Consider the following 138,710-nt stretch of genomic DNA (forward strand, 5'->3'; position numbering starts at 1 on the left):
GTGTTCTAGATTTTTAGGGGTGGGTTTAGGGGTCTGGGAGCACCACTGTGAAGGTCTAATTTTGATTGCAAGTGGTTTGAAGAAAATCCATGGTGGAAAAGGTGTGTTTGGGCCTAGTTACAGACAGCGTTTTGGCACGATTTAAACTGAGGCCTAGCAGTGATTGCAAGTGGTTTGAAAAAAATCCATGGTAGAAAAGGGAGGTTTTGGTCTAGTTGCAGGGAGCGTTTTGGCACAATTTTAAACTTAGGCCTAGTAGTATTGCATGTTTTGGGGGGCCTCTTGTGGGTGTTCTAGATTTTTGGGGTGTGTTGAGGAGTCTGGGAGCACTGTTGGGAAGGTCTTTTTTTGATTGCAAATGGTTTGAAGAAAATCCATGATGGAAAAGGGGGGTTTGGGCCTAGTTGCAGGGAGCGTTTTGGCACAATTTAAACTTAGGCCTAGTAGTATTGCATGTTTTTGGGGGGCTGCTTGGGGGTGTTCTAGATTTTTGGGGGTGGGTTGAGGGGTCTGGGAGCACCACTGGGAAGAACTTATTTTGATTGTAAGTGGTTTGAAGAAAATCCATGCGGGAAAAGGTGGGTTTGGGCCTAGTTACAGACAGCGTTTTGGCACGATTTAAACTTAGGCCTAGCAGTATTGAATGTTTTTGGGGGGCTGCTTGGGGGAGTTCTAGATATTTGGGGGTGGGTTGAGGGGTCTGGGAGCACTGCTGGGAAGGTCTAATTTTGATTGCAAGTGGTTTGAAGAATATCCATGGTGGAAAAGGGGGGTTTGGGCCTAGTTGTAGAGAGCGTTTTGGCACGATTTAAACGTAGGCCTAGTAGTACTGCATGTTTTTGGGGGGCTGTTTAGGGGGTTCTAGATGTTTGGGAGTGGGTTTATGGGTCTGGGAGCACTGCTGGGAAGGTCTAAGTTTGATTGCAAGTGGTTTGAAGAAAATCCATGATGGAAAAGGGGGGTTTGGGCCCAGTTGCAGAGAGCGTTTTGGCACAATTTAAACTTAGGCCTAGTAGTATTGCATGTTTTTTGGGGGCTGCTTGGGGATGTTCTAGATTTTTGGGGATGGGTTGAGGGGTCTGGGAGCACCACTGTGAAGGTCTAATTTTGATTGCAAGTGGTTTGAAGAAAATCCATGGTGGAAAAGGTGGGTTTGGGCCTAGTTACAGACAGCGTTTTGGCACGATTTAAACTGAGGCCTAGCAGTATTGCATGTTTTTTGGGGGCTGCTTGGGGGTGTTCTAGATTTTTGGGGTGGGTTGAGGAGTCTGGGAGCACTGTTGGGAAGGTCTTTTTTTGATTGCAAGTGGTTTGAAGAAAATCCATGGTGGAAAAGGGGGGTTTGGGCCTAGTTGCAGAGAGCATTTTTGGCACGATTTAATCTTAGGCCTAGTAGTATTGCATGTTTTTGGGGGTCTGCTTGGGTGTGTTTTAGATTTTTGGGGGTGGGGTTAGGGGTCTGGGAGCACCACTGGGAAGGTCTAACATTGATTGCAAGTGGTTTGAAGAAAATCCATGGTGGAAATAGGTGGGTTTGGGCCTAGTAACAGATGGTGGTTTGAAGAAAATCCATGTTGCAAAAGTTTTTTCTTAGCAGTATTGCATGTTTTTGGGGGGCTGTTTGGGGGGGTACTCGATTTTTGGGGGTGGGTTTATGGGTCTGGGAGCACTGCTGGGAAGGTGTAATTTTGATTGCAAGTGGGTTGAAGAAAATCCATGGTGGAAAAGGGGGGTTTGGGCCTAGTTGCAGAGAGCGTTTTTGGCACGATTTAATCTTAGGCCTAGTAGTATTGCATGTTTTTGGGGGTTTGCTTGGGTGTGTTCTAGATTTTTGGGGGTGGGGTTAGGGGTCTGGGAGCACCACTGGGAAGGTCTAACTTTGATTGCAAGTGGTTTGAAGAAAATCCATGGTGGAAATAGGTGGGTTTGGGCCTAGTAACAGATGGTGGTTTGAAGAAAATCCATGTTGCAAAAGCTTTTTTTAGCAGTATTGCATGTTTTTGGGGGGCTGTTTGGGGGTTCTAGATTTTTTGGGGTTGGTTTATGGGTCTGGGAGCACTGCTGGGTAGTTCTTATTGTGAGTGCAAGTGGTTTGAAGAAAATCCATGGTAGAAAAGGGGGTTTGGCCTAGTTGCTGAGAGCGTTTTGGCACGATTTAAACTTAGGCCTAGTATTATTGCATGTTTTTGGGGGGCTGCTTGGGGTGTTCTAGATTTTTGGGTGTTGGTTGAGGGGTCTGGGAGCACTGCTGGGAAGGTATAATTTTGATTGCAAGTGGTTTGAAGAATATCCATGGTGGAAAATGGGGGTTTGGGCCTAGTTGCAGATAGCGTTTTGGCACAATTTAAACTGAGGCCTAGCAGTATTGCATGTTTTTTGGGGGCTGCTTGGGGGTGTTCTAGATTTTTGGGGTGGGTTGAGGAGTCTGGGAGCACTGTTGGGAAGGTCTTTTTTTGATTGCAAGTGGTTTGAACAAAATCCATAGTTGAAAAGTTATTTTTTTTCTTAGCAGTATTGCATGTTTTTGGGGGGCTGTTTGGGGGGGTACTCGATTTTTGGGGGTGGATTTATGGGTCTGGGAGCACTGCTGGGAAGGTGTAATTTTGATTGCAAGTGGGTTGAAGAAAATCCATGGTGGAAAAGGGGGGTTTGGGCCTAGTTGCAGAGAGCGTTTTTGGCACGATTTAATGTTAGGCCTAGTAGTATTGCATGTTTTTTGGGGGGCTGCTTGAGGGTGTTCTATATTTTTGGGGGTGGGGTTAGGGGTCTGGGAGCACCACTGGGAAGGTCTAACTTTGATTGCAAGTGGTTTGAAGAAAATCCATGATGGAATAAGGTGGGTTTGGGCCTAGTTACAGACAGCGGTTTGGCACGATTTAAACTGAGGCCTAGCAGTATTCCATGTTTTTTGGGGGGCTGCTTGGGGGTGTTCTAGATTTTTGGGGGTAGGTTGAGGGGTCTGGGAGCACTGCTGGGAAGGTCTAATTTTGATTGCAAGTGGTTTGAAGAAAATACATTTTGCAAAAGCTTTTTTTTAGCAGTATTGCATGTTTTTGGGGGGCTGTTTGGGGGGTTCTAGATTTTTTGGGGTTGGTTTATGGGTCTGGGAGCACTGCTGGGAAGTTCTTATTGTGATTGCAAGTGGTTTGAAGAAAATCCATGGTAGAAAAGGGGCGTTTGGGTCTAGTTGCAGGGAGCGTTTTGGCACAATTTTAAACTTAGGCCTAGTAGTATTGCATGTTTTGGGGGGCTGCTTGTGGGTGTTCTAGATTTTTGGGGTGGGTTGAGGAGTCTGGGAGCACTGTTGGGAAGGTCTTTTTTTGATTGCAAGTGGCTTGAAGAAAATCCATGGTGGAAAAGTTCTTTATTTTTTAGCAGTATTGCATGTGTTTGGGGGGCTGTTTGGTGGGGTGCTCGATTTTTGGGGGTGGGTTTATGGGTCTGGGAGCACTGCTGGGAAGGTGTAATTTTGATTGCAAGTGGTTTGAAGAAAATCCATGATGGAAAAGGGGGGTTTGGGCCTAGTTGCAGAGAGCGTTTTGGCTCAATTTAAACTTAGGCCTAGTAGTATTGCATGTTTTTGGGGGGCTGCTTGGGGGTGTTCTAGATTTTTGGGGGTGGGTTGAAGGGTCTGGGAGCACCACTGGGAAGATCTAATTTTGATTGCAAGTGGTTTGAAGAAAATCTATGAGGGAAAAGGTGGGTTTGGGCCTAGTTACAGAGAGCGTTTTGGCACGATTTAAACTGAGGCCTAGCAGTATTGCATGTTTTTTGGGGGCTGCTTGGGGGTGTTCTAGATTTTTGGGGTGGGTTGAGGAGTCTGGGAGCACTCTTGGGAAGCTCTTTTTTTGATTGCAAGTGGTTTGAAGAAAATCCATGGTGTAAAAGTTCTTTTTTTTCTTAGCAGTATTGCATGTTTTTGAGGGGCTGTTTGGGGGGGTACTCGATTGATTTTTGGGGGTTGGTTGAGGGGTCTGGGAGCACTGCTGGGAAGGTGTAATTTTGATTGCAAGTGGGTTGAAGAAAATCCATGGTGGAAAAGGGGGGTTTAGGCCTAGTTGCAGAGAGCGTTTTGGCATGATTTAATCTTAGGCCTAGTAGTATTGCATGTTTTTGGGGGGCTGCTTGGGGGTGTTCTAGATTTTTGGGGGTGGGGTTAGGGGACTGGGAGCACCACTGGGAAGGTCTAATTTTGATTGCAAGTGGTTTGAAGAAAATCCATGGTGGAAAAGGTGGGTTTGGGCCTAGTTACAGACAGCGTTTTGGCACGATTTAAACTGAGGCCTAGCAGTATTCCATGTTTTTGGGGGGCTGCTTGGGGGTGTTCTAGATTTTTGGGGGTAGGTTGAGGGGTCTAGGAGCACTGCTGGGAAGGCCTAAGTTTGATTGCAAGTGGTTTGAAGAAAATCCATGTTGCAAAAGCTTTATTTAGCAGTATTGCATGTTTTTGGGGGGCTGTTTGGGGGGTTCTAGATTTTTTGGGGTTGGTTTATGGGTCTGGGAGCACTGCTGGGAAGTTCGTATTGTGATTGCAAGTGGTTTGAAAAAAATCCATGGTAGAAAAGGGAGGTTTGGGCCTAGTTGCAGAGAGCGTTTTTGGCACGATTTAATCTTAGGCCTAGTAGTATTGCATGTTTTTGGGGGTCTGCTTGGGTGTGTTCTAGATTTTTGGGGGTGGGGTTAGGGGTCTGGGAGCACCACTGGGAAGGTCTAACTTTGATTGCAAGTGGTTTGAAGAAAATCCATGGTGGAAATAGGTGGGTTTGGGCCTAGTAACAGATGGTGGTTTGAAGAAAATCCATGTTGCAAAAGCTTTTTTTAGCAGTATTGCATGTTTTTGGGGGGCTGTTTGGGGGTTCTAGATTTTTTGGGGTTGGTTTATGGGTCTGGGAGCACTGCTGGGTAGTTCTTATTGTGAGTGCAAGTGGTTTGAAGAAAATCCATGGTAGAAAAGGGGGTTTGGCCTAGTTGCTGAGAGCGTTTTGGCACGATTTAAACTTAGGCCTAGTATTATTGCATGTTTTTGGGGGGCTGCTTGGGGTGTTCTAGATTTTTGGGTGTTGGTTGAGGGGTCTGGGAGCACTGCTGGGAAGGTATAATTTTGATTGCAAGTGGTTTGAAGAATATCCATGGTGGAAAATGGGGGTTTGGGCCTAGTTGCAGATAGCGTTTTGGCACAATTTAAACTGAGGCCTAGCAGTATTGCATGTTTTTTGGGGGCTGCTTGGGGGTGTTCTAGATTTTTGGGGTGGGTTGAGGAGTCTGGGAGCACTGTTGGGAAGGTCTTTTTTTGATTGCAAGTGGTTTGAACAAAATCCATAGTTGAAAAGTTATTTTTTTTCTTAGCAGTATTGCATGTTTTTGGGGGGCTGTTTGGGGGGGTACTCGATTTTTGGGGGTGGGTTTATGGGTCTGGGAGCACTGCTGGGAAGGTGTAATTTTGATTGCAAGTGGGTTGAAGAAAATCCATGGTGGAAAAGGGGGGTTTGGGCCTAGTTGCAGAGAGCGTTTTTGGCACGATTTAATGTTAGGCCTAGTAGTATTGCATGTTTTTTGGGGGGCTGCTTGAGGGTGTTCTATATTTTTGGGGGTGGGGTTAGGGGTCTGGGAGCACCACTGGGAAGGTCTAACTTTGATTGCAAGTGGTTTGAAGAAAATCCATGATGGAATAAGGTGGGTTTGGGCCTAGTTACAGACAGCGGTTTGGCACGATTTAAACTGAGGCCTAGCAGTATTCCATTTTTTTGGGGGGGCTGCTTGGGGGTGTTCTAGATTTTTGGGGGTAGGTTGAGGGGTCTGGGAGCACTGCTGGGAAGGTCTAATTTTGATTGCAAGTGGTTTGAAGAAAATACATTTTGCAAAAGCTTTTTTTTAGCAGTATTGCATGTTTTTGGGGGGCTGTTTGGGGGGTTCTAGATTTTTTGGGGTTGGTTTATGGGTCTGGGAGCACTGCTGGGAAGTTCTTATTGTGATTGCAAGTGGTTTGAAGAAAATCCATGGTAGAAAAGGGGCGTTTGGGTCTAGTTGCAGGGAGCGTTTTGGCACAATTTTAAACTTAGGCCTAGTAGTATTGCATGTTTTGGGGGGCTGCTTGTGGGTGTTCTAGATTTTTGGGGTGGGTTGAGGAGTCTGGGAGCACTGTTGGGAAGGTCTTTTTTTGATTGCAAGTGGCTTGAAGAAAATCCATGGTGGAAAAGTTCTTTATTTTTTAGCAGTATTGCATGTGTTTGGGGGGCTGTTTGGTGGGGTGCTCGATTTTTGGGGGTGGGTTTATGGGTCTGGGAGCACTGCTGGGAAGGTGTAATTTTGATTGCAAGTGGTTTGAAGAAAATCCATGATGGAAAAGGGGGGTTTGGGCCTAGTTGCAGAGAGCGTTTTGGCTCAATTTAAACTTAGGCCTAGTAGTATTGCATGTTTTTGGGGGGCTGCTTGGGGGTGTTCTAGATTTTTGGGGGTGGGTTGAAGGGTCTGGGAGCACCACTGGGAAGATCTAATTTTGATTGCAAGTGGTTTGAAGAAAATCTATGAGGGAAAAGGTGGGTTTGGGCCTAGTTACAGAGAGCGTTTTGGCACGATTTAAACTTAGGCCTAGTAGTATTGCATGTTTTTGGGGGGCTGCTTGGGGGTGTTCTAGATTTTTAGGGGTGAGTTGAGGGGTCTGGGAGCACCACTGTGAAGGTCTAATTTTGATTGCAAGTGGTTTGAAGAAAATCCATGGTGGAAAAGGTGGGTTTGGGCCTAGTTACAGACAGCGTTTTGGCACGATTTAAACTGAGGCCTAGCAGTATTGCATGTTTTTTGGGGGCTGCTTGGGGGTGTTCTAGATTTTTGGGGTGGGTTGAGGAGTCTGGGAGCACTCTTGGGAAGCTCTTTTTTTGATTGCAAGTGGTTTGAAGAAAATCCATGGTGTAAAAGTTCTTTTTTTTCTTAGCAGTATTGCATGTTTTTGAGGGGCTGTTTGGGGGGGTACTCGATTGATTTTTGGGGGTTGGTTGAGGGGTCTGGGAGCACTGCTGGGAAGGTGTAATTTTGATTGCAAGTGGGTTGAAGAAAATCCATGGTGGAAAAGGGGGGTTTAGGCCTAGTTGCAGAGAGCGTTTTGGCATGATTTAATCTTAGGCCTAGTAGTATTGCATGTTTTTGGGGGGCTGCTTGGGGGTGTTCTAGATTTTTGGGGGTGGGGTTAGGGGACTGGGAGCACCACTGGGAAGGTCTAATTTTGATTGCAAGTGGTTTGAAGAAAATCCATGGTGGAAAAGGTGGGTTTGGGCCTAGTTACAGACAGCGTTTTGGCACGATTTAAACTGAGGCCTAGCAGTATTCCATGTTTTTGGGGGGCTGCTTGGGGGTGTTCTAGATTTTTGGGGGTAGGTTGAGGGGTCTAGGAGCACTGCTGGGAAGGCCTAAGTTTGATTGCAAGTGGTTTGAAGAAAATCCATGTTGCAAAAGCTTTATTTAGCAGTATTGCATGTTTTTGGGGGGCTGTTTGGGGGGTTCTAGATTTTTTGGGGTTGGTTTATGGGTCTGGGAGCACTGCTGGGAAGTTCGTATTGTGATTGCAAGTGGTTTGAAAAAAATCCATGGTAGAAAAGGGAGGTTTTGGTCTAGTTGCAGGGAGCGTTTTGGCACAATTTTAAACTTAGGCCTAGTAGTATTGCATGTTTTGGGGGGCCTCTTGTGGGTGTTCTAGATTTTTGGGGTGTGTTGAGGAGTCTGGGAGCACTGTTGGGAAGGTCTTTTTTTGATTGCAAGTGGTTTGAAGAAAATCCATGATGGAAAAGGGGGGTTTGGGCCTAGTTGCAGGGAGCGTTTTGGCACGATTTAAACTTAGGCCTAGTATTATTGCATGTTTTTGGGGGGCTGCTTGGGGTGTTCTAGATTTTTGGGTGTTGGTTGAGGGGTCTGGGAGCACTGCTGGGAAGGTATAATTTTGATTGCAAGTGGTTTGAAGAATATCCATGGTGGAAAATGGGGGTTTGGGCCTAGTTGCAGATAGCGTTTTGGCACAATTTAAACTGAGGCCTAGCAGTATTGCATGTTTTTTGGGGGCTGCTTGGGGGTGTTCTAGATTTTTGGGGTGGGTTGAGGAGTCTGGGAGCACTGTTGGGAAGGTCTTTTTTTGATTGCAAGTGGTTTGAACAAAATCCATAGTGGAAAAGTTATTTTTTTTCTTAGCAGTATTGCATGTTTTTGGGGGGCTGTTTGGGGGGTACTCGATTTTTGGGGGTGGGTTTATGGGTCTGGGAGCACTGCTGGGAAGGTGTAATTTTGATTGCAAGTGGGTTGAAGAAAATCCATGGTGGAAAAGGGGGGTTTGGGCCTAGTTGCAGAGAGCGTTTTTGGCACGATTTAATGTTAGGCCTAGTAGTATTGCATGTTTTTTGGGGGGCTGCTTGGGGGTGTTCTATATTTTTGGGGGTGGGGTTAGGGGTCTGTGAGCACCACTGGGAAGGTCTAACTTTGATTGCAAGTGGTTTGAAGAAAATCCATGATGGAATAAGGTGGGTTTGGGCCTAGTTACAGACAGCGGTTTGGCACGATTTAAACTGAGGCCTAGCAGTATTCCATGTTTTTGGGGGGCTGCTTGGGGGTGTTCTAGATTTTTGGGGGTAGGTTGAGGGGTCTGGGAGCACTGCTGGGAAGGTCTAATTTTGATTGCAAGTGGTTTGAAGAAAATACATTTTGCAAAAGCTTTTTTTTAGCAGTATTGCATGTTTTTGGGGGGCGGTTTGGGGGGTTCTAGATTTTTTGGGGTTGGTTTATGGGTCTGGGAGCACTGCTGGGAAGTTCTTATTGTGATTGCAAGTGGTTTGAAGAAAATCCATGGTAGAAAAGGGGCGTTTGGGTCTAGTTGCAGGGAGCGTTTTGGCACAATTTTAAACGTAGGCCTAGTAGTATTGCATGTTTTGGGGGGCTGCTTGTGGGTGTTCTAGATTTTTGGGGTGGGTTGAGGAGTCTGGGAGCACTGTTGGGAAGGTCTTTTTTTGATTGCAAGTGGCTTGAAGAAAATCCATGGTGGAAAAGTTCTTTATTTTTTAGCAGTATTGCATGTGTTTGGGGGGCTGTTTGGTGGGGTGCTCGATTTTTGGGGGTGGGTTTATGGGTCTGGGAGCACTGCTGGGAAGGTGTAATTTTGATTGCAAGTGGTTTGAAGAAAATCCATGATGGAAAAGGGGGGTTTGGGCCTAGTTGCAGAGAGCGTTTTGGCTCAATTTAAACTTAGGCCTAGTAGTATTGCATGTTTTTGGGGGGCTGCTTGGGGGTGTTCTAGATTTTTGGGGGTGGGTTGAAGGGTCTGGGAGCACCACTGGGAAGATCTAATTTTGATTGCAAGTGGTTTGAAGAAAATCTATGAGGGAAAAGGTGGGTTTGGGCCTAGTTACAGAGAGCGTTTTGGCACGATTTAAACTTAGGCCTAGCAGTATTGCATGTTTTTTGGGGGCTGCTTGGGGGTGTTCTAAATTTTTGGGGTGGGTTGAGGAGTCTGGGAGCACTGTTGGGAAGGTCTTTTTTTGATTGCAAGTGGTTTGAAGAAAATCCATGGTGTAAAAGTTCTTTTTTTTCTTAGCAGTATTGCATGTTTTTGGGGGGCTGTTTGGGGGGGTACTCGATTGATTTTTGGGGGTTGGTTGAGGGGTCTGGGAGCACTGCTGGGAAGGTGTAATTTTGATTGCAAGTGGGTTGAAGAAAATCCATGGTGGAAAAGGGGGGTTTAGGCCTAGTTGCAGAGAGCGTTTTGGCACGATTTAATCTTAGGCCTAGTAGTATTGCATGTTTTTGGGGGGCTGCTTGGGGGTGTTCTAGATTTTTGGGGGTGGGGTTAGGGGACTGGGAGCACTACTGGGAAGGTCTCATTTTGATTGCAAGTGGTTTGAAGAAAATCCATGGTGGAAAAGGTGGGTTTGGGCCTAGTTACAGACAGCGTTTTGGCACGATTTAAACTGAGGCCTAGCAGTATTCCATGTTTTTGGGGGGCTGCTTGGGGGTGTTCTAGATTTTTGGGGGTAGGTTGAGGGGTCTAGGAGCACTGCTGGGAAGGCCTAATTTTGATTGCAAGTGGTTTGAAGAATATCCATGGTAGAAAAGGGAGGTTTTGGTCTAGTTGCAGGGAGCGTTTTGGCACAATTTTAAACTTAGGCCTAGTAGTATTGCATGTTTTGGGGGGCCTCTTGTGGGTGTTCTAGATTTTTGGGGTGTGTTGAGGTGTCTGGGAGCACTGTTGGGAAGGTCTTTTTTTGATTGCAAGTGGTTTGAAGAAAATCCATGATGGAAAAGGGGGGTTTGGGCCTAGTTGCAGGGAGCGTTTTGGCACAATTTAAACTTAGGCCTAGTAGTATTGCATGTTTTTGGGGGGCTGCTTGGGGGTGTTCTAGATTTTTGGGGGTGGGTTGAGGGGTCTGGGAGCACCACTGGGAAGAACTTATTTTGATTGCAAGTGGTTTGAAGAAAATCCATGCGGGAAAAGGTGGGTTTGGGCCTAGTTACAGACAGCGTTTTGGCACGATTTAAACTTAGGCCTAGCAGTATTGCATGTTTTTGGGGGGCTGCTTGGGGGAGTTCTAGATATTTGGGGGTGGGTTGAGGGGTCTGGGAGCACTGCTGGGAAGGTCTAATTTTGATTGCAAGTGGTTTGAATAATATCCATGGTGGAAAAGGGGGGTTTGGGCCTAGTTGTAGAGAGCGTTTTGGCACGATTTAAACGTAGGCCTAGTAGTACTGCATGTTTTTGGGGGGCTGTTTAGGGGGTTCTAGATGTTTGGGAGTGGGTTTATGGGTCTGGGAGCACTGCTGGGAAGGTCTAAGTTTGATTGCAAGTGGTTTGAAGAAAATCCATGATGGAAAAGGGGGGTTTGGGCCCAGTTGCAGAGAGCGTTTTGGCACAATTTAAACTTAGGCCTAGTAGTATTGCATGTTTTTGGGGGGCTGCTTGGGGATGTTTTAGATTTTTGGGGATGGGTTGAGGGGTCTGGGAGCACCACTGTGAAGGTCTAATTTTGATTGCAAGTGGTTTGAAGAAAATCCATGGTGGAAAAGGTGGGTTTGGGCCTAGTTACAGACAGCGTTTTGGCACTATTTAAACTGAGGCCTAGCAGTATTGCATGTTTTTTGGGGGCTGCTTGGGGGTGTTCTAGATTTTTGGGGTGGGTTGAGGAGTCTGGGAGCACTGTTGGGAAGGTCTTTTTTTGATTGCAAGTGGTTTGAAGAAAATCCATGGTGGAAAAGGGGGGTTTCGGCCTAGTTGCAGAGAGCATTTTTGGCACGATTTAATCTTAGGCCTAGTAGTATTGCATGTTTTTGGGGGTCTGCTTGGGTGTGTTCTAGATTTTTGGGGGTGGGGTTAGGGGTCTGGGAGCACCACTGGGAAGGTCTAACTTTGATTGCAAGTGGTTTGAAGAAAATCCATGGTGGAAATAGGTGGGTTTGGGCCTAGTAACAGATGGTGGTTTGAAGAAAATCCATGTTGCAAAAGTTTTTTCTTAGCAGTATTGCATGTTTTTGGGGGGCTGTTTGGGGGGGTACTCGATTTTTGGGGGTGGGTTTATGGGTCTGGGAGCACTGCTGGGAAGGTGTAATTTTGATTGCAAGTGGGTTGAAGAAAATCCATGGTGGAAAAGGGGGGTTTGGGCCTAGTTGCAGAGAGCGTTTTTGGCACGATTTAATCTTAGGCCTAGTAGTATTGCATGTTTTTGGGGGTCTGCTTGGGTGTGTTCTAGATTTTTGGGGGTGGGGTTAGGGGTCTGGGAGCACCACTGGGAAGGTCTAACTTTGATTGCAAGTGGTTTGAAGAAAATCCATGGTGGAAATAGGTGGGTTTGGGCCTAGTAACAGATGGTGGTTTGAAGAAAATCCATGTTGCAAAAGCTTTTTTTAGCAGTATTGCATGTTTTTGGGGGGCTGTTTGGGGGTTCTAGAATTTTTGGGGTTGGTTTATGGGTCTGGGAGCACTGCTGGGTAGTTCTTATTGTGAGTGCAAGTGGTTTGAAGAAAATCCATGGTAGAAAAGGGGGTTTGGCCTAGTTGCTGAGAGCGTTTTGGCACGATTTAAACTTAGGCCTAGTATTATTGCATGTTTTTGGGGGGCTGCTTGGGGTGTTCTAGATTTTTGGGTGTTGGTTGAGGGGTCTTGGGAGCACTGCTGGGAAGGTATAATTTTGATTGCAAGTGGTTTGAAGAATATCCATGGTGGAAAATGGGGGTTTGGGCCTAGTTGCAGATAGCGTTTTGGCACAATTTAAACTGAGGCCTAGCAGTATTGCATGTTTTTTGGGGGCTGCTTGGGGGTGTTCTAGATTTTCGGGGTGGGTTGAGGAGTCTGGGAGCACTGTTGGGAAGGTCTTTTTTTGATTGCAAGTGGTTTGAACAAAATCCATAGTGGAAAAGTTATTTTTTTTCTTAGCAGTATTGCATGTTTTTGGGGGGCTGTTTGGGGGGGTACTTGATTTTTGGGGGTGGGTTTATGGGTCTGGGAGCACTGCTGGGAAGGTGTAATTTTGATTGCAAGTGGGTTGAAGAAAATCCATGGTGGAAAAGGGGGGTTTGGGCCTAGTTGCAGAGAGCGTTTTTGGCACGATTTAATGTTAGGCCTAGTAGTATTGCATGTTTTTTGGGGGGCTGCTTGAGGGTGTTCTATATTTTTGGGGGTGGGGTTAGGGGTCTGGGAGCACCACTGGGAAGGTCTAACTTTGATTGCAAGTGGTTTGAAGAAAATCCATGATGGAATAAGGTGGGTTTGGGCCTAGTTACAGACAGCGGTTTGGCACGATTTAAACTGAGGCCTAGCAGTATTGCATGTTTTTGGGGGGCTGTTTGGGGGGTTCTAGATTTTTTGGGGTTGGTTTATGGGTCTGGGAGCACTGCTGGGAAGTTCTTATTGTGATTGCAAGTGGTTTGAAGAAAATCCATGGTAGAAAAGGGGCGTTTGGGTCTAGTTGCAGGGAGCGTTTTGGCACAATTTTAAACTTAGGCCTAGTAGTATTGCATGTTTTGGGGGGCTGCTTGTGGGTGTTCTAGATTTTTGGGGTGGGTTGAGGAGTCTGGGAGCACTGTTGGGAAGGTCTTTTTTTGATTGCAAGTGGCTTGAAGAAAATCCATGGTGGAAAAGTTCTTTATTTTTTAGCAGATTTGCATGTGTTTGGGGGGCTGTTTGGTGGGGTGCTCGATTTTTGGGGGTGGGTTTATGGGTCTGGGAGCACTGCTGGGAAGGTGTAATTTTGATTGCAAGTGGTTTGAAGAAAATCCATGGTGGAAAAGGGGGGTTTGGGCCTAGTTGCAGAGAGCGTTTTGGCTCAATTTAAACTTAGGCCTAGTAGTATTGCATGTTTTTGGGGGGCTGCTTGGGGGTGTTCTAGATTTTTGGGGGTGGGTTGAAGGGTCTGGGAGCACCACTGGGAAGATCTAATTTTGATTGCAAGTGGTTTGAAGAAAATCTATGAGGGAAAAGGTGGGTTTGGGCCTAGTTACAGAGAGCGTTTTGGCACGATTTAAACTTAGGCCTAGTAGTATTGCATGTTTTTGGGGGGCTGCTTGGGGGTGTTCTAGATTTTTAGGGGTGAGTTGAGGGGTCTGGGAGCACCACTGTGAAGGTCTGATTTTGATTGCAAGTGGTTTGAAGAAAATCCATGGTGGAAAAGGTGGGTTTGGGCCTAGTTACAGACAGCGTTTTGGCACGATTTAAACTGAGGCCTAGCAGTATTGCATGTTTTTTGGGGGCTGCTTGGGGGTGTTCTAGATTTTTGGGGTGGGTTGAGGAGTCTGGGAGCACTCTTGGGAAGGTCTTTTTTTGATTGCAAGTGGTTTGAAGAAAATCCATGGTGTAAAAGTTCTTTTTTTTCTTAGCAGTATTGCATGTTTTTGGGGGGCTGTTTGGGGGGGGTACTCGATTGATTTTTGGGGGTTGGTTGAGGGGTCTGGGAGCACTGCTGGGAAGGTGTAATTTTGATTGCAAGTGGGTTGAAGAAAATCCATGGTGGAAAAGGGGGGTTTAGGCCTAGTTGCAGAGAGCGTTTTGTCACGATTTAATCTTAGGCCTAGTAGTATTGCATGTTTTTGGGGGGCTGCTTGGGGGTGTTCTAGATTTTTGGGGGTGGGGTTAGGGGACTGGGAGCACCACTGGGAAGGTCTAATTTTGATTGCAAGTGGTTTGAAGAAAATCCATGGTGGAAAAGGTGGGTTTGGGCCTAGTTACAGACAGCGTTTTGGCACGATTTAAACTGAGGCCTAGCAGTATTCCATGTTTTTGGGGGGCTGCTTGGGGGTGTTCTAGATTTTTGGGGGTAGGTTGAGGGGTCTAGGAGCACTGCTGGGAAGGCCTAAGTTTGATTGCAAGTGGTTTGAAGAAAATCCATGTTGCAAAAGCTTTATTTAGCAGTATTGCATGTTTTTGGGGGGCTGTTTGGGGGGTTCTAGATTTTTTGGGGTTGGTTTATGGGTCTGGGAGCACTGCTGGGAAGTTCGTATTGTGATTGCAAGTGGTTTGAAAAAAATCCATGGTAGAAAAGGGAGGTTTTGGTCTAGTTGCAGGGAGCGTTTTGGCACAATTTTAAACTTAGGCCTAGTAGTATTGCATGTTTTGGGGGGCCTCTTGTGGGTGTTCTAGATTTTTGGGGTGTGTTGAGGAGTCTGGGAGCACTGTTGGGAAGGTCTTTTTTTGATTGCAAGTGGTTTGAAGAAAATCCATGATGGAAAAGGGGGGTTTGGGCCTAGTTGCAGGGAGCGTTTTGGCACAATTTAAACTTAGGCCTAGTAGTATTGCATGTTTTTGGGGGGCTGCTTGGGGGTGTTCTAGATTTTTGGGGGTGGGTTGAGGGGTCTGGGAGCACCACTGGGAAGAACTTATTTTGATTGCAAGTGGTTTGAAGAAAATCCATGCGGGAAAAGGTGGGTTTGGGCCTAGTTACAGACAGCGTTTTGGCACGATTTAAACTTAGGCCTAGCAGTATTGCATGTTTTTGGGGGGCTGCTTGGGGGAGTTCTAGATATTTGGGGGTGGGTTGAGGGGTCTGGGAGCACTGCTGGGAAGGTCTAATTTTGATTGCAAGTGGTTTGAAGAATATCCATGGTGGAAAAGGGGGGTTTGGGCCTAGTTGTAGAGAGCGTTTTGGCACGATTTAAACGTAGGCCTAGTAGTACTGCATGTTTTTGGGGGGCTGTTTAGGGGGTTCTAGATGTTTGGGAGTGGGTTTATGGGTCTGGGAGCACTGCTGGGAAGGTCTAAGTTTGATTGCAAGTGGTTTGAAGAAAATCCATGATGGAAAAGGGGGGTTTGGGCCCAGTTGCAGAGAGCGTTTTGGCACAATTTAAACTTAGGCCTAGTAGTATTGCATGTTTTTGGGGGGCTGCTTGGGGATGTTCTAGATTTTTGGGGATGGGTTGAGGGGTCTGGGAGCACCACTGTGAAGGTCTAATTTTGATTGCAAGTGGTTTGAAGAAAATCCATGGTGGAAAAGGTGGGTTTGGGCCTAGTTACAGACAGCGTTTTGGCACGATTTAAACTGAGGCCTAGCAGTATTGCATGTTTTTTGGGGGCTGCGTGGGGGTGTTCTAGATTTTTGGGGTGGGTTGAGGAGTCTGGGAGCACTGTTGGGAAGGTCTTTTTTTGATTGCAAGTGGTTTGAAGAAAATCCATGGTGGAAAAGGGGGGTTTGGGCCTAGTTGCAGAGAGCATTTTTGGCACGATTTAATCTTAGGCCTAGTAGTATTGCATGTTTTTGGGGGGCTGCTTGTGGGTGTTCTAGATTTTTGGGATGGGTTGAGGGGTCTGGGAGCACCATTGTGAAGGTCTAATTTTGATTGCAAGTGGTTTGAAGAAAATCCATGGTGGAAAAGGTGGGTTTGGGCCTAGTTACAGACAGCGTTTTGGCACGATTTAAACTGAGGCCTAGCAGTATGGCATGTTTTTTGGGGGCTGCTTGGGGGTGTTCTAGATTTTTGGGGTGGGTTGAGGAGTCTGGGAGCACTGTTGGGAAGGTCTTTTTTTGATTGCAAGTGGTTTGAAGAAAATCCATGGTGGAAAAGGGGGGTTTGGGCCTAGTTGCAGAGAGCGTTTTTGGCACGATTTAATCTTAGGCCTAGTAGTATTGCATGTTTTTAGGGGTCTGCTTGGGTGTGTTCTAGATTTTTGGGGGTGGGGTTAGGGGTCTGGGAGCACCACTGGGAAGGTCTAACTTTGATTGCAAGTGGTTTGAAGAAAATCCATGGTGGAAATAGGTGGGTTTGGGCCTAGTAACAGATGGTGGTTTGAAGAAAATCCATGTTGCAAAAGTTTTTTCTTAGCAGTATTGCATGTTTTTGGGGGGCTGTTTTGGGGGGTACTCGATTTTTGGGGGTGGGTTTATGGGTCTGGGAGCACTGCTGGGTAGTTCTTATTGTGAGTGCAAGTGGTTTGAAGAAAATCCATGGTAGAAAAGGGGGTTTGGCCTAGTTGCTGAGAGCGTTTTGGCACGATTTAAACTTAGGCCTAGTATTATTGCATGTTTTTGGGGGGCTGCTTGGGGTGTTCTAGATTTTTGGGTGTTGGTTGAGGGGTCTGGGAGCACTGCTGGGAAGGTATAATTTTGATTGCAAGTGGTTTGAAGAATATCCATGGTGGAAAATGGGGGTTTGGGCCTAGTTGCAGATAGCGTTTTGGCACAATTTAAACTGAGGCCTAGCAGTATTGCATGTTTTTTGGGGGCTGCTTGGGGGTGTTCTAGATTTTTGGGGTGGGTTGAGGAGTCTGGGAGCACTGTTGGGAAGGTCTTTTTTTGATTGCAAGTGGTTTGAACAAAATCCATGGTGGAAAAGTTATTTTTTTTCTTAGCAGTATTGCATGTTTTTGGGGGGCTGTTTGGGGGGGTACTCGATTTTTGGGGGTGGGTTTATGGGTCTGGGAGCACTGCTGGGAAGGTGTAATTTTGATTGCAAGTGGGTTGAAGAAAATCCATGGTGGAAAAGGGGGGTTTGGGCCTAGTTGCAGAGAGCGTTTTTGGCACGATTTAATGTAAGGCCTAGTAGTATTGCATGTTTTTGGGGGGCTGCTTGGGGGTGTTCTATATTTTTGGGGGTGGGGTTAGGGGTCTGGGAGCACCACTGGGAAGGTTTAACTTTGATTGCAAGTGGTTTGAAGAAAATCCATGATGGAATAAGGTGGGTTTGGGCCTAGTTACAGACAGCGGTTTGGCACGATTTAAACTGAGGCCTAGCAGTATTCCATGTTTTTGGGGGGCTGCTTGGGGGTGTTCTAGATTTTTGGGGGTAGGTTGAGGGGTCTGGGAGCACTGCTGGGAAGGTCTAATTTTGATTGCAAGTGGTTTGAAGAAAATACATTTTGCAAAAGCTTTTTTTTAGCAGTATTGCATGTTTTTGGGGGGCTGTTTGGGGGGTTCTAGATTTTTTGGGGTTGGTTTATGGGTCTGGGAGCACTGCTGGGAAGTTCTTATTGTGATTGCAAGTGGTTTGAAGAAAATCCATGGTAGAAAAGGGGCGTTTGGGTCTAGTTGCAGGGAGCGTTTTGGCACAATTTTAAACTTAGGCCTAGTAGTATTGCATGTTTTGGGGGGCTGCTTGTGGGTGTTCTAGATTTTTGGGGTGGGTTGAGGAGTCTGGGAGCACTGTTGGGAAGGTCTTTTTTTGATTGCAAGTGGCTTGAAGAAAATCCATGGTGGAAAAGTTCTTCATTTTTTAGCAGTATTGCATGTGTTTGGGGGGCTGTTTGGTGGGGTGCTCGATTTTTGGGGGTGGGTTTATGGGTCTGGGAGCACTGCTGGGTAGGTGTAATTTTGATTGCAAGTGGTTTGAAGAAAATCCATGATGGAAAAGGGGGGTTTGGGCCTAGTTGCAGAGAGCGTTTTGGCTCAATTTAAACTTAGGCCTAGTAGTATTGCATGTTTTTGGGGGGCTGCTTGGGGGTGTTCTAGATTTTTGGGGGTGGGTTGAAGGGTCTGGGAGCACCACTGGGAAGATCTAATTTTGATTGCAAGTGGTTTGAAGAAAATCCATGCGGGAAAAGGTGGGTTTGGGCCTAGTTAAAGAGAGCGTTTTGGCACGATTTAAACTTAGGCCTAGTAGTATTGCATGTTTTTGGGGGGCTGCTTGGGGGTGTTCTAGATTTTTAGGGGTGAGTTGAGGGGTCTGGGAGCACCACTGTGAAGGTCTAATTTTGATTGCAAGTGGTTTGAAGAAAATCCATGGTGGAAAAATGTGGGTTTGGGCCTAGTTACAGACAGCGTTTTGGCACGATTTAAACTGAGGCCTAGCAGTATTGCATGTTTTTTGGGGGCTGCTTGGGGGTGTTCTAGATTTTTGGGGTGGGTTGAGGAGTCTGGGAGCACTGTTGGGAAGGTCTTTTTTTGATTGCAAGTGGTTTGAAGAAAATCCATGGTGTAAAAGTTCTTTTTTTTCTTAGCAGTATTGCATGTTTTTGGGGGGCTGTTTGGGGGGGTACTCGATTGATTTTTGGGGGTTGGTTGAGGGGTCTGGGAGCACTGCTGGGAAGGTGTAATTTTGATTGCAAGTGGGTTGAAGAAAATCCATGGTGGAAAAGGGGGGTTTAGGCCTAGTTGCAGAGAGCGTTTTGGCACGATTTAATCTTAGGCCTAGTAGTATTGCATGTTTTTGGGGGGCTGCTTGGGGGTGTTCTAGATTTTTGGGGGTGGGGTTAGGGGACTGGGAGCACCACTGGGAAGGTCTAATTTTGATTGCAAGTGGTTTGAAGAAAATCCATGGTGGAAAAGGTGGGTTGGGCCTAGTTACAGACAGCGTTTTGGCACGATTTAAACTGAGGCCTAGCAGTATTCCATGTTTTTGGGGGGCTGCTTGGGGGTGTTCTAGATTTTTGGGGGTAGGTTGAGGGGTCTAGGAGCACTGCTGGGAAGGCCTAATTTTGATTGCAAGTGGTTTGAAGAAAATCCATGTTGCAAAAGCTTTTTTTAGCAGTATTGCATGTTTTTGGGGGGCTGTTTGGGGGGTTCTAGATTTTTTGGGGTTGGTTTATGGGTCTGGGAGCACTGCTGGGAAGTTCGTATTGTGATTGCAAGTGGTTTGAAGAAAATCCATGGTAGAAAAGGGAGGTTTTGGTCTAGTTGCAGGGAGCGTTTTGGCACAATTTTAAACTTAGGCCTAGTAGTATTGCATGTTTTGGGGGGCCTCTTGTGGGTGTTCTAGATTTGTGGGTTGTGTTGAGGAGTCTGGGAGCACTGTTGGGAAGGTCTTTTTTTGATTGCAAGTGGTTTGAAGAAAATCCATGATGGAAAAGGGGGGTTTGGGCCTAGTTGCAGGGAGCGTTTTGGCACAATTTAAACTTAGGCCTAGTAGTATTGCATGTTTTTGGGGGGCTGCTTGGGGGTGTTCTAGATTTTTGGGGGTGGGTTGAGGGGTCTGGGAGCACCACTGGGAAGAACTTATTTTGATTGCAAGTGGTTTGAAGAAAATCCATGCGGGAAAAGGTGGGTTTGGGCCTAGTTACAGACAGCGTTTTGGCACGATTTAAACTTAGGCCTAGCAGTATTGCATGTTTTTGGGGGGCTGCTTGGGGGAGTTCTAGATATTTGGGGGTGGGTTGAGGGGTCTGGGAGCACTGCTGGGAAGGTCTAATTTTGATTGCAAGTGGTTTGAAGAATATCCATGGTGGAAAAGGGGGGTTTGGGCCTAGTTGTAGAGAGCGTTTTGGCACGATTTAAACGTAGGCCTAGTAGTACTGCATGTTTTTGGGGGGCTGTTTAGGGGGTTCTAGATGTTTGGGAGTGGGTTTATGGGTCTGGGAGCACTGCTGGGAAGGTCTAAGTTTGATTGCAAGTGGTTTGAGGAAAGTCCATGGTGGGAAAGGGGGGTTAGGGCCTAGTTGCATACAGCGTTTTGGCACAATTTAAACTGAGGCCTAGCAGTATTGCATGTTTTTGGGGGGCTGCTTGGGGTGTTCTAGATTTTTGGGGGTGGGTTGAGGAGTCTGGGAGCACTGTTGGGAAGGTCTTTTTTTGAATGCAAGTGGTTTGAAGAAATCTCCATGGTGGAAAAGTTCTTTTTTTTAGCAGTATTGCATGTCTTTGGTGGGCCGTTTGGGGGTTACTAGATTTTTGGGGGTGGGTTTATGGGTCTGGGAGCACTGCTCGGAAGGTCTAATTTTGATTGCAAGTGATTTGAAGAAAATCCATGGTGGAAAAGGGGGGTTTGGGCCTAGTTGCAGAGAGCGTTTTGGCACGATTTAAACTTAGGCCTAGTAGTATTGCATGTTTTTGGGGGGCTGCTTGGGGGAGTTCTAGATTTTTTGGAGTGGGTTGAGGGGTCTGGGAGCACCACTGGGATGGTCTAATTTTGATAAAAAGTTGTTTGAAGAAAATCCATGGTGGAAAAGGTGGGTTTGGGCCTGTTACAGACAGCGTTTTGGCACGATTTAAACTGAGGCCTAGCAGTAATGCATGTTTTTGGGGGGCTGCTTGGGGGTGTTCTAGATTTTTGGGGGTGGGTTGAGGGATCTGGGAGCACTGCTGGGAAGGTCTAATTTTGATTGCAAGTGGTTTGATGAAAATCCAAAATGGAAAAGGTTTTTTTTCTTAGCAGTATTGCATGTTTTTGTTGGGCTGTTTGGGGGGTTTGTACATTTTTGGGGGTGGGTTTATGGGTCTGGGAGCACTGCGGGGAAGGTCTAATTTTGATTGCAAGTTGTTTGAAAAAAATCCATTGTGAAAAAGGGGGGTTTGGGCCTAGTTGCAGAGAGCGTTTTGGCACGATTTAAACTCAGGCCTAGTAGTATTGCATGTTTTGGGGGGGCTGCTCTGGGGTGTTCTACATTTTTGGGGGTGGTTTGAGGGGTCTGGGAGCACTGCTGGGAAGGTCTAATTTTGATTGCAAGTGCTTAGAAGAAAATTCATGGTGGAAAAGGGGGGTTTTGGCCTAGTTGCAAAGAGGGTTTTGGCACGATTTAAACTTAGGCCTAGTAGTATTGCATGTTTTGGGGGGGCTGCTCTGGGGTGTTCTACATTTTTGGGGGTGGGTTGAGGAGTCTGGGAGCACTGTTGGGAAGGTCTTTTTTGATTGCAAGTGGTTTGAAGAAAATCCATGGTGCAAAAGTTGGTTTTTTTAGCAGCATTGCATGTTTTTGGGGGGCTGTTTGGGGGGTTCTAGATTTTTGCGGGTTGGTTTATGGGTCTGGGAGCACTGCCGGGAAGGTCTAATTGTGATTGCAAGTAGTTTGAAGAAAATCCATTGTAGAAAAGGGGGGTTTGGGCCTAGTTGCTGAGAGCGTTTTGGCATGATTTAAACTTAGGCCTAGTAGTATTGCATGTTTTTGGGGGGCTGCTTGGATGTTCTAGAAATTTGGGGGTTTGTGAGGGGTCTGGGAGCACTGCTGGGAAGGTCTAATTTTGATTGCAAGTGGTTTTAGGAATATCCATGGTGGAAAAGGGGGGTTTGGGCCTAGTTGCAGAGAGTGTTTTGGCACGATTTAAACTTAGGCCTAGTAGTATTGCATGTTTTTGGGGGGCTGCTTGGGGGTGTTCTACATTTTTGGTGGTGGTTTGAGGGGTCTGGGAGCACTGCTGGGAAGGTCTAATTTTGATTGCAAGTGGTTGAAGAAAATTCATGGTGGAAAAGGTGGGTTTGGGCCTAGTTACAGACAGCGTTTTGGCACGATTTAAACTGAGGCCTAGTTGTATTGCATGTTTTGGGGGGGCTGCTTGGGGATGTTCTCGATTTTTGGGGGTGGGTTTAGGGGTCTGGGAGCACCACTGGGAAGGTCTAATTTTGATTGCAAGTGGTTTGAAGAAAATCCATGGTGGAAAAAATGGGTTTGGGCCTAGTTACAGACAGCGTTTTGGCACGATTTAAACTGAGGCCTAGCAGTATTGCATGTTTTTTGGGGGCTGCTTGGGGGTGTTCTAGATTTTTGGGGTGGGTTGAGGAGTCTGGGAGCACTGTTGGGAAGGTCTTTTTTTGATTGCAAGTGGTTTGAAGAAAATCCATGGTGGAAAAGTTCTTTTTTTTAGCAGTATTGCATGTATTTGGGGGGATGTTTGGTGGGGTACTCGATTTTTGGGGGTGGGTTTATGGGTCTGGGAGCACTGCTGGGAAGGTGTAATTTTGATTGCAAGTGGGTTGAAGAAAATCCATGGTGGAAAAGGGGGGTTTGGGCCTAGTTGCATAGAGCGTTTTTGGCACGATTTAATCTTAGGCCTAGTAGTATTGCATGTTTTTGGGGGGCTGCTTGGGGGTGTTCTAGATTTTTGGGGGTGGGGTTAGGGGTCTGGGAGCACCACTGGGAAGGTCTAACTTTGATTGCAAGTGGTTTGAAGAAAATCCATGGTGGAATAAGGTGGGTTTGGGCCTAGTTACAGACAGCGGTTTGGCACGATTTAAACTGAGGCCTAGCAGTATTGCATGTTTTTTGGGGGCTGCTTGGGGGTGTTCTAGATTTTTGGGGTGGGTTGAGGAGTCTGGGAGCACTGTTGGGAAGGTCTTTTTTTGATTGCAAGTGGTTTGAACAAAATCCATGGTGGAAAAGTTATTTTTTTTCTTAGCAGTATTGCATGTTTTTGGGGGGCTGTTTGAGGGGGTACTCGATTTTTGGGGGTGGGTTTATGGGTCTGGGAGCACTGCTGGGAAGGTGTAATTTTGATTGCAAGTGGGTTGAAGAAAATCCATGGTGGAAAAGGGGGGTTTGGGCCTAGTTGCAGAGAGCGTTTTTGGCACGATTTAATGTTAGGCCTAGTAGTATTGCATGTTTTTGGGGGGCTGCTTGGGGGTGTTCTATATTTTTGGGGGTGGGGTTAGGGGTCTGGGAGCACCACTGGGAAGGTCTAACTTTGATTGCAAGTGGTTTGAAGAAAATCTATGATGGAATAAGGTGGGTTTGGACCTAGTTACAGACAGCGGTTTGGCACGATTTAAACTGAGGCCTAGCAGTTTTCCATGTTTTTGGGGGGCTGCTTGGGGGTGTTCTAGATTTTTGGGGGTAGGTTGAGGGGTCTGGGAGCACTGCTGGGAAGGTCTAATTTTGATTGCAAGTGGTTTGAAGAAAATACATTTTGCAAAAGCTTTTTTTTAGCAGTATTGCATGTTTTTGGGGGGCTGTTTGGGGGGTTCTAGATTTTTTGGGGTTGGTTTATGGGTCTGGGAGCACTGCTGGGAAGTTCTTATTGTGATTGCAAGTGGTTTGAAGAAAATCCATGGTAGAAAAGGGGCGTTTGGGTCTAGTTGCAGGGAGCGTTTTGGCACAATTTTAAACTTAGGCCTAGTAGTATTGCATGTTTTGGGGGGCTGCTTGTGGGTGTTCTAGATTTTTGGGGTGGGTTGAGGAGTCTGGGAGCACTGTTGGGAAGGTCTTTTTTTGATTGCAAGTGGCTTGAAGAAAATCCATGGTGGAAAAGTTCTTTATTTTTAGCAGTATTGCATGTGTTTGGGGGGCTGATTGGTGGGGTACTCGATTTTTGGGGGTGGGTTTATGGGTCTGGGAGCACTGCTGGGAAGGTGTAATTTTGATTGCAAGTGGTTTGAAGAAAATCCATGATGGAAAAGGGGGGTTTGGGCCTAGTTGCAGAGAGCGTTTTGGCTCAATTTAAACTTAGGCCTAGTAGTATTGCATGTTTTTGGGGGGCTGCTTGGGGGTGTTCTAGATTTTTGGGGGTGGGTTGATGGGTCTGGGAGCACCACTGGGAAGATCTAATTTTGATTGCAAGTGGTTTGAAGAAAATCCATGTGGGAAAAGGTGGGTTTGGGCCTAGTTACAGAGAGCGTTTTGGCACGATTTAAACTTAGGCCTAGTAGTATTGCATGTTTTTGGGGGGCTGCTTGGGGGTGTTCTAGATTTTTAGGGGTGAGTTGAGGGGTCTGGGAGCACCACTGTGAAGGTCTAATTTTGATTGCAAGTGGTTTGAAGAAAATCCATGGTGGAAAAGGTGGGTTTGGGCCTAGTTACAGACAGCGTTTTGGCACGATTTAAACTGAGGCCTAGCAGTATTGCATGTTTTTTGGGGGCTGCTTGGGGGTGTTCTAGATTTTTGGGGTGGGTTGAGGAGTCTGGGAGCACTGTTGGGAAGGTCTTTTTTTGATTGCAAGTGGTTTGAAGAAAATCCATGGTGTAAAAGTTCTTTTTTTTCTTAGCAGTATTGCATGTTTTTTGGGGGCTGTTTGGGGGGGTACTCGATTGATTTTTGGGGGTTGGTTGAGGGGTCTGGGAGCACTGCTGGGAAGGTGTAATTTTGATTGCAAGTGGGTTGAAGAAAATCCATGGTGGAAAAGGGGGGTTTAGGCCTAGTTGCAGAGAGCGTTTTGGCACGATTTAATCTTAGGCCTAGTAGTATTGCATGTTTTTGGGGGGCTGCTTGGGGGTGTTCTAGATTTTTGGGGGTGGGGTTAGGGGACTGGGAGCACCACTGGGAAGGTCTAATTTTGATTGCAAGTTGTTTGAAAAAAATCCATTGTGAAAAAGGGGGGTTTGGGCCTAGTTGCAGAGAGCGTTTTGGCACGATTTAAACTCAGGCCTAGTAGTATTGCATGTTTTGGGGGGGCTGCTCTGGGGTGTTCTACATTTTTGGGGGTGGTTTGAGGGGTCTGGGAGCACTGCTGGGAAGGTCTAATTTTGATTGCAAGTGCTTAGAAGAAAATTCATGGTGGAAAAGGGGGGTTTTGGCCTAGTTGCAAAGAGGGTTTTGGCACGATTTAAACTTAGGCCTAGTAGTATTGCATGTTTTGGGGGGGCTGCTCTGGGGTGTTCTACATTTTTGGGGGTGGGTTGAGGAGTCTGGGAGCACTGTTGGGAAGGTCTTTTTTGATTGCAAGTGGTTTGAAGAAAATCCATGGTGCAAAAGTTGTTTTTTTTAGCAGCATTGCATGTTTTTGGGGGGCTGTTTGGGGGGTTCTAGATTTTTGCGGGTTGGTTTATGGGTCTGGGAGCACTGCCGGGAAGGTCTAATTGTGATTGCAAGTAGTTTGAAGAAAATCCATTGTAGAAAAGGGGGGTTTGGGCCTAGTTGCTGAGAGCGTTTTGGCATGATTTAAACTTAGGCCTAGTAGTATTGCATGTTTTTGGGGGGCTGCTTGGATGTTCTAGAAATTTGGGGGTTTGTGAGGGGTCTGGGAGCACTGCTGGGAAGGTCTAATTTTGATTGCAAGTGGTTTTAGGAATATCCATGGTGGAAAAGGGGGGTTTGGGCCTAGTTGCAGAGAGTGTTTTGGCACGATTTAAACTTAGGCCTAGTAGTATTGCATGTTTTTGGGGGGCTGCTTGGGGGTGTTCTACATTTTTGGTGGTGGTTTGAGGGGTCTGGGAGCACTGCTGGGAAGGTCTAATTTTGATTGCAAGTGGTTGAAGAAAATTCATGGTGGAAAAGGTGGGTTTGGGCCTAGTTACAGACAGCGTTTTGGCACGATTTAAACTGAGGCCTAGCAGTATTGCATGTTTTTTGGGGGCTGCTTGGGGGTGTTCTCGATTTTTGGGGGTGGGTTTAGGGGTCTGGGAGCACCACTGGGAAGGTCTAATTTTGATTGCAAGTGGTTTGAAGAAAATCCATGGTGGAAAAAATGGGTTTGGGCCTAGTTACAGACAGCGTTTTGGCACGATTTAAACTGAGGCCTAGCAGTATTGCATGTTTTTTGGGGGCTGCTTGGGGGTGTTCTAGATTTTTGGGGTGGGTTGAGGAGTCTGGGAGCACTGTTGGGAAGGTCTTTTTTTGATTGCAAGTGGTTTGAAGAAAATCCATGGTGGAAAAGTTCTTTTTTTTAGCAGTATTGCATGTATTTGGGGGGATGTTTGGTGGGGTACTCGATTTTTGGGGGTGGGTTTATGGGTCTGGGAGCACTGCTGGGAAGGTGTAATTTTGATTGCAAGTGGGTTGAAGAAAATCCATGGTGGAAAAGGGGGGTTTGGGCCTAGTTGCATAGAGCGTTTTTGGCACGATTTAATCTTAGGCCTAGTAGTATTGCATGTTTTTGGGGGGCTGCTTGGGGGTGTTCTAGATTTTTGGGGGTGGGGTTAGGGGTCTGGGAGCACCACTGGGAAGGTCTAACTTTGATTGCAAGTGGTTTGAAGAAAATCCATGGTGGAATAAGGTGGGTTTGGGCCTAGTTACAGACAGCGGTTTGGCACGATTTAAACTGAGGCCTAGCAGTATTGCATGTTTTTTGGGGGCTGCTTGGGGGTGTTCTAGATTTTTGGGGTGGGTTGAGGAGTCTGGGAGCACTGTTGGGAAGGTCTTTTTTTGATTGCAAGTGGTTTGAACAAAATCCATGGTGGAAAAGTTATTTTTTTTCTTAGCAGTATTGCATGTTTTTGGGGGGCTGTTTGAGGGGGTACTCGATTTTTGGGGGTGGGTTTATGGGTCTGGGAGCACTGCTGGGAAGGTGTAATTTTGATTGCAAGTGGGTTGAAGAAAATCCATGGTGGAAAAGGGGGGTTTGGGCCTAGTTGCAGAGAGCGTTTTTGGCACGATTTAATGTTAGGCCTAGTAGTATTGCATGTTTTTGGGGGGCTGCTTGGGGGTGTTCTATATTTTTGGGGGTGGGGTTAGGGGTCTGGGAGCACCACTGGGAAGGTCTAACTTTGATTGCAAGTGGTTTGAAGAAAATCCATGATGGAATAAGGTGGGTTTGGGCCTAGTTACAGACAGCGGTTTGGCACGATTTAAACTGAGGCCTAGCAGTTTTCCATGTTTTTGGGGGGCTGCTTGGGGGTGTTCTAGATTTTTGGGGGTAGGTTGAGGGGTCTGGGAGCACTGCTGGGAAGGTCTAATTTTGATTGCAAGTGGTTTGAAGAAAATACATTTTGCAAAAGCTTTTTTTTAGCAGTATTGCATGTTTTTGGGGGGCTGTTTGGGGGGTTCTAGATTTTTTGGGGTTGGTTTATGGGTCTGGGAGCACTGCTGGGAAGTTCTTATTGTGATTGCAAGTGGTTTGAAGAAAATCCATGGTAGAAAAGGGGCGTTTGGGTCTAGTTGCAGGGAGCGTTTTGGCACAATTTTAAACTTAGGCCTAGTAGTATTGCATGTTTTGGGGGGCTGCTTGTGGGTGTTCTAGATTTTTGGGGTGGGTTGAGGAGTCTGGGAGCACTGTTGGGAAGGTCTTTTTTTGATTGCAAGTGGCTTGAAGAAAATCCATGGTGGAAAAGTTCTTTATTTTTAGCAGTATTGCATGTGTTTGGGGGGCTGATTGGTGGGGTACTCGATTTTTGGGGGTGGGTTTATGGGTCTGGGAGCACTGCTGGGAAGGTGTAATTTTGATTGCAAGTGGTTTGAAGAAAATCCATGATGGAAAAGGGGGGTTTGGGCCTAGTTGCAGAGAGCGTTTTGGCTCAATTTAAACTTAGGCCTAGTAGTATTGCATGTTTTTGGGGGCTGCTTGGGGGTGTTCTAGATTTTTGGGGGTGGGTTGATGGGTCTGGGAGCACCACTGGGAAGATCTAATTTTGATTGCAAGTGGTTTGAAGAAAATCCATGCGGGAAAAGGTGGGTTTGGGCCTAGTTACAGAGAGCGTTTTGGCACGATTTAAACTTAGGCCTAGTAGTATTGCATGTTTTTGGGGGGCTGCTTGGGGGTGTTCTAGATTTTTAGGGGTGAGTTGAGGGGTCTGGGAGCACCACTGTGAAGGTCTAATTTTGATTGCAAGTGGTTTGAAGAAAATCCATGGTGGAAAAGGTGGGTTTGGGCCTAGTTACAGACAGCGTTTTGGCACGATTTAAACTGAGGCCTAGCAGTATTGCATGTTTTTTGGGGGCTGCTTGGGGGTGTTCTAGATTTTTGGGGTGGGTTGAGGAGTCTGGGAGCACTGTTGGGAAAGTCTTTTTTTGATTGCAAGTGGTTTGAAGAAAATCCATGGTGTAAAAGTTCTTTTTTTTCTTAGCAGTATTGCATGTTTTTTGGGGGCTGTTTGGGGGGGTACTCGATTGATTTTTGGGGGTTGGTTGAGGGGTCTGGGAGCACTGCTGGGAAGGTGTAATTTTGATTGCAAGTGGGTTGAAGAAAATCCATGGTGGAAAAGGGGGGTTTAGGCCTAGTTGCAGAGAGCGTTTTGGCACGATTTAATCTTAGGCCTAGTAGTATTGCATGTTTTTGGGGGGCTGCTTGGGGGTGTTCTAGATTTTTGGGGGTGGGGTTAGGGGACTGGGAGCACCAATGGGAAGGTCTAATTTTGATTGCAAGTGGTTTGAAGAAAATCCATGGTGGAAAAGGTGGGTTTGGGCCTAGTTACAGACAGCGTTTTGGCACGATTTAAACTGAGGCCTAGCAGTATTCCATGTTTTTGGGGGGCTGCTTGGGGGTGTTCTAGATTTTTGGGGGTAGGTTGAGGGGTCTAGGAGCACTGCTGGGAAGGCCTAATTTTGATTGCAAGTGGTTTGAAGAAAATCCATGTTGCAAAAGCTTTTTTTAGCAGTATTGCATGTTTTTGGGGGGCTGTTTGGGGGGTTCTAGATTTTTTGGGGTTGGTTTATGGGTCTGGGAGCACTGCTGGGAAGTTCGTATTGTGATTGAAAGTGGTTTGAAGAAAATCCATGGTAGAAAAGGGAGGTTTTGGTCTAGTTGCAGGGAGCGTTTTGGCACAATTTTAAACTTAGGCCTAGTAGTATTGCATGTTTTGGGGGGCCTCTTGTGGGTGTTCTAGATTTTTGGGGTGTGTTGAGGAGTCTGGGAGCACTGTTGGGAAGGTCTTTTTTTGATTGCAAGTGGTTTGAAGAAAATCCATGATGGAAAAGGGGGGTTTGGGCCTAGTTGCAGGGAGCGTTTTGGCACAATTTAAACTTAGGCCTAGTAGTATTGCATGTTTTTGGGGGGCTGCTTGGGGGTGTTCTAGATTTTTGGGGGTGGGTTGAGGGGTCTGGGAGCACCACTGGGAAGAACTTATTTTGATTGCAAGTGGTTTGAAGAAAATCCATGCGGGAAAAGGTGGGTTTGGGCCTAGTTACAGACAGCGTTTTGGCACGATTTAAACTTAGGCCTAGCAGTATTGCATGTTTTTGGGGGGCTGCTTGGGGGAGTTCTAGATATTTGGGGGTGGGTTGAGGGGTCTGGGAGCACTGCTGGGAAGGTCTAATTTTGATTGCAAGTGGTTTGAAGAATATCCATGGTGGAAAAGGGGGGTTTGGGCCTAGTTGTAGAGAGCGTTTTGGCACGATTTAAACGTAGGCCTAGTAGTACTGCATGTTTTTGGGGGGCTGTTTAGGGGGTTCTAGATGTTTGGGAGTGGGTTTATGGGTCTGGGAGCACTGCTGGGAAGGTCTAAGTTTGATTGCAAGTGGTTTGAGGAAAGTCCATGGTGGGAAAGGGGGGTTAGGGCCTAGTTGCATACAGCGTTTTGGCACAATTTAAACTGAGGCCTAGCAGTATTGCATGTTTTTGGGGGGCTGCTTGGGGTGTTCTAGATTTTTGGGGGTGGGTTGAGGAGTCTGGGAGCACTGTTGGGAAGGTCTTTTTTTGAATGCAAGTGGTTTGAAGAAATCTCCATGGTGGAAAAGTTCTTTTTTTTAGCAGTATTGCATGTCTTTGGTGGGCCGTTTGGGGGTTACTAGATTTTTGGGGGTGGGTTTATGGGTCTGGGAGCACTGCTGGGAAGGTCTAATTTTGATTGCAAGTGATTTGAAGAAAATCCATGGTGGAAAAGGGGGGTTTGGGCGTAGTTGCAGAGAGCGTTTTGGCAAGATTTAAACTTAGGCCTAGTAGTATTGCATGTTTTTGGGGGGCTGCTTGGGGGAGTTCTAGATTTTTTGGAGTGGGTTGAGGGGTCTGGGAGCACCACTGGGATGGTCTAATTTTGATAAAAAGTTGTTTGAAGAAAATCCATGGTGGAAAAGGTGGGTTTGGGCCTGTTACAGACAGCGTTTTGGCACGATTTAAACTGAGGCCTAGCAGTAATGCATGTTTTTGGGGGGCTGCTTGGGGGTGTTCTAGATTTTTGGGGGTGGGTTGAGGGATCTGGGAGCACTGCTGGGAAGGTCTAATTTTGATTGCAAGTGGTTTGATGAAAATCCAAAATGGAAAAGGTTTTTTTTCTTAGCAGTATTGCATGTTTTTGTTGGGCTGTTTGGGGGGTTTGTACATTTTTGGGGGTGGGTTTATGGGTCTGGGAGCACTGCGGGGAAGGTCTAATTTTGATTGCAAGTTGTTTGAAAAAAATCCATTGTGAAAAAGGGGGGTTTGGGCCTAGTTGCAGAGAGCGTTTTGGCACGATTTAAACTTAGGCCTAGTAGTATTGCATGTTTTGGGGGGGCTGCTCTGGGGTGTTCTACATTTTTGGGGGTGGTTTGAGGGGTCTGGGAGCACTGCTGGGAAGGTCTAATTTTGATTGCAAGTGCTTAGAAGAAAATTCATGGTGGAAAAGGGGGGTTTTGGCCTAGTTGCAAAGAGCGTTTTGGCACGATTTAAACTTAGGCCTAGTAGTATTGCATGTTTTGGGGGGGCTGCTCTGGGGTGTTATACATTTTTGGGGGTGGGTTGAGGAGTCTGGGAGCACTGTTGGGAAGGTCTTTTTTGATTGCAAGTGGTTTGAAGAAAATCCATGGTGCAAAAGTTTTTTTTTTTTAGCAGCATTGCATGTTTTTGGGGGGCTGTTTGGGGGGTTCTAGATTTTTGGGGGTTGGTTTATGGGTCTGGGAGCACTGCCGGGAAGGTCTAATTGTGATTGCAAGTGGTTTGAAGAAAATCCATTGTAGAAAAGGGGGGTTTGGGCCTAGTTGCTGAGAGCGTTTTGGCACGATTTAAACTTAGGCCTAGTAGTATTGCATGTTTTTGGGGGGCTGCTTGGATGTTCTAGAAATTTGGGGGTTTGTGAGGGGTCTGGGAGCACTGCTGGGAAGGTCTAATTTTGATTGCAAGTGGTTTTAGGAATATCCATGGTGGAAAAGGGGGGTTTGGGCCTAGTTGCAGAGAGTGTTTTGGCACGATTTAAACTTAGGCCTAGTAGTATTGCATGTTTTTGGGGGGCTGCTTGGGGGTGTTCTACATTTTTGGTGGTGGTTTGAGGGGTCTGGGAGCACTGCTGGGAAGGTCTAATTTTGATTGCAAGTGGTTGAAGAAAATTCATGGTGGAAAAGGTGGGTTTGGGCCTAGTTACAGACAGCGTTTTGGCACGATTTAAACTGAGGCCTAGTTGTATTGCATGTTTTGGGGGGGCTGCTTGGGGATGTTCTCGATTTTTGGGGGTGGGTTTAGGGGTCTGGGAGCACCACTGGGAAGGTCTAATTTTGATTGCAAGTGGTTTGAAGAAAATCCATGGTGGAAAAAATGGGTTTGGGCCTAGTTACAGACAGCGTTTTGGCACGATTTAAACTTAGGCCTAGTAGTATTGCATGTTTTTGGAGGGCTGCTTGGGGGTGTTCTAGATTTTTGGGGGTGGGGTTAGGGGTCTGGGAGCACCACTGGGAAGGTCTAATTTTGATTGCAAGTGGTTTGAAGAAAATTCATGGTGGAAAAGGTGGGTTTGGGCCTAGTTACAGACAGCGTTTTGGCACGTTTTAAACTGAGGCCTAGCAGTATTCCATGTTTTTGGGGGGCTGCTTGGGGGTGTTCTAGATTTTTGGGGGTAGGTTGAGGGGTGGGAGCACTGCTGTGAAGGTCTAATTTTGATTGCAAGTGGTTTGAAGAAAATCCATGTTGCAAAAGCTTTTTTTTTAGCAGTATTGCATGTTTTTGGGGGGCTGTTTGGGGGGATCTAGATTTTTTGGGGTTGGTTTATGGGTCTGAGAGCACTGCTGGGAAGTTCTAATTGTGATTGCAAGTGGTTTAAAGAAAATCTGTGGTAGAAAGGGGGGGTTAGGGTCTAGTTGCAGAGAGCGTTTTGGTACAATTTTAAACTTAGGCCTAGTAGTATTGCATGTTTTTGGGGGGCTGCTTGTGGGTGTTCTAGATTTTTGGGGTGGTTCAGGAGTCTGGGAGCACTGTTGGGAAGGTCTTTTTTTGATTGCAAGTGGTTTGAAGAAAATCCATGGTGGAAAAGTTCTTTTTTTAGCAGTATTGCATGTGTTTGGGGGGCTGTTTGGTGGGGTACTCGATTTTTGGGGGTGGGTTTATCGGTCTGGGAGTACTGCTGGGAAGGTGAAATTTTGATTGCAAGTGGTTTGAAGAAAATCCATGATGGAAAAGGGGGGTTTGTGCCTAGTTGCAGAGGGCGTTTTGGCACGATTTAAACTGAGGCCTAGCAGTATTGCATGTTTTTTGGGGGCTGCTTGGGGGTGTTCTAGAGTTTTGGGGGTGGGTTGAGGGGTCTGGGAGCACTGCTGGGAAGGTCTAATTTTGATTGCAAGTGGTTTGATGAAAATCCAAAATGGAAAAGGTTTTTTTTCTTAGCAGTATTGCATGTTTTTGTTGGGCTGTTTGGGGGGTTTGTACATTTTTGGGGGTGGGTTTATGGGTCTGGGAGCACTGCGGGGAAGGTCTAATTTTGATTGCAAGTTGTTTGAAAAAAATCCATTGTGAAAAAGGGGGGTTTGGGCCTAGTTGCAGAGAGCGTTTTGGCACGATTTAAACTTAGGCCTAGTAGTATTGCATGTTTTGGGGGGGCTGCTCTGGGGTGTTCTACATTTTTGGGGGTGGTTTGAGGGGTCTGGGAGCACTGCTGGGAAGGTCTAATTTTGATTGCAAGTGCTTAGAAGAAAATTCATGGTGGAAAAGGGGGGTTTTGGCCTAGTTGCAAAGAGCGTTTTGGCACGATTTAAACTTAGGCCTAGTAGTATTGCATATTTTGGGGGGGCTGCTCTGGGGTGTTCTACATTTTTGGGGGTGGGTTGAGGAGTCTGGGAGCACTGTTGGAAAGGTCTTTTTTGATTGCAAGTGGTTTGAAGAAAATCCATGGTGCAAAAGTTGTTTTTTTTTAGCAGCATTGCATGTTTTTGGGGGGCTGTTTGGGGGGTTCTAGATTTTTGGGGGTTGGTTTATGGGTCTGGGAGCACTGCCGGGAAGGTCTAATTGTGATTGCAAGTGGTTTGAAGAAAATCCATTGTAGAAAAGGGGGGTTTGGGCCTAGTTGCTGAGAGCGTTTTGGCACGATTTAAACTTAGGCCTAGTAGTATTGCATGTTTTTGGGGGGCTGCTTGGATGTTCTAGAAATTTGGGGGTTTGTGAGGGGCCTGGGAGCACTGCTGGGAAGGTCTAATTTTGATTGCAAGTGGTTTTAGGAATATCCATGGTGGGAAAGGGGGGTTAGGGCCTAGTTGCATACAGCGTTTTGGCACAATTTAAACTGAGGCCTAGCAGTATTGCATGTTTTTGGGGGGCTGCTTGGGGTGTTCTAGATTTTTGGGGGTGGGTTGAGGAGTCTGGGAGCACTGTTGGGAAGGTCTTTTTTTGAATGCAAGTGGTTTGAAGAAATCTCCATGGTGGAAAAGTTCTTTTTTTTAGCAGTATTGCATGTCTTTGGTGGGCCGTTTGGGGGTTACTAGATTTTTGGGGGTGGGTTTATGGGTCTGGGAGCACTGCTGGGAAGGTCTAATTTTGACTGCAAGTGATTTGAAGAAAATCCATGGTGGAAAAGGGGGGTTTGGGCCTAGTTGCAGAGAGCGTTTTGGCACGATTTAAACTTAGGCCTAGTAGTATTGCATGTTTTTGGGGGGCTGCTTGGGGGAGTTCTAGATTTTTTGGAGTGGGTTGAGGGGTCTGGGAGCACCACTGGGATGGTCTAATTTTGATAAAAAGTTGTTTGAAGAAAATCCATGGTGGAAAAGGTGGGTTTGGGCCTGTTACAGACAGCGTTTTGGCACGATTTAAACTGAGGCCTAGCAGTAATGCATGTTTTTGGGGGGCTGCTTGGGGGTGTTCTAGATTTTTGGGGGTGGGTTGAGGGATCTGGGAGCACTGCTGGGAAGGTCTAAGTTTGATTGCAAGTGGTTTGATGAAAATCCAAAATGGAAAAGGTTTTTTTTCTTAGCAGTATTGCATGTTTTTGTTGGGCTGTTTGGGGGGTTTGTACATTTTTGGGGGTGGGTTTATGGGTCTGGGAGCACTGCGGGGAAGGTCTAATTTTGATTGCAAGTTGTTTGAAAAAAATCCATTGTGAAAAAGGGGGGTTTGGGCCTAGTTGCAGAGAGCGTTTTGGCACGATTTAAACTTAGGCCTAGTAGTATTGCATGTTTTGGGGGGCTGCTCTGGGGTGTTCTACATTTTTGGGGGTGGTTTGAGGGGTCTGGGAGCACTGCTGGGAAGGTCTAATTTTGATTGCAAGTGCTTAGAAGAAAATTCATGGTGGAAAAGGGGGGTTTTGGCCTAGTTGCAAAGAGCGTTTTGGCACGATTTAAACTGAGGCCTAGTAGTATTGCATGTTTTGGGGGGGCTGCTCTCGGGTGTTCTACATTTTTGGGGGTGGGTTGAGGAGTCTGGGAGCACTGTTGGGAAGGTCTTTTTTGATTGCAAGTGGTTTGAAGAAAATCCATGGTGCAAAAGTTGTTTTTTTTTAGCAGCATTGCATGTTTTTGGGGGGCTGTTTGGGGGGTTCTAGATTTTTGGGGGTTGGTTTATGGGTCTGGGAGCACTGCCGGGAAGGTCTAATTGTGATTGCAAGTGGTTTGAAGAAAATCCATTGTAGAAAAGGGGGGTTTGGGCCTAGTTGCTGAGAGCGTTTTGGCACGATTTAAACTTAGGCCTAGTAGTATTGCATGTTTTTGGGGGGCTGCTTGGATGTTCTAGAAATTTGGGGGTTTGTGAGGGGTCTGGGAGCACTGCTGGGAAGGTCTAATTTTGATTGCAAGTGGTTTTAGGAATATCCATGGTGGAAAAGGGGGGTTTGGGCCTAGTTGCAGAGAGTGTTTTGGCACGATTTAAACTTAGGCCTAGTAGTATTGCATGTTTTTGGGGGGCTGCTTGGGGGTGTTCTACATTTTTGGTGGTGGTTTGAGGGGTCTGGGAGCACTGCTGGGAAGGTCTAATTTTGATTGCAAGTGGTTGAAGAAAATTCATGGTGGAAAAGGTGGGTTTGGGCCTAGTTACAGACAGCGTTTTGGCACGATTTAAACTGAGGCCTAGTTGTATTGCATGTTTTGGGGGGGCTGCTTGGGAATGTTCTCGATTTTTGGGGGTGGGTTTAGGGGTCTGGGAGCACCACTGGGAAGGTCTAATTTTGATTGCAAGTGGTTTGAAGAAAATCCATGGTGTAAAAAATGGGTTTGGGCCTAGTTACAGACAGCGTTTTGGCACGATTTAAACTTAGGCCTAGTAGTATTGCATGTTTTTGGAGGGCTGCTTGGGGGTGTTCTAGATTTTTGGGGGTGGGGTTAGGGGTCTGGGAGCACCACTGGGAAGGTCTAATTTTGATTGCAAGTGGTTTGAAGAAAATTCATGGTGGAAAAGGTGGGTTTGGGCCTAGTTACAGACAGCGTTTTGGCACGTTTTAAACTGAGGCCTAGCAGTATTCCATGTTTTTGGGGGGCTGCTTGGGGGTGTTCTAGATTTTTGGGGGTAGGTTGAGGGGTCTGGGAGCACTGCTGTGAAGGTCTAATTTTGATTGCAAGTGGTTTGAAGAAAATCCATGTTGCAAAAGCTTTTTTTTTAGCAGTATTGCATGTTTTTGGGGGGCTGTTTGGGGGGATCTAGATTTTTTGGGGTTGGTTTATGGGTCTGAGAGCACTGCTGGGAAGTTCTAATTGTGATTGCAAGTGGTTTAAAGAAAATCCATGGTAGAAAAGGGGGGTTTGGGTCTAGTTGCAGAGAGCGTTTTGGTAAAATTTTAAACTTAGGCCTAGTAGTATTGCATGTTTTTGGGGGGCTGCTTGTGGGTGTTCTAGATTTTTGGGGTGGTTGAGGAGTCTGGGAGCACTGTTGGGAAGGTCTTTTTTTGATTGCAAGTGGTTTGAAGAAAATCCATGGTGGAAAAGTTCTTTTTTTTAGCAGTATTGCATGTGTTTGGGGGGCTGTTTGGTGGGGTACTCGATTTTTGGGGGTGGGTTTATGGGTCTGGGAGTACTGCTGGGAAGGTGAAATTTTGATTGCAAGTGGTTTGAAGAAAATCCATGATGGAAAAGGGGGGTTTGTGCCTAGTTGCAGAGGGCGTTTTGGCACGATTTAAACTGAGGCCTAGCAGTATTGCATGTTTTTTGGTGGCTGCTTGGGGGTGTTCTAGAGTTTTGGGGGTGGGTTGAGGGGTCTGGGAGCACTGCTGGGAAGGTCTAATTTTGATTGCAAGTGGTTTGATGAAAATCCAAAATGGAAAAGGTTTTTTTTCTTAACAGTATTGCATGTTTTTGTTGGGCTGTTTGGGGGGTTTGTACATTTTTGGGGGTGGGTTTATGGGTCTGGGAGCACTGCGGGGAAGGTCTAATTTTGATTGCAAGTTGTTTGAAAAAAATCCATTGTGAAAAAGGGGGGTTTGGGCCTAGTTGCAGAGAGCGTTTTGGCACGATTTAAACTTAGGCCTAGTAGTATTGCATGTTTTGGGGGGGCTGCTCTGGGGTGTTCTACATTTTTGGGGGTGGTTTGAGGGGTCTGGGAGCACTGCTGGGAAGGTCTAATTTTGATTGCAAGTGCTTAGAAGAAAATTCATGGTGGAAAAGGGGGGTTTTGGCCTAGTTGCAAAGAGCGTTTTGGCACGATTTAAACTTAGGCCTAGTAGTATTGCATGTTTTGGGGGGGCTGCTCTGGGGTGTTCTACATTTTTGGGGGTGGGTTGAGGAGTCTGGGAGCACTGTTGGAAAGGTCTTTTTTGATTGCAAGTGGTTTAAAGAAAATCCATGGTGCAAAAGTTGTTTTTTTTTAGCAGCATTGCATGTTTTTGGGGGGCTGTTTGGGGGGTTCTAGATTTTTGGGGGTTGGTTTATGGGTCTGGGAGCACTGCCGGGAAGGTCTAATTGTGATTGCAAGTGGTTTGAAGAAAATCCATTGTAGAAAAGGGGGGTTTGGGCCTAGTTGCTGAGAGCGTTTTGGCACGATTTAAACTTAGGCCTAGTAGTATTGCATGTTTTTGGGGGGCTGATTGGATGTTCTAGAAATTTGGGGGTTTGTGAGGGGCCTGGGAGCACTGCTGGGAAGGTCTAATTTTGATTGCAAGTGGTTTTAGGAATATCCATGGTGGAAAAGGGGGGTTTGGGCCTAGTTGCAGAGAGTGTTTTGGCACGATTTAAACTTAGGCCTAGTAGTATTGCATGTTTTTGGGGGGCTGCTTGGGGGTGTTCTACATTTTTGGTGGTGGTTTGAGGGGTCTGGGAGCACTGCTGGGAAGGTCTAATTTTGATTGCAAGTGGTTGAAGAAAATTCATGGTGGAAAAGGTGGGTTTGGGCCTAGTTACAGACAGCGTTTTGGCACGATTTAAACTGAGGCCTAGCAGTATTCCATGTTTTTGGGGGGCTGCTTGGGGGTGTTCTAGATATTTGGGGGTGGGTTGAGGGGTCTGGGAGCACTGCAGGGAAGGTCTAATTTTGATTGCAAGTAGTTTGAAGAAAATCCATGGTGGAAAAGTTTTTTTTTAGCAGTATTGCATGTTTTTGGGGGGCTGTTTGGGGGGGTACTACATTTTTGGGGGTGGGTTTATGGGTCTGGGAGCACTGCTGGGAAGGTCTAATTTTGATTGCAAGTGGTTTGAAGAAAATCCATGGTGGAAAATGGGGGTTTGGGCCTAGTTGCAGAGAGCGTTTTGGCACGATTTAAACTTAGGCCTAGTAGTATTGCATGTTTTTGGAGGGCTGCTTGGGGGTGTTCTAGATTTTTGGGGTTGGGGTTAGGGGTTTGGGAGCACCACTGGGAAGGTCTAATTTTGATTGCAAGTGGTTTGAAGAAAATTCATGGTGGAAAAGGTGGGTTTGGGCCTAGTTACAGACAGCGTTTTGGCACGTTTTAAACTGAGGCCTAGCAGTATTCCATGTTTTTGGGGGGCTGCTTGGGGGTGTTCTAGATTTTTGGGGGTAGGTTGAGGGGTCTGGGAGCACTGCTGTGAAGGTCTAATTTTGATTGCAAGTGGTTTGAAGAAAATCCATTTTGCAAAAGCTTTTTTTTTAGCAGTATTGCATGTTTTTGGGGGGCTGTTTGGGGGGATCTAGATTTTTTGGGGTTGGTTTATGGGTCTGAGAGCACTGCTGGGAAGTTCTAATTGTGATTGCAAGTGGTTTAAAGAAAATCCATGGTAGAAAAGGGGGGTTTGGGTCTAGTTGCAGAGAGCGTTTTGGTACAATTTTAAACTTAGGCCTAGTAGTATTGCATGTTTTTGGGGGGCTGCTTGTGGGTGTTCTAGATTTTTGGGGTGGTTGAGGAGTCTGGGAGCACTGTTGGGAAGGTCTTTTTTTGATTGCAAGTGGTTTGAAGAAAATCCATGGTGGAAAAGTTCTTTTTTTTAGCAGTATTGCATGTGTTTGGGGGGCTGTTTGGTGGGGTACTCGATTTTTGGGGGTGGGTTTATGGGTCTGGGAGTACTGCTGGGAAGGTGACATTTTGATTGCAAGTGGTTTGAAGAAAATCCATGATGGAAAAGGGGGGTTTGTGCCTAGTTGCAGAGGGCGTTTTGGCACGATTTAAACTTTGGCCTAGTAGTATTGCATGTTTTTGGGGGGCTGCTTGGGGGTGTTCTAGATTTTTGGGGTGGGATGAGGAGTCTGGGAGCACTGTTGGGAAGGTCTTTTTTTGATTACAAGTGGTTTGAAGAAAATCCATGGTGCAAAAGTTTTTTTTTAGCAGTATTGCATGTTTTTGGGGGGCTGTTTCTGGGGGTTGTACATTTTTGGGGGTGGGTTTATGGGTCTGGAAGCACTGCTGGGAAGGTCTAATTTTGATTGCAAGTGGTTTGAAAAAAATCCATGGTGGAAAAGGGGGGTTTGGGCCTAGTTGCAGACAGCGTTTTGGCACAATTTAAACTGAGGCCTAGCAGTATTGCATGTTTTTGGGGGGCTGCTTCGGGGTGTTCTAGACATTTGGGGGTGGGTTGAGGGGTCTAGGAGCACTGCAGGCAAGGTCTAATTTTGATTGCAAGTGGTTTGATGAAAACCCATAGTGGAAAAGGGATTTTTTTTAGCAGTATTGCATGTTTTTGGGGGGCTGTTTGGGGGGGTTGTACATTTTTGGGGATGGGTTTATGGGTCTGGGAGCACTGCTGGGAAGGTCTAATTTGGATGGCAAGTGGTTTGAAAAAAATCCATGGTGGAAAAGGGGGGTTTGGACCTAGTTGCAGAGAGCGTTTTGGCACGATTTAAACTTAGGCCTAGTAGTATTGCATGTTTTTGGGGGGCTGCTTGGGGGTGTTCTACATATTTGGGGGTGGTTTGAGGGGTCTGGGAGCACTGCTGGGAAGGTCTAATTTTGATTGCAAGTGGTTTGAAGAAAATCCATGGTGGAAAAAATGGGTTTGGGCCTAGTTACAGACAGCGTTTTGGCACGATTTAAACTGAGGCCTAGCAGTATTGCATGTTTTTGGGGGGCTGCTTGGGGGTGTTCTATATTTTGGTGGTAGGTTGAGGGGTCTGGGAGCACTGCTGGGAAGGTTTAATTTTGATTGCAAGTGGTTTGAAAAAAATCCATGGTGCAAAAGCTTTTTTTTTTAGCAGTATTGCATGTTTTTGGGGGGCTGTTTGGGGGTTCTAGATTTTTGGGGGTTGGTTTATGGGTCTGGGAGCCCTGCTGGGAAGTTCTAATTGTGATTGCAAGTGGTTTGAAGAAAATCCATGGTGGAAAAGGTGGGTTTGGGCCTAGTTACAGACAGCGTTTTGGCATGATTTATACTGAGGCCTAGCAGTATTGCAAGTTTTTGGGGGGCTGTTTGGGGGGTTCTAGATGTTTGGGAGTGGGTTTATGGGTCTGGGAGCACTGCTGGGAAGGTCTAATTTTGATTGCAAGTGGTTTGAGAAAAGTCCATAGTGGGAAAGGGGGGTTTGGGCCTAGTTGCAGATAGCGGTATGGCACAATTTAAACTGAGGCCTAGCAGTATTGCATGTTTTTGGGGGGCTGCTTGGGGGAGTTCTAGATATTTGGGGGTGGGTTGAGGGGTCTGGGAGCACTGCAGGGAAGGTCTAATTTTGTTTGCAAGTGGTTTGAAGAAAATCCATGGTGGAAAAGTTTTTTTTTAGCAGTATTGCATGTTTTTGGGGCGCTGTTTGGGGGGTTCTACAGTTTTTGGGGGTGGGTTTATGGGTCCGGGAGCACTGCTGGAATGGTCTAATTTTGATTGCAGGTGGTTTGAAGAAAATCCATGGTGGAGAAGTGGGGTTTTGGCCTAGTTGCAGAGAGCGTTTTGGTACGATTTAAACTGAGGCCTAGCAGTATTGCATGTTTTTTGGCGGGCTGCTTGGGGTTGTTCTACATTTTTGGGGGTGGGTTGAGGGGTCTGGGAGCACTGCTGGGAAGGTCTAATTTTGATTGCAAGTGGTTTGAGGAAAGTCCATGGTGGGAAAGGAGGTTTGGGCCTAGTTGCAGACAGCGTTTTGGAACAATTTAAACTGAGGCCTACCTGTATTGCATGTTTTTGGGGGGCTGCTTGGGGGTGTTCTAGATTTTTGGGGGTGGGTTGAGGGAACTGGGAGTATTGCTGGGAAGGTCTATTTTTGATTGCAAGTGGTTTGAAGAAAATCCATTTTGGAAAAGGGGGTTTTTTGGCCTAGTTGCAGACAGTGTTTTTGCACGATTTAAACTGAGGCCTAGAGGTATTGCATGTTTTTGGGGGGCTGCTTTGGGGTGTTCTAGATTTTTGGGGTGGGTTGGGGGGTCTGGGAGCACTGTTGGGAAGGTCTTTTTTTGATTGAAAGAGGTTTGAAGAAAATCCATGGTGGAAAAGTTCTTTATTTTTTAGCAGCATTTCATGTTTTTGGGGGGCTGTTTTGGGGGGTACTAGATTTTTGGGGGTGGGTTTATGAGTTTGGGATTACTGCTGGGAAGGTCTAATTTTGATTGGAAGTGGTTTGAAGAAAATCCATGGTGGAAAAGGGGGGTTTGGGCCTAGTTGCAGATGGCGTTTTGGCATGATTTAAACTTAGGCCTAGTAGTATTGCATGTTTTTGGGGGGCTGCTTGGGGGAGTTCTAGAATTTTGGGAATGGGTTGAGGGGTCTGGGATCACTGCTGGGAAGGTCTAATTTTGATTGCAAGTGGTTTGAAAAAAATCCATGGTCGAAAAGGGGGGTTTGGGCCTAGTTGCAGACAGCGTTTTGGCACAATTTAAACTGAGGCCTAGCAGTATTGCATGTTTTTGGGGGGCTGCTTCGGGGTGTTCTAGACATTTGGGGGTGGGTTGAGGGGTCTGGGAGCACTGCAGGGAAGGTCTTATTTTGATTGCAGGTGGTTTGATGAAAATCCATAGTGGAAAAGATTTTTTTTTAGCAGTATTGCATGTTTTTGGGGGGCTGTTTGGGGGGGTTGTACATTTTTGGGGGTGGGTTTATGGGTCTGGGACCACTGCTGGGAAGGTCTAATTTTGATTGCAAGTGGTTTGAAAAAAATCCATGGTGGAAAATGGGGGTTTAGGCCTAGTTGCAGAGAGCGTTTTGGCATGATTTAAACTTAGGCCTAGTAGTATTGCATGTTTTTGGGGGGCTGCTTGGGGGTGTTCTTCATTTTTGGTGGTGGTTTGAGGGGTCTGGGAGCACTGCTGGGAAGGTCTAATTTTGATTGCAAGTGGTTGAAGAAAATTCATGGTGGAAAAGGGGGGTTTTGGCCCAGTTGCAGAGAGCGTTTTGGCACGATTTAAACTGAGGCCTAGCAGAATTGCAGTTTTTTGGGGGGCTGTTTGGGGGGTTCTAGATTTTTAGGGGGTTGGTTAATGAGACTGGGAGCACTGCCGGGAAGGTCTAATTGTGATTGCAAGTGGTTTGAAGAAAATCCATGGTAGAAAAGGGGGGTTTGGGCCTAGTTGCTGACAGCGTTTTGGCACGATTTAAACTTAGGCCTAGTAGTATTGCATGTTTTTGGGGGGCTGCTTGGGATGTTCTAGAAAATTGGGGGTTGGTTGAGGGGTCTGGGAGCACTGCTGGGAAGGTCTATTTTTGATTGCAAGTGGTTTGAAGAAAATCCATGGTGGAAAAGGGGGGTTTTGGCCTAGTTGCAGACAGTGTTTTGGCACGATTTAAACTGAGGACTAGCAGTATTGCATGTTTTTTGGGGGCTGCTTGGAGGTGTTCTAGATTTTTGGGGGTGGGTTGAGGGGTCTGGGAGCACTGCTGGGAAGGTCTAATTTTGATTGCAAGTGGTTTGAAGAACATCCATGGTGGAAAAGGGGGGTTTGGGCCTAGTTACAGAGAGCGTATTTGAATGATTTAAACTTAGGCCTAGTAGTATTGCATGTTTTTGGGGGGCTGTTTGGGGGGTTCTAGATGTTTGGGAGTGGGTTTATGGGTCTGGGATCACTGCTGGGAAGGTCTAATTTTGATTGCAAGTGGTTTGAGGAAAGTCCATCGTGGGAAAGGGGGTTTGGGCCTAGTTGCAGACAGCGTTTTGGCACAATTTAAACTGAGGCCTAGCAGTATTGCATGTTTTTGGGGTGCTGCTTCGGGGTGTTCTAGACATTTGGGGGTGGGTTGAGGGGTCTGGGAGCACTGCAGGGAAGATCTAATTTTGATTGCAAGTGGTTTGAAGAAAATCCATGCGGGAAAAGGTGGGTTTGGGCCTAGTAACAGACAGCGTTTTGGCACGATTTAAACTTCGGCCTAGTAGTATTGCATGTTTTTGGGGGGCTGCTTGGGGGTGTTCTAGTTTTTTAGGGGTGAGTTGAGGGGTCTGAGAGCACCACTGTGAAGGTCTAATTTTGATTGCAAGTGGTTTGAAAAAAATCCATGGTGGAAAAGGTGGGTTTGGGCCTAGTTACAGACAGCGTTTTGGCACAATTTAAACTGAGGCCTAGCAGTATTGCATGTTTTTTGGGGGCTGCTTGGGGGTGTTCTAGATTTCTGGGGTGGGTTGAGGAGTCTGGGAGCACTGTTGGGAAGGTCTTTTTTTGATTGCAAGTGGTTTGAAGAAAATCCATGGTGTAAAAGTTATTTTTTTTCTTAGCAGTATTGCATGTTTTGGGGGGCTATTTGGGGGGGTACTCGATTTTTGGGGGTGGGTTTATGGGCCTGGGAGCACTGCTGGGAAGGTGTAATTTTGATTGCAAGTGGGTTGAAGAAAATCCATGGTGGAAAAGGGGGGTTTAGGCCTAGTTGCAGAGAGCGTTTTGGCACGATTTAATCTTAGGCCTAGTAGTATTGCATGTTTTTGGGGGGCTGCTTGGGGGTGTTCTAGTTTTTTAGGGGTGAGTTGAGGGGACTGGGAGCACCACTGGGAAGGTCTAATTTTGATTGCAAGTGATTTGAAGAAAATCCATGGTGGAAAAGGTGGGTTTGGGCCTAGTTACAGACAGCGTTTTGGCACGATTTAAACTGAGGCCTAGCAGTATTCCATGTTTTTGGGGGGCTGCTTGGGGGTGTTCTAGATTTTTGGGGGTAGGTTGAGGGGTCTAGGAGCACTTCTGGGAAGGCCTAATTTTGATTGCAAGTGGTTTGAAGAAAATCCATGATGGAAAAGGTGGGTTTGGGCCTGTTACAGACAGCGTTTTGGCACGATTTAAACTGAAGAAAATCCATGTTGCAAAAGCTTTTTTTAGCAGTATTGCATGTTTTTGGGGGGCTGTTTGGGGGGTTCTAGATTTTTTGGGGTTGGTTTATGGGTCTGGGAGCACTGCTGGGAAGTTCGTATTGTGATTGCAAGTGGTTTGAAGAAAATCCATGGTAGAAAAGGGAGGTTTTGGTCTAGTTGCAGGGAGCATTTTGGCACAATTTTAAACTTAGGCCTAGTAGTATTGCATGTTTTGGGGGGCTGCTTGTGGGTGTTCCAGATTTTTGGGGTGTGTTGAGGAGTCTGGGAGCACTGTTGGGAAGGTCTTTTTTTGATTGCAAGTGGTTTGAAGAAAATCCATTGTGGAAAAGTTCTTTTTTTTTAGCAGTATTGCACGTGTTTTGGGGGCTGTTTGGTGGGGTGCTCGATTTTTGGGGGTGGGTTTATGGGTCTGGGAGCACTGCTGGGAAGGTGTAATTTTGATTGCATGTGGTTTGAAGAAAATCCATGATGGAAAAGGGGGGATTGGGCCTAGTTGCAGGGAGCATTTTGGCACAATTTAAACTTAGGCCTAGTAGTATTGCATGTTTTTGGGGGGCTGCTTGGGGGTGTTCTAGATTTTTGGGGGTGGGTTGAGGGGTCTGGGAGCACCACTGGGAAGATCTAATTTTGATTGCAAGTGGTTTGAAGAAAATCCATGCGGGAAAAGGTGGGTTTGGGCCTGTTACAGACAGCGTTTTGGCACGATTTAAACTGAGGCCTAGCAGTATTCCATGTTTTTGGGGGGCTGCTTGGGTGTGTTCTAGATTTTTGGGGGTAGGTTGAGGGGTCTAGGAGCACTGCTGGGGAGGCCTAATTTTGATTGCAAGTGGTTTGAAGAAAATCCATGTTGCAAAAGCTTTTTTTAGCAGTATTGCATGTTTTTGGGGGGCTGTTTGGGGGGTTCTAGATTTTTTGGGGTTGGTTTATGGGTCTGGGAGCACTGCTGGGAAGTTCTTATTGTGATTGCAAGTGGTTTGAAGAAAATCCATGGTAGAAAAGGGAGGTTTTGGTCTAGTTGCAGGGAGCGTTTTGGCACAATTTTAAACTTAGGCCTAGTAGTATTGCATGTTTTGGGGGCTGCTTGTGGGTGTTCTAGATTTTTGAGGTGGGTTGAGGAGTCTGGGAGCACTGTTGGGAAGGTCTTTTTTTGATTGCAAGTGGTTTGAAGAAAATCCATGGTGGAAAAGTTCTTTTTTTTAGCAGTATTGCACGTGTTTGGGGGGCTGTTTGGTGGGGTGCTCAATTTTTGGGGGTGGGTTTATGGGTCTGGGAGCACTGCTGGGAAGGTGTAATTTTGATTGCATGTGGTTTGAAGAAAATCCATGATGGAAAAGGGGGGTTTGGGCCTAGTTGCAGGGAGCATTTTGGCACAATTTAAACTTAGGCCTAGTAGTATTGCATGTTTTTGGGGGGCTGCTTGGGGGTGTTCTAGATTTTTGGGGGTGGGGTGAGGGGTCTGGGAGCACCACTGGGAAGATCTAATTTTGATTGCAAGTGGTTTGAAGAAAATCCATGCGGGAAAAGGTGGGTTTGGGCCTAGTTACAGACAGCGTTTTGGCATGATTTAAACTTAGGCCTAGCAGTATTGCATGTTTTTGGGGGGCTGCTTGGGGGAGTTCTAGATATTTGGGGGTGGGTTGAGGGGTCTGGGAGCACTGCTGGGAAGGTCTAATTTTGATTGCAAGTGGTTTGAAGAATATCCATGGTGGAAAAGGGGGGTTTGGGCCTAGTTGTAGAGAGCGTTTTGGCACGATTTAAACGTGGGCCTAGTAGTACTGCATGTTTTTGGGGGGCTGTTTAGGGGGTTCTAGATGTTTGGGAGTGGGTTTATGGGTCTGGGAGCACTGCTGGGAAGGTCTAAGTTTGATTGCAAGTGGATTGAGGAAAGTCCATGGTGGGAAAGGGGGGTTTGGGCCTAGTTGCATACAGCGTTTTGGCACAATTTAAACTGAGGCCTAGCAGTATTGCATGTTTTTGGGGGGCTGCTTGGGGTGTTCTAGATTTTTGGTGGTGGGTTGAGGAGTCTGGGAGCACTGTTGGGAAGGTCTTTTTTTGATTGCAAGTGGTTTGAAGAAATCTCCATGGTGGAACATTTCTTTTTTTTAGCAGTATTGCATGTCTTTGGGGGGCCGTTTGGGGGTTACTAGATTTTTGGGGGTGGGTTTATGGGTCTGGGAGCACAGCTGGGAAGGTCTAATTTTGATTGCAAGTGATTTGAAGAAAATCCATGGTGGAAAAGGGGGGTTTGGGCCTAGTTGCAGAGAGCGTTTTAGCACGATTTAAACGTAGGCCTAGTAGTATTGCATGTTTTTGGGGGGCTGCATGGGGGAATTCTAGATTTTTTGGAGTGGGTTGAGGGGTCTGGGACCACCACTGGGAAGGTCTAATTTTGATAAAAAGTGGTTTGAAGAAAATCCATGATGGAAAAGGTGGGTTTGGGCCTGTTACAGACAGCGTTTTGGCACGATTTAAACTGAGGCCTAGCAGTAATGCATGTTTTTGGGGGGCTGCTTGGGGGTGTTCTAGATTTTTGGGGGTGGGTTGAGGGATCTGGGAGCACTGCTGGGAAGGTCTAATTTTGATTGCAAGTGGTTTGATGAAAATCCATAGTGGAAAAGGTTTTTTTTCTTAGCAGTATTGCATGTTTTTGTTGGGCTGTTTGGGGGGTTTGTACTTTTTTGGGGGTGGGTTTATGGGTCTGGGAGCACTGCAGGGAAGGTCTAATTTTGATTGCAAGTTGTTTGAAAAAAATCCATTGTGAAAAAGGGGGGTTTGGGCCTAGTTGCAGAGAGCGTTTTGGCACGATTTAAACTTAGGCCTAGTAGTATTGCATGTTTTGGGGGGGGGCTGCTCTGGGGTGTTCTACATTTTTGGGGGTGGTTTGAGGGGTCTGGGAGCACTGCTGGGAAGGTCTAATTTTGATTGCAAGTGGTTAGAAGAAAATTTATGGTGGAAAAGGGGGGTTTTGGCCTAGTTGCAGACAGCGTTTTGGCACGATTTAAACTTAGGCCTAGTAGTATTGCATGTTTTTGGGGGGCTGCTTGGATGTTCTAGAAATTTGGGGGTTGGTTGAGGGGTCTGGGAGCACTGCTGGGAAGGTCTAATTTTGATCGCAAGTGGTTTGAGGAAAATCCATGGTGGAAAAGGTGGGTTTGGGCCTAGTTACAGACAGCGTTTTGGCACGATTTAAACTGAGGCCTAGCAGTATTCCATGTTTTTGGGGGGCTGCTTGGGGGTGTTCTAGATATTTGGGGGTGGGTTGAGGGGACTGGGAGCACTGCAGGGAAGGTCTAATTTTGGTTGCAAGTAGTTTGAAGAAAATCCATGGTGGAAAAGTTTTTTTTTTAGCAGTATTGCATGTTTTTGGGGGGCTGTTTGGGGGTACTACATTTTTGGGGGCGGGTTTATGGGTCTGGGAGCACTGCTGGGAAGGTCTAATTTTGATTGCAAGTGGTTTGAAGAAAATCCATGGTGGAAAATGGGTGTTTGGGCCTAGTTGCAGAGAGCGTTTTGGCACGATTTAAACTTAGACCTAGTAGTATTGCATGTTTTTGGAGGGCTGCTTGGGGGTGTTCTAGATTTTTGGGGGTGGGGCTAGGGGTCTGGGAGCACCACTGGGAAGGTCTAATTTTGATTGCAAGTGGTTTGAAGAAAATCCATGGTGGAAAAGGTGGGTTTGGGCCTAGTTACAGACAGCGTTTTGGCACGATTTAAACTGAGGCCTAGCAGTATTCCATGTTTTTGGGGGGCTGCTTGGGGGTGTTCTAGATTTTTTGGGGTAGGTGGGGATGGTCTGGGAGCACTGCTGTGAAGGTCTAATTTTGATTGCAAGTGGCTTGAAGAAAATCCATGTTGCAAAAGCTTTTTTTTTAGCAGTATTGCATGTTTTTGGGGGGCTGTTTGGGGGGATCTAGATTTTTTGCGGTTGGTTTATGGGTCTGAGAGCACTGCTGGGAAGTTCTAAATGTGATTGCAAGTGGTTTAAAGAAAATCCATGGTAGAAAAGGGTGGTTTGGGTCTAGTTGCAGAGAGTGTTTTGGCACAATTTTAAACTTAGGCCTAGTAGTATTGCATGTTTTTGGGGGGCTGCTTGGGGGAGTTCTAGATTTTTGGGAATGGGTTGAGGGGTCTGGGAGCACCAATGGGAAGGTCTAATTTTGATGGCAAGTGGTTTGTAGAAAATCCATGGTGGAAAAGGTGGGTTTGGGCCTAGTTATAGACAGCGTTTTGGCACGATTTAAACTGAGGCCTAGCAGTATTGCATGTTTTTGGGGGGCTGCTTGGGGGTGTTCTAGATTTTTGGGGGTGGGTTGAGGGGTCTGGGAGCACTGCTGGGAAGGTCTAATTTTGATTGCAAGTGGTTTGAAGAACATCCATGGTGGAAAAGGGGGGTTTGGGCCTAGTTACAGAGAGCATATTTGCATGATTTAAACTTAGGCCTAGTAGTATTGCATGTTTTTGGGGGGCTGTTTGGGGGGTCTAGATGTTTGGTAGTGGGTTAATGGGTATGGGATCACTGCAGGGAAGGTCTAATTTTGATTGCAAGTGGTTTGAAAAAAATCCATGGTCGAAAAAGGGGGTTTGGGCCTAGTTGCAGACAGCGTTTTGGCACAATTTAAACTGAGGCCTAGCAGTATTGCATGTTTTTGGGGGGCTGCTTCGGGGTGTTCTAGACATTTGGTGGTGGGTTGAGGGGTCTGGGAGCACTGCAGGGAAGGTCTAATTTTGATTGCAAGTGGTTTGATGAAAATCCATAGTGGAAAAGTTTTTTTTTTAGCAGTATTGCATGTTTTTGGGGGGCTGTTTGGGGGGGTTGTACATTTTTGGGGGTGGGTTTATGGGTCTGGGAGCACTGCTGGGAAGGTCTAATTTTGATTGCAAGTGGTTTGGAAAAAACTCCATGGTGGAAAAGGGGGGTTTAGGCCTAGTTGCAGAGAGCGTTTTGGCATGATTTAAACTTAGGCCTAGTAGTATTGCATGTTTTTGGGGGCTGCTTGGGGGTGTTCTACATTTTTGGTGGTGGGTTGAGGGGTCTGGGAGCACTGCTGGGAAGGTCTAATTTTGATTGCAAGTGGTTGAAGAAAATTCATGGTGGAAAAGGGGGGTTTTGGCCCAGTTGCAGAGAGCGTTTTGGCACGATTTAAACTGAGGCCTAGCAGAATTGCAGTTTTTTGGGGGGCTGCTTGGGGGTGTTCTAGATTTTTAGGGTGGGTTGAGTAGTCTGGGAGTCCTGTTGAGAAGGTCTTTTTTTGATTGCAAGTGGTTTGAAAAAAATCCATGGTGCAAAAGTTTTTTTTTTAGCAGTATTGCATGTTTTTGGGGGGCTGTTTGGGGGGTTCTAGATTTTTGGGGGTTGGTTTATAGGTCTGGGAGCACTGCCGGGAAGGTCTCATTTTGATTGCAAGTGGTTTGAAGAATATCCATGGTGGAAAAGGAGGGTTTTGGCCTAGTTGCAGACAGTGTTTTGGCACGATTTAAACTGAGGCCTAGCAGTATTGCATGTTTTTGGGGGTTGCTTGGGGGTGTTCTAGATTTTTGGGGTGGGTTGAGGAGTCTGGGAGCACTGTTGGGAAGGTCTTTTTTTGATTGCAAGTTGTTTGAAGAAAATCCATGGTGGAAAAGTTCTATTTTTTTAGCAGTATTGCATGTTTTTGGGGGGCTGTTTGGGGGGGGTACTAGATTTTTGGGGGTGGGTTTATGGGTCTAGGAGCACTGCCGGGAAGGTCTAATTTTGATTGCAAGTGGGTTGGAGAAAATCCATGGTGGAAAAGGGGGGTTTGGGCCTAGTTGCAGAGAGCGTTTTGGCACGATTTGAACTTAGGCCTAGTAGTATTGCGTGTATTTGGAGGGCTGCTTGGGGGTGTTCTCGATTTTTGGGGGTGGGTTTAGGGGTCTGGGAGCACCAGTGGGAAGGTCTAATTTTGATTGCAAGTGGTTTAAAGAAAATCCATGGTGGAAAAGGTGGGTTTGGGCCTATTTTTAGACAGCGTTTTGGCGCGATTTTAACTGAGGCCTAGCAGTATTGCATGTTTTTGGGGGGCTGCTTGGGGGTGTTCTAGATTTTTGGGGGTAGGTTGAGGGGTCTGGGAGCACTGCTGGGAAGGTTTAATTTTGATTGCAAGTGGTTTGAAGAAAATCCATGGTGCAAAAGTTTTTTTTAGCAGTATTGCATGTTTTTGGGGGGCTGTTTGGGGGGGTTCTATATTTTTGGGGGTGGGTTTAGGGGTCTGGGAGCACCAGTGGGAAGGTCTAATTTTGATTGCAAGTGGTTTGAGGAAAGTCCATGGTGGAAAAGGTGGGTTTGGGCCTAGTTACAGACAGCGTTTTGGCACGATTTAAACTGAGGCCTAGCAGTATTGCATGTTTTTGGGGGGCTGCTTGTGGGTGTTCTAGATATTTGGGGGTGGGTTGAGGGGTCTGGGAGCACTGCAGGGAAGGAAAATCTATGGTAGAAAAGGGGGGTTTGGGTCTAGTTGCAGAGAGCGTTTTGGCACAATTTTAAACTTAGGCCTAGTAGTATTGCTTGTTTTTGGGGGGCTGCTTGTGGGTGTTCTAGTTTTTTGGGGTGGGTTGAGGGGTCTGGGAGCACTGCTGGGAAGGTCTAATTTTGATTGCAGGTGGTTTGAAGAAAATCCATGGTGCAAAAGCTTTTATTTTTTAGCAGTATTGCATGTTTTTGGGGGGCTCTTTGGGGGGTTCTAGATTTTTGGGGGTTGGTTTATGGTTCTGGGAGCACTGCTGGGAAGTTCTAATTGCGAGTGCAAGTGGTTTGAAGAAAATCCATGGTAGAAAAGGGGGGTTTGGCCTAGTTGCTGAGAGCGTTTTGGCACGATTTAAACTTAGGCCTCGCATTATTGCAAGTTTTTGGGGGGCTGCTTGGGGTGTTCTAGATTTTTGGGTGTTGGTTGAGGGGTCTGGGAGCACTGCTGGGAAGGTCTAATTTTGATTGCAAGTTGTTTGAAGAATATCCATTGTGGAAAAGGGGGGTTTGGGCCTAGTTGCAGAGAGCGTTTTGGCATGATTTAAACTTAGGCCTAGTAGTATTGCATGTTTTGGGGGGCTGCTTGGGGTGTTCTAGATTTTTGGGTGTTGGTTGAGGGGTCTGGGAGCACTGCTGGGAAGGTCTAATTTTGATTGCAAGTGGTTTGAAGAATATCCATTGTGGAAAAGGGGGGTTTGGGCCTAGTTGCAGAGAGCGTTTTGGCACGATTTAAACTTAGGCCTAGTAGTATTGCATGTTTTGGGGGGGGCTGCTCTGGGGTGTTCTACATTTTTGGGGGTGGTTTGAGGGGTCTGGGAGCACTGCTGGGAAGGTCTAATTTTGATTGCAAGTGGTTAGAAGAAAATTTATGGTGGAAAAGGGGGGTTTTGGCCTAGTTGCAGACAGCGTTTTGGCACGATTTAAACTCAGCCCTAGCAGAATTGCAGTTTTTTGGGGGGCTGTTTGGGGGGTTCTAGATTTTTGGGGGTTGGTTTATGGGTCTGGGAGCACTGCCGGGAAGGTCTAATTGTGATTGCAAGTGGTTTGAAGAAAATCCATGGTAGAAAAGGGGGGTTTGGGCCTAATTGCTGAGAGCGTTTTGGCACGATTTAAACTTAGGCCTAGTAGTATTGCATGTTTTTGGGGGGCTGCTTGGATGTTCTAGATATTTGGGGGTTGGTGGAGGGGTCTGGGAGCACTGCTGGGAAGGTCTAATTTTGATCGCAAGTGGTTTGAGGAAAATCCATGGTGGAAAAGGTGGGTTTGGGCCTAGTTACAGACAGCGTTTTGGCACGATTTAAACTGAGGCCTAGCAGTATTCCATGTTTTTGGGGGGCTGCTTGGGGGTGTTCTAGATATTTGGGGGTGGGTTGAGGGGACTGGGAGCACTGCAGGGAAGGTCTAATTTTGGTTGCAAGTAGTTTGAAGAAAATCCATGGTGGAAAAGTTTTTTTTTAGCAGTATTGCATGTTTTTGGGGGGCTGTTTGGGGGTACTACATTTTTGGGGGCGGGTTTATGGGTCTGGGAGCACTGCTGGGAAGGTCTAATTTTGATTGCAAGTGGTTTGAAGAAAATCCATGGTGGAAAATGGGTGTTTGGGCCTAGTTGCAGAGAGCGTTTTGGCACGATTTAAACTTAGACCTAGTAGTATTGCATGTTTTTGGAGGGCTGCTTGGGGGTGTTCTAGATTTTTGGGGGTGGGGTTAGGGGTCTGGGAGCACCACTGGGAAGGTCTAATTTTGATTGCAAGTGGTTTGAAGAAAATCCATGGTGGAAAAGGTGGGTTTGGGCCTAGTTACAGACAGCGTTTTGGCACGATTTAAACTGAGGCCTAGCAGTATTCCATGTTTTGGGGGGGCTGCTTGGGGGTGTTCTAGATTTTTTGGGGTAGGTGGGGATGGTCTGGGAGCACTGCTGTGAAGGTCTAATTTTGATTGCAAGTGGCTTGAAGAAAATCCATGTTGCAAAAGCTTTTTTTTTAGCAGTATTGCATGTTTTTGGGGGGCTGTTTGGGGGGATCTAGATTTTTTGCGGTTGGTTTATGGGTCTGAGAGCACTGCTGGGAAGTTCTAAATGTGATTGCAAGTGGTTTAAAGAAAATCCATGGTAGAAAAGGGTGGTTTGGGTCTAGTTGCAGAGAGTGTTTTGGCACAATTTTAAACTTAGGCCTAGTAGTATTGCATGTTTTTGGGGGGCTGCTTGGGGGAGTTCTAGATTTTTGGGAATGGGTTGAGGGGTCTGGGAGCACCAATGGGAAGGTCTAATTTTGATGGCAAGTGGTTTGTAGAAAATCCATGGTGGAAAAGGTGGGTTTGGGCCTAGTTATAGACAGCGTTTTGGCACGATTTAAACTGAGGCCTAGCAGTATTGCATGTTTTTGGGGGGCTGCTTGGGGGTGTTCTAGATTTTTGGGGGTGGGTTGAGGGGTCTGGGAGCACTGCTGGGAAGGTCTAATTTTGATTGCAAGTGGTTTGAAGAACATCCATGGTGGAAAAGGGGGGTTTGGGCCTAGTTACAGAGGGCATATTTGCATGATTTAAACTTAGGCCTAGTAGTATTGCATGTTTTTGGGGGGCTGTTTGGGGGGTCTAGATGTTTGGTAGTGGGTTAATGGGTATGGGATCACTGCAGGGAAGGTCTAATTTTGATTGCAAGTGGTTTGAAAAAAATCCATGGTCGAAAAAGGGGGTTTGGGCCTAGTTGCAGACAGCGTTTTGGCACAATTTAAACTGAGGCCTAGCAGTATTGCATGTTTTTGGGGGGCTGCTTCGGGGTGTTCTAGACATTTGGTGGTGGGTTGAGGGGTCTGGGAGCACTGCAGGGAAGGTCTAATTTTGATTGCAAGTGGTTTGATGAAAATCCATAGTGGAAAAGGTTTTTTTTTTAGCAGTATTGCATGTTTTTGGGGGGCTGTTTGGGGGGGTTGTACATTTTTGGGGGTGGGTTTATGGGTCTGGGAGCACTGCTGGGAAGGTCTAATTTTGATTGCAAGTGGTTTGGAAAAAACTCCATGGTGGAAAAGGGGGGTTTAGGCCTAGTTGCAGAGAGCGTTTTGGCATGATTTAAACTTAGGCCTAGTAGTATTGCATGTTTTTGGGGGCTGCTTGGGGGTGTTCTACATTTTTGGTGGTGGGTTGAGGGGTCTGGGAGCACTGCTGGGAAGGTCTAATTTTGATTGCAAGTGGTTGAAGAAAATTCATGGTGGAAAAGGGGGGTTTTGGCCCAGTTGCAGAGAGCGTTTTGGCACGATTTAAACTGAGGCCTAGCAGAATTGCAGTTTTTTGGGGGGCTGCTTGGGGGTGTTCTAGATTTTTAGGGTGGGTTGAGTAGTCTGGGAGTCCTGTTGAGAAGGTCTTTTTTTGATTGCAAGTGGTTTGAAGAAAATCCATGGTGCAAAAGTTTTTTTTTTAGCAGTATTGCATGTTTTTGGGGGGCTGTTTGGGGGGTTCTAGATTTTTGGGGGTTGGTTTATAGGTCTGGGAGCACTGCCGGGAAGGTCTCATTTTGATTGCAAGTGGTTTGAAGAATATCCATGGTGGAAAAGGAGGGTTTTGGCCTAGTTGCAGACAGTGTTTTGGCACGATTTAAACTGAGGCCTAGCAGTATTGCATGTTTTTGGGGGTTGCTTGGGGGTGTTCTAGATTTTTGGGGTGGGTTGAGGAGTCTGGGAGCACTGTTGGGAAGGTCTTTTTTTGATTGCAAGTTGTTTGAAGAAAATCCATGGTGGAAAAGTTCTATTTTTTTAGCAGTATTGCATGTTTTTGGGGGGCTGTTGGGGGGGGGTACTAGATTTTTGGGGGTGGGTTTATGGGTCTAGGAGCACTGCCGGGAAGGTCTAATTTTGATTGCAAGTGGGTTGAAGAAAATCCATGGTGGAAAAGGGGGGTTTGGGCCTAGTTGCAGAGAGCGTTTTGGCACGATTTGAACTTAGGCCTAGTAGTATTGCGTGTATTTGGAGGGCTGCTTGGGGGTGTTCTCGATTTTTGGGGGTGGGTTTAGGGGTCTGGGAGCACCAGTGGGAAGGTCTAATTTTGATTGCAAGTGGTTTAAAGAAAATCCATGGTGGAAAAGGTGGGTTTGGGCCTATTTTTAGACAGCGTTTTGGCACGATTTTAACAGAGGCCTAGCAGTATTGCATGTTTTTGGCGGGCTGCTTGGGGGTGTTCTAGATTTTTGGGGGTAGGTTGAGGGGTCTGGGAGCACTGCTGGGAAGGTTTAATTTTGATTGCAAGTGGTTTGAAGAAAATCCATGGTGCAAAAGTTTTTTTTTAGCAGTATTGCATGTTTTTGCGGGGCTGTTTGGGGGGGTTCTATATTTTTGGGGGTGGGTTTAGGGGTCTGGGAGCACCAGTGGGAAGGTCTAATTTTGATTGCAAGTGGTTTGAGGAAAGTCCATGGTGGAAAAGGTGGGTTTGGGCCTAGTTACAGACAGCGTTTTGGCACGATTTAAACTGAGGCCTAGCAGTATTGCATGTTTTTGGGGGGCTGCTTGTGGGTGTTCTAGATATTTGGGGGTGGGTTGAGGGGTCTGGGAGCACTGCAGGGAAGGAAAATCTATGGTAGAAAAGGGGGGTTTGGGTCTAGTTGCAGAGAGCGTTTTGGCACAATTTTAAACTTAGGCCTAGTAGTATTGCTTGTTTTTGGGGGGCTGCTTGTGGGTGTTCTAGTTTTTTGGGGTGGGTTGAGGGGTCTGGGAGCACTGCTGGGAAGGTCTAATTTTGATTGCAGGTGGTTTGAAGAAAATCCATGGTGCAAAAGCTTTTTTTTTTTAGCAGTATTGCATGTTTTTGGGGGGCTCTTTGGGGGGTTCTAGATTTTTGGGGGTTGGTTTATGGTTCTGGGAGCACTGCTGGGAAGTTCTAATTGCGAGTGCAAGTGGTTTGAAGAAAATCCATGGTAGAAAAGGGGGGTTTGGCCTAGTTGCTGAGAGCGTTTTGGCACGATTTAAACTTAGGCCTCGCATTATTGCATGTTTTTGGGGGGCTGCTTGGGGTGTTCTAGATTTTTGGGTGTTGGTTGAGGGGTCTGGGAGCACTGCTGGGAAGGTCTAATTTTGATTGCAAGTTGTTTGAAGAATATCCATTGTGGAAAAGGGGGGTTTGGGCCTAGTTGCAGAGAGCGTTTTGGCATGATTTAAACTTAGGCCTAGTAGTATTGCATGTTTTGGGGGGCTGCTTGGGGTGTTCTAGATTTTTGGGTGTTGGTTGAGGGGTCTGGGAGCACTGCTGGGAAGGTCTAATTTTGATTGCAAGTGGTTTGAAGAATATCCATTGTGGAAAAGGGGGGTTTGGGCCTAGTTGCAGAGAGCGTTTTGGCATGATTTAAACTTAGGCCTAGTAGTATTGCATGTTTTGGGGGGCTGCTTTGGGGTGTTCTAGACATTTGGGGGTGAGTTGAGGGGTCTGGGAGCACCAATGGGAAGGTCTAATTTTGATGGCAAGTGGTTTGAAGAAAATCCATGGTGGAAAAGGTGGTTTTGGGCCTAGTTACAGACAGCGTTTTGGCACGATTTAAACTGAGGCCTAGCAGTATTGCATGTTTTTGGGGGGCTGCTTGGGGGTGTTCTAGATTTTTGGGGGTGGGTTGAGGGGTCTGGGAGCACTGCTGGGAAGGTCTAATTTTGATTGCAAGTGGTTTGAAGAACATCCATGGTGGAAAAGGGGGGTTTGGGCCTAGTTACAGAGAGCATATTTGCATGATTTAAACTTAGGCCTAGTAGTATTGCATGTTTCTGGGGGGCTGTTTGGGGGTTCTAGATGTTTGGGAGTGGGTTTATGGGTCTGGGATCACTGCTGGGAAGGTCTAATTTTGATTGCAAGTGGTTTGAAAAAAAACTCCATGGTCGAAAAGGGGGGTTTGGGCCTAGTTGCAGACAGCGTTTTGGCACAATTTAAACTGAGGTCTAGCAGTATTGCATGTTTTGGGGGGGCTGCTTCGGGGTGTTCTAGACATTTGGGGTGGGTTGAGGGGTCTGGGAGCACTGCAGGGAAGGTCTAATTTTGATTGCAAGTGGTTTGATGAAAATCCATAGTGGAAAAGGTTTTTTTTAGCAGTATTGCATGTTTTTGGGGGGCTGTTTGGGGGGGTTGTACATTTTTGGGGGTGGGTTTATGGGTCTGGGAGCACTGCTGGGAAGGTCTAATTTTGATTGCAAGTGGTTTGAAAAAAATCCATGGTGTTCTACATTTTTGGTGGTGGGTTTATGGGTCTGGGAGCACTGCTGGAAAGGTCTAATTTTGATTGCAAGTGGTTTGAAGAAAATCCATGGTAGAAAAGGGGAGTTTGGCCTAGTTGCTGAGAGCATTTTGGCACGATTTAAAGTTAGGCCTAGTAGTATTGCATGTTTTTGGGGGGCTGGTTGGGGGTGTTCTTGATTTTTGGGGGTGGGTTTAGGGGTCTGGGAGCACCACTGGGAAGGTCTAATTTTGATTGCAAGTGGTTTGAAAAAAATCCATGGTGGAAAAGGTGGGTTTGGGCCTAGTTGCAGATAGCGTTTTGGCACAATTTAAACTGAGGCCTAGCAGTATTGCATGTTTTTGGGGGGCTGCTTGGGGGAGTTCTAGATATTTGGGGGTGGGTTGAGGGGTCTGGGAGCACTGCAGGGAAGGTCTAATTTTGATTGCAAGTGGTTTGAAAAATCCATGGTGGAAAAGTTCTTTTTTTTAGCAGTATTGCATGTTTTTGGGAGGCTGTTTGGGGGGTTCTACATTTTTGGGGTGGGTTTATGGGTCTGGGAGCACTGCTGGAAAGGTCTAATTTTGATTGCAGGTGGTCTGAAAAAAATCCATGGTGGAAAATGGGGGTTTGGGCCTAGTTGCACAGAGCGTTTTGGCACGATTGAAACTTAGGCCTAATAGTATTGCATGTTTTTGGGGGCTGCTTGGGGTTGTTCTACATTTTTGGGGGTGAGTTGAGGGGTCTGGGAGCACTGCTGGGAAGGTCTAATTTTGATTGCAAGTGGTTTGAGGAAAGTCCATGGTGGGAAAGGGGGATTGGGCCTAATTGCAGACAGCGTTTTGGCACAATTTAAACTGAGGCCTAGCTGTATTGCATGTTTTTGGGGGGCTGCTTGGGGGTGTTCTAGATTTTTTGGGGTGGGTTGAGGGAACTGGGAGTACTGCTGGGAAGGTCTATTTTTGATTGCAAGTGGTTTGAAGAAAATCCATGGTGGAAAAGTTCTTTATTTTTTAGCAGTATTGCATGTTTTTGGGGGGCTGTTTGGGGGGGTACTAGATTTTTGGGGGTGGGTTTATGGGTCTGGGAGCACTGCTGGGAAGGTCTAATTTTGATTGCAAGCGGTTTGAAGAAAATCCATGGTGGAAAAGGGGGGTTTGGGCCCAGTTGCAGAGAGCATTTTGGCACGATTTAAACTTAGGCCTAGTAGTATTGCATGTTTTTGGGGGGCTGCTTGTGGGTGTTCTAGATTTTTGCGGGTGGGTTTAGGGGTCTGGGAGCACCACTGGGAAGGTCTAATTTTGATTGCAAGTGGTTTGACAGAAATCCATGGTAGAAAAGGTGGGTTTGGGCCTAGTTGCAGATAGCGTTTTGGCACAATTTAAACTGAGGCCTAGCTGTATTGCGTGTTTTTGGGGGGCTGCTTGGGGGTGTTCTAGATTTTTTGGGGTGGGTTGAGGGAACTGGGAGTACTGCTGGGAAGGTCTAATTTTTGATTGCAAGTGGTTTGAAGAAAATCCATGGTGGAAAAGGGGATTTTGGCCTAGTTGCAGACAGTGTTTTGGCACGATTTAAAATAAGGCCTAGCAGTATTGCATGTTTTTTGGGGGCTGCTTGGGGGGGTTCTAGATTTTTGGGGTGGGTTGAGGAGTCTGGGAGCACTGTTGGGAAGGTCTAATTTTGATTGCAAGTGGTTTGAAGAAAATCCATGGTGGAAAAGTTCTTTATTTTTTAGCAGTATTGCATGTTTTTGGGGGGCTGTTTGGGGGGGTACTAGATTTTTGGGGGTGGGTTTATGGGTCTGGGAGCACTGCTGGGAAGGTCTAATTTTGATTGCAAGTGGTTTGAAGAAATTCCATGGTGGAAAAGGGGGGTTTGGGCCTAGTTGCAGAGAGCGTTTTGGCACGATTTAAACTTAGGCCTAGTAGTATTGCATGTTTTTGGGGGGCTGCTTGGGGGTGTTCTAGATTTTTGGGGGTGGGTTTAGGGGTCTGGGAGCACCACTGGGAAGGTCTAATTTTGATTGCAAGTGGTTTGACGAAAATGCATGGTAGAAAAGGTGGGTTTGGGCCTAGTTGCAGATAGCGTTTTGGCACGATTTAAACTGAGGCCTAGCAGTATTGCATGTTTTTGGGGGGCTGCTTGGGGGTGTTCTAGATATTTTGGGGTGGGTTGAGGGGTACTGGGAGTACTGCTGGGAAGGTCTATGTTTGATTGCAAGTGGTTTGAAGAAAATTCATGGTGGAAAACGGGGGTTTTGGCCTAGTTGTAGACGGTGTTTTGGCACGATTTAAACTAAGGCCTAGCAGTATTGCATGTGTTTTGGGGGCTGCTTGGGGGTGTTCTAGATTTTTGGGGGTGGGTTTAGGGGTCTGGGAGCACCACTGGGAAGGTCTAATTTTGATTGCAAGTGGTTTGAAGAAAATCCATGGTGGAAAAGGTGGGTTTGGGCCTAGTTACAGACAGCGTTTTGGCACGATTTAAACTGAGGCCTAGCAGTATTGCATGTTTTTGGGGGGCTGCTTGGGGGTGTTCTAGATATTTTGGGGTGGGTTGAGGGGTCTGGGAGCACTGCAGGGAAGGAAAATCTATGGTGGAAAAGGTGGGGTTGGGCCTAGTTGCAGATAGCGTTTTGGCACAATTTAAACTGAGGCCTAGCAGTATTGCATGTTTTTGGGGGGCTGCTTGGGGGAGTTCTAGATATTTGGGGGTGGGTTGAGGGGTCTGGGAGCACTGCAGGGAAGGTCTAATTTTGATTGCAAGTGGTTAGAAAAAATCCATGGTGGAAAAGTTCTTTTTTTTTAGCGGCATTGCATGTTTTTGGGGGGCTGTTTAGCACTGCTGGGAAGTTCTAATTGTGATTGCAAGTGGTTTGAAGAAAATCCATGGTAGAAAAGGGGGGTTTGGGTCTAGTTGCAGAGAGCGTTTTGGCACAATTTTAAACTTAGACCTAGTAGTATTGCATGTTTTTGGGGGGATGCTTGGGGGTGTTCTAGATTTTTGGAGTGGATTGAGGAGTCTGGGAGCACTGTTGGGAAGGTCTTTTTTTGATTGCAAGTGGTTTGAAGAAAATCCATGGTGCAAAAGTTTTTTTTTTAGCAGTATTGCATGTTTTTGGGGGGCTGTTTGGGGGGTTTGACATTTTTGGGGGTGGGTTTATGGGTCTGGGAGCACTGCTGGGAAGGTCTAATTTTGATTGCAAGTGGTTTGTAAAAAATCCACGGTGAAAAAGGGGGTTTGGGCCTAGTTACAGACAGCGTTTTGGCACAATTTAAACTGAGGCCTAGCAGTATTGCATGTTTTTGGGGGGCTGCTTTGGGGTGTTCTAGACATTTGGGGGTGGGTTGAGGTGTCTGGGAGCACTGCAGGGAAGGTCTAATTTTGATTGCAAGTGGTTTGATGAAAATCCATAGTGGAAAAGGTTTTTTTTTTAGCAGTATTGCATGTTTTGAGGGGCTGTTTGGGGGGGTTGTACATTTTTGGGGGTGGGTTTATGGGTCTGGGAGCACTGCTGGGAAGGTCTCATTTTGATGGCAAGTGGTTTGAAAAAAATCCATGGTGGAAAAGGAGGGTTTAGGCCTAGTTGCAGAGAGCGTTTTGGCACGATTTAAACTTAGGCCTAGTAGTATTGCATGTTTTTGGGGGGCTGCTTGGGGGTGTTCTACATTTTTGGGGGTGATTTGAGGGGTCTGGGAGCACTGCTGGGAAGGTCTAATTTTGATTGCAAGTGGTTTGAAGAAAATCCATGGTGGAAAAGGTGGGTTTGGGATAAGTTGCAGAGAGCGTTTTGGCATGATTTAAACTTAGGCCTAGTAGTATTGCATGTTTTTGGGGGGCTGCTTGGGGGTGTTCTAGATTTTTGGGGGTGGGTTGAGGGAACTGAGAGTACTGCTGGGAAGGTCTAATTTTGATTGCAAGTGGTTTGAAGAAAATTCATGGTGGAAAAGGGGGGTTTTGGCCCAGTTGCAGAGAGCGTTTTGGCACGATTTAAACTGAGGCCTACCAGAATTGCAGTTTTTTGGGGGGCTGCTTGGGGGTGTTCTAGATTTTTGGGGTGGGTTGAGGAGTCTGGGAGCACTGTTGGGAAGGTATTTTTTTGATTGCAAGTGGTTTGAAGAAAATCCATGGTGCAAAAGTTTTTTTTTTAGCAGTATTGCATGTTTTTGGGGGGCTGTTTGGGGGGGTTCTAGATTTTTGGGGGTTGGTTTATAGGTCTGGGAGCACTGCCGGGAAGGTCTAATTTTGATTGCAAGTGGTTTGAAGAAAATCCATGGTGAAAAAGTGGGGTTTAGGTCTAGGTGCAGAGAGCGTTTTGGCACAATTTTAAACTGAGGCCTAGTAGTATTGCATGTTTTTGGGGGGCTGCTTGGGGGTGTTCTAGATTTTTGGAGTGGATTGAGGAGTCTGGGAGCACTGTTGGGAAGGTCTTTTTTTTATTGCAAGTGGTTTGAAGAAAATCCATGGTGGAAAAGTTATTTTTTTTAGCAGTATTGCATGTTTTTGGGGAGCTGCTTGGGGGAGTTCTAGATATTTGGGGGTGGGTTGAGGGGTCTGGGAGCACTGCAGGGAAGGTCTAATTTTGATTGCAAGTGGTTTGAAGAAAATCCATGATGGAAAAGTGGGGTTTAGGTCTAGGTGCAGAGAGCGTTTTGGCACAATTTTAAACTGAGGCCTAGTAGTATTGCATGTTTTTGGGGGGCTGCTTGGGGGTGTTCTAGATTTTTGGAGTGGATTGAGGAGTCTGGGAGCACTGTTGGGAAGGTCTTTTTTTTATTGCAAGTGGTTTGAAGAAAATCCATGGTGGAAAAGTTCTATTTTTTTAGCAGTATTGCATGTTTTTGGGGGGCTGTTTGGGGGGTACTAGATTATTGGGGGTGGGTTTATGGGTCTGGGAGCACTGCTGGGAAGTTCTAATTGTGATTGCAAGTGGTTTGAAGAAAATCCATGGTAGAAAAGGGGGGTTCGGCCTAGTTGCTGAGAGCGTTTTGGCACGATTTAAAGTTAGGCCTAGTAGTATTGCATGTTTTTGGGGGGCTGGTTGGGGGTGTTCTAGATTTTTGGGGATGGGTTTAGGGGTCTAGGAGCACCACTGGGAAGGTCTAATTTTGATTGCAAGTGGTTTGAAGAAAATCCATGGTGGAAAAGGTGGGTTTGGGCCTAGGTACAGACAGCGTTTTGGCACGATTTATACTGAGGCCTAGCAGTATTGCATGTTTTTGGGGGGCTGTTTGGGGAGTTCTAGATGTTTGGGAGTGGGTTTATGGGTCTGGGAGCACTGCTGGGAAGGTCTAATTTTGATTGCAAGTGGTTTGAGGAATGTCCATGGTGAGAAAGGGGGGTTTGGGCCTAGTTGCAGATAGCGTTTTGGCACAATTTAAACTGAGGCCTAGCAGTATTGCATGTTTTTGGGGGGCTGCTTGGGGGAGTTCTAGATATTTGGGGGTGGGTTGAGGGGTCTGGGAGCACTGCAGGGAAGGTTTAATTTTGATTGCAAGTGGTTTGAAAAAAATCCATGGCGGAAAAGTTTTTTTTTAGCAGTATTGTATGTTTTTGGGGGGCTGTTTGGGGGGTTCTACATTTTTGGCGGTGGGTTTATGGGTCTGGGAGCACTGCTGGAAAGGTCTAATTTTGATTGCAAGTGGTTTGAAAAGAATCCATGGTGGAAAAGTTTTTTTTTTAGCAGTATTGCATGTTTTTGTGGGGCTGTTTGGGGGGTTCTACATTTTTGATGGTGGGTTTATGGGTCTGGGAGCACTGCTGGAAAGGTCTAATTTTGATTGCAAGTGGTTTTAAGAAAATCCATGGTAGAAAAGGTGTGTTTGGCCTAGTTGCTGAGAGCGTTTTGGCACGATTTAAAGTTAGGCCTAGTAGTATTGCATGTTTTTGGGGGGCTGGTTGGGGGTGTTCTAGATTTTTGGGGGTGGGTTTAGGGGTGTGGGAGCACCACTGGGAACGTCTAAGTTTGATTGCAAGTGGTTTGAAAAAAATCCATGGTGGAAAAGGTGGGTTTGGGCCTAGTTGCAGATAGCGTTTTGGCACAATTTAAACTGAGGCCTAGCAGTATTGCATGTTTTTGGGGGGCTGCTTGGGGGAGTTCTAGATATTTGGGGGTGGGTTGAGGGGTCTGGGAGCACTGCAGGGAAGGTCTAATTTTGATTGCAAGTGGTTTGAAAAAATCCATGGTGGAAAAGTTTTTTTTTTTTAGCAGTATTGCATGTTTTTGGGGGGCTGTTTGGGGGGTTCTACATTTTTGGGGTGGGTTTATGGGTCTGGGAGCACTGCTGGAAAGGTCTAATTTTGATTGCAGGTGGTCTGAAAAAAATCCATGCTGGAAAATGGGGGTTTGGGCCTAGTTGCACAGAGCGTTTTGGCACGATTTAAACTTAGGCCTAGTAGTATTGCATGTTTTTGGGGGGCTGCTTGGGGTTGTTCTACATTTTTGGGGTTGAGTTGAGGGGTCTGGGAGCACTGCTGGGAAGGTCTAATTTTGATTGCAAGTGGTTTGAGGAAAGTCCATGGTGGGAAAGGGGGATTGGGCCTAATTGCAGACAGCGTTTTGGCACAATTTAAACTGAGGCCTAGCTGTATTGCTTGTTTTTGGGGGCTGCTTGGGGATGTTCTAGATTTTTTGGGGTGGGTTGAGGGAACTGGGAGTACTGCTGGGAAGGTCTATTTTTGATTGCAAGTGGTTTGAAGAAAATCCATGGTGGAAAAGGGGATTTTGGCCTAGTTGCAGACAGTGTTTTGGCACGATTTAAACTAAGGCCTAGCAGTATTGCATGTTTTTTGGGGGCTGCTTGGGGGTGTTCTATATTTTTGGGGTGGGTTTAGGGGTCTGGGAGCACCACTGGGAAGGTCTAATTTTGATTGCAAGTGGTTTGAAGAAAATCCATTGCGGAAAAGGTGGGTTTGGGCCTAGTTACAGACAGCGTTTTGGCACGATTTAAACTGAGGCCTAGCAGTATTGAATGTTTTTGGGGGGCTGCTTGGGGGTGTTCTAGATATTTGGGGTTGGGTTGAGGGGTCTGGGAGCACTGCTGGGAAGGTCTAATTTTGATTGCAAGTGGTTTGAAGAAAATCCATGGTGCAAAAGCTTTTGTTTTTTAGCAGTATTGCATGTTTTTGGGGGGCTGTTTGGGGGGTTCTAGATTTTTGGGGGTTGGTTTATGGTTCTGGGAGCACTGCTGGGAAGTTCTAATTGCGAGTGCAAGTGGTTTGAAGAAAATCCATGGTAAAAAAGGGGGGTTTGGCCTAGTTGCTGAGAGCGTTTTGGCACGATTTAAACTTAGGCCTCGTATTATTGCATGTTTTTGGGGGGCTGCTTAGGGTGTTCTAGATTGTTGGGTGTTGGTTGAGGGGTCTGGGAGCACTGCTGGGAAGGTCTAATTTTGATTGCAAGTGGTTTGAAGAATATCCATGTTGGAAAAGGGGGGTTTGGGCCTAGTTGCAGATAGCGTTTTGGCACAATTTAAACTGAGGCCTAGCAGTATTGCATGTTTTTGGGGGGCTGCTTGGGGGTGTTCTAGATATTTGGGGGTGGGTTGAGGGGTCTGGGAGCACCACTGGGGAGGTCTAATTGTGATTGCAAGTGGTTTGAAGAAAATCCATGGTGGAAAAGGGGGGGTTTGGCCTAGTTGCAGACAGTGTTTTGGCACGATTTAAACTGAGGCCTCGCAGTATTGCATGTTTTTTGGGGGCTGCTTGGGGTTGTTCTACATTTTTGGGGGTGAGTTGAGGGGTCTGGGAGCACTGCTGGGAAGGTCTAATTTTGATTGCAAGTGGTTTGAGGAAAGTCCATGGTGGGAAAGGGGGATTGGGCCTAATTGCAGACAGCGTTTTGGCACAATTTAAACTGAGGCCTAGCTGTATTGCTTGTTTTTGGGGGCTGCTTGGGGATGTTCTAGATTTTTTGGGGTGGGTTGAGGGAACTGGGAGTACTGCTGGGAAGGTCTATTTTTGATTGCAAGTGGTTTGAAGAAAATCCATGGTGGAAAAGGGGATTTTGGCCTAGTTGCAGACAGTGTTTTGGCACGATTTAAACTAAGGCCTAGCAGTATTGCATGTTTTTTGGGGGCTGCTTGGGGGTGTTCTATATTTTTGGGGGTGGGTTTAGGGGTCTGGGAGCACCACTGGGAAGGTCTAATTTTGATTGCAAGTGGTTTCAAGAAAATCCATTGCGGAAAAGGTGGGTTTGGGCCTAGTTACAGACAGCGTTTTGGCACGATTTAAACTGAGGCCTAGCAGTATTGCATGTTTTTGGGGGGCTGCTTGGGGGTGTTCTAGATATTTGGGGTTGGGTTGAGGGGTCTGGGAGCACTGCTGGGAAGGTCTAATTTTGATTGCAAGTGGTTTGAAGAAAATCCATGGTGCAAAAGCTTTTGTTTTTTAGCAGTATTGCATGTTTTTGGGGGGCTGTTTGGGGGGTTCTAGATTTTTGGGGGTTGGTTTATGGTTCTGGGAGCACTGCTGGGAAGTTCTAATTGCGAGTGCAAGTGGTTTGAAGAAAATCCATGGTAAAAAAGGGGGGTTTGGCCTAGTTGCTGAGAGCGTTTTGGCACGATTTAAACTTAGGCCTCGTATTATTGCATGTTTTTGGGGGGCTGCTTAGGGTGTTCTAGATTGTTGGGTGTTGGTTGAGGGGTCTGGGAGCACTGCTGGGAAGGTCTAATTTTGATTGCAAGTGGTTTGAAGAATATCCATGTTGGAAAAGGGGGGTTTGGGCCTAGTTGCAGATAGCGTTTTGGCACAATTTAAACTGAGGCCTAGCAGTATTGCATGTTTTTGGGGGGCTGCTTGGGGGTGTTCTAGATATTTGGGGGTGGGTTGAGGGGTCTGGGAGCACCACTGGGGAGGTCTAATTGTGATTGCAAGTGGTTTGAAGAAAATCCATGGTGGAAAAGGGGGGGTTTGGCCTAGTTGCAGACAGTGTTTTGGCACGATTTAAACTGAGGCCTCGCAGTATTGCATGTTTTTTGGGGGCTGCTTGGGGGTGTTCTAGATTTTTGGGGTGGGTTGAGGAGTCTGGGAGCACTGTTGGGAAGGTCTTTATTTGATTGCAAGTGGTTTGAAGAAAATCCATGGTGGAAAAGTTCTTTTTTTTTAGCAGTATTGCATGTTTTTGGGGGGCTGTTTTGGGGTGTACTAGATTTTTGGGGGTGGGTTTATGGGTCTGGGAGCACTGCTGGGAAGGTCTAATTTTGATTGCAAGTGGGTTGAAGAAAATCCATGGTGGAAAAGGGGGGGTTTGGGCCTAGTTGCAGAGAGCGTTTTGGCACGATTTAATCTTAGGACAAGTTGTATTGCATGTTTTTGGGGGGCTGCTTGGGGGTGTTCTAGATTTTTGGGGGTGGGTTTAGGGGTCTGGGAGCACAACTGGGAAGGTCTAATTTTGATTGCAAGTGGTTTGAAGAAAATCCATGGTGGAAAAGGTGGGTTTGGGCCTAGTTACAGACAGCGTTTTGGCACGATTTAAACTGAGGCCTAGCAGTATTCCATGTTTTTAGGGGGCTGCTTGTGGGTGTTCTAGATTGTTTGGGGTAGGTTGAGGGGTCTGGGAGCACTGCTGGGAAGATCTAATTGTGATTGTAAGTGGTTTGAAGAAAATCCATGGTAGAAAAGGGTAGTTTGGGTCTAGTTGCAGAGAGCGTTTTGGCACAATTTTAAACTTAGGCCCAGTAGTATTGCATGTTTTTGGGGGGCTGCTTGGGGGTGTTCTAGATTTTTGGGGTGGATTGAGGAGTCTGGGAGCACTGTTGGGAAGGTCTAATTTTGATTGCAAGTGGTTTGAGGAAAGTCCATGGTGGGAAAGGGCGTTTGGGCCTAGTTGCAGACAGCGTTTTGCCACAATTTAAACTGAGGCCTAGCTGTATTGCATGTTTTTGGGGGGCTGCTTGGGGGTGTTCTAGATTTTTGGGTGTGGGTTGAGGGAACAGGGAGTACTGCTGGGAAGGTCTATTTTTGATTGCAAGTGGTTTGAAGAAAATCCATGGTAGAAAAGGGGGGTTTGGGTCTAGTTGCAGAGAGCGTTTTGGCACAATTTTAAACTTAGGCCTAGTAGTATTGCATGTTTTTGGAGGGCTGCTTGGGGGTGTTCTAGATTTTTGGGGTGGATTGAGGAGTCTGGGAGCACTGTTGGGAAGGTCTTTTTTTGATTGCAAGTGGTTTGAAGAAAATCCATGGTGAAAAAGTTATTTTTTTTAGCAGTATTGCATGTTTTTGGGGGGATGTTTAGGGGTTACTAGATTTTTGGGGGTGGGTTTATGTGTCTGGGAGCACTGCTTGGAAGGTCTAATTTTGATTGCAAGTGGTTTGAGGAAAGTCCATGGTGGGAAAGGGGGTTTGGGCCTAGTTGCAGACAGCTTTTTGGCACAATTTAAACTGAGGCCTAGCTGTATTGCATTTTTTTGGGGGGCTGCTTGGGGGTGTTCTAGTTTTTTGGGTGTGGGTTGAGGGAACTGGGAGTACTGCTGGGAAGGTCTCTTTTTGATTGCAAGTGGTTTGAAGAAAATCCATGGTGGAAAAGGGGGGTTTTGGCCTAGTTGCAGACAGTGTTTTGGCACGATTTAAACTGAGGCCTAGCAGTATTGCATGTTTTTGGGGGGCTGCTTGGGGGTGTTCTAGATTTTTGGGGTGGGTTGAGGAGTCTGGGAGCACTGTTGGGAAGGTCTTTTTTTGATTGCAAGTGGTTTGAAGAATATCTATGGTGGAAAAGGGGGGTTTGGGCCTAGTTGCAGATAGCGTTTTGGCACAATTTAAACTGAGGCCTAGCAGTATTGCATGTTTTTGGGGGGCTGCTTGAGGGTGTTCTAGTTTTTTGGGGGTGGGTTGAGGGGTCTGGGAGCACTGCTGGGAAGGTTTAATTTTGATTGCAAGTGGTTTGGTGAAAATCCATATTGGAAAAGGTTTTTTTTGCAGTATTGCATGTTTTTGGGGGGCTGTTTGGGGGGGTTTGTACATTTTTGGGGATGGGTTTATGGGTCTGGGAGCACTGCTGGGAAGGTCTAATTTTGATTGCAAGTTGTTTGAAAAAAATTCATTGTGGAAAAGGGGGGTTTGGGCCTAGTTGCAGAGAGCGTTTTGGCACGATTTAAACTTAGGCCTAGCGGTATTGCATGTTTTTGGGGGCTGTGTGGGGGTATTCTAGATTTTTGGGGGTGGGTTGAGGGAACTGGGAGTACTGCTGTGAAGGTCTATTTTTGATTGCAAGTGGTTTGAAGAAAATCCATTGTGGAAAAGGGGGGTTTTGGCCTAGTTGCAGACAGTGTTTTGGCACGATTTAAACTGAGGCCTAGCAGTATTGCATGTTTTTTGGGGGCTGCTTGGGGGTGTTCTAGATTTTTGGGGTGGGTTGAGGAGTCTGGGAGCACTGTTGGGAAGGTCTTTTTTTGATTGCAAGTGGTTTGAAGAATATCTATGGTGGAAAAGGGGGGTTTGGGCCTCGTTGCAGATAGCGTTTTGGCACAATTTAAACTGAGGCCTAGCAGTATTGCATGTTTTTGGGGGGCTGCTTGAGGGTGTTCTAGTTTTTTGGGGGTGGGTTGAGGGGTCTGGGAGCACTGCTGGGAAGGTTTAATTTTGATTGCAAGTGGTTTGGTGAAAATCCATAGTGGAAAATGTTTTTTTAGCAGTATTGCATGTTTTTGGGGGGCTGTTTGGAGGGGTTTGTACATTTTTGGGGATGGGTTTATGGGTCTGGGAGAAGGTCTAATTTTGATTGCAAGTTGTTTGAAATAAATTCATTGTGGAAAAGGGGGGTTTGGGCCTAGTTGCAGAGAGCGTTTTGGCACGATTTAAACTTAGGCCTAGCAGTATTGCATGTTTTTGGGGGCTGCGTGGGGGTATTCTAGATTTTTGGGGGTGGGTTGAGGGAACTGGGAGTACTGCTGGGAAGGTCTAATTTTGATTGCAAGTGGTTTGAAGAAAATCTATGGTGGAAAAGGTGGGTTTGAGCCTAGTTACAGACAGCGTTTTGGCACAATTTAAACTGAGGCCTAGCAGTATTCCATGTTTTTGGGGGGCTGCTTGGGGGTGTTCTAGATTTTTGGGGGTAGGTTGAGGGGTCTGGGAGCACTGCTGGGAAGGTCTAATTTTGATTGCAAGTGCTTTGAAGAAAATCCATGTTGCAAAAGCTTTTTTTTGTTTTAGCAATATTCCATGTTTTTGGGGGGCTGTTTGGGGGGTTCTAGATTTTTTGGGGTTGGTTTATGGGTCTTGGAGCACTGCTGGGAAAATCTAATTGTGATTGCAAGTGGTTTGAAGAAAATCTATGGTAGAAAAGGGGGGTTTGGGTCTAGTTGCAGAGTGCGTTTTGGCACAATTTTAAACTTAGGCCTAGTAGTATTGCATGTTTTTGGGGGCTGCTTGTGGGTGTTCTAGATTTTTGGGGTGGGTTAAGGGGTCTGGGGGCACTGCTGGGAAGGTCTAATTTTGATTGCAAGTGGTTTGAAGAAAATCCATGGTGCAAAAGCTTTTTTTTTTAGCAGTATTGCATGTTTTTGTGGGGCTGTTTGGGGGGTTCTAGATTTTTGGGGGTTGGTTTATGGTTCTGGGAGCACTGCTGGGAAGTTCTAATTGTGAGTGCAAGTGGTTTGAAGAAAATCCATGGTAGAAAAGGGGGGTTTGGCCTAGTTGCTGAGAGCGTTTTGGCACGATTTAAACTTAGGCCTCGTATTATTGCATGTTTTTGGGGGGCTGCTTGGGGTGTTCTAGATTTTTGGGTGTTGGTTGAGGGGTCTGGGAGCACTGCTGGGAAGGTCTAATTTTGATTGCAAGTGGTTTGAAGAATATCATGGTGGAAAAGGGGGGTTTGGGCCTAGTTTCAGATAGCTTTTTGCCACAATTTATACTGAGGCCCAGCAGTATTGCATGTTTTTGGGGGGCTGCTTGAGGGTGTTCTAGATATTTGGGGGTGGTTTGAGGGGTCTGGGAGCACCACTGGGGAGGTCTAATTGTGATAGCAAGTGGTTTGAAGAAAATCCATGGTGGAAAAGGGGGGTTTTGGCCTAGTTGCAGACAGTGTTTTGGCACGATTTAAACTGAGGCCTAGCAGTATTGCATGTTTTTGGGGGGCTGCTTGAGGGTGTTTCTAGATAATTGGGGGTGGGTTGAGGGGTCAGGGAGCACCACTGGGAAGGTCTAATTTTGATTGCAAGTGGTTTGAAGAAAATCCATGGTGGAAAAGTTATTTTTTAGCAGTATTCCGTGTTTTTGGGGGGCTGTTGGGGGCTTCTACATTTTTGGGTGTGGGTTTATGGATCTGGGAGCACTGCTGGGAAGGTCTAATTTTGATTGCAAGTGGTTTGAAGAAAATCCATGGTGGAAAAGGGGGTTTTGGGCCTAGTTGCAGAGAGCGTTTTGGCACGATTTAAACTTAGGCCTAGCAGTATTGCATGTTTTTGGGGGGCTGCGTGGGGGTATTCTAGATTTTTGGGGGTGGGTTGAGGGAACTGGTAGTACTGCTGGGAAGGTCTAATTTTGATTCCAAGTGGTTTGAAGAAAATCCATGGTGGAAAAGGTGGGTTTGGGCCTAGCTACAGACAGCGTTTTGGCACAATTTAAACTGAGGCCTAGCAGTATTGCATGTTTTTGGGGGGCTGCTTGGGGGTGTTCTAGATTTTTGGGGGTGGGTTGAGGGGTCTGGGAGCACTGCTGGGAAGGTCTAATTTTGATTGCAAGTGGTTTGAAGAACATCCATGGTGGAAAAGGGGGGTTTGGGCCTAGTTACAGAGAGCATATTTGCATGATTTAAACTTAGGCCTAGTAGTATTGCATGTTTCTGGGGGGCTGTTTGGGGGTTCTAGATGTTTGGGAGTGGGTTTATGGGTCTGGGATCACTGCTGGGAAGGTCTAATTTTGATTGCAAGTGGTTTGAAAAAAAACTCCATGGTCGAAAAGGGGGGTTTGGGCCTAGTTGCAGACAGCGTTTTGGCACAATTTAAACTGAGGTCTAGCAGTATTGCATGTTTTGGGGGGGCTGCTTCGGGGTGTTCTAGACATTTGGGGTGGGTTGAGGGGTCTGGGAGCACTGCAGGGAAGGTCTAATTTTGATTGCAAGTGGTTTGATGAAAATCCATAGTGGAAAAGGTTTTTTTTAGCAGTATTGCATGTTTTTGGGGGGCTGTTTGGGGGGGTTGTACATTTTTGGGGGTGGGTTTATGGGTCTGGGAGCACTGCTGGGAAGGTCTAATTTTGATTGCAAGTGGTTTGAAAAAAATCCATGGTGTTCTACATTTTTGGTGGTGGGTTTATGGGTCTGGGAGCACTGCTGGAAAGGTCTAATTTTGATTGCAAGTGGTTTGAAGAAAATCCATGGTAGAAAAGGGGAGTTTGGCCTAGTTGCTGAGAGCATTTTGGCACGATTTAAAGTTAGGCCTAGTAGTATTGCATGTTTTTGGGGGGCTGGTTGGGGGTGTTCTTGATTTTTGGGGGTGGGTTTAGGGGTCTGGGAGCACCACTGGGAAGGTCTAATTTTGATTGCAAGTGGTTTGAAAAAAATCCATGGTGGAAAAGGTGGGTTTGGGCCTAGTTGCAGATAGCGTTTTGGCACAATTTAAACTGAGGCCTAGCAGTATTGCATGTTTTTGGGGGGCTGCTTGGGGGAGTTCTAGATATTTGGGGGGGGGTTGAGGGGTCTGGGAGCACTGCAGGGAAGGTCTAATTTTGATTGCAAGTGGTTTGAAAAATCCATGGTGGAAAAGTTCTTTTTTTTAGCAGTATTGCATGTTTTTGGGAGGCTGTTTGGGGGGTTCTACATTTTTGGGGTGGGTTTATGGGTCTGGGAGCACTGCTGGAAAGGTCTAATTTTGATTGCAGGTGGTCTGAAAAAAATCCATGGTGGAAAATGGGGGTTTGGGCCTAGTTGCACAGAGCGTTTTGGCACGATTGAAACTTAGGCCTAATAGTATTGCATGTTTTTGGGGGCTGCTTGGGGTTGTTCTACATTTTTGGGGGTGAGTTGAGGGGTCTGGGAGCACTGCTGGGAAGGTCTAATTTTGATTGCAAGTGGTTTGAGGAAAGTCCATGGTGGGAAAGGGGGATTGGGCCTAATTGCAGACAGCGTTTTGGCACAATTTAAACTGAGGCCTAGCTGTATTGCATGTTTTTGGGGGGCTGCTTGGGGGTGTTCTAGATTTTTTGGGGTGGGTTGAGGGAACTGGGAGTACTGCTGGGAAGGTCTATTTTTGATTGCAAGTGGTTTGAAGAAAATCCATGGTGGAAAAGTTCTTTATTTTTTAGCAGTATTGCATGTTTTTGGGGGGCTGTTTGGGGGGGTACTAGATTTTTGGGGGTGGGTTTATGGGTCTGGGAGCACTGCTGGGAAGGTCTAATTTTGATTGCAAGCGGTTTGAAGAAAATCCATGGTGGAAAAGGGGGGTTTGGGCCCAGTTGCAGAGAGCATTTTGGCACGATTTAAACTTAGGCCTAGTAGTATTGCATGTTTTTGGGGGGCTGCTTGTGGGTGTTCTAGATTTTTGGGGGTGGGTTTAGGGGTCTGGGAGCACCACTGGGAAGGTCTAATTTTGATTGCAAGTGGTTTGACAGAAATCCATGGTAGAAAAGGTGGGTTTGGGCCTAGTTGCAGATAGCGTTTTGGCACAATTTAAACTGAGGCCTAGCTGTATTGCGTGTTTTTGGGGGGCTGCTTGGGGGTGTTCTAGATTTTTTGGGGTGGGTTGAGGGAACTGGGAGTACTGCTGGGAAGGTCTAATTTTTGATTGCAAGTGGTTTGAAGAAAATCCATGGTGGAAAAGGGGATTTTGGCCTAGTTGCAGACAGTGTTTTGGCACGATTTAAAATAAGGCCTAGCAGTATTGCATGTTTTTTGGGGGCTGCTTGGGGGGGTTCTAGATTTTTGGGGTGGGTTGAGGAGTCTGGGAGCACTGTTGGGAAGGTCTAATTTTGATTGCAAGTGGTTTGAAGAAAATCCATGGTGGAAAAGTTCTTTATTTTTTAGCAGTATTGCATGTTTTTGGGGGGCTGTTTGGGGGGGTACTAGATTTTTGGGGGTGGGTTTATGGGTCTGGGAGCACTGCTGGGAAGGTCTAATTTTGATTGCAAGTGGTTTGAAGAAATTCCATGGTGGAAAAGGGGGGTTTGGGCCTAGTTGCAGAGAGCGTTTTGGCACGATTTAAACTTAGGCCTAGTAGTATTGCATGTTTTTGGGGGGCTGCTTGGGGGTGTTCTAGATTTTTGGGGGTGGGTTTAGGGGTCTGGGAGCACCACTGGGAAGGTCTAATTTTGATTGCAAGTGGTTTGACGAAAATGCATGGTAGAAAAGGTGGGTTTGGGCCTAGTTGCAGATAGCGTTTTGGCACGATTTAAACTGAGGCCTAGCAGTATTGCATGTTTTTGGGGGGCTGCTTGGGGGTGTTCTAGATATTTTGGGGTGGGTTGAGGGGTACTGGGAGTACTGCTGGGAAGGTCTATGTTTGATTGCAAGTGGTTTGAAGAAAATTCATGGTGGAAAACGGGGGTTTTGGCCTAGTTGTAGACGGTGTTTTGGCACGATTTAAACTAAGGCCTAGCAGTATTGCATGTGTTTTGGGGGCTGCTTGGGGGTGTTCTAGATTTTTGGGGGTGGGTTTAGGGGTCTGGGAGCACCACTGGGAAGGTCTAATTTTGATTGCAAGTGGTTTGAAGAAAATCCATGGTGGAAAAGGTGGGTTTGGGCCTAGTTACAGACAGCGTTTTGGCACGATTTAAACTGAGGCCTAGCAGTATTGCATGTTTTTGGGGGGCTGCTTGGGGGTGTTCTAGATATTTTGGGGTGGGTTGAGGGGTCTGGGAGCACTGCAGGGAAGGAAAATCTATGGTGGAAAAGGTGGGGTTGGGCCTAGTTGCAGATAGCGTTTTGGCACAATTTAAACTGAGGCCTAGCAGTATTGCATGTTTTTGGGGGGCTGCTTGGGGGAGTTCTAGATATTTGGGGGTGGGTTGAGGGGTCTGGGAGCACTGCAGGGAAGGTCTAATTTTGATTGCAAGTGGTTAGAAAAAATCCATGGTGGAAAAGTTCTTTTTTTTTAGCGGCATTGCATGTTTTTGGGGGGCTGTTTAGCACTGCTGGGAAGTTCTAATTGTGATTGCAAGTGGTTTGAAGAAAATCCATGGTAGAAAAGGGGGGTTTGGGTCTAGTTGCAGAGAGCGTTTTGGCACAATTTTAAACTTAGACCTAGTAGTATTGCATGTTTTTGGGGGGATGCTTGGGGGTGTTCTAGATTTTTGGAGTGGATTGAGGAGTCTGGGAGCACTGTTGGGAAGGTCTTTTTTTGATTGCAAGTGGTTTGAAGAAAATCCATGGTGCAAAAGTTTTTTTTTTAGCAGTATTGCATGTTTTTGGGGGGCTGTTTGGGGGGTTTGACATTTTTGGGGGTGGGTTTATGGGTCTGGGAGCACTGCTGGGAAGGTCTAATTTTGATTGCAAGTGGTTTGTAAAAAATCCACGGTGAAAAAGGGGGTTTGGGCCTAGTTACAGACAGCGTTTTGGCACAATTTAAACTGAGGCCTAGCAGTATTGCATGTTTTTGGGGGGCTGCTTTGGGGTGTTCTAGACATTTGGGGGTGGGTTGAGGTGTCTGGGAGCACTGCAGGGAAGGTCTAATTTTGATTGCAAGTGGTTTGATGAAAATCCATAGTGGAAAAGGTTTTTTTTTTAGCAGTATTGCATGTTTTGAGGGGCTGTTTGGGGGGGTTGTACATTTTTGGGGGTGGGTTTATGGGTCTGGGAGCACTGCTGGGAAGGTCTCATTTTGATGGCAAGTGGTTTGAAAAAAATCCATGGTGGAAAAGGAGGGTTTAGGCCTAGTTGCAGAGAGCGTTTTGGCACGATTTAAACTTAGGCCTAGTAGTATTGCATGTTTTTGGGGGGCTGCTTGGGGGTGTTCTACATTTTTGGGGGTGATTTGAGGGGTCTGGGAGCACTGCTGGGAAGGTCTAATTTTGATTGCAAGTGGTTTGAAGAAAATCCATGGTGGAAAAGGTGGGTTTGGGATAAGTTGCAGAGAGCGTTTTGGCATGATTTAAACTTAGGCCTAGTAGTATTGCATGTTTTTGGGGGGCTGCTTGGGGGTGTTCTAGATTTTTGGGGGTGGGTTGAGGGAACTGAGAGTACTGCTGGGAAGGTCTAATTTTGATTGCAAGTGGTTTGAAGAAAATTCATGGTGGAAAAGGGGGGTTTTGGCCCAGTTGCAGAGAGCGTTTTGGCACGATTTAAACTGAGGCCTACCAGAATTGCAGTTTTTTGGGGGGCTGCTTGGGGGTGTTCTAGATTTTTGGGGTGGGTTGAGGAGTCTGGGAGCACTGTTGGGAAGGTATTTTTTTGATTGCAAGTGGTTTGAAGAAAATCCATGGTGCAAAAGTTTTTTTTTTAGCAGTATTGCATGTTTTTGGGGGGCTGTTTGGGGGGGTTCTAGATTTTTGGGGGTTGGTTTATAGGTCTGGGAGCACTGCCGGGAAGGTCTAATTTTGATTGCAAGTGGTTTGAAGAAAATCCATGGTAGAAAAGGGGGGTTCGGCCTAGTTGCTGAGAGCGTTTTGGCACGATTTAAAGTTAGGCCTAGTAGTATTGCATGTTTTTGGGGGGCTGGTTGGGGGTGTTCTAGATTTTTGGGGATGGGTTTAGGGGTCTAGGAGCACCACTGGGAAGGTCTAATTTTGATTGCAAGTGGTTTGAAGAAAATCCATGGTGGAAAAGGTGGGTTTGGGCCTAGGTACAGACAGCGTTTTGGCACGATTTATACTGAGGCCTAGCAGTATTGCATGTTTTTGGGGGGCTGTTTGGGGAGTTCTAGATGTTTGGGAGTGGGTTTATGGGTCTGGGAGCACTGCTGGGAAGGTCTAATTTTGATTGCAAGTGGTTTGAGGAATGTCCATGGTGAGAAAGGGGGGTTTGGGCCTAGTTGCAGATAGCGTTTTGGCACAATTTAAACTGAGGCCTAGCAGTATTGCATGTTTTTGGGGGGCTGCTTGGGGGAGTTCTAGATATTTGGGGGTGGGTTGAGGGGTCTGGGAGCACTGCAGGGAAGGTTTAATTTTGATTGCAAGTGGTTTGAAAAAAATCCATGGCGGAAAAGTGTTTTTTTTAGCAGTATTGTATGTTTTTGGGGGGCTGTTTGGGGGGTTCTACATTTTTGGCGGTGGGTTTATGGGTCTGGGAGCACTGCTGGAAAGGTCTAATTTTGATTGCAAGTGGTTTGAAAAGAATCCATGGTGGAAAAGTTTTTTTTTTAGCAGTATTGCATGTTTTTGTGGGGCTGTTTGGGGGGTTCTACATTTTTGATGGTGGGTTTATGGGTCTGGGAGCACTGCTGGAAAGGTCTAATTTTGATTGCAAGTGGTTTTAAGAAAATCCATGGTAGAAAAGGTGGGTTTGGCCTAGTTGCTGAGAGCGTTTTGGCACGATTTAAAGTTAGGCCTAGTAGTATTGCATGTTTTTGGGGGGCTGGTTGGGGGTGTTCTAGATTTTTGGGGGTGGGTTTAGACGTGTGGGAGCACCACTGGGAACGTCTAAGTTTGATTGCAAGTGGTTTGAAAAAAATCCATGGTGGAAAAGGTGGGTTTGGGCCTAGTTGCAGATAGCGTTTTGGCACAATTTAAACTGAGGCCTAGCAGTATTGCATGTTTTTGGGGGGCTGCTTGGGGGAGTTCTAGATATTTGGGGGTGGGTTGAGGGGTCTGGGAGCACTGCAGGGAAGGTCTAATTTTGATTGCAAGTGGTTTGAAAAAATCCATGGTGGAAAATGGGGGTTTGGGCCTAGTTGCACAGAGCGTTTTGGCACGATTTAAACTTAGGCCTAGTAGTATTGCATGTTTTTGGGGGGCTGCTTGGGGTTGTTCTACATTTTTGGGGTTGAGTTGAGGGGTCTGGGAGCACTGCTGGGAAGGTCTAATTTTGATTGCAAGTGGTTTGAGGAAAGTCCATGGTGGGAAAGGGGGATTGGGCCTAATTGCAGACAGCGTTTTGGCACAATTTAAACTGACATGAGAAAGTGACCAAGCGGAAACCGCTTGCCCTTTTCGCACTGTTGCGATTGCAACCTAACTAGGTTGAAATGTTTCAACAGACGTCGGTTATTTGGCAGTGTTATTGGAGGTAGATACTATTCCTGACGGAGTGTTTATTGTCTCGTTCTTTTCAGGCTTTACACTGTTATTTTTCTGAGACGCGAACAAGTATAGACTGCACGGACTTTGTTGACCTCGCTAGTTTTTAAATCGTACCACGCTGTGTTCTCTCAGCAGTAAGTGTCATCCCAGGCCTTCAGCGAGTTTTGTTATTTCCATTCTGGTTTCCACAACTCTCTAACGAGAGTGTTTGTCTCTTTAGGTACAACGGACCACACTTTCCACTTTTCAGCGCCTTACGAAATTACATCTTTTTTACACACGCCTTATATGAACACAAGTGAGTGCGCAATCTCAAGTTGATGTGTTTACTTTTGTGATTATATTATAAATGCTTAGGACAAAGTGACTTTGAACAAATTCATGCATGATCATCAAAACAGTGACATTCTAAGTACTTTGTATCTGGAGAACCAGATGTCATTTATGTGACCTAGTTTTTTGTATTTCTTTTGATTGCAGGTATCGCCCCTGAAGAAGGGCCTAACAGGCCCGAAATGCATTGGGCAAGGCTATATGTTTGGGCAAGATATTTCTGATTAATCATGATGTATAAGGAAATTGATTTATGTACAAAAATCCTTAGAGATTTATGAATTGTGATATTCACTGACATTTAAGTGAATCTTATGGTCTTATGAATTTGAAATACTAGTAAAATTTAAATGCTCACAAATAAAATGATTCATGATTTTTTCACAAGTAAACTAATGTGTTGAAACATTTCAACCTAGTTAGGTTGCAATCGCAACAGTGCGAAAAGGGCAAGCGGTTTCCGCTTGGTCACTTTCTCATGTCAATATACCGACACACATTGGACAGTGTGTCTCCCTTCTCAGCACGCGTAATTTATCGATGTTCATCATTTACAAAATAAGTGTCTATTGTTTATATCGATAGGAGTGCCTCTCCCATTACTAATTACAATTTAAACTGAGGCCTAGCTGTATTGCTTGTTTTTGGGGGCTGCTTGGGGATGTTCTAGATTTTTTGGGGTGGGTTGAGGGAACTGGGAGTACTGCTGGGAAGGTCTATTTTTGATTGCAAGTGGTTTGAAGAAAATCCATGGTGGAAAAGGGGATTTTGGCCTAGTTGCAGACAGTGTTTTGGCACGATTTAAACTAAGGCCTAGCAGTATTGCATGTTTTTTGGGGGCTGCTTGGGGGTGTTCTATATTTTTGGGGTGGGTTTAGGGGTCTGGGAGCACCACTGGGAAGGTCTAATTTTGATTGCAAGTGGTTTGAAGAAAATCCATTGCGGAAAAGGTGGGTTTGGGCCTAGTTACAGACAGCGTTTTGGCACGATTTAAACTGAGGCCTAGCAGTATTGCATGTTTTTGGGGGGCTGCTTGGGGGTGTTCTAGATATTTGGGGTTGGGTTGAGGGGTCTGGGAGCACTGCTGGGAAGGTCTAATTTTGATTGCAAGTGGTTTGAAGAAAATCCATGGTGCAAAAGCTTTTGTTTTTTAGCAGTATTGCATGTTTTTGGGGGGCTGTTTGGGGGGTTCTAGATTTTTGGGGGTTGGTTTATGGTTCTGGGAGCACTGCTGGGAAGTTCTAATTGCGAGTGCAAGTGGTTTGAAGAAAATCCATGGTAAAAAAGGGGGGTTTGGCCTAGTTGCTGAGAGCGTTTTGGCACGATTTAAACTTAGGCCTCGTATTATTGCATGTTTTTGGGGGGCTGCTTAGGGTGTTCTAGATTGTTGGGTGTTGGTTGAGGGGTCTGGGAGCACTGCTGGGAAGGTCTAATTTTGATTGCAAGTGGTTTGAAGAATATCCATGTTGGAAAAGGGGGGTTTGGGCCTAGTTGCAGATAGCGTTTTGGCACAATTTAAACTGAGGCCTAGCAGTATTGCATGTTTTTGGGGGGCTGCTTGGGGGTGTTCTAGATATTTGGGGGTGGGTTGAGGGGTCTGGGAGCACCACTGGGGAGGTCTAATTGTGATTGCAAGTGGTTTGAAGAAAATCCATGGTGGAAAAGGGGGGGTTTGGCCTAGTTGCAGACAGTGTTTTGGCACGATTTAAACTGAGGCCTCGCAGTATTGCATGTTTTTTGGGGGCTGCTTGGGGTTGTTCTACATTTTTGGGGGTGAGTTGAGGGGTCTGGGAGCACTGCTGGGAAGGTCTAATTTTGATTGCAAGTGGTTTGAGGAAAGTCCATGGTGGGAAAGGGGGATTGGGCCTAATTGCAGACAGCGTTTTGGCACAATTTAAACTGAGGCCTAGCTGTATTGCTTGTTTTTGGGGGCTGCTTGGGGATGTTCTAGATTTTTTGGGGTGGGTTGAGGGAACTGGGAGTACTGCTGGGAAGGTCTATTTTTGATTGCAAGTGGTTTGAAGAAACTCCATGGTGGAAAAGGGGATTTTGGCCTAGTTGCAGACAGTGTTTTGGCACGATTTAAACTAAGGCCTAGCAGTATTGCATGTTTTTTGGGGGCTGCTTGGGGGTGTTCTATATTTTTGGGGGTGGGTTTAGGGGTCTGGGAGCACCACTGGGAAGGTCTAATTTTGATTGCAAGTGGTTTGAAGAAAATCCATTGCGGAAAAGGTGGGTTTGGGCCTAGTTACAGACAGCGTTTTGGCACGATTTAAACTGAGGCCTAGCAGTATTGCATGTTTTTGGGGGGCTGCTTGGGGGTGTTCTAGATATTTGGGGTTGGGTTGAGGGGTCTGGGAGCACTGCTGGGAAGGTCTAATTTTGATTGCAAGTGGTTTGAAGAAAATCCATGGTGCAAAAGCTTTTGTTTTTTAGCAGTATTGCATGTTTTTGGGGGGCTGTTTGGGGGGTTCTAGATTTTTGGGGGTTGGTTTATGGTTCTGGGAGCACTGCTGGGAAGTTCTAATTGCGAGTGCAAGTGGTTTGAAGAAAATCCATGGTAAAAAAGGGGGGTTTGGCCTAGTTGCTGAGAGCGTTTTGGCACGATTTAAACTTAGGCCTCGTATTATTGCATGTTTTTGGGGGGCTGCTTAGGGTGTTCTAGATTGTTGGGTGTTGGTTGAGGGGTCTGGGAGCACTGCTGGGAAGGTCTAATTTTGATTGCAAGTGGTTTGAAGAATATCCATGTTGGAAAAGGGGGGTTTGGGCCTAGTTGCAGATAGCGTTTTGGCACAATTTAAACTGAGGCCTAGCAGTATTGCATGTTTTTGGGGGGCTGCTTGGGGGTGTTCTAGATATTTGGGGGTGGGTTGAGGGGTCTGGGAGCACCACTGGGGAGGTCTAATTGTGATTGCAAGTGGTTTGAAGAAAATCCATGGTGGAAAAGGGGGGGTTTGGCCTAGTTGCAGACAGTGTTTTGGCACGATTTAAACTGAGGCCTCGCAGTATTGCATGTTTTTTGGGGGCTGCTTGGGGGTGTTCTAGATTTTTGGGGTGGGTTGAGGAGTCTGGGAGCACTGTTGGGAAGGTCTTTATTTGATTGCAAGTGGTTTGAAGAAAATCCATGGTGCAAAAGTTCTTTTTTTTTTAGCAGTATTGCATGTTTTTGGGGGGCTGTTTTGGGGTGTACTAGATTTTTGGGGGTGGGTTTATGGGTCTGGGAGCACTGCTGGGAAGGTCTAATTTTGATTGCAAGTGGGTTGAAGAAAATCCATGGTGGAAAAGGGGGGGTTTGGGCCTAGTTGCAGAGAGCGTTTTGGCACGATTTAATCTTAGGACAAGTTGTATTGCATGTTTTTGGGGGGCTGCTTGGGGGTGTTCTAGATTTTTGGGGGTGGGTTTAGGGGTCTGGGAGCACAACTGGGAAGGTCTAATTTTGATTGCAAGTGGTTTGAAGAAAATCCATGGTGGAAAAGGTGGGTTTGGGCCTAGTTACAGACAGCGTTTTGGCACGATTTAAACTGAGGCCTAGCAGTATTCCATGTTTTTAGGGGGCTGCTTGTGGGTGTTCTAGATTGTTTGGGGTAGGTTGAGGGGTCTGGGAGCACTGCTGGGAAGATCTAATTGTGATTGTAAGTGGTTTGAAGAAAATCCATGGTAGAAAAGGGTAGTTTGGGTCTAGTTGCAGAGAGCGTTTTGGCACAATTTTAAACTTAGGCCCAGTAGTATTGCATGTTTTTGGGGGGCTGCTTGGGGGTGTTCTAGATTTTTGGGGTGGATTGAGGAGTCTGGGAGCACTGTTGGGAAGGTCTAATTTTGATTGCAAGTGGTTTGAGGAAAGTCCATGGTGGGAAAGGGCGTTTGGGCCTAGTTGCAGACAGCGTTTTGCCACAATTTAAACTGAGGCCTAGCTGTATTGCATGTTTTTGGGGGGCTGCTTGGGGGTGTTCTAGATTTTTGGGTGTGGGTTGAGGGAACAGGGAGTACTGCTGGGAAGGTCTATTTTTGATTGCAAGTGGTTTGAAGAAAATCCATGGTAGAAAAGGGGGGTTTGGGTCTAGTTGCAGAGAGCGTTTTGGCACAATTTTAAACTTAGGCCTAGTAGTATTGCATGTTTTTGGAGGGCTGCTTGGGGGTGTTCTAGATTTTTGGGGTGGATTGAGGAGTCTGGGAGCACTGTTGGGAAGGTCTTTTTTTGATTGCAAGTGGTTTGAAGAAAATCCATGGTGAAAAAGTTATTTTTTTTAGCAGTATTGCATGTTTTTGGGGGGATGTTTAGGGGTTACTAGATTTTTGGGGGTGGGTTTATGTGTCTGGGAGCACTGCTTGGAAGGTCTAATTTTGATTGCAAGTGGTTTGAGGAAAGTCCATGGTGGGAAAGGGGGTTTGGGCCTAGTTGCAGACAGCTTTTTGGCACAATTTAAACTGAGGCCTAGCTGTATTGCATTTTTTTGGGGGGCTGCTTGGGGGTGTTCTAGTTTTTTGGGTGTGGGTTGAGGGAACTGGGAGTACTGCTGGGAAGGTCTCTTTTTGATTGCAAGTGGTTTGAAGAAAATCCATGGTGGAAAAGGGGGGTTTTGGCCTAGTTGCAGACAGTGTTTTGGCACGATTTAAACTGAGGCCTAGCAGTATTGCATGTTTTTGGGGGGCTGCTTGGGGGTGTTCTAGATTTTTGGGGTGGGTTGAGGAGTCTGGGAGCACTGTTGGGAAGGTCTTTTTTTGATTGCAAGTGGTTTGAAGAATATCTATGGTGGAAAAGGGGGGTTTGGGCCTAGTTGCAGATAGCGTTTTGGCACAATTTAAACTGAGGCCTAGCAGTTTGCATGTTTTTGGGGGGCTGCTTGAGGGTGTTCTAGTTTTTTGGGGGTGGGTTGAGGGGTCTGGGAGCACTGCTGGGAAGGTTTAATTTTGATTGCAAGTGGTTTGGTGAAAATCCATATTGGAAAAGGTTTTTTTTGCAGTATTGCATGTTTTTGGGGGGCTGTTTGGGGGGGTTTGTACATTTTTGGGGATGGGTTTATGGGTCTGGGAGCACTGCTGGGAAGGTCTAATTTTGATTGCAAGTTGTTTGAAAAAAATTCATTGTGGAAAAGGGGGGTTTGGGCCTAGTTGCAGAGAGCGTTTTGGCACGATTTAAACTTAGGCCTAGCGGTATTGCATGTTTTTGGGGGCTGTGTGGGGGTATTCTAGATTTTTGGGGGTGGGTTGAGGGAACTGGGAGTACTGCTGTGAAGGTCTATTTTTGATTGCAAGTGGTTTGAAGAAAATCCATTGTGGAAAAGGGGGGTTTTGGCCTAGTTGCAGACAGTGTTTTGGCACGATTTAAACTGAGGCCTAGCAGTATTGCATGTTTTTTGGGGGCTGCTTGGGGGTGTTCTAGATTTTTGGGGTGGGTTGAGGAGTCTGGGAGCACTGTTGGGAAGGTCTTTTTTTGATTGCAAGTGGTTTGAAGAATATCTATGGTGGAAAAGGGGGGTTTGGGCCTCGTTGCAGATAGCGTTTTGGCACAATTTAAACTGAGGCCTAGCAGTATTGCATGTTTTTGGGGGGCTGCTTGAGGGTGTTCTAGTTTTTTGGGGGTGGGTTGAGGGGTCTGGGAGCACTGCTGGGAAGGTTTAATTTTTGATTGCAAGTGGTTTGGTGAAAATCCATAGTGGAAAATGTTTTTTTAGCAGTATTGCATGTTTTTGGGGGGCTGTTTGGAGGGGTTTGTACATTTTTGGGGATGGGTTTATGGGTCTGGGAGAAGGTCTAATTTTGATTGCAAGTTGTTTGAAATAAATTCATTGTGGAAAAGGGGGGTTTGGGCCTAGTTGCAGAGAGCGTTTTGGCACGATTTAAACTTAGGCCTAGCAGTATTGCATGTTTTTGGGGGCTGCGTGGGGGTATTCTAGATTTTTGGGGGTGGGTTGAGGGAACTGGGAGTACTGCTGGGAAGGTCTAATTTTGATTGCAAGTGGTTTGAAGAAAATCTATGGTGGAAAAGGTGGGTTTGGGCCTAGTTACAGACAGCGTTTTGGCACAATTTAAACTGAGGCCTAGCAGTATTCCATGTTTTTGGGGGGCTGCTTGGGGGTGTTCTAGATTTTTGGGGGTAGGTTGAGGGGTCTGGGAGCACTGCTGGGAAGGTCTAATTTTGATTGCAAGTGCTTTGAAGAAAATCCATGTTGCAAAAGCTTTTTTTTGTTTTAGCAATATTCCATGTTTTTGGGGGGCTGTTTGGGGGGTTCTAGATTTTTTGGGGTTGGTTTATGGGTCTTGGAGCACTGCTGGGAAAATCTAATTGTGATTGCAAGTGGTTTGAAGAAAATCTATGGTAGAAAAGGGGGGTTTGGGTCTAGTTGCAGAGTGCGTTTTGGCACAATTTTAAACTTAGGCCTAGTAGTATTGCATGTTTTTGGGGGCTGCTTGTGGGTGTTCTAGATTTTTGGGGTGGGTTAAGGGGTCTGGGGGCACTGCTGGGAAGGTCTAATTTTGATTGCAAGTGGTTTGAAGAAAATCCATGGTGCAAAAGCTTTTTTTTTTTGCAGTATTGCATGTTTTTGTGGGGCTGTTTGGGGGGTTCTAGATTTTTGGGGGTTGGTTTATGGTTCTGGGAGCACTGCTGGGAAGTTCTAATTGTGAGTGCAAGTGGTTTGAAGAAAATCCATGGTAGAAAAGGGGGGTTTGGCCTAGTTGCTGAGAGCGTTTTGGCACGATTTAAACTTAGGCCTCGTATTATTGCATGTTTTTGGGGGGCTGCTTGGGGTGTTCTAGATTTTTGGGTGTTGGTTGAGGGGTCTGGGAGCACTGCTGGGAAGGTCTAATTTTGATTGCAAGTGGTTTCAAGAATATCATGGTGGAAAAGGGGGGTTTGGGCCTAGTTTCAGATAGCTTTTTGCCACAATTTATACTGAGGCCCAGCAGTATTGCATGTTTTTGGGGGGCTGCTTGAGGGTGTTCTAGATATTTGGGGGTGGTTTGAGGGGTCTGGGAGCACCACTGGGGAGGTCTAATTGTGATAGCAAGTGGTTTGAAGAAAATCCATGGTGGAAAAGGGGGGTTTTGGCCTAGTTGCAGACAGTGTTTTGGCACGATTTAAACTGAGGCCTAGCAGTATTGCATGTTTTTGGGGGGCTGCTTGAGGGTGTTTCTAGATAATTGGGGGTGGGTTGAGGGGTCAGGGAGCACCACTGGGAAGGTCTAATTTTGATTGCAAGTGGTTTGAAGAAAATCCATGGTGGAAAAGTTATTTTTTAGCAGTATTCCGTGTTTTTGGGGGGCTGTTGGGGGCTTCTACATTTTTGGGTGTGGGTTTATGGATCTGGGAGCACTGCTGGAAAGTTCTAATTGTGAGTGCAAGTGGTTTGAAGAAAATCCATGGTAGAAAAGGGGGGTTTGGCCTAGTTGCTGAGAGCGTTTTGGCACGATTTAAACTTAGGCCTCGTATTATTGCATGTTTTTGGGGGGCTGCTTGGGGTGTTCTAGATTTTTGGGTGTTGGTCGAGGGGTCTGGGAGCACTGCTGGGAAGGTCTAATTTTGATTGCAAGTGGTTTGAAGAATATCCATGGTGGAAAAGGGGGGTTCGGGCCTAGTTGCAGATAGCGTTTTGGCACAATTTAAACTGAGGCCTAGCAGTATTCCATGTTTTTGGGGGCTGCTTGTGGGTGTTCAAGATTTTTGGGGGTAGGTTGAGGGGTCTGGGAGCACTGCTGGGAAGGTCTAATTTTGATTGCAAGTGGTTTGAAGAAAATCCATGCTGCAAAAGCTTTTATTTTTTTAGCAGTATTGCATGTTTTTGGGGGGCTGTTTGGGGGGTTCTAGATTTTTTGGGGTTGGTTTATGGGTCTGGGAGCACTGCTGGGAAGTTCTAATTGTGATTGCAAGTGGTTTGAAGAAAATCCATGGTCGAAAAGTGGGGTTTGGGTCTAGTTGCAGAGAGCGTTTTGGCACAATTTTAAACTTAGGCCTAGTAGTATTGCATGTTTTTGGGGGGCTGCTTGGGGGTGTTCTAGATTTTTGGGGTGGATTGAGGAGTCTGAGAGCACTGTTTGGAAGGTCTATTTTTGATTGCAAGTGGTTTGAAGAAAATCCATGGTGGAAAAGTTCTTTTTTTTAGCAGTATTGCATGTTTTTGGGGGGCTGTTTGGGGGTTCCTAGATTTTTGGGGGTGGGTTTATGGGTCTGGGAGCACTGCTGGGAAGGTCTAATTTTGATTGCAAGTGGTTTGATGAAAGTCCATGGTGGGAAAGGGGGTTTGGGCCTAGTTGCAGACAGCGTTTTGGCGCAATTTAAACTGAGGCCTAGCTGTATTGCATGTTTTTGGGGGGCTGCTTGGGGGTGTTCTAGATTTTTGGGTGTGGGTTAAGGGAACTGGGAGTACTGCTGGGAAGGTCTATTTTTGATTGCAAGTGGGTTGAAGAAAATCCATGGTGGAAAAGGGGGGTTTTGGCCTACTTGCAGACAGTGTTTTGGCACGATTTAAACTGAGGCCTAGCAGTATTGCATGTTTTTTGGGGGCTGCTTGGGGGTGTTCTAGATTTTTGGGGTGGGTTGAGGAGTCTGGGAGCACTGTTGGGAAGGTCTTTTTTTGATTGCAAGTGGTTTGAAGAATATCCGTGGTGGAAAAGGGGGGTTTGGGCCTAGTTTCAGATAGCCTTTTGGCACAATTTAAACTGAGGCCGCGCAGTATTGCATGTTTTTGGGGGGCTGCTTGAGGGTGTTCTAGATTTTTGGGGGTGGGTTGAGGGGGCTGGGAGCACTGCTGGGAAGGTTTAATTTTGATTGCAACTGGTTTGGTGAAAATACATAGTGGAAAAGTTTTTTTTAGCAGTATTGCATGTTTTTGGGGGGCTGTTTGGGGGGTTTGTACATTTTTGGGGATGGGTTTATGGGTCTGGGAGCACTGCTGGGAAGGTCTAATTTTGATTGCAAGTGGTTTGAAGAAAATCCATGGTGGAAAAGGTGGGTTCGGGCCTAGTTACAGACAGCAGTTTGGCACGATTTAAACTGAGGCCTAGCAGTATTCCATGTTTTTGGGGGGCTGCTTGGGGGTGTTCTAGATTTTTGGGGGTAGGTTGAGGGGTCTGGGAGCACTGCTGGGAAGGTCTAATTTTGATTGCAAGTGCTTTGAAGAAAATCCATGTTGCAAAAGCTTTTTTTTGTTTTAGCAATATTCCATGTTTTTGGGGGGCTGTTTCGGGGGTTCTAGATTTTTTGGGGTTGGTTTATGGGTCTGGGAGCACTGCTGGGAAAATCTAATTGTGATTACAAGTGGTTTGAAGAAAATCTATGGTAGGAAAGGGGGGTTTGGGTCTAGTTGCAGAGAGCGTTTTGGCACAATTTTAAACTTAGGCCTAGTAGTATTGCATGTTTTTGGGGGGCTGCTTGGGGTGTTCTAGATTTTTGGGTGTTGGTTGAGGGGTCTGGGAGCACTGCTGGGAATGTCTAATTTTGATTGCAAGTGGTTTGAAGAAAATCCATGGTGGAAAAGGGGGGTTTGGGCCTAGTTGCAGATAGCGTTTTGGCACAATTTAAACTGAGGCCTAGCAGTATTGCATGTTTTTGGGGGGCTGCTTGAGGGTGTTCTAGATATTTGGGGGGTGGGTTAAGGGGTCTGGGAGCACCACTGGGGAGGTCTAATTGTGATTGCAAGTGGTTTGAAGAAAATCCATGGTGGAAAAGGGGGGTTTTGGCCTAGTTGCAGACAGTGTTTTGGCACGATTTAAACTGAGGCCTAGCAGTATTGCATGTTTTTGGGGGGCTGTTTTGGGGGGTACTAGATTTTTGGGGGTGGGTTTAAGGGTCTGGGAGCACTGTTGGGAAGGTCTTTTTTTGATTGCAAGTGGTTTGAAGAATATCCATGGTGGAAAAGGGGGGTTTGGGCCTAGTTGCAGATAGCGTTTGGCACAATTTAAACTGAGGCCTAGCAGTATTGCATGTTTTTGGGGGGCTGCTTGAGGGTGTTCTAGATTTTTGGGGGTGGGTTGAGGGGTCTGGGAGCACTGCTGGGAAGGTTTAATTTTGATTGCAACTGGTTTGGTGAAAATACATAGTGGAAAAGGTTTTTTTAGCAGTATTGCATGTTTTTGGGGGTTTGTACATTTTTGGGGATGGGTTTATGGGTCTGGGAGCACTGCTGGGAAGGTCTAATTTTGATTGCAAGTTGTTTGAAAAAAATTCATTGTGGAAAAGGGGGGTTTGGGCCTAGTTGCAGAGAGCGTTTTGGCACGATTTAAACTTAGGCCTAGCAGTATTGCATGTTTTTGGGGGGCTGCGTGGGGGTATTCTAGATTTTTGGGCGTGGGTTGAGGGAACTGGGAGTACTGCTGGGAAGGTCTAATTTTGATTGCAAGTGGTTTGAAGAAAATCCATGGTGGAAAAGGTGGGTTTGGGCCTAGTTACAGACAGCGTTTTGGCACGATTTAAACTGAGGCCTAGCAGTATTCCATGTTTTTGGGGGGCTGCTTGGGGGTGTTCTAGATTTTTGGGGGTAGGTTGAGGGGTCTGGGAGCACTGCTGTGAGGGTCTAATTTTGATTGCAAGTGCTTTGAAGAAAATCCATGCTGCAAAAGCTTTTTTTTTTGTTTTAGCAATATTCCATGTTTTTGGGGGGCTGTTTGGGGGGTTCTAGATTTTTTGGGGTTGGTTTATGGGTCTGGGAGCACTGCTGGGAAAATCTAATTGTGATTACAAGTGGTTTGAAGAAAATCTATGGTAGAAAAGGGGGGTTTGGGTCTAGTTGCAGAGAGCGTTTTGGCACAATTTTAAACTTAGGCCTAGTAGTATTGCATGTTTTTGGGGGGCTGCTTGGGGTGTTCTAGATTTTTGGGTGTTGGTTGAGGGGTCTGGGAGCACTGTTGGGAATGTCTAATTTTGATTGCAAGTGGTTTGAAGAAAATCCATGGTGGAAAAGGGGGGTTTGGGCCTAGTTGCAGATAGCGTTTTGGCACAATTTAAACTGAGGCCTAGCAGTATTGCATGTTTTTGGGGGGCTGTTTGAGGGTGTTCTAGATATTTGGGGGGTGGGTTGAGGGGTCTGGGAGCACCACTGGGAGGTCTAATTGTGATTGCAAGAGGTTTGAAGAAAATCCATGGTGGAAAAGGGGGGTTTTGGCCTAGTTGCAGACAGTGTTTTGGCACGATTTAAACTGAGGCCTAGCAGTATTGCATGTTTTTGGGGGGCTGTTTTGGGGGGTACTAGATTTTTGGGGTTGGGTTTAAGGGTCTGGGAGCACTGCTGGGAAGGTCTAATTTTGATTGCAAGTGGGTTGAAGAAAATCCGTGGTGGAAAAGGGGGGGTTTGGGCCTAGTTGCAGAGAGCGTTTTGGCACGATTTAATCTTAGGCTAAGTTGTATTGCATGTTTTTGGGGGGCTGCTTGGGGGTGTTCTAGATTTTTGGGGGTGGGTTTAGGGGACTGGGAGCACAACTGGGAAGGTCTAATTTTGATTGCAAGTGGTTTGAAGAAAATCCATGGTGGAAAAGGTGGGTTTGGGCCTAGTTACAGACAGCGTTTTGGCACGTTTAAAACTGAGGCCTAGCAGTATTCCATGTTTTTGGGGGGCTGCTTATGGGTGTTCTAGATTTTTGGGGGTAGGTTGAGGGGTCTGGGAGCACTGCTGGGAAGGTCTAATTTTGATTGCAAGAGGTTTGAAGAAAATCCATGTTGCAAAAGCTTTTTTTTCAGCAGTATTGCATGTTTTTGGGGGGATGTTTGGGGGTATTCTAGATTTTTGGGGGTGGGTTGAGGGAACTGGGAGTACTGCTGGGAAGGTCTAATTTTGATTGCAAGTGGTTTGAAGAAAATCCATGGTGGAAAGGTGGGTTTGGGCCTAGTTACAGACAGCGTTTTGGCACGATTTAAACTGAGGCCTAGCAGTATTCCATGTTTTTGGGGGGCTGCTTGGGGGTGTTCTAGATTTTTGGGGGTAGGTTGAGGGGTCTGGGAGCACTGCTGGGAAGGTCTAATTTTTATTGCAAGTGCTTTGAAGAAAATCCATGTTGCAAAAGCTTTTTTTTGTTTTAGCAATATTCCATGATTTTGGGCGGCTGTTTGGGGGGTTCTAGATTTTTTGGGGTTGGTTTATGGGTCTGGGAGCACTGCTGGGAAAATCTAATTGTGATTGCAAGTGGTTTGAAGAAAATCTATGGTAGAAAAGGGGGGTTTGGGTCTAGTTGCAGAGAGCGTTTTGGCACAATTTTAAACTTAGGCCTAGTAGTATTGCATGTTTTTGGGGGGCTGCTTGTGGGTGTTCTAGATTTTTGGGGTGGGTTGAGGGGTCTGGGAGCACTGCTGGGAAGGTCTAATTTTGATTGCAAGTGGTTTGAAGAAAATCCATGGTGCAAAAGCTTTTTTTTAGCAGTATTGCATGTTTTTGGGGGGCTGTTTGGGGTGTTCTAGATTTTTGGGTGTTGGTTGAGGGGTCTGGGAGCACTGCTGGGAAGGTCTAATTTTGATTGCAAGTGGTTTGAACAATATCCATGGTGGAAAAGGGGGGTTTGGGCCTAGTTGCAGATAGCGTTTTGGCACAATTTAAACTGAGGCCTAGCAGTATTGCATGTTTTTGGGGGGCTGCTTCAGGGTGTTCTAGATATTTGGGGGTGGGTTGAGGGGTCTGGGAGCACCACTGAGGAGGTCTAATTGTGATTGCAAGTGGTTTGAAGAAAATCCATGGTGGAAAAGGGGGATTTTGGCCTAGTTGCAGACAGTGTTTTGGCACGATTTGAACTGATGCCTAGCAGTATTGCATGTTTTTGGGGGGCTGTTTTGGGGGGTACTAGATTTTTGGGGTGGGTTTATGGGTCTGGGAGCACTGCTGGGAAGGTCTAATTTTGATTGCAAGTGGGTTGAAGAAAATCCATGGTGGAAAAGGGGGGGGTTGGGCCTAGTTGCAGAGAGCGTTTTGGCACGATTTAATCTTAGGCCAAGTTGTATTGCATGTTTTTGGGGGGCTGTTTGGGGGGTTCTAGATTTTTGGGGTTGGTTTATGGGTCTGGGAGCACTGCTGGGAAGTTCTAATTGTGATTGCAAGTGGTTTGAAGAAAATCCATGGTAGAAAAGGGGGGGGTTTGGGTCTAGTTGCAGAGAGCGTTTTGGCACAGTTTTAAACTTACGCCTAGTAGTATTGCATGTTTTTGGGGGGCTGCTTGTGGGTGTTCTAGATTTTTTGGGGTTGGTTTATGGGTCTGGGAGCACTGCTGGGAAGTTCTAATTGTGATTGCAAGTGGTTTGAAGAAAATCCATGGTAGAAAAGGGGGGTTTGGGTCTAGTTGCAGAGAGCGTTTTGGCACAATTTTAAACTTAGGCCTAGCAGTATTGCATTTTTTGGGGGGCTGTTTGGGGGTTACTAGATTTTTGGGGGTGGGTTTATGGGCCTGGGAGCACTGCTGGGAAGGTCTAATTTTGATTGCAAGTGGTTTGAGGAAAGTTCATGGTGGGAAAGGGGGTTTGGGCCTAGTTGCAGACAGCGTTTTGGCACAATTTAAACTGAGGCCTAGCTGTATTGCATGTTTTTGGGGGGCTGCTTGGGGGTGTTCTAGATTTTTGGGTGTGGGTTGAGGGAACTGGGAGTACTGCTGGGAAGGTCTTTTTTGGATTGCAAGTGGTTTGAAGAAAATCCATGGTGGAAAAGGTTTTTTTTGGCCTAGGTGCAGACAGTGTTTTGGCACGATTTAAACTGAGGCCTAGCAGTATTGCATGTTTTTTGGGGGCTGCTTGGGGGTGTTCTAGATTTTTGGGGTGGGCTGAGGAGTCTGGGAGCACTGTTGGGAAGGTCTTTTTTTGATTGCAAGTGGTTTGAAGAAAATCCATGGTGGAAAAGGTGGGTTTGGGCCTAGTTACAGACAGCGTTTTGGCACGATTTAAACTGAGGCCTAGCAGTATTGCATGTTTTTCGGGGCTGCTTGAGGGTGTTCTAGATTTTTGGGGGTGGGTTGAGGGGTCTGGGAGCACTGCTGGGAAGGTTTAATTTTGATTGCAAGTGGTTTGATGAAAATCCATAGTGGAAAAGGTTTTTTTTTAGCAGTATTGCATGTTTTTGGGGGGCTGTTTGGGGGGGTTTGTATATTTTTGGGGATGGGTTTATGAGTCGGGGAGAACTGCTGGGAAGGTCTAATTTCGATTGCAAGTTGTTTGAAAAAAATTCATTGTGGAAAAGGGGGGTTTGGGCCTAGTTGCAGAGAGCGTTTTGGCACGATTTAAACTTAGGCCTAGCAGTATTGCATGTTTTTGGGGGGCTGCATGGGGGTATTCTAGATTTTTGGGGGTGGGTTGAGGGAACTGGGAGTACTGCTGGGAAGGTCTAATTTTGATTGCAAGTGGTTTGAAGATAATCTATGGTGGAAAAGGTGGGTTTGGGCCTAGTTACAGACAGCGTTTTGGCACGATTTAAACTGAGGCCTAGCAGTATTCCATGTTTTTGGGGGGCTGCTTGGGGGTGTTCTAGATTTTTGGGGGTAGGTTGAGGGGTCTGGAAGCACTGCTGGGAAGGTCTAATTTTGATTGCAAGTGCTTTGAAGAAAATCCATGTTGCAAAAGCTTTTTTTTGTTTTAGCAATATTCCATGTTTTTGGGGGGCTGTTTGGGGGGTTCTAGATTTTTTGGGGTTGGTTTATGGGTCTGGGAGGACTGCTGGGAAAATCTATTTGTGATTGCAAGTGGTTTGAAGAAAATCTATGGTAGAAAAGGGGGGTTTGGGTCTAGTTGCAGAGAGCGTTTTGGCACAATTTTAAACTTAGGTCTAGTAGTATTGAATGTTTTTGGGGGGCTGCTTGTGGGTGTTCTAGATTTTTGGGGTGGGTTGAGGGGTCTGGGAGCACTGCTGGGAAGGTCTAATTTTGATTGCAAGTGGTTTGAAGAAAATCCATGCTGCAAAAGCTCTTATTATTTTAGCAGTATTGCATGTTTTTGGGGGGCTGTTTGGGGGGTTCTAGATTGTTGGGGTTGGTTTATGGGTCTGGGAGCACTGCTGGGAAGTTCTAATTGTGATTGCAAGTGGTTTTGAAGAAAATCCATGGTAGAAAAGGGGGGTTTGGGTCTAGTTGCAGAGAGCGTTTTGGCACAATTTTAAACTTAGGCCTAGTAGTATTGCATGTTTTTGGAGGGCTGCTTGGGGGATGTTCTAGATTTTTGGGGTGGATTGAGGAGTCTGGGAGCACAGTTGGGAAGGTCTTTTTTTGATTGCAAGTGGTTTGAAGAAAATCCATGGTGGAAAAGTTATTTTTTTTAGCAGTATTGCATGTTTTTGGGGGGATGTTTGGGGGTTACTAGATTTTTGGGGGTGGGTTTATGTGTCTGGGAGCACTGCTTGGAAGGTCTAATTTTGATTGCAAGTGGTTTGAGGAAAGTCCATGGTGGGAAAGGGGGTTTGGGCCTAGTTGCAGACAGCTTTTTGGCACAATTTAAACTGAGGCCTAGCTGTATTGCATTTTTTTGGGGGGCTGCTTGGGGGTGTTCTAGATTTTTGGGTGTGGGTTGAGGGAACTGGGAGTACTGCTGGGAAGGTCTATTTTTGATTGCAAGTGGTTTGAAGAAAATCCATGGTGGAAAAGGGGGGTTTTGGCCTAGTTGCAGACAGTGTTTTGGCACGATTTAAACTGAGGCCTAGCAGTATTGCATGTTTTTGGGGGGCTGCTTGGGGGTGTTCTAGATTTTTGGGGTGGGTTGAGGAGTCTGGGAGCACTGTTGGGAAGGTCTTTTTTTGATTGCAAGTGGTTTGAAGAATATCTATGGTGGAAAAGGGGGGTTTGGGCCTAGTTGCAGATAGCGTTTTGGCACAATTTAAACTGAGGCCTAGCAGTATTGCATGTTTTTGGGGGGCTGCTTGAGGGTGTTCTAGTTTTTTGGGGGTGGGTTGAGGGGTCTGGGAGCACTGCTGGGAAGGTTTAATTTTGATTGCAAGTGGTTTGGTGAAAATCCATATTGGAAAAGGTTTTTTTAGCAGTATTGCATGTTTTTGGGGGGCTGTTTGGGGGGGTTTGTACATTTTTGGGGATGGGTTTATGGGTCTGGGAGCACTGCTGGGAAGGTCTAATTTTGATTGCAAGTTGTTTGAAAAAAATTCATTGTGGAAAAGGGGGGTTTGGGCCTAGTTGCAGAGAGCGTTTTGGCACGATTTAAACTTAGGCCTAGCGGTATTGCATGTTTTTGGGGGCTGCGTGGGGGTATTCTAGATTTTTGGGGGTGGGTTGAGGGAACTGGGAGTACTGCTGTGAAGGTCTATTTTTGATTGCAAGTGGTTTGAAGAAAATCCATTGTGGAAAAGGGGGGTTTTGGCCTAGTTGCAGACAGTGTTTTGGCACGATTTAAACTGAGGCCTAGCAGTATTGCATGTTTTTTGGGGGCTGCTTGGGGGTGTTCTAGATTTTTGGGGTGGGTTGAGGAGTCTGGGAGCACTGTTGGGAAGGTCTTTTTTTGATTGCAAGTGGTTTGAAGAATATCTATGGTGGAAAAGGGGGGTTTGGGCCTAGTTGCAGATAGCGTTTTGGCACAATTTAAACTGAGGCCTAGCAGTATTGCATGTTTTTGGGGGGCTGCTTGAGGGTGTTCTAGTTTTTTGGGGGTGGGTTGAGGGGTCTGGGAGCACTGCTGGGAAGGTTTAATTTTGATTGCAAGTGGTGTGGTGAAAATCCATAGTGGAAAAGGTTTTTTTAGCAGTATTGCATGTTTTTGGGGGGCTGTTTGGAGGGGTTTGTACATTTTTGGGGATGGGTTTATGGGTCTGGGAGCACTGCTGGGAAGGTCTAATTTTGATTGCAAGTTGTTTGAAATAAATTCATTGTGGAAAAGGGGGGTTTGGGCCTAGTTGCAGAGAGCGTTTTGGCACGATTTAAACTTAGGCCTAGCAGTATTGCATGTTTTTGGGGGCTGCGTGGGGGTATTCTAGATTTTTGGGGGTGGGTTGAGGGAACTGGGAGTACTGCTGGGAAGGTCTAATTTTGATTGCAAGTGGTTTGAAGAAAATCTATGGTGGAAAAGGTGGGTTTGGGCCTAGTTACAGACAGCGTTTTGGCACGATTTAAACTGAGGCCTAGCAGTATTCCATGTTTTTGGGGGGCTGCTTGGGGGTGTTCTAGATTTTTGGGGGTAGGTTGAGGGGTCTGGGAGCACTGCTGGGAAGGTCTAATTTTGATTGCAAGTGCTTTGAAGAAAATCCATGTTGCAAAAGCTTTTTTTTTGTTTTAGCAATATTCCATGTTTTTGGGGGGCTGTTTGGGGGGCTCTAGATTTTTTGGGGTTGGTTTATGGGTCTTGGAGCACTGCTGGGAAAATCTAATTGTGATTGCAAGTGGTTTGAAGAAAATCTATGGTAGAAAAGGGGGGTTTGGGTCTAGTTGCAGAGTGCGTTTTGGCACAATTTTAAACTTAGGCCTAGTAGTATTGCATGTTTTTGGGTGGCTGCTTGTGGGTGTTCTAGATTTTTGGGGTGGGTTAAGGGGTGTCTGGGGGCACTGCTGGGAAGGTCTAATTTTGATTGCAAGTGGTTTGAAGAAAATCCATGGTGCAAAAGCTTTTTTTTTTAGCAGTATTGCATGTTTTTGTGGGGCTGTTTGGGGGGTTCTAGATTTTTGGGGGTTGGTTTATGGTTCTGGGAGCACTGCTGGGAAGTTCTAATTGTGAGTGCAAGTGGTTTGAAGAAAATCCATGGTAGAAAAGGGGGGTTTGGCCTAGTTGCTGAGAGCGTTTTGGCACGATTTAAACTTAGGCCTCGTATTATTGCATGTTTTTGGGGGGCTGCTTGGGGTGTTCTAGATTTTTGGGTGTTGGTTGAGGGGTCTGGGAGCACTGCTGGGAAGGTCTAATTTTGATTGCAAGTGGTTTGAAGAATATCATGGTGGAAAAGGGGGGTTTGGGCCTAGTTTCAGATAGCGTTTTGCCACACTTTAAACTGAGGCCCAGCAGTATTGCATGTTTTTGGGGGGCTGCTTGAGGGTGTTCTAGATATTTGGGGGTGGGTTGAGGGGTCTGGGAGCACCACTGGGGAGGTCTTATTGTGATAGCAAGTGGTTTGAAGAAAATCCATGGTGGAAAAGGGGGGTTTTGGCCTAGTTGCAGACAGTGTTTTGGCACGATTTAAACTGAGGCCTAGCAGTATTGCATGTTTTTGGGGGGCTGCTTGAGGGTGTTCTAGATAATTGGGGGTGGGTTGAGGGGTCAGGGAGCACCACTGGGAAGGTCTAATTTTGATTGCAAGTGGTTTGAAGAAAATCCATGGTGGAAAAGTTATTTTTTTAGCAGTATTCCGTGTTTTTGGGGGGCTGTTGGGGGCTTCTACATTTTTGGGTGTGGGTTTATGGATCTGGGAGCACTGCTGGGAAGGTCTAATTTTGATTGCAAGTGGTTTGAAGAAAATCCATGGTGGAAAAGGGGGTTTTGGGCCTAGTTGCAGAGAGCGTTTTGGCACGATATAAACTTAGGCCTAGCAGTATTGCATGTTTTTGGGGGGCTGCGTGGGGGTATTCTAGATTTTTGGGGGTGGGTTGAGGGAACTGGTAGTACTGCTGGGAAGGTCTAATTTTGAATCCAAGTGGTTTGAAGAAAATCCATGGTGGAAAAGGTGGGTTTGGGCCTAGCTACAGACAGCGTTTTGGCACAATTTAAACTGAGGCCTAGCAGTATTCCATGTTTTTGGGGGGTTGCTTGGGGGTGTTCTAGATTTTTGGGGGTGGTTTGAGGGGTCTGGGAGCACTGCTGGGAAAGTCTAATTTTGATTGCAAGTGGTTTGAAGAAAATCCATGGTGCAAAAGCTTTTTTTTTTAGCAGTATTGCATGTTTTTGGGGGGCAGTTTGGGGGTTCTAGATTTTTGGGGGTTGGTTTATGGTTCTGGGAGCACTGCTGGAAAGTTCTAATTGTGAGTGCAAGTGGTGTGAAGAAAATCCATGGTAGAAAAGGGGGGTTTGGTCTAGTTGCTGAGAGCGTTTTGGCACAATTTAAACTTAGGCCTCGTATTATTGCATGTTTTTGGGGGGCTGCTTGGGGTGTTCTAGATTTTTGGGTGTTGGTCGAGGGGTCTGGGAGCACTGCTGGGAAGGTCTAATTTTGATTGCAAGTGGTTTGAAGAATATCCATGGTGGAAAAGGGGGGTTCGGGCCTAGTTGCAGATAGCGTTTTGGCACAATTTAAACTGAGGCCTAGCAGTATTCCATGTTTTTGGGGGCTGCTTGTGGGTGTTCAAGATTTTTGGGGGTAGGTTGAGGGGTCTGGGAGCACTGCTGGGAAGGTCTAATTTTGATTGCAAGTGGTTTGAAGAAAATCCATGCTGCAAAAGCTTTTATTTTTTTAGCAGTATTGCATGTTTTTGGGGGAGTGTTTGGGGGGTTCTAGATTTTTTGGGGTTGGTTTATGGGTCTGGGAGCACTGCTGGGAAGTTCTAATTGTGATTGCAAGTGGTTTGAAGAAAATCCATGGTCGAAAAGTGGGGTTTGGGTCTAGTTGCAGAGAGCGTTTTGGCACAATTTTAAACTTAGGCCTAGTAGTATTGCATGTTTTTGGGGGGCTGCTTGGGGGTGTTCTAGATTTTTGGGGTGGATTGAGGAGTCTGAGAGCACTGTTTGGAAGGTCTTTTTTTGATTGCAAGTGGTTTGAAGAAAATCCATGGTGGAAAAGTTCTTTTTTTTAGCAGTATTGCATGTTTTTGGGGGGCTGTTCGGGGGTTCCTAGATTTTTGGGGGTGGGTTTATGGGTATGGGAGCACTGCTGGGAAGGTCTAATTTTGATTGCAAGTGGTTTGATGAAAGTCCATGGTAGGAAAGGGGGTTTGGGCCTAGTTGCAGACAGCGTTTTGGCGCAATTTAAACTGAGGCCTAGCTGTATTGCATGTTTTTGGGGGGCTGCTTGGGGGTGTTCTAGATTTTTGGGTGTGGGTTAAGGGAACTGGGAGTACTGCTGGGAAGGTCTACTTTTGATTGCAAGTGGGTTGAAGAAAATCCATGGTGGAAAAGGGGGGTTTTGGCCTACTTGCAGACAGTGTTTTGGCACGATTTAAACTGAGGCCTAGCAGTATTGCATGTTTTTTGGGGGCTGCTTGGGGGTGTTCTAGATTTTTGGGGTGGGTTGAGGAGTCTGGGAGCACTGTGGGGAAGGTCTTTTTTTGATTGCAAGTGGTTTGAAGAATATCCGTGGTGGAAAAGGGGGGTTTGGGCCTAGTTTCAGATAGCCTTTTGGCACAATTTAAACTGAGGCCTAGCAGTATTGCATGTTTTTGGGGGGGCTGCTTGAGGGTGTTCTAGATTTTTGGGGGTGGGTTGAGGGGTCTGGGAGCACTGCTGAGAAGGTTTAATTTTGATTGCAACTGGTTTGGTGAAAATACATAGTGGAAAAGTTTTTTTTAGCAGTATTGCATGTTTTTGGGGGGCTGTTTGGGGGGTTTGTACATTTTTGGGGATGGGTTTATGGGTCTGGGAGCACTGCTGGGAAGGTCTAATTTTGATTGCAAGTGGTTTGAAGAAAATCCATGGTGGAAAAGGTGGGTTTGGGCCTAGTTACAGACAGCGTTTTGGCACGATTTAAACTGAGGCCTAGCAGTATTCCATGTTTTTGGGGGGCTGCTTGGGGGTGTTCTAGATTTTTGGGGGTAGGTTGAGGGGTCTGGGAGCACTGCTGGGAAGGTCTAATTTTGATTGCAAGTGCTTTGAAGAAAATCCATGTTGCAAAAGCTTTTTTTTGTTTTAGCAATATTCCATGTTTTTGGGGGGCTGTTTGGGGGTTCTAGATTTTTTGGGGTTGGTTTATGGGTCTGGGAGCACTGCTGGGAAAATCTAATTGTGATTACAAGTGGTTTGAAGAAAATCTATGGTAGGAAAGGGGGGTTTGGGTCTAGTTGCAGAGAGCGTTTTGGCACAATTTTAAACTTAGGCCTAGTAGTATTGCATGTTTTTGGGGGGCTGCTTGGGGTGTTCTAGATTTTTGGGTGCTGGTTGAGGGGTCTGGGAGCACTGCTGGGAATGTCTAATTTTGATTGCAAGTGGTTTGAAGAAAATCCATGGTGGAAAAGGGGGGTTTGGGCCTAGTTTCAGATAGCCTTTTGGCACAATTTAAACTGAGGCCTAGCAGTATTGCATGTTTTTGGGGGGGCTGCTTGAGGGTGTTCTAGATTTTTGGGGGTGGGTTGAGGGGTCTGGGAGCACTGCTGGGAAGGTTTAATTTTGATTGCAACTGGTTTGGTGAAAATACATAGTGGAAAAGTTTTTTTTAGCAGTATTGCATGTTTTTGGGGGGCTGTTTGGGGGGTTTGTACATTTTTGGGGATGGGTTTATGGGTCTGGGAGCACTGCTGGGAAGGTCTAATTTGGATTGCAAGTGGTTTGAAGAAAATCCATGGTGGAAAGGGTGGGTTTGGGCCTAGTTACAGACAGCGTTTTGGCACGATTTAAACTGAGGCCTAGCAGTATTCCATGTTTTTGGGGGGCTGCTTGGGGGTGTTCTAGATTTTTGGGGGTAGGTTGAGGGGTCTGGGAGCACTGCTGGGAAGGTCTAATTTTGATTGCAAGTGCTTTGAAGAAAATCCATGTTGCAAAAGCTTTTTTTTGTTTTAGCAATATTCCATGTTTTTGGGGGGCTGTTTGGGGGGTTCTAGATTTTTTGGGGTTGGTTTATGGGTCTGGGAGCACTGCTGGGAAAATCTAATTGTGATTACAAGTGGTTTGAAGAAAATCTATGGTAGGAAAGGGGGGTTTGGGTCTAGTTGCAGAGAGCGTTTTGGCACAATTTTAAACTTAGGCCTAGTAGTATTGCATGTTTTTGGGGGGCTGCTTGGGGTGTTCTAGATTTTTGGGTGTTGGTTGAGGGGTCTGGGAGCACTGCTGGGAATGTCTAATTTTGATTGCAAGTGGTTTGAAGAAAATCCATGGTGGAAAAGGGGGGTTTGGGCCTAGTTGCAGATAGCGTTTTGGCACAATTTAAACTGAGGCCTAGCAGTATTGCATGTTTTTGGGGGGCTGCTTGAGGGTGTTCTAGATATTTGGGGGGTGGGTTGACAGGTCTGGGAGCACCACTGGGGAGGTCTAATTGTGATTGCAAGTGGTTTGAAGAAAATCCATGGTGGAAAAGGGGGGTTTTGGCCTAGTTGCAGACAGTGTTTTGGCACGATTTAAACTGAGGCCTAGCAGTATTGCATGTTTTTGGGGGGCTGTTTTGGGGGGTACTAGATTTTTGGGGGTGGGTTTAAGGGTCTGGGAGCACTGTTGGGAAGGTCTTTTTTTGATTGCAAGTGGTTTGAAGAATATCCATGGTGGAAAAGGGGGGTTTGGGCCTAGTTGCAGATAGCGTTTGGCACAATTTAAACTGAGGCCTAGCAGTATTGCATGTTTTTGGGGGGCTGCTTGAGGGTGTTCTAGATTTTTGGGGGTGGGTTGAGGGGTCTGGGAGCACTGCTGGGAAGGTTTAATTTTGATTGCAACTGGTTTGGTGAAAATACATAGTGGAAAAGGTTTTTTTTAGCAGTATTGCATGTTTTTGGGGGGCTGTTTGGGGGGTTTGTACATTTTTGGGGATGGGTTTATGGGTCTGGGAGCACTGCTGGGAAGGTCTAATTTTGATTGCAAGTTGTTTGAAAAAAATTCATTGTGGAAAAGGGGGGTTTGGGCCTAGTTGCAGAGAGCGTTTTGGCACGTTTTAAACTTAGGCCTAGCAGTATTGCATGTTTTTGGGGGGCTGCGTGGGGGTATTCTAGATTTTTGGGGGTGGGTTGAGGGAACTGGGAGTACTGCTGGGAAGGTCTAATTTTGATTGCAAGTGGTTTGAAGAAAATCCATGGTGGAAAAGGTGGGTTTGGGCCTAGTTACAGACAGCGTTTTGGCACGATTTAAACTGAGGCCTAGCAGTATTCCATGTTTTTGGGGGGCTGCTTGGGGGTGTTCTAGATTTTTGGGGGTAGGTTGAGGGGTCTGGGAGCACTGCTGGGAGGGTCTAATTTTGATTGCAAGTGCTTTGAAGAAAATCCATGTTGCAAAAGCTTTTTTTTGTTTTAGCAATATTCCATGTTTTTGGGGGGCTGTTTGGGGGGTTCTAGATTTTTTGGGGTTGGTTTATGGGTCTGGGAGCACTGCTGGGAAAATCTAATTGTGATTACAAGTGGTTTGAAGAAAATCTATGGTAGAAAAGGGGGGTTTGGGACTAGTTGCAGAGAGCGTTTTGGCACAATTTTAAACTTAGGCCTAGTAGTATTGCATGTTTTTGGGGGGCTGCTTGGGGTGTTCTAGATTTTTGGGTGTTGGTTGAGGGGTCTGGGAGCACTGCTGGGAATGTCTAATTTTGATTGCAAGTGGTTTGAAGAAAATCCATGGTGGAAAAGGGGGGTTTGGGCCTAGTTGCAGATAGCGTTTTGGCACAATTTAAACTGAGGCCTAGCAGTATTGCATGTTTTTGGGGGGCTGCTTGAGGGTGTTCTAAATATTTGGGGGGTGGGTTGAGGGGTCTGGGAGCACCACAGGGAGGTCTAATTGTGATTGCAAGTGGTTTGAAGAAAATCCATGGTGGAAAAGGGGGTTTTTGGCCTAGTTGCAGACAGTGTTTTGGCACGATTTAAACTGAGGCCTAGCAGTATTGCATGTTTTTGGGGGGCTGTTTTGGGGGGTACTAGATTTTTGGGGGTGGGTTTAAGGGTCTGGGAGCACTGCTGGGAAGGTCTAATTTTGATTGCAAGTGGGTTGAAGAAAATCCGTGGTGGAAAAGGGGGGGTTTGGGCCTAGTTGCAGAGAGCGTTTTGGCACGATTTAATCTTAGGCTAAGTTGTATTGCATGTTTTTGGGGGGCTGCTTGGGGGTGTTCTAGATTTTTGGGGGTGGGTTTAGGGGACTGGGAGCACAACTGGGAAGGTCTAATTTTGATTGCAAGTGGTTTGAAGAAAATCCATGGTGGAAAAGGTGGGTTTGGGCCTAGTTACAGACAGCGTTTTGGCACGTTTAAAACTGAGGCCTAGCAGTATTCCATGTTTTTGGGGGGCTGCTTATGGGTGTTCTAGATTTTTGGGGGTAGGTTGAGGGGTCTGGGAGCACTGCTGGGAAGGTCTAATTTTGATTGCAAGAGGTTTGAAGAAAATACATGTTGCAAAAGCTTTTTTTTCAGCAGTATTGCATGTTTTTGGGGGGATGTTTGGGGGTTCTAGATTTTTTGGGGTTGGTTTATGGGTCTGGGAGCACTGATGGGAAGTTCTAATTGTGATTGCAAGTGGTTTGAAGAAAATCCATGGTAGAAAAAGGGGGTTTGGGTCTAGTTGCAGAGAGCGTTTTGGCACAATTTTAAACTTAGGCCTAGTAGTATTGCATGTTTTTGGGGGGCTGCTTGGGGGTGTTCTAGATTTTTGGGGTGGATTGAGGAGTCTGGGAGCACTGTTGGGAAGGTCTTTTTTTGATTGCAAGTGGTTTGAAGAAAATCCATGGTGCAAAAGCTTTTTTTTAGCAGTATTGCATGTTTTTGGGGGGCTGTTTGGGGGGTACTAGATTTTTGGGGTGGGTTTATGGGTCTGGGAGCACTGCTGGGAAGGTCTAATTTTGATTGCAAGTGGGTTGAAGAAAATCCATGGTGGAAAAGGGGGGGGTTGGGCCTAGTTGCAGAGAGCGTTTTGGCACGATTTAATCTTAGGCCAAGTTGTATTGCATGTTTTTAGGGGGCTGTTTGGGGGGTTCTAGATTTTTTGGGGTTGGTTTATGGGTCTGGGAGCACTGCTGGGAAGTTCTAATTGTGATTGTATGTGGTTTGAAGAAAATCCATGGTAGAAAAGGGGGGTTTGGGTCTAGTTGCAGAGAGCGTTTTGGCACAATTTTAAACTTAGGCCTAGCAGTATTGCATTTTTTGGGGGGCTGTTTGGGGGTTACTAGATTTTTGGGGGTGGGTTTATGGGCCTGGGAGCACTGCTGGGAAGGTCTAATTTTGATTGCAAGTGGTTTGAGGAAAGTTCATGGTGGGAAAGGGGGTTTGGGCCTAGTTGCAGACAGCGTTTTGGCACAATTTAAACTGAGGCCTAGCTGTATTGCATGTTTTTGGGGGGCTGCTTGGGGGTGTTCTAGATTTTTGGGTGTGGGTTGAGGGAACTGGGAGTACTGCTGGGAAGGTCTTTTTTGGATTGCATGTGGTTTGAAGAAAATCCATGGTGGAAAAGGTTTTTTTTGGCCTAGGTGCAGACAGTGTTTTGGCACGATTTAAACTGAGGCCTAGCAGTATTGCATGTTTTTGGGGGGCTGCTTGGGGGTGTTCTAGATTTTTGGGGTGGGCTGAGGAGTCTGGGAGCACTGTTGGGAAGGTCTTTTTTTGATTGCAAGTGATTTGAAGAAAATCCATGGTGGAAAAGGTGGGTTTGGGCCTAGTTACAGACAGCGTTTTGGCACGATTTAAACTGAGGCCTAGCAGTATTGCATGTTTTTCGGGGCTGCTTGAGGGTGTTATAGATTTTTGGGGGTGGGTTGAGGGGTCTGGGAGCACTGCTGGGAAGGTTTAATTTTGATTGCAAGTGGTTTGATGAAAATCCATAGTGGAAAAGGTTTTTTTTTAGCAGTATTGCATGTTTTTGGGGGGCTGTTTGGGGGGGTTTGTATATTTTTGGGGATGGGTTTATGGGTCGGGGAGCACTGCTGGGATGGTCTAATTTCGATTGCAAGTTGTTTGAAAAAAATTCATTGTGGAAAAGGGGGGTTTGGGCCTAGTTGCAGAGAGCGTTTTGGCACGATTTAAACTTAGGCCTAGCAGTATTGCATGTTTTTGGGGGGCTGCATGGGGGTATTCTAGATTTTTGGGGGTGGGTTGAGGGAACTGGGAGTACTGCTGGGAAGGTCTAATTTTGATTGCAAGTGGTTTGAAGAAAATCTATGGTGGAAAAGGTGGGTTTGGGCCTAGTTACAGACAGCGTTTTGGCACGATTTAAACTGAGGCCTAGCAGTATTCCATGTTTTTGGGGGGCTGCTTAGGGGTGTTCTAGATTTTTGGGGGTAGGTTGAGGGGTCTGGAAGCACTGCTGGGAAGGTCTAATTTTGATTGCAAGTGCTTTGAAGAAAATCCATGTTGCAAAAGCTTTTTTTTGTTTTAGCAATATTCCATGTTTTTGGGGGGCTGTTTGGGGGGTTCTAGATTTTTTGGGGTTGGTTTATGGGTCTGGGAGGACTGCTGGGAAAATCTATTTGTGATTGCAAGTGGTTTGAAGAAAATCTATGGTAGAAAAGGGGGGTTTGGGTCTAGTTGCAGAGAGCGTTTTGGCACAATTTTAAACTTAGGTCTAGTAGTATTGAATGTTTTTGGGGGGCTGCTTGTGGGTGTTCTAGATTTTTGGGGTGGGTTGAGGGGTCTGGGAGCACTGCTGGGAAGGTCTAATTTTGATTGCAAGTGGTTTGAAGAAAATCCATGCTGCAAAAGCTTTTATTATTTTAGCAGTATTGCATGTTTTTGGGGGGCTGTTTGGGGGGTTCTAGATTGTTGGGGTTGGTTTATGGGTCTGGGAGCACTGCTGGGAAGTTCAAATTGTGATTGCAAGTGGTTTGAAGAAAATCCATGGTAGAAAAGGGGGGTTTGGGTCTAGTTGCAGAGGGCGTTTTGGCACAATTTTAAACTTAGGCCTAGTAGTATTGCATGTTTTTGGAGGGCTGCTTGGGGGTGTTCTAGATTTTTGGGGTGGATTGAGGAGTCTGGGAGCACTGTTGGGAAGGTCTTTTTTTGATTGCAAGTGGTTTGAAGAAAATCCATGGTGGAAAAGTTATTTTTTTTAGCAGTATTGCATGTTTTTGGGGGGATGTTTGGGGGTTACTAGATTTTTGGGGGTGGGTTTATGTGTCTGGGAGCACTGCTTGGAAGGTCTAATTTTGATTGCAAGTGGTTTGAGGAAAGTCCATGGTGGGAAAGGGGGTTTGGGCCTAGTTGCAGACAGCATTTTGGCACAATTTAAACTGAGGCCTAGTTGTATTGCATTTTTTTGGGGGGCTGCTTGGGGGTGTTCTAGATTTTTGGGTGTGGGTTGGGGGAACTGGGAGTACTGCTGGGAAGGTCTATTTTTGATTGCAAGTGGTTTGAAGAAAATCCATGGTGGAAAAGGGGGGTTTGGGCCTAGTTGCAGATAGCGTTTTGGCACAATTTAAACTGAGGCCTAGCAGTATTGCATGTTTTTGGGGGGCTGCTTGAGGGTGTTCTAGTTTTTTGGGGGTGGGTTGAGGGGTCTGGGAGCACTGCTGGGAAGGTTTAATTTTGATTGCAAGTGCTTTGGTGAAAATCCATATTGGAAAAGGTTTTTTTAGCAGTATTGCATGTTTTTGGGGGGCTGTTTGGGGGGGTTTGTACATTTTGGGGGATGGGTTTATGGGTCTGGGAGCACTGCTGGGAAGGTCTAATTTTGATTGCAAGTTGTTTGAAAAAAATTCATTGTGGAAAAGGGGGGTTTGGGCCTAGTTGCAGAGAGCGTTTTGGCACGATTTAAACTTAGGCCTAGCGGTATTGCATGTTTTTGGGGGCTGCGTGGGGGTATTCTAGATTTTTAGGGGTGGGTTGAGGGAACTGGGAGTACTGCTGTGAAGGTCTATTTTTGATTGCAATTGGTTTGAAGAAAATCCATTTTGGAAAAGGGGGGTTTTGGCCTAGTTGCAGACAGTGTTTTGGCACGATTTAAACTGAGGCCTAGCAGTATTGCATGTTTTTTGGGGGCTGCTTGGGGGTGTTCTAGATTTTGGGGTGGGTTGAGGAGTCTGGGAGCACTGTTGGGAAGGTCTTTTTTTGATTGCAAGTGGTTTGAAGAATATCTATGGTGGAAAAGGGGGGTTTGGGCTAGTTGCAGATAGCGTTTTGGCACAATTTAAACTGAGGCCTAGCAGTATTGCATGTTTTTCGGGGGCTGCTTGAGGGTGTTCTAGTTTTTTGGGGGTGGGTTGAGGGGTCTGGGAGCACTGCTGGGAAGGTTTAATTTTGATTGCAAGTGGTTTGGTGAAAATCCATAGTGGAAAAGTTTTTTTTAGCAGTATTGCATGTTTTTAGGGGGCTGTTTGGAGGGGTTTGTACATTTTTGGGGATGGGTTTATGGGTCTGGGAGCACTGCTGGGAAGGTCTAATTTTGATTGCAAGTTGTTTGAAATAAATTCATTGTGGAAAAGGGGGGTTTGGGCCTAGTTGCAGAGAGCGTTTTGGCACGATTTAAACTTAGGCCTAGCAGTATTGCATGTTTTTGGGGGCTGCGTGGGGGTATTCTAGATTTTTGGGGGTGGGTTGAGGGAACTGGGAGTACTGCTGGGAAGGTCTAATTTTGATTGCAAGTGGTTTGAAGAAAATCTATGGTGGAAAAGGTGGGTTTGGGCCTAGTTACAGACAGCGTTTTGGCACGATTTTAAACTTAGGCCTAGTAGTATTGCATGTTTTTGGGGGGCTGCTTGTGGGTGTTCTAGATTTTTGGGGTGGGTTAAGGGGTCTGGGGGCACTGCTGGGAAGGTCTAATTTTGATTGCAAGTGGTTTGAAGAAAATCCATGGTGCAAAAGCTTTTTTTTTTAGCAGTATTGCATGTTTTTGTGGGGCTGTTTGGGGGGTTCTAGATTTTTGGGGGTTGGTTTATGGTTCTGGGAGCACTGCTGGGAAGTTCTAATTGTGAGTGCAAGTGGTTTGAAGAAAATCCATGGTAGAAAAGGGGGGTTTGGCCTAGTTGCTGAGAGCGTTTTGGCACGATTTAAACTTAGGCCTCGTATTATTGCATGTTTTTGGGGGGCTGCTTGGGGTGTTCTAGATTTTTGGGTGTTGGTTGAGGGGTCTGGGAGCACTGCTGGGAAGGTCTAATTTTGATTGCAAGTGGTTTGAAGAATATCATGGTGGAAAAGGGGGGTTTGGGCCTAGTTTCAGCTAGCGTTTTGCCACAATTTAAACTGAGGCCCAGCAGTATTGCATGTTTTTGGGGGGCTGCTTGAGGGTGTTCTAGATATTTGGGGGTGGGTTGAGGGGTCTGGGAGCACCACTGGGGAGGTCTAATTGTGATAGCAAGTGGTTTGAAGAAAATCCATGGTGGAAAAGGGGGGTTTTGGCCTAGTTGCAGACAGTGTTTTGGCACGATTTAAACTGAGGCCCAGCAGTATTGCATGTTTTTGGGGGGCTGCTTGATGGTGTTCTAGATAATTGGGGGTGGGTTGAGGGGTCAGGGAGCACCACTGGGAAGGTCTAATTTTGATTGCAAGTGGTTTGAAGAAAATCCATGGTGGAAAAGTTATTTTTTTAGCAGTATTCCGTGTTTTTGGGGGGCTGTTGGGGGCTTCTACATTTTTGGGTGTGGGTTTATGGATCTGGGAGCACTGCTGGGAAGGTCTAATTTTGATTGCAAGTGGTTTGAAGAAAATCCATGGTGGAAAAGGGGGTTTTGGGCCTAGTTGCAGAGAGCGTTTTGGCACGATTTAAACTTAGGCCTAGCAGTATTGCATGTTTTTGGGGGGCTGCGTGGGGGTATTCTAGATTTTTGGGGGTGGGTTGAGGGAACTGGTAGTACTGCTGGGAAGGTCTAATTTTGATTCCAAGTGGTTTGAACAAAATCCATGGTGGAAAAGGTGGGTTTGGGCCTAGCTACAGACAGCGTTTTGGCACAATTTAAACTGAGGCCTAGCAGTATTCCATGTTTTTGGGGGGTTGCTTGGGGGTGTTCTAGATTTTTGGGGGTGGTTTGAGGGGTCTGGGAGCACTGCTGGGAAAGTCTAATTTTGATTGCAAGTGGTTTGAAGAAAATCCATGGTGCAAAAGCTTTTTTTTTAGCAGTATTGCATGTTTTTGGGGGGCAGTTTGGGGGTTCTAGATTTTTGGGGGTTGGTTTATGGTTCTGGGAGCACTGCTGGAAAGTTCTAATTGTGAGTGCAAGTGGTTTGAAGAAAATCCATTGTAGAAAAGGGGGGTTTGGCCTAGTTGCTGAGAGCGTTTTGGCACGATTTAAACTTAGGCCTCGTATTATTGCATGTTTTTGGGGGGCTGCTTGGGGTGTTCTAGATTTTTGGGTGTTGGTCGAGGGGTCTGGGAGCACTGCTGGGAAGGTCTAATTTTGATTGCAAGTGGTTTGAAGAATATCCATGGTGGAAAAGGGGGGTTCGGGCCTAGTTGCAGATAGCGTTTTGGCACAATTTAAACTGAGGTCTAGCAGTATTCCATGTTTTTGGGGGCTGCTTATGGGTGTTCAAGATTTTTGGGGGTAGGTTGAGGGGTCTGGGAGCACTGCTGGGAAGGTCTAATTTTGATTGCAAGTGGTTTGAAGAAAATCCATGCTGCAAAAGCTTTTATTTTTTTAGCAGTATTGCATGTTTTTGGGGGGCTGTTTGGGGGGTTCTAGATTTTTTGGGGTTGGTTTATGGGTCTGGGAGCACTGCTGGGAAGTTCTAATTGTGATTGCAAGTGGTTTGAAGAAAATCCATGGTGGAAAAGTGGGGTTTGGGTCTAGTTGCAGAGAGCGTTTTGGCACAATTTTAAACTTAGGCCTAGTAGTATTGCATGTTTTTGGGGGGCTGCTTGGGGGTGTTCTAGATTTTTGGGGTGGATTGAGGAGTCTGAGAGCACTGTTTGGAAGGTCTTTTTTTGATTGCAAGTGGTTTGAAGAAAGTCCATGGTGGAAAAGTTCTTTTTTTTAGCAGTATTGCATGTTTTTGGGGGGCTGTTTGGGGGTTCCTAGATTTTTGGGGGTGGGTTTATGGGTCTGGGACCACTGCTGGGAAGGTCTAATTTTGATTGCAAGTGGTTTGATGAAAGTCCATGGTGGGAAAGGGGGTTTGGGCCTAGTTGCAGACAGCGTTTTGGCGCAATTTAAACTGAGGCCTAGCTGTATTGCATGTTTTTGGGGGGCTGCTTGGGGGTGTTCTAGATTTTTGGGTGTGGGTTAAGGGAACTGGGAGTACTGCTGGGAAGGTCTATTTTTGATTGCAAGTGGGTTGAAGAAAATCCATGGTGGAAAAGGGGGGTTTTGGCCTACCTGCAGACAGTGTTTTGGCACGATTTAAACTGAGGCATAGCAGTATTGCATGTTTTTTGGGGGCTGCTTGGGGGTGTTCTAGATTTTTGGGGTGGGTTGAGGAGTCTGGGAGCACTGTTGGGAAGGACTTTTTTTGATTGCAAGTGGTTTGAAGAATATCCGTGGTGGAAAAGGGGGGTTTGGGCCTAGTTTCAGATAGCCTTTTGGCACAATTTAAACTGAGGCCTAGCAGTATTGCATGTTTTTGGGGGGCTGCTTGAGGGTGTTCTAGATTTTTGGGGGTGGGTTGAGGGGTCTGGGAGCACTGCTGGGAAGGTTTAATTTTGATTGCAACTGGTTTGGTGAAAATACATAGTGGAAAAGTTTTTTTTAGCAGTATTGCATGTTTTTGGGGGGCTGTTTGGGGGGTTTGTACATTTTGGGGATGGGTTTATGGGTCTGGGAGCACTGCTGGGAAGGTCTAATTTTGATTGCAAGTGGTTTGAAGAAAATCCATGGTGGAAAAGGTGGGTTTGGGCCTAGTTACAGACAGCGTTTTGGCACGATTTAAACTGAGGCCTAGCAGTATTCCATGTTTTTGGGGGGCTGCTTGGGGGTGTTCTAGATTTTTGGGGGTAGGTTGAGGGGTCTGGGAGCACTGCTGGGAAGGTCTAATTTTGATTGCAAGTGCTTTGAAGAAAATCCATTTTGCAAAAGCTTTTTTTTGTTTTAGCAATATTCCATGTTTTTGGGGGGCTGTTTGGGGGGTTCTAGATTTTTTGGGGTTGGTTTATGGGTCTGGGAGCACTGCTGGGAAAATCTAATTGTGATTACAAGTGGTTTGAAGAAAATCTATGGTAGGAAAGGGGGGTTTGGGTCTAGTTGCAGAGAGCGTTTTGGCACAATTTTAAACTTAGGCCTAGTAGTATTGCATGTTTTTGGGGGGCTGCTTGGGGTGTTCTAGATTTTTGGGTGTTGGTTGAGGGGTCTGGGAGCACTGCTGGGAATGTCTAATTTTGATTGCAAGTGGTTTGAAGAAAATCCATGGTGGAAAAGGGGGGTTTGGGCCTAGTTGCAGATAGCGTTTTGGCACAATTTAAACTGAGGTCTAGCAGTATTCCATGTTTTTGGGGGCTGCTTGTGGGTGTTCAAGATTTTTGGGGGTAGGTTGAGGGGTCTGGGAGCACTGCTGGGAAGGTCTAATTTTGATTGCAAGTGGTTTGAAGAAAATCCATGCTGCAAAAGCTTTTATTTTTTTAGCAGTATTGCATGTTTTTGGGGGGCTGTTTGGGGGGTTCTAGATTTTTTGGGGTTGGTTTATGGGTCTGGGAGCACTGCTGGGAAGTTCTAATTGTGATTGCAAGTGGTTTGAAGAAAATCCATGGTCGAAAAGTGGGGTTTGGGTCTAGTTGCAGAGAGCGTTTTGGCACAATTTTAAACTTAGGCCTAGTAGTATTGCATGTTTTTGGGGGGCTGCTTGGGGGTGTTCTAGATTTTTGGGGTGGATTGAGGAGTCTGAGAGCACTGTTTGGAAGGTCTTTTTTTGATTGCAAGTGGTTTGAAGAAAGTCCATGGTGGAAAAGTTCTTTTTTTTAGCAGTATTGCATGTTTTTGGGGGGCTGTTTGGGGGTTCCTAGATTTTTGGGGGTGGGTTTATGGGTCTGGGACCACTGCTGGGAAGGTCTAATTTTGATTGCAAGTGGTTTGATGAAAGTCCATGGTGGGAAAGGGGGTTTGGGCCTAGTTGCAGACAGCGTTTTGGCGCAATTTAAACTGAGGCCTAGCTGTATTGCATGTTTATGGGGGGCTACTTGGGGGTGTTTTAGATTTTTGGGTGTGGGTTAAGGGAACTGGGAGTACTGCTGGGAAGGTCTATTTTTGATTGCAAGTGGGTTGAAGAAAATCCATGGTGGAAAAGGGGGGTTTTGGCCTACCTGCAGACAGTGTTTTGGCACGATTTAAACTGAGGCCTAGCAGTATTGCATGTTTTTTGGGGGCTGCTTGGGGGTGTTCTAGATTTTTGGGGTGGGTTGAGGAGTCTGGGAGCACTGTTGGGAAGGACTTTTTTTGATTGCAAGTGGTTTGAAGAATATCCGTGGTGGAAAAGGGGGGTTTGGGCCTAGTTTCAGATAGCCTTTTGGCACAATTTAAACTGAGGCCTAGCAGTATTGCATGTTTTTGGGGGACTGCTTGAGGGTGTTCTAGATTTTTGGGGGTGGGTTGAGGGGTCTGGGAGCACTGCTGGGAAGGTCTAATTTTGATTGCAAGTGCTTTGAAGAAAATCCATTTTGCAAAAGCTTTTTTTTGTTTTAGCAATATTCCATGTTTTTGGGGGGCTGTTTGGGGGGTTCTAGATTTTTTGGGGTTGGTTTATGGATCTGGGAGCACTGCTGGGAAAATCTAATTGTGATTACAAGTGGTTTGAAGAAAATCTATGGTAGGAAAGGGGGGTTTGGGTCTAGTTGCAGAGAGCGTTTTGGCACAATTTTAAACTTAGGCCTAGTAGTATTGCATGTTTTTGGGGGGCTGCTTGGGGTGTTCTAGATTTTTGGGTGTTGGTTGAGGGGTCTGGGAGCACTGCTGGGAATGTCTAATTTTGATTGCAAGTGGTTTGAAGAAAATCCATGGTGGAAAAGGGGGGTTTGGGCCTAGTTGCAGATAGCGTTTTGGCACAATTTAAACTGAGGCCTAGCAGTATTGCATGTTTTTGGGGGGCTGCTTGAGGGTGTTCTAGATATTTGGGGGGTGGGTTGAGGGGTCTGGGAGCACCACTGGGGAGGTCTAATTGTGATTGCAAGTGGTTTGAAGAAAATCCATGGTGGAAAAGGGGGGTTTTGGCCTAGTTGCAGACAGTGTTTTGGCACGATTTAAACTGAGGCCTAGCAGTATTGCATGTTTTTGGGGGGCTGTTTTGGGGGGTACTAGATTTTTGGGGGTGGGTTTAAGGGTCTGGGAGCACTGTTGGGAAGGTCTTTTTTTGATTGCAAGTGGTTTGAAGAATATCCATGGTGGAAAAGGGGGGTTTGGGCCTAGTTGCAGATAGCGTTTGGCACAATTTAAACTGAGGTATAGCAGTATTGCATGTTTTTGGGGGGCTGCTTGAGGGTGTTCTAGATTTTTGGGGGTGGATTGAGGGGTCTGGGAGCACTGCAGGGAAGGTTTAATTTTGATTGCAACTGGTTTGGTGAAAATACATAGTGGAAAAGTTTTTTTAGCAGTATTGCATGTTTTTGGGGGGCTGTTTGGGGGGTTTGTACATTTTTGGGGATGGGTTTATGGGTCTGGGAGCACTGCTGGGAAGGTCTAATTTTGATTGCAAGTTGTTTGAAAAAAATTCATTGTGGAAAAGGGGGGTTTGGGCCTAGTTGCAGAGAGCGTTTTGGCGCGATTTAAACTTAGGCCTAGCAGTATTGCATGTTTTTGGGGGGCTGCGTGGGGGTATTCTAGATTTTTGGGGGTGGGTTGAGGGAACTGGGAGTACTGCTGGGAAGGTCTAATTTTGATTGCAAGTGGTTTGAAGAAAATCCATGGTGGAAAAGGTGGGTTTGGGCCTAGTTACAGACAGCGTTTTGGCACGATTTAAACTGAGGCCTAGCAGTATTCCATGTTTTTGGGGGGCTGCTTGGGGGTGTTCTAGATTTTTGGGGGTAGGTTGAGGGGTCTGGGAGCACTGCTGGGAGGGTCTAATTTTGATTGCAAGTGCTTTGAAGAAAATCCATGTTGCAAAAGCTTTTTTTTGTTTTAGCAATATTCCATGTTTTTGGGGGGCTGTTTGGGGGGTTCTAGATTTTTTGGGGTTGGTTTATGGGTCTGGGAGCACTGCTGGGAAAATCTAATTGTGATTACAAGTGGTTTGAAGAAAATCTATGGTAGAAAAGGGGGGTTTGGGTCTAGTTGCAGAGAGCGTTTTGGCACAATTTTAAACTTAGGCCTAGTAGTATTGCATGTTTTTGGGGGGCTGCTTGGGGTGTTCTAGATTTTTGGGTGTTGGTTGAGGGGTCTGGGAGCACTGCTGGGAATGTCTAATTTTGATTGCAAGTGGTTTGAAGAAAATCCATGGTGGAAAAGGGGGGTTTGGGCCCAGTTGCAGATAGCGTTTTGGCACAATTTAAACTGAGGCCTAGCAGTATTGCATGTGTTTGGGGGGCTGCTTGAGGGTGTTCTAGATATTTGGGGGGTGGGTTGAGGGGTCTGGGAGCACCACTGGGAGGTCTAATTGTGATTGCAAGTGGTTTGAAGAAAATCCATGGTGGAAAAGGGGGGTTTTGGCCTAGTTGCAGACAGTGTTTTGGCACGATTTAAACTGAGGCCTAGCAGTATTGCATGTTTTTGGGGGGCTGTTTTGGGGGGTACTAGATTTTTGGGGGTGGGTTTAAGGGTCTGGGAGCACTGCTGGGAAGGTCTAATTTTGATTGCAAGTGGGTTGAAGAAAATCCGTGGTAGAAAAGGGGGGGTTTGGGCCTAGTTGCAGAGAGCGTTTTGGCACGATTTAATCTTAGGCTAAGTTGTATTGCATGTTTTTGGGGGGCTGCTTGGGGGTGTTCTAGATTTTTGGGGGTGGGTTTAGGGGACTGGGAGCACAACTGGGAAGGTCTAATTTTGATTGCAAGTGGTTTGAAGAAAATCCATGGTGGAAAAGGTGGGTTTGGGCCTAGTTACAGACAGCGTTTTGGCACGTTTAAAACTGAGGCCTAGCAGTATTCCATGTTTTTGGGGGGCTGCTTATGGGTGTTCTAGATTTTTGGGGGTAGGTTGAGGGGTCTGGGAGCACTGCTGGGAAGGTCTAATTTTGATTGCAAGAGGTTTGAAGAAAATACATGTTGCAAAAGCTTTTTTTTCAGCAGTATTGCATGCTTTTGGGGGGATGTTTGGGGGTTCTAGATTTTTTGGGGTTGGTTTATGGGTCTGGGAGCACTGATGGGAAGTTCTAATTGTGATTGCAAGTTGTTTGAAGAAAATCCATGGTAGAAAAAGGGGGTTTGGGTCTAGTTGCAGAGAGTGTTTTGGCACAATTTTAAACTTAGGCCTAGTAGTATTGCATGTTTTTGGGGGGCTGCTTGGGGGTGTTCTAGATTTTTGGGGTGGATTGAGGAGTCTGGGAGCACTGTTGGGAAGGTCTTTTATTGATTGCAAGTGGTTTGAAGAAAATCCATGGTTCAAAAGTTCTTTTTTTTAGCAGTATTGCATGTTTTTGGGGGGCTGCGTGGGGGTATTCTAGATTTTTGGGGGTGGGTTAAGGGAACTGGGAGTACTGCTGGGAAGGTCTAATTTTGATTGCAAGTGGTTTGAAGAAAATCCATGGTGGAAAGGTGGGTTTGGGCCTAGTTACAGACAGCGTTTTGGCACGATTTAAACTGAGGCCTAGCAGTATTCCATGTTTTTGGGGGGCTGCTTGGGGTTGTTCCAGATTTTTGGGGGTAGGTTGAGGGGTCTGGGAGCACTGCTGGGAAGGTCTAATTTTTATTGCAAGTGCTTTGAAGAAAATCCATGTTGCAAAAGCTTTTTTTTGTTTTAGCAATATTCCATGATTTTGGGGGGCTGTTTGGGGGGTTCTAGAGTTTTTGGGGTTGGTTTATTGGTCTGGGAGCACTGCTGGGAAAATCTAATTGTGATTGCAAGTGGTTTGAAGAAAATCTATGGTAGAAAAGGGGGGTTTGGGTCTAGTTGCAGAGAGCGTTTTGGCACAATTTTAAACTTAGGCCTAGTAGTATTGCATGTTTTTGGGGGGCTGCTTGTGGGTGTTCTAGATTTTTGGGGTGGGTTGAGGGGTCTGGGAGCACTGCTGGGAAGGTCTAATTTTGATTGCAAGTGGTTTGAAGAAAATCCATGGTGCAAAAGCTTTTTTTTAGCAGTATTGCATGATTTTGGGGGGGCTGTTTGGGGGGTTCTAGATTTTTTGGGGTTGGTTTATGGGTCTGGGAGCACTGCTGGGAAAATCTAATTGTGATTGCAAGTGGTTTGAAGAAAATCCATGGTGGAAAGGTGGGTTTGGGCCTAGTTACAGACAGCGTTTTGGCACGATTTAAACTGAGGCCTAGCAGTATTCCATGTTTTTGGGGGGCTGCTTGGGGTTGTTCCAGATTTTTGGGGGTAGGTTGAGGGGTCTGGGAGCACTGCTGGGAAGGTCTAATTTTTATTGCAAGTGCTTTGAAGAAAATCCATGTTGCAAAAGCTTTTTTTTGTTTTAGCAATATTCCATGATTTTGGGGGGCTGTTTGGGGGGTTCTAGAGTTTTTGGGGTTGGTTTATTGGTCTGGGAGCACTGCTGGGAAAATCTAATTGTGATTGCAAGTGGTTTGAAGAAAATCTATGGTAGAAAAGGGGGGTTTGGGTCTAGTTGCAGAGAGCGTTTTGGCACAATTTTAAACTTAGGCCTAGTAGTATTGCATGTTTTTGGGGGGCTGCTTGTGGGTGTTCTAGATTTTTGGGGTGGGTTGAGGGGTCTGGGAGCACTGCTGGGAAGGTCTAATTTTGATTGCAAGTGGTTTGAAGAAAATCCATGGTGCAAAAGCTTTTTTTTAGCAGTATTGCATGATTTTGGGGGGGCTGTTTGGGGGGTTCTAGATTTTTTGGGGTTGGTTTATGGGTCTGGGAGCACTGCTGGGAAAATCTAATTGTGATTGCAAGTGGTTTGAAGAAAATCTATGGTAGAAAAGGGGGGTTTGGTTCTAGTTGCAGAGAGCGTTTTGGCACAATTTTAAACTTAGGCCTAGTAGTATTGCATGTTTTTGGGGGGCTGCTTGTGGGTGTTCTAGATTTTTGGGTGTTGGTTGAGGGGTCTGGGAGCACTGCTGGGAAGGTCTAATTTTGATTGCAAGTGGTTTGAACAATATCCATGGTGGAAAAGGGGGGTTTGGGCCTAGTTGCAGATAGCGTTTTGGCACAATTTAAACTGAGGCCTAGCAGTATTGCATGTTTTTGGGGGGCTGCTTTAGGGTGTTCTAGATATTTGGGGGTGGGTTGAGGGGTCTGGGAGCACCACTGAGGAGGTCTAATTGTGATTGCAAGTGGTTTGAAGAAAATCCATGGTGGAAAAGGGGGATTTTGGCCTAGTTGCAGACAGTGTTTTGGCACGATTTGAACTGAGGCCTAGCAGTATTGCATGTTTTTGGGGGGCTGTTTTGGGGGGTACTAGATTTTTGGGGTGGGTTTATGGGTCTGGGAGCACTGCTGGGAAGGTCTAATTTTGATTGCAAGTGGGTTGAAGAAAATCCATGGTGGAAAAGGGGGGGGTTGGGCCTAGTTGCAGAGAGCGTTTTGGCACGATTTAATCTTAGGCCAAGTTGTATTGCATGTTTTTGGGGGGCTGTTTGGGGGGTTATAGATTTTTGGGGTTGGTTTATGGGTCTGGGAGCACTGCTGGGAAGTTCTAATTGTGATTGCAAGTGGTTTGAAGAAAATCCATGGTAGAAAAGGGGGGGGTTTGGGTCTAGTTGCAGAGAGCGTTTTGGCACAGTTTTAAACTTACGCCTAGTAGTATTGCATGTTTTTGGGGGGCTGCTTGTGGGTGTTCTAGATTTTTGGGGATAGGTGGAGGGGTCTGGGAGCACTGCTGGGAAGCTCTAATTTTGATTGCAAGAGGTTTGAAGAAAATTCATGTTGCAAAATCTTTTTTTTTCAGCAGTATTGCATGTTTTTGGGTGGCTGTTTGGGGGGTTCTAGATTTTTTGGGGTTGGTTTATGGGTCTGGGAGCACTGCTGGGAAGTTCTAATTTTGATTGCAAGTGGTTTGAGGAAAGTTCATGATGGGAAAGGGGGTTTGGGCCTAGTTGCAGACAGCGTTTTGGCACAATTTAAACTGAGGCCTAGCTGTATTGCATGTTTTTAGGGGGCTGCTTGGGGGTGTTCTAGATTTTTGGGTGTGGGTTGAGGGAACTGGGAGTACTGCTGGGAAGGTCTTTTTTGGATTGCAAGTGGTTTGAAGAAAATCCATGGTGGAAAAGGTTTTTTTTGGCCTAGGTGCAGACAGTGTTTTGGCACGATTTAAACTGAGGTCTAGCAGTATTGCATGTTTTTTGGGGGCTGCTTGGGGTGTTCTAGATTTTTGGGGTGGGCTGAGGAGTCTGGGAGCACTGTTGGGAAGGTCTTTTTTTGATTGCAAGTGGTTTGAAGAAAATCCATGGTGGAAAAGGTGGGTTTGGGCCTAGTTACAGACAGCGTTTTGGCACGATTTAAACTGAGGCCTAGCAGTATTGCATGTTTTTCGGGGCTGCTTGAGGGTGTTCTAGATTTTTGGGGGTGGGTTGAGGGGTCTGGGAGCACTGCTGGGAAGGTTTAATTTTGATTGCAAGTGGTTTGATGAAAATCCATAGTGGAAAAGGTTTTTTTTTTAGCAGTATTGCATGTTTTTGGGGGGCTGTTTGGGGGGTTTGTACATTTTTGGGGATGGGTTTATGGGTCTGGGAGTACTGCTGGGAAGGTCTAATTTTGATTGCAAGTTGTTTGAAAAAAATTCATTGTGGAAAAGGGGGGTTTGGGCCTAGTTGAAGAGAGCGTTTTGGCACGATTTAAACTTAGGCCTAGTAGTATTGCATGTTTTGGGGGGGCTGCTTGGGGGTGTTCTACATTTTTGGGTTTGGTTTGAGGGGTCTGGGAGCACTGCTGGGAACGTCTAATTTTGATTCCAAGACGTTTGAGGAAAGTCCATGGTGGGAAAGGGGGTTTGGGCCTAGTTGCAGACAGCGTTTTGGCGCAATTTAAACTGAGGCCTAGCTGTATTGCATGTTTTTGGGGGGCTGCTTGGGGGTGTTCTAGATTTTTGGGTGTGGGTTAAGGGAACTGGGAGTACTGCTGGGAAGGTCTATTTTTGATTGCAAGTGGGTTGAAGAAAATCCATGGTGGAAAAGGGGGGTTTTGGCCTACCTGCAGACAGTGTTTTGGCACGATTTAAACTGAGGCATAGCAGTATTGCATGTTTTTTGGGGGCTGCTTGGGGGTGTTCTAGATTTTTGGGGTGGGTTGAGGAGTCTGGGAGCACTGTTGGGAAGGACTTTTTTTGATTGCAAGTGGTTTGAAGAATATCCGTGGTGGAAAAGGGGGGGTTGGGCCTAGTTTCAGATAGCCTTTTGGCACAATTTAAACTGAGGCCTAGCAGTATTGCATGTTTTTGGGGGGCTGCTTGAGGGTGTTCTAGATTTTTGGGGGTGGGTTGAGGGGTCTGGGAGCACTGCTGGGAAGGTTTAATTTTGATTGCAACTGGTTTGGTGAAAATACATAGTGGAAAAGTTTTTTTTAGCAGTATTGCATGTTTTTGGGGGGCTGTTTGGGGGGTTTGTACATTTTGGGGATGGGTTTATGGGTCTGGGAGCACTGCTGGGAAGGTCTAATTTTGATTGCAAGTGGTTTGAAGAAAATCCATGGTGGAAAAGGTGGGTTTGGGCCTAGTTACAGACAGCGTTTTGGCACGATTTAAACTGAGGCCTAGCAGTATTCCATGTTTTTGGGGGGCTGCTTGGGGGTGTTCTAGATTTTTGGGGGTAGGTTGAGGGGTCTGGGAGCACTGCTGGGAAGGTCTAATTTTGATTGCAAGTGCTTTGAAGAAAATCCATTTTGCAAAAGCTTTTTTTTGTTTTAGCAATATTCCATGTTTTTGGGGGGCTGTTTGGGGGGTTCTAGATTTTTTGGGGTTGGTTTATGGGTCTGGGAGCACTGCTGGGAAAATCTAATTGTGATTACAAGTGGTTTGAAGAAAATCTATGGTAGGAAAGGGGGGTTTGGGTCTAGTTGCAGAGAGCGTTTTGGCACAATTTTAAACTTAGGCCTAGTAGTATTGCATGTTTTTGGGGGGCTGCTTGGGGTGTTCTAGATTTTTGGGTGTTGGTTGAGGGGTCTGGGAGCACTGCTGGGAATGTCTAATTTTGATTGCAAGTGGTTTGAAGAAAATCCATGGTGGAAAAGGGGGGTTTGGGCCTAGTTGCAGATAGCGTTTTGGCACAATTTAAACTGAGGTCTAGCAGTATTCCATGTTTTTGGGGGCTGCTTGTGGGTGTTCAAGATTTTTGGGGGTAGGTTGAGGGGTCTGGGAGCACTGCTGGGAAGGTCTAATTTTGATTGCAAGTGGTTTGAAGAAAATCCATGCTGCAAAAGCTTTTATTTTTTTAGCAGTATTGCATGTTTTTGGGGGGCTGTTTGGGGGGTTCTAGATTTTTTGGGGTTGGTTTATGGGTCTGGGAGCACTGCTGGGAAGTTCTAATTGTGATTGCAAGTGGTTTGAAGAAAATCCATGGTCGAAAAGTGGGGTTTGGGTCTAGTTGCAGAGAGCGTTTTGGCACAATTTTAAACTTAGGCCTAGTAGTATTGCATGTTTTTGGGGGGCTGCTTGGGGGTGTTCTAGATTTTTGGGGTGGATTGAGGAGTCTGAGAGCACTGTTTGGAAGGTCTTTTTTTGATTGCAAGTGGTTTGAAGAAAGTCCATGGTGGAAAAGTTCTTTTTTTTAGCAGTATTGCATGTTTTTGGGGGGCTGTTTGGGGGTTCCTAGATTTTTGGGGGTGGGTTTATGGGTCTGGGACCACTGCTGGGAAGGTCTAATTTTGATTGCAAGTGGTTTGATGAAAGTCCATGGTGGGAAAGGGGGTTTGGGCCTAGTTGCAGACAGCGTTTTGGCGCAATTTAAACTGAGGCCTAGCTGTATTGCATGTTTTTGGGGGGCTGCTTGGGGGTGTTCTAGATTTTTGGGTGTGGGTTAAGGGAACTGGGAGTACTGCTGGGAAGGTCTATTTTTGATTGCAAGTGGGTTGAAGAAAATCCATGGTGGAAAAGGGGGGTTTTGGCCTACCTGCAGACAGTGTTTTGGCACGATTTAAACTGAGGCCTAGCAGTATTGCATGTTTTTTGGGGGCTGCTTGGGGGTGTTCTAGATTTTTGGGGTGGGTTGAGGAGTCTGGGAGCACTGTTGGGAAGGACTTTTTTTGATTGCAAGTGGTTTGAAGAATATCCGTGGTGGAAAAGGGGGGTTTGGGCCTAGTTTCAGATAGCCTTTTGGCACAATTTAAACTGAGGCCTAGCAGTATTGCATGTTTTTGGGGGGCTGCTTGGGGGTGTTCTAGATTTTTGGGTGTGGGTTAAGGGAACTGGGAGTACTGCTGGGAAGGTCTATTTTTGATTGCAAGTGGGTTGAAGAAAATCCATGGTGGAAAAGGGGGGTTTTGGCCTACCTGCAGACAGTGTTTTGGCACGATTTAAACTGAGGCATAGCAGTATTGCATGTTTTTTGGGGGCTGCTTGGGGGTGTTCTAGATTTTTGGGGTGGGTTGAGGAGTCTGGGAGCACTGTTGGGAAGGACTTTTTTTGATTGCAAGTGGTTTGAAGAATATCCGTGGTGGAAAAGGGGGGTTTGGGCCTAGTTTCAGATAGCCTTTTGGCACAATTTAAACTGAGGCCTAGCAGTATTGCATGTTTTTGGGGGGCTGCTTGAGGGTGTTCTAGATTTTTGGGGGTGAGTTGAGGGGTCTGGGAGCACTGCTGGGAAGGTTTAATTTTGATTGCAACTGGTTTGGTGAAAATACATAGTGGAAAAGTTTTTTTTAGCAGTATTGCATGTTTTTGGGGGGCTGTTTGGGGGGTTTGTACATTTTGGGGATGGGTTTATGGGTCTGGGAGCACTGCTGGGAAGGTCTAATTTTGATTGCAAGTGGTTTGAAGAAAATCCATGGTGGAAAAGGTGGGTTTGGGCCTAGTTACAGACAGCGTTTTGGCACGATTTAAACTGAGGCCTAGCAGTATTCCATGTTTTTGGGGGGCTGCTTGGGGGTGTTCTAGATTTTTGGGGGTAGGTTGAGGGGTCTGGGAGCACTGCTGGGAAGGTCTAATTTTGATTGCAAGTGCTTTGAAGAAAATCCATTTTGCAAAAGCTTTTTTTTGTTTTAGCAATATTCCATGTTTTTGGGGGGCTGTTTGGGGGGTTCTAGATTTTTTGGGGTTGGTTTATGGGTCTGGGAGCACTGCTGGGAAAATCTAATTGTGATTACAAGTGGTTTGAAGAAAATCTATGGTAGGAAAGGGGGGTTTGGGTCTAGTTGCAGAGAGCGTTTTGGCACAATTTTAAACTTAGGCCTAGTAGTATTGCATGTTTTTGGGGGGCTGCTTGGGGTGTTCTAGATTTTTGGGTGTTGGTTGAGGGGTCTGGGAGCACTGCTGGGAATGTCTAATTTTGATTGCAAGTGGTTTGAAGAAAATCCATGGTGGAAAAGGGGGGTTTGGGCCTAGTTGCAGATAGCGTTTTGGCACAATTTAAACTGAGGTCTAGCAGTATTCCATGTTTTTGGGGGCTGCTTGTGGGTGTTCAAGATTTTTGGGGGTAGGTTGAGGGGTCTGGGAGCACTGCTGGGAAGGTCTAATTTTGATTGCAAGTGGTTTGAAGAAAATCCATGCTGCAAAAGCTTTTATTTTTTTAGCAGTATTGCATGTTTTTGGGGGGCTGTTTGGGGGGTTCTAGATTTTTTGGGGTTGGTTTATGGGTCTGGGAGCACTGCTGGGAAGTTCTAATTGTGATTGCAAGTGGTTTGAAGAAAATCCATGGTCGAAAAGTGGGGTTTGGGTCTAGTTGCAGAGAGCGTTTTGGCACAATTTTAAACTTAGGCCTAGTAGTATTGCATGTTTTTGGGGGGCTGCTTGGGGGTGTTCTAGATTTTTGGGGTGGATTGAGGAGTCTGAGAGCACTGTTTGGAAGGTCTTTTTTTGATTGCAAGTGGTTTGAAGAAAGTCCATGGTGGAAAAGTTCTTTTTTTTAGCAGTATTGCATGTTTTTGGGGGGCTGTTTGGGGGTTCCTAGATTTTTGGGGGTGGGTTTATGGGTCTGGGACCACTGCTGGGAAGGTCTAATTTTGATTGCAAGTGGTTTGATGAAAGTCCATGGTGGGAAAGGGGGTTTGGGCCTAGTTGCAGACAGCGTTTTGGCGCAATTTAAACTGAGGCCTAGCTGTATTGCATGTTTTTGGGGGGCTGCTTGGGGGTGTTCTAGATTTTTGGGTGTGGGTTAAGGGAACTGGGAGTACTGCTGGGAAGGTCTATTTTTGATTGCAAGTGGGTTGAAGATAATCCATGGTGGAAAAGGGGGGTTTTGGCCTACCTGCAGACAGTGTTTTGGCACGATTTAAACTGAGGCCTAGCAGTATTGCATGTTTTTTGGGGGCTGCTTGGGGGTGTTCTAGATTTTTGGGGTGGGTTGAGGAGTCTGGGAGCACTGTTGGGAAGGACTTTTTTTGATTGCAAGTGGTTTGAAGAATATCCGTGGTGGAAAAGGGGGGTTTGGGCCTAGTTTCAGATAGCCTTTTGGCACAATTTAAACTGAGGCCTAGCAGTATTGCATGTTTTTGGGGGGCTGCTTGAGGGTGTTCTAGATTTTTGGGGGTGGGTTGAGGGGTCTGGGAGCACTGCTGGGAAGGTTTAATTTTGATTGCAACTGGTTTGGTGAAAATACATAGTGGAAAAGTTTTTTTTAGCAGTATTGCATGTTTTTGGGGGGCTGTTTGGGGGGTTTGTACATTTTTGTGGATGGGTTTATGGGTCTGGGAGCACTGCTGGGAAGGTCTAATTTTGATTGCAAGTGGTTTGAAGAAAATCCATGGTGGAAAAGGTGGGTTTGGGCCTAGTTACAGACAGCGTTTTGGCACGATTTAAACTGAGGCCTAGCAGTATTCCATGTTTTTGGGGGGCTGCTTGGGGGTGTTCTAGATTTTTGGGGGTAGGTTGAGGGGTCTGGGAGCACTGCTGGGAAGGTCTAATTTTGATTGCAAGTGCTTTGAAGAAAATCCATTTTGCAAAAGCTTTTTTTTTGTTTTAGCAATATTCCATGTTTTTGGGGGGCTGTTTGGGGGGTTCTAGATTTTTTGGGGTTGGTTTATGGATCTGGGAGCACTGCTGGGAAAATCTAATTGTGATTACAAGTGGTTTGAAGAAAATCTATGGTAGGAAAGGGGGGTTTGGGTCTAGTTGCAGAGAGCGTTTTGGCACAATTTTAAACTTAGGCCTAGTAGTATTGCATGTTTTTGGGGGGCTGCTTGGGGTGTTCTAGATTTTTGGGTGTTGGTTGAGGGGTCTGGGAGCACTGCTGGGAATGTCTAATTTTGATTGCAAGTGGTTTGAAGAAAATCCATGGTGGAAAAGGGGGGTTTGGGCCTAGTTGCAGATAGCGTTTTGGCACAATTTAAACTGAGGCCTAGCAGTATTGCATGTTTTTGGGGGGCTGCTTGAGGGTGTTCTAGATATTTGGGGGGTGGGTTGAGGGGTCTGGGAGCACCACTGGGGAGGTCTAATTGTGATTGCAAGTGGTTTGAAGAAAATCCATGGTGGAAAAGGGGGGTTTTGGCCTAGTTGCAGACAGTGTTTTGGCACGATTTAAACTGAGGCCTAGCAGTATTGCATGTTTTTGGGGGGCTGTTTTGGGGGGTACTAGATTTTTGGGGGTGGGTTTAAGGGTCTGGGAGCACTGTTGGGAAGGTCTTTTTTTGATTGCAAGTGGTTTGAAGAATATCCATGGTGGAAAAGGGGGGTTTGGGCCTAGTTGCAGATAGCGTTTGGCACAATTTAAACTGAGGTATAGCAGTATTGCATGTTTTTGGGGGGCTGCTTGAGGGTGTTCTAGATTTTTGGGGGTGGATTGAGGGGTCTGGGAGCACTGCAGGGAAGGTTTAATTTTGATTGCAACTGGTTTGGTGAAAATACATAGTGGAAAAGTTTTTTTAGCAGTATTGCATGTTTTTGGGGGGCTGTTTGGGGGGTTTGTACATTTTTGGGGATGGGTTTATGGGTCTGGGAGCACTGCTGGGAAGGTCTAATTTTGATTGCAAGTTGTTTGAAAAAAATTCATTGTGGAAAAGGGGGGTTTGGGCCTAGTTTCAGAGAGCGTTTTGGCGCGATTTAAACTTAGGCCTAGCAGTATTGCATGTTTTTGGGGGGCTGCGTGGGGGTATTCTAGATTTTTGGGGGTGGGTTGAGGGAACTGGGAGTACTGCTGGGATGGTCTAATTTTGATTGCAAGTGGTTTGAAGAAAATCCATGGTGGAAAAGGTGGGTTTGGGCCTAGTTACAGACAGCGTTTTGGCACGATTTAAACTGAGGCCTAGCAGTATTCCATGTTTTTGGGGGGCTGCTTGGGGGTGTTCTAGATTTTTGGGGGTAGGTTGAGGGGTCTGGGAGCACTGCTGGGAGGGTCTAATTTTGATTGCAAGTGCTTTGAAGAAAATCCATGTTGCAAAAGCTTTTTTTTGTTTTAGCAATATTCCATGTTTTTGGGGGGCTGTTTGGGGGGTTCTAGATTTTTTGGGGTTGGTTTATGGGTCTGGGAGCACTGCTGGGAAAATCTAATTGTGATTACAAGTGGTTTGAAGAAAATCTATGGTAGAAAAGGGGGGTTTGGGTCTAGTTGCAGAGAGCGTTTTGGCACAATTTTAAACTTAGGCCTAGTAGTATTGCATGTTTTTGGGGGGCTGCTTGGGGTGTTCTAGATTTTTGGGTGTTGGTTGAGGGGTCTGGGAGCACTGCTGGGAATGTCTAATTTTGATTGCAAGTGGTTTGAAGAAAATCCATGGTGGAAAAGGGGGGTTTGGGCCCAGTTGCAGATAGCGTTTTGGCACAATTTAAACTGAGGCCTAGCAGTATTGCATGTGTTTGGGGGGCTGCTTGAGGGTGTTCTAGACATTTGGGGGGTGGGTTGAGGGGTCTGGGAGCACCACTGGGAGGTCTAATTGTGATTGCAAGTGGTTTGAAGAAAATCCATGGTGGAAAAGGGGGGTTTTGGCCTAGTTGCAGACAGTGTTTTGGCACGATTTAAACTGAGGCCTAGCAGTATTGCATGTTTTTGGGGGGCTGTTTTGGGGGGTACTAGATTTTTGGGGGTGGGTTTAAGGGTCTGGGAGCACTGCTGGGAAGGTCTAATTTTGATTGCAAGTGGGTTGAAGAAAATCCGTGGTAGAAAAGGGGGGGTTTGGGCCTAGTTGCAGAGAGCGTTTTGGCACGATTTAATCTTAGGCTAAGTTGTATTGCATGTTTTTGGGGGGCTGCTTGGGGGTGTTCTAGATTTTTGGGGGTGGGTTTAGGGGACTGGGAGCACAACTGGGAAGGTCTAATTTTGATTGCAAGTGGTTTGAAGAAAATCCATGGTGGAAAAGGTGGGTTTGGGCCTAGTTACAGACAGCGTTTTGGCACGTTTAAAACTGAGGCCTAGCAGTATTCCATGTTTTTGGGGGGCTGCTTATGGGTGTTCTAGATTTTTGGGGGTAGGTTGAGGGGTCTGGGAGCACTGCTGGGAAGGTCTAATTTTGATTGCAAGAGGTTTGAAGAAAATACATGTTGCAAAAGCTTTTTTTTCAGCAGTATTGCATGCTTTTGGGGGGATGTTTGGGGGTTCTAGATTTTTTGGGGTTGGTTTATGGGTCTGGGAGCACTGATGGGAAGTTCTAATTGTGATTGCAAGTTGTTTGAAGAAAATCCATGGTAGAAAAAGGGGGTTTGGGTCTAGTTGCAGAGAGCGTTTTGGCACAATTTTAAACTTAGGCCTAGTAGTATTGCATGTTTTTGGGGGGCTGCTTGGGGGTGTTCTAGATTTTTGGGGTGGATTGAGGAGTCTGGGAGCACTGTTGGGAAGGTCTTTTATTGATTGCAAGTGGTTTGAAGAAAATCCATGGTTCAAAAGTTCTTTTTTTTAGCAGTATTGCATGTTTTTGGGGGGCTGCGTGGGGGTATTCTAGATTTTTGGGGGTGGGTTGAGGGAACTGGGAGTACTGCTGGGAAGGTCTAATTTTGATTGCAAGTGGTTTGAAGAAAATCCATGGTGGAAAGGTGGGTTTGGGCCTAGTTACAGACAGCGTTTTGGCACGATTTAAACTGAGGCCTAGCAGTATTCCATGTTTTTGGGGGGCTGCTTGGGGTTGTTCCAGATTTTTGGGGGTAGGTTGAGGGGTCTGGGAGCACTGCTGGGAAGGTCTAATTTTTATTGCAAGTGCTTTGAAGAAAATCCATGTTGCAAAAGCTTTTTTTTGTTTTAGCAATATTCCATGATTTTGGGGGGCTGTTTGGGGGGTCTAGAGTTTTTGGGGTTGGTTTATTGGTCTGGGAGCACTGCTGGGAAAATCTAATTGTGATTGCAAGTGGTTTGAAGAAAATCTATGGTAGAAAAGGGGGGTTTGGGTCTAGTTGCAGAGAGCGTTTTGGCACAATTTTAAACTTAGGCCTAGTAGTATTGCATGTTTTTGGGGGGCTGCTTGTGGGTGTTCTAGATTTTTGGGGTGGGTTGAGGGGTCTGGGAGCACTGCTGGGAAGGTCTAATTTTGATTGCAAGTGGTTTGATGAAAGTCCATGGTGGGAAAGGGGGTTTGGGCCTAGTTGCAGACAGCGTTTTGGCGCAATTTAAACTGAGGCCTAGCTGTATTGCATGTTTTTGGGGGGCTGCTTGGGGGTGTTCTAGATTTTTGGGTGTGGGTTAAGGGAACTGGGAGTACTGCTGGGAAGGTCTATTTTTGATTGCAAGTGGGTTGAAGAAAATCCATGGTGGAAAAGGGGGGTTTTGGCCTACCTGCAGACAGTGTTTTGGCACGATTTAAACTGAGGCCTAGCAGTATTGCATGTTTTTTGGGGGCTGCTTGGGGGTGTTCTAGATTTTTGGGGTGGGTTGAGGAGTCTGGGAGCACTGTTGGGAAGGACTTTTTTTGATTGCAAGTGGTTTGAAGAATATCCGTGGTGGAAAAGGGGGGTTTGGGCCTAGTTTCAGATAGCCTTTTGGCACAATTTAAACTGAGGCCTAGCAGTATTGCATGTTTTTGGGGGGCTGCTTGAGGGTGTTCTAGATTTTTGGGGGTGGGTTGAGGGGTCTGGGAGCACTGCTGGGAAGGTTTAATTTTGATTGCAACTGGTTTGGTGAAAATACATAGTGGAAAAGTTTTTTTTAGCAGTATTGCATGTTTTTGGGGGGCTGTTTGGGGGGTTTGTACATTTTTGTGGATGGGTTTATGGGTCTGGGAGCACTGCTGGGAAGGTCTAATTTTGATTGCAAGTGGTTTGAAGAAAATCCATGGTGGAAAAGGTGGGTTTGGGCCTAGTTACAGACAGCGTTTTGGCACGATTTAAACTGAGGCCTAGCAGTATTCCATGTTTTTGGGGGGCTGCTTGGGGGTGTTCTAGATTTTTGGGGGTAGGTTGAGGGGTCTGGGAGCACTGCTGGGAAGGTCTAATTTTGATTGCAAGTGCTTTGAAGAAAATCCATTTTGCAAAAGCTTTTTTTTTGTTTTAGCAATATTCCATGTTTTTGGGGGGCTGTTTGGGGGGTTCTAGATTTTTTGGGGTTGGTTTATGGATCTGGGAGCACTGCTGGGAAAATCTAATTGTGATTACAAGTGGTTTGAAGAAAATCTATGGTAGGAAAGGGGGGTTTGGGTCTAGTTGCAGAGAGCGTTTTGGCACAATTTTAAACTTAGGCCTAGTAGTATTGCATGTTTTTGGGGGGCTGCTTGGGGTGTTCTAGATTTTTGGGTGTTGGTTGAGGGGTCTGGGAGCACTGCTGGGAATGTCTAATTTTGATTGCAAGTGGTTTGAAGAAAATCCATGGTGGAAAAGGGGGGTTTGGGCCTAGTTGCAGATAGCGTTTTGGCACAATTTAAACTGAGGCCTAGCAGTATTGCATGTTTTTGGGGGGCTGCTTGAGGGTGTTCTAGATATTTGGGGGGTGGGTTGAGGGGTCTGGGAGCACCACTGGGGAGGTCTAATTGTGATTGCAAGTGGTTTGAAGAAAATCCATGGTGGAAAAGGGGGGTTTTGGCCTAGTTGCAGACAGTGTTTTGGCACGATTTAAACTGAGGCCTAGCAGTATTGCATGTTTTTGGGGGGCTGTTTTGGGGGGTACTAGATTTTTGGGGGTGGGTTTAAGGGTCTGGGAGCACTGTTGGGAAGGTCTTTTTTTGATTGCAAGTGGTTTGAAGAATATCCATGGTGGAAAAGGGGGGTTTGGGCCTAGTTGCAGATAGCGTTTGGCACAATTTAAACTGAGGTATAGCAGTATTGCATGTTTTTGGGGGGCTGCTTGAGGGTGTTCTAGATTTTTGGGGGTGGATTGAGGGGTCTGGGAGCACTGCAGGGAAGGTTTAATTTTGATTGCAACTGGTTTGGTGAAAATACATAGTGGAAAAGTTTTTTTAGCAGTATTGCATGTTTTTGGGGGGCTGTTTGGGGGGTTTGTACATTTTTGGGGATGGGTTTATGGGTCTGGGAGCACTGCTGGGAAGGTCTAATTTTGATTGCAAGTTGTTTGAAAAAAATTCATTGTGGAAAAGGGGGGTTTGGGCCTAGTTTCAGAGAGCGTTTTGGCGCGATTTAAACTTAGGCCTAGCAGTATTGCATGTTTTTGGGGGGCTGCGTGGGGGTATTCTAGATTTTTGGGGGTGGGTTGAGGGAACTGGGAGTACTGCTGGGAAGGTCTAATTTTGATTGCAAGTGGTTTGAAGAAAATCCATGGTGGAAAAGGTGGGTTTGGGCCTAGTTACAGACAGCGTTTTGGCACGATTTAAACTGAGGCCTAGCAGTATTCCATGTTTTTGGGGGGCTGCTTGGGGGTGTTCTAGATTTTTGGGGGTAGGTTGAGGGGTCTGGGAGCACTGCTGGGAGGGTCTAATTTTGATTGCAAGTGCTTTGAAGAAAATCCATGTTGCAAAAGCTTTTTTTTGTTTTAGCAATATTCCATGTTTTTGGGGGGCTGTTTGGGGGGTTCTAGATTTTTTGGGGTTGGTTTATGGGTCTGGGAGCACTGCTGGGAAAATCTAATTGTGATTACAAGTGGTTTGAAGAAAATCTATGGTAGAAAAGGGGGGTTTGGGTCTAGTTGCAGAGAGCGTTTTGGCACAATTTTAAACTTAGGCCTAGTAGTATTGCATGTTTTTGGGGGGCTGCTTGGGGTGTTCTAGATTTTTGGGTGTTGGTTGAGGGGTCTGGGAGCACTGCTGGGAATGTCTAATTTTGATTGCAAGTGGTTTGAAGAAAATCCATGGTGGAAAAGGGGGGTTTGGGCCCAGTTGCAGATAGCGTTTTGGCACAATTTAAACTGAGGCCTAGCAGTATTGCATGTGTTTGGGGGGCTGCTTGAGGGTGTTCTAGACATTTGGGGGGTGGGTTGAGGGGTCTGGGAGCACCACTGGGAGGTCTAATTGTGATTGCAAGTGGTTTGAAGAAAATCCATGGTGGAAAAGGGGGGTTTTGGCCTAGTTGCAGACAGTGTTTTGGCACGATTTAAACTGAGGCCTAGCAGTATTGCATGTTTTTGGGGGGCTGTTTTGGGGGGTACTAGATTTTTGGGGGTGGGTTTAAGGGTCTGGGAGCACTGCTGGGAAGGTCTAATTTTGATTGCAAGTGGGTTGAAGAAAATCCGTGGTAGAAAAGGGGGGGTTTGGGCCTAGTTGCAGAGAGCGTTTTGGCACGATTTAATCTTAGGCTAAGTTGTATTGCATGTTTTTGGGGGGCTGCTTGGGGGTGTTCTAGATTTTTGGGGGTGGGTTTAGGGGACTGGGAGCACAACTGGGAAGGTCTAATTTTGATTGCAAGTGGTTTGAAGAAAATCCATGGTGGAAAAGGTGGGTTTGGGCCTAGTTACAGACAGCGTTTTGGCACGTTTAAAACTGAGGCCTAGCAGTATTCCATGTTTTTGGGGGGCTGCTTATGGGTGTTCTAGATTTTTGGGGGTAGGTTGAGGGGTCTGGGAGCACTGCTGGGAAGGTCTAATTTTGATTGCAAGAGGTTTGAAGAAAATACATGTTGCAAAAGCTTTTTTTTCAGCAGTATTGCATGCTTTTGGGGGGATGTTTGGGGGTTCTAGATTTTTTGGGGTTGGTTTATGGGTCTGGGAGCACTGATGGGAAGTTCTAATTGTGATTGCAAGTTGTTTGAAGAAAATCCATGGTAGAAAAAGGGGGTTTGGGTCTAGTTGCAGAGAGCGTTTTGGCACAATTTTAAACTTAGGCCTAGTAGTATTGCATGTTTTTGGGGGGCTGCTTGGGGGTGTTCTAGATTTTTGGGGTGGATTGAGGAGTCTGGGAGCACTGTTGGGAAGGTCTTTTATTGATTGCAAGTGGTTTGAAGAAAATCCATGGTTCAAAAGTTCTTTTTTTTAGCAGTATTGCATGTTTTTGGGGGGCTGCGTGGGGGTATTCTAGATTTTTGGGGGTGGGTTGAGGGAACTGGGAGTACTGCTGGGAAGGTCTAATTTTGATTGCAAGTGGTTTGAAGAAAATCCATGGTGGAAAGGTGGGTTTGGGCCTAGTTACAGACAGCGTTTTGGCACGATTTAAACTGAGGCCTAGCAGTATTCCATGTTTTTGGGGGGCTGCTTGGGGTTGTTCCAGATTTTTGGGGGTAGGTTGAGGGGTCTGGGAGCACTGCTGGGAAGGTCTAATTTTTATTGCAAGTGCTTTGAAGAAAATCCATGTTGCAAAAGCTTTTTTTTGTTTTAGCAATATTCCATGATTTTGGGGGGCTGTTTGGGGGGTCTAGAGTTTTTGGGGTTGGTTTATTGGTCTGGGAGCACTGCTGGGAAAATCTAATTGTGATTGCAAGTGGTTTGAAGAAAATCTATGGTAGAAAAGGGGGGTTTGGGTCTAGTTGCAGAGAGCGTTTTGGCACAATTTTAAACTTAGGCCTAGTAGTATTGCATGTTTTTGGGGGGCTGCTTGTGGGTGTTCTAGATTTTTGGGGTGGGTTGAGGGGTCTGGGAGCACTGCTGGGAAGGTCTAATTTTGATTGCAAGTGGTTTGAAGAAAATCCATGGTGCAAAAGCTTTTTTTTAGCAGTATTGCATGATTTTGGGGGGGCTGTTTGGGGGGTTCTAGATTTTTTGGGGTTGGTTTATGGGTCTGGGAGCACTGCTGGGAAAATCTAATTGTGATTGCAAGTGGTTTGAAGAAAATCTATGGTAGAAAAGGGGGGTTTGGGTCTAGTTGCAGAGAGCGTTTTGGCACAATTTTAAACTTAGGCCTAGTAGTATTGCATGTTTTTGGGGGGCTGCTTGTGGGTGTTCTAGATTTTTGGGTGTTGGTTGAGGGGTCTGGGAGCACTGCTGGGAAGGTCTAATTTTGATTGCAAGTGGTTTGAACAATATCCATGGTGGAAAAGGGGGGTTTGGGCCTAGTTGCAGATAGCGTTTTGGCACAATTTAAACTGAGGCCTAGCAGTATTGCATGTTTTTGGGGGGCTGCTTTAGGGTGTTCTAGATATTTGGGGGTGGGTTGAGGGGTCTGGGAGCACCACTGAGGAGGTCTAATTGTGATTGCAAGTGGTTTGAAGAAAATCCATGGTGGAAAAGGGGGATTTTGGCCTAGTTGCAGACAGTGTTTTGGCACGATTTGAACTGAGGCCTAGCAGTATTGCATGTTTTTGGGGGGCTGTTTTGGGGGGTACTAGATTTTTGGGGTGGGTTTATGGGTCTGGGAGCACTGCTGGGAAGGTCTAATTTTGATTGCAAGTGGGTTGAAGAAAATCCATGGTGGAAAAGGGGGGGGTTGGGCCTAGTTGCAGAGAGCGTTTTGGCACGATTTAATCTTAGGCCAAGTTGTATTGCATGTTTTTGGGGGGCTGTTTGGGGGGTTCTAGATTTTTGGGGTTGGTTTATGGGTCTGGGAGCACTGCTGGGAAGTTCTAATTGTGATTGCAAGTGGTTTGAAGAAAATCCATGGTAGAAAAGGGGGGGGTTTGGGTCTAGTTGCAGAGAGCGTTTTGGCACAGTTTTAAACTTACGCCTAGTAGTATTGCATGTTTTTGGGGGGCTGCTTGTGGGTGTTCTAGATTTTTGGGGATAGGTGGAGGGGTCTGGGAGCACTGCTGGGAAGCTCTAATTTTGATTGCAAGAGGTTTGAAGAAAATTCATGTTGCAAAATCTTTTTTTTTCAGCAGTATTGCATGTTTTTGGGTGGCTGTTTGGGGGGTTCTAGATTTTTTGGGGTTGGTTTATGGGTCTGGGAGCACTGCTGGGAAGTTCTAATTTTGATTGCAAGTGGTTTGAGGAAAGTTCATGATGGGAAAGGGGGTTTGGGCCTAGTTGCAGACAGCGTTTTGGCACAATTTAAACTGAGGCCTAGCTGTATTGCATGTTTTTAGGGGGCTGCTTGGGGGTGTTCTAGATTTTTGGGTGTGGGTTGAGGGAACTGGGAGTACTGCTGGGAAGGTCTTTTTTGGATTGCAAGTGGTTTGAAGAAAATCCATGGTGGAAAAGGTTTTTTTTGGCCTAGGTGCAGACAGTGTTTTGGCACGATTTAAACTGAGGTCTAGCAGTATTGCATGTTTTTTGGGGGCTGCTTGGGGTGTTCTAGATTTTTGGGGTGGGCTGAGGAGTCTGGGAGCACTGTTGGGAAGGTCTTTTTTTGATTGCAAGTGGTTTGAAGAAAATCCATGGTGGAAAAGGTGGGTTTGGGCCTAGTTACAGACAGCGTTTTGGCACGATTTAAACTGAGGCCTAGCAGTATTGCATGTTTTTCGGGGCTGCTTGAGGGTGTTCTAGATTTTTGGGGGTGGGTTGAGGGGTCTGGGAGCACTGCTGGGAAGGTTTAATTTTGATTGCAAGTGGTTTGATGAAAATCCATAGTGGAAAAGGTTTTTTTTTTAGCAGTATTGCATGTTTTTGGGGGGCTGTTTGGGGGGTTTGTACATTTTTGGGGATGGGTTTATGGGTCTGGGAGCACTGCTGGGAAGGTATAATTTTGATTGCAAGTGGTTTAAAGAAAATGCATGGTAGAAAAGGGGGTTTGGCCTAGTTGCTGAGAGCGTTTTTGCACGATTTAAACTCAGGCCTAGTATTATTGCATGTTTTTGGGGGGCTGCTTGGGGTGTTCTAGATTTTTGGGTGTTGGTTGAGGGGTCTGGGAGCCCTGTTGGGAAGGTCTAATTTTGATTGCAAGTGGTTTGAAGAATATCCATGGTGGAAAAGGGGGGTTTGGGCCTAGTTGCAGATAGCGTTTTGGCACAATTTAAACTGAGGCCTAGCAATATTGCATGTTTTTGGGGGGCTGCTTGGGGGTGTTCTAGATATTTGGGGGTGGGTTCAGGGGTCAGGGAGCACCACTGGGAAGGTCTAATTTTGATTGCAAGTGGTTTGAAGAAAATCCATGGTGGAAACGTTTTTTTTTTTAGCAGTATTCCGTGTTTTTGGGGGGCTGTTGGGGGGTTCTACATTTTTGGGTGTGGATTTATGGGTCTGGGAGCACTGCTGGGAAGGTCTAATTTTGATTGCAAGTTGTTTGAAAAAAAATCATTGTGGAAAAGGGGGGTTTGGGCCTAGTTGCAGAGAGCGTTTTGGCACGATTTAATCTTAGGCCTAGTAGTATGCATGTTTTGGGGGGGCTGCTTGGGGGTGTTCTACATTTTTGGGTTTGGTTTGAGGGGTCTGGGAGCACTGCTGGGAAGAACTAATTTTGATTGCAAGTGGTTTAAAGAAAATCCATGGTAGAAAAGGGGGGTTTGGCCTAGTTGCTGAGAGCGTTTTTGCACGATTTAAACTTAGGCCTAGTATTATTGCATGTTTTTGGGGGGCTGCTTGGGGTGTTCTAGATTTTTGGGTGTTGGTTGAGGGGTCTGGGAGCACTGTTGGGAAGGTCTAATTTTGATTGCAAGTGGTTTGAAGAATATCCATGGTGGAAAAGGGGGGTTTGGGCCTAGTTCCAGATAGCGTTTTGGCACAATTTAAACTGAGGCCTAGCAGTATTGCATGTTTTTGGGGGGCTGCTTGGGGGTGTTCTAGATATTTGGGGGTGGGTTCAGGGGTCAGGGAGCACCACTGGGAAGGTCTAAGTTTGATTGCAAGTGGTTTGAAGAAAATCCATGGTGGAAACGTTTTTTTTTAGCAGTATTCCGTGTTTTTGGGGGGCTGTTGGGGGGTTCTACATTTTTGGGTGTGGGTTTATGGGTCTGGGAGCACTGCTGGGAAGGTCTAATTTTGATTGCAAGTGGTTTGAAGAAAATCCATGGTGGAAAAGGGGGGTTTGGGCCTAGTTGCAGAGAGCGTTTTGGCATGAATTAAGCTTAGGCCTAGCAGTATTGCATGTTTTTGGGGGGCTGCTTGGGGGTGTTCTAGATTTTTGGGGGAAGGTTGAGGGGTCTGGGAGCACTGCTGGGAAGGTCTAATTTTGACTGCAAGTGCTTTGAAGAAAATCCATGTTGCAAAAGCTTTTTTTTGTTTTAGCAATATTCCATGTTTTTGGGGGGTTCTAGATTTTTTGGGGTTGGTTTATGGGTCTGGGAGCACTGCTGGGAAAATCTAATTGTGATTGCAAGTGGTTTGAAGAAAATCTATGGTAGAAAAGGGGGGTTTGGGTCTAGTTGCAGAGAGCGTTTTGGCACAATTTTAAACTTATGCCTAGTAGTATTGCATGTTTTTGGGTGGCTGCTTGTGGGTGTTCTAGATTTTTGGGGTGGGTTGAGGGGTCTGGGAGCACTGCTGGGAAGGTCTAATTTTGATTGCAAGTGGTTTGAAGAAAATCCATGGTGCAAAAGCTTTTTTTTTAGCAGTATTGCATGTTTTTGGGGGGCTGTTTGGGGGGTTCTAGATTTTTGGGGGTTGGTTTATGGTTCTGGGAGCACTGCTGGGAAGTTCTAATTGTGAGTGCAAGTGGTTTAAAGAAAATCCATGGTAGAAAAGGGGGGTTTGGCCTAGTTGCTGAGAGCTTTTTGGCACGATTTAAACTTAGGCCTCGTATTATTGCATGTTTTTGGGGGGCTGCTTGGGGTGTTCTAGATTTTTGGGTGTTGGTTGAGGGGTCTAGGAGCACTGCTGGGAAGGTCTAATTTTGATTGCAAGTGGTTTGAAGAATATCCATGGTGGAAAAGGGGGGTTTGGGCCTAGTTGCAGATAGCGTTTTGGCACAATTTAAACTGAGGCCTAGCAGTATTGCATGTTTTTGGGGGGCTGCTTGAGGGTGTTCTAGATATTTGGGGGTGGGTTGAGGGGTCTGGGAGCACCACTGGGGAGGTCTAATTGTGATTGCAAGTGGTTTGAAGAAAATCCATGGTGGAAAAGGGGGGTTTTGGCCTAGTCGCAGACAGTGTTTTGGCACAATTTAAACTGAGGCCTAGCAGTATTGCATGTTTTTGGGGGGCTGCTTGGGGGTGTTCTAGATTTTTGGGGTGGGTTGAGGAGTCTGGGAGCACTGTTGGGAAGGTCTTTTTTTGATTGCAAGTGGTTTGAAGAAAATCCATGGAGGAAAAGTTCTTTTTTTTTAGCAGTATTGCATGTTTTTGGGGGGCTGTTTTGGGGGTACTAGATTTTTGGGGGTGGGTTTATGGGTCTGGGAGCACTGCTGGGAAGGTCTAATTTTGATTGCAAGTGGGTTGAAGAAAATCCATGGTGGAAAAGGGGGGTTTGGGCCTAGTTGCAGATAGCGTTTTGGCACAATTTAAACTTAGGCCTAGTAGTATTGCATGTTTTTGGGGGCTGCTTGGGGTGTTCTAGATTTTTGGGTGTTGGTTGAGGGGTCTGGGAGCACTGCTGGGAATGTCTAATTTTGATTGCAAGTGGTTTGAAGAAAATCCATGGTGGAAAAGGGGGGTTTGGGCCTAGTTGCAGATAGCGTTTTGGCACAATTTAAACTGAGGCCTAGCAGTATTGCATGTTTTTGGGGGGCTGCTTGAGGGTGTTCTAGATATTTGGGGGGTGGGTTGAGGGGTCTGGGAGCACCACTGGGAGGTCTAATTGTGATTGCAAGTGGTTTGAAGAAAATCCATGGTGGAAAAGGGGGGTTTTGGCCTAGTTGCAGACAGTGTTTTGGCACGATTTAAACTGAGGCCTAGCAGTATTGCATGTTTTTGGGGGGCTGTTTTGGGGGGTACTAGATTTTTGGGGGTGGGTTTAAGGGTCTGGGAGCACTGCTGGGAAGGTCTAATTTTGATTGCAAGTGGGTTGAAGAAAATCCGTGGTAGAAAAGGGGGGGTTTGGGCCTAGTTGCAGAGAGCGTTTTGGCACGATTTAATCTTAGGCTAAGTTGTATTGCATGTTTTTGGGGGGCTGCTTGGGGGTGTTCTAGATTTTTGGGGGTGGGTTTAGGGGACTGGGAGCACAACTGGGAAGGTCTAATTTTGATTGCAAGTGGTTTGAAGAAAATCCATGGTGGAAAAGGTGGGTTTGGGCCTAGTTACAGACAGCGTTTTGGCACGTTTAAAACTGAGGCCTAGCAGTATTCCATGTTTTTGGGGGGCTGCTTATGGGTGTTCTAGATTTTTGGGGGTAGGTTGAGGGGTCTGGGAGCACTGCTGGGAAGGTCTAATTTTGATTGCAAGAGGTTTGAAGAAAATACATGTTGCAAAAGCTTTTTTTTCAGCAGTATTGCATGTTTTTGGGGGGATGTTTGGGGGTTCTAGATTTTTTGGGGTTGGTTTATGGGTCTGGGAGCACTGATGGGAAGTTCTAATTGTGATTGCAAGTTGTTTGAAGAAAATCCATGGTAGAAAAAGGGGGTTTGGGTCTAGTTGCAGAGAGCGTTTTGGCACAATTTTAAACTTAGGCCTAGTAGTATTGCATGTTTTTGGGGGGCTGCTTGGGGGTGTTCTAGATTTTTGGGGTGGATTGAGGAGTCTGGGAGCACTGTTGGGAAGGTCTTTTATTGATTGCAAGTGGTTTGAAGAAAATCCATGGTTCAAAAGTTCTTTTTTTTAGCAGTATTGCATGTTTTTGGGGGGCTGCGTGGGGGTATTCTAGATTTTTGGGGGTGGGTTGAGGGAACTGGGAGTACTGCTGGGAAGGTCTAATTTTGATTGCAAGTGGTTTGAAGAAAATCCATGGTGGAAAGGTGGGTTTGGGCCTAGTTACAGACAGCGTTTTGGCACGATTTAAACTGAGGCCTAGCAGTATTCCATGTTTTTGGGGGGCTGCTTGAGGGTGTTCTAGATATTTGGGGGTGGGTTGAGGGGTCTAGGAGCACTGCTGGGAAGGTCTAATTTTGATTGCAAGTGGTTTGAAGAATATCCATGGTGGAAAAGGGGGGTTTGGGCCTAGTTGCAGATAGCGTTTTGGCACAATTTAAACTGAGGCCTAGCAGTATTGCATGTTTTTTGGGGGCTGCTTGGGGGTATTCTAGATTTTTGAGGGTGGGTTGAGGGAACTGGGAGTACTGCTGGGAAGGTCTAATTTTGATTGCAAGTGGTTTGAAGAAAATCCATGGTGGAAAAGGTGGGTTTGGGCCTAGTTACAGACAGCGTTTTGGCACGATTTAAACTGAGGCCTAGCAGTATTCCATGTTTTTGGGGTGGCTGCTTGGGGGTGTTCTAGTTTTTTGGGGGTAGGTTGAGGGGTCTGGGAGCACTGCTGGGAAGGTCTAATTTTGATTGCAAGTGGTTTAAAGAAAATCCATGTTGCAAAAGCTTTTTTTTTTTTAGCAGTATTGCATGTTTTTGGGGGGTTGTTTGGGGGGTTCTAGATTTTTTGGGATTGGTTTATGGGTCTGGGAGCACTGCTGGGAAGTTCTAATTGTGATTGCAAGTGGTTTGAAGAAAATCCATGGTAGAAAAGGGGGGTTTGGGTCTAGTTGCAGAGAGCGTTTAGCCACAATTTTAAACTTAGGCCTAGTAGTATTGCATGTTTTTGGGGGGCTGCTTGTGGGTGTTCTAGATTTTTGGGGTGGGTTGAGGGGTCTGGGAGCACTGCTGGGAAGGTCTAATTTTGATTGCAAGTGGTTTGAAGAAAATCCATGGTGCAAAAGCTTTTTTTTAGCAGTATTGCATGTTTTTGGGGGGCTGTTTGGGGTGTTCTACATTTTTGGGTGTTGGTTGAGGGGTCTGGGAGCACTGCTGGGAAGGTCTAATTTTGATTGCAAGTGGTTTGAAGAATATCCATGGTGGAAAAGGGGGGTTTGGGCCTAGTTGCAGATAGCGTTTTGGCACAATTTAAACTGAGGCCTAGCAGTATTGCATGTTTTTGGGGGGCTGCTTGATGGTGTTCTAGATATTTGGGGGTAGGTTGAGGGGTCTGGGAGCACCACTGAGGAGGTCTAATTGTGATTGCAAGTGGTTTGAAGAAAATCCATGGTGGAAAAGGGGGATTTTGGCCTAGTTGCAGACAGTGTTTTGGCACGATTTAAACTGAGGCCTAGCAGTATTGCATGTTTTTGGGGGGCTGTTTTGGGGGGTACTAGATTTTTGGGGGTGGGTTTATGGGTCTGGGAGCACTGCTGGGAAGGTCTAATTTTGATTGCAAGTGGGTTGAAGAAAATCCATGGTTGAAAAGGGGGGGGTTGGGCCTAGTTGCAGAGAGCGTTTTGGCACGATTTAATCTTAGGCCAAGTTGTATTGCATGTTTTTGGGGGGCTGTTTGGGGGGGTTCTAGATTTTTTGGGGTTGGTTTATGGGTCTGGGAGCACTGCTGGGAAGTTCTAATTGTGATTGCAAGTGGTTTGAAGAAAATCCATGGTAGAAAAGGGGGGTTTGGGTCTAGTTGCAGAGAGCGTTTTGGCACAATTTTAAACTTAGGCGTAGCAGTATTGCATTTTTTGGAGGGCTGTTTGGGGGTTACTAGATTTTTGGGGGTGGGTTTATGGGTCTGGGAGCACTGCTGGGAAGGTCTAATTTTGATTGCAAGTGGTTTGAAGAAAATCCATGGTGGAAAAGTTTTTTTTTTTAGCAGTATTCCGTGTTTTTGGGGGGCTGTTGGGGGGTTCTCCATTTTTGGGTGTGGGTTTATGGGTCTGGGAGCACTGCTGGGAAGTTCTAATTGTGATTGCAAGTGGTTTGAAGAAAATCCATGGTAGAAAAGGGGGGTTTGGGTCTAGTTGCAGAGAGCGTTTTGGCACAATTTTAAACTTAGGCGTAGCAGTATTGCATTTTTTGGAGGGCTGTTTGGGGGTTACTAGATTTTTGGGGGTGGGTTTATGTGTCTGGGAGCACTGCTGGGAAGGTCTAATTTTGATTGCAAGTGGTTTGAAGAAAATCCATGGTGGAAAAGTTTTTTTTTTTTGCAGTATTCCGTGTTTTTGGGGGGCTGTTGGGGGGTTCTCCATTTTTGGGTGTGGGTTTATGGGTCTGGGAGCACTGCTGGGAAGGTCTAATTTTGATTGCAAGTGGTTTGAAGAAAATCCATGGTGGAAAAGGAGGGTTTGGGCCTAGTTGCAGAGAGCGTTTTGGCACGATTTAAACTTAGGCCTAGCAGTATTGCATGTTTTTGGGGGGCTGCTTGGGGGTGTTCTAGATATTTGGGGGTGGGTTCAGGGGTCAGGGAGCACCACTGGGAAAGTCTAATTTTGATTGCAAGTGGTTTGAAGAAAATCCATGGTGGAAATCTTTTTTTTTAGCAGTATTCCGTGTTTTTGGGGGGCTGTTGGGGGGTTCTTCATTTTTGGGTGTGGGTTTATGGGTCTGGGAGCACTGCTGGGAAGGTCTAATTTTGATTGCAAGTGGTTTGAAGAAAATCCATGGTGGAAAAGGGGGGTTTGGGCCTAGTTGCAGAGAGCGTTTTGGCACGATTTAAACTTAGGCCTAGCAGTATTGCATGTTTTTGGGGGGCTGCTTGGGGGTATTCTAGATTTTTGGGGGTGGGTTGAGGGAACTGGGAGTACTGCTGGGAAGGTCTAATTTTGATTGCAAGTGGTTTGAAGAAAATCCATGGTGGAAAAGGTGGGTTTGGGCCTAGTTACAGACAGCGTTTTGGCACGATTTAAACTGAGGCCTAGCAGTATTCCATGTTTTTGGGGTGGCTGCTTGTGGGTGTTCTAGTTTTTTGGGGGTAGGTTGAGGGGTCTGGGAGCACTGCTGGGAAGGTCTAATTTTGATTGCAAGTGGTTTAAAGAAAATCCATGGTGGAAAAGGGGGGGTTGGGCCTAGTTGCAGAGAGCGTTTTGGCACGATTTAATCTTAGGCCAAGTTGTATTGCATGTTTTTGGGGGGCTGTTTGGGGGGTTCTAGATTTTTTGGGGTTGGTTTATGGGTCTGGAAGCACTGCTGGGAGGTTCTAATTGTGATTGCAAGTGGTTTGAAGAAAATCCATGGTAGAAAAGGGGGGTTTGGGTCTAGTTGCAGAGAGCGTTTTGGCACAATTTTAAACTTAGGCCTAGCAGTATTGCATTTTTTGGAGGGCTGTTTGGGGGTTACTAGATTTTTGGGGGGGGGGTTTATGGGTCTGGGAGCACTGCTGGGAAGGTCTAATTTTGATTGCAAGTGGTTTGAAGAAAATCCATGGTGGAAAAGTTATTTTTTTGTTTAGCAGTATTCCGTGTTTTTGGGGGGCTGTTGGGGGGTTCTCCATTTTTGGGTGTGGGTTTATGGGTCTGGGAGCACTGCTGGGAAGGTCTAATTTTGATTGCAAGTGGTTTGAAGAAAATCCATGGTGGAAAAGGGGGGTTTGGGCCTAGTTGCAGAGAGCGTTTTGGCACGATTTAAACTTAGGCCTAGCAGTATTGCATGTTTTTGGGGGGCTGCTTGG

This window comes from Lissotriton helveticus, chromosome 3_1 (assembly GCF_964261635.1).
Source record: "Lissotriton helveticus chromosome 3_1, aLisHel1.1, whole genome shotgun sequence".
Taxonomy (NCBI): Eukaryota; Metazoa; Chordata; class Amphibia; order Caudata; family Salamandridae; genus Lissotriton; species Lissotriton helveticus.